The 136,789-nt window shown below is 45.1% G+C and overlaps 4 protein-coding genes and 1 long non-coding RNA gene across 10 annotated transcripts; 4 read left to right on the forward strand and 1 right to left on the reverse strand.

The window, feature by feature from the left end:
- Positions 1 to 2,855: 2,855 nt before the first annotated feature.
- Positions 2,856 to 28,747, reverse strand: GMPS (guanine monophosphate synthase). The gene is made up of 16 exons (XM_051625856.1): positions 28,581 to 28,747; positions 22,894 to 23,075; positions 19,608 to 19,722; positions 17,968 to 18,065; positions 16,469 to 16,572; positions 15,091 to 15,284; positions 14,639 to 14,804; positions 13,755 to 13,906; positions 13,202 to 13,375; positions 11,543 to 11,648; positions 10,399 to 10,514; positions 9,367 to 9,492; positions 8,374 to 8,489; positions 6,705 to 6,835; positions 4,984 to 5,156; positions 2,856 to 3,407 (listed from the first exon to the last, which is right to left on the reverse strand). The coding sequence occupies exons 1-16, from the start codon at positions 28,605 to 28,607 to the stop codon at positions 3,306 to 3,308; spliced, it is 2,082 nt and encodes a 693-aa protein (XP_051481816.1). The 5' UTR covers positions 28,608 to 28,747; the 3' UTR covers positions 2,856 to 3,305.
- A 687-nt stretch (positions 28,748 to 29,434) lies between these two features.
- LOC127387718 (uncharacterized) lies at positions 29,435 to 30,186 on the forward strand. Its single transcript, XR_007890192.1, has 2 exons — positions 29,435 to 29,768; positions 29,879 to 30,186. It is a non-coding gene; the product is annotated as an uncharacterized LOC127387718 (long non-coding RNA).
- Positions 30,187 to 30,691: 505 nt separating this feature from the next.
- On the forward strand, positions 30,692 to 43,488 carry SLC33A1 (solute carrier family 33 member 1). Its single transcript, XM_051626557.1, has 6 exons — positions 30,692 to 31,516; positions 35,007 to 35,197; positions 35,855 to 36,039; positions 36,968 to 37,085; positions 37,972 to 38,187; positions 39,831 to 43,488. Exons 1-6 carry the CDS (start codon positions 30,763 to 30,765, stop codon positions 39,996 to 39,998), a joined length of 1,632 nt encoding a protein of 543 aa, XP_051482517.1. The 5' UTR covers positions 30,692 to 30,762; the 3' UTR covers positions 39,999 to 43,488.
- Positions 43,489 to 43,751: 263 nt separating this feature from the next.
- Positions 43,752 to 48,205, forward strand: C8H3orf33 (chromosome 8 C3orf33 homolog). Of its 2 annotated transcripts, XM_051626906.1 has the most exons (5): positions 43,752 to 43,841; positions 43,925 to 43,984; positions 45,645 to 45,798; positions 46,468 to 46,628; positions 47,072 to 48,205. In XM_051626906.1, exons 1-5 carry the CDS (start codon positions 43,761 to 43,763, stop codon positions 47,336 to 47,338), a joined length of 723 nt encoding a protein of 240 aa, XP_051482866.1. In that variant the 5' UTR covers positions 43,752 to 43,760; the 3' UTR covers positions 47,339 to 48,205. The 2 variants fall into 2 exon arrangements, with proteins under 2 accessions (XP_051482866.1, XP_051482867.1); XM_051626907.1 differs by lacking the exon at positions 43,925 to 43,984.
- Positions 48,206 to 50,086: 1,881 nt separating this feature from the next.
- PLCH1 (phospholipase C eta 1) lies at positions 50,087 to 121,178 on the forward strand. Of its 5 annotated transcripts, none has more exons than XM_051626886.1 (24): positions 50,087 to 50,152; positions 63,172 to 63,289; positions 83,600 to 83,746; positions 84,396 to 84,639; positions 86,973 to 87,102; positions 89,870 to 90,040; positions 96,680 to 96,773; positions 98,609 to 98,812; positions 99,181 to 99,301; positions 100,772 to 100,943; positions 103,271 to 103,378; positions 103,922 to 104,083; positions 105,434 to 105,505; positions 108,227 to 108,321; positions 108,966 to 109,066; positions 110,090 to 110,269; positions 110,355 to 110,462; positions 111,052 to 111,176; positions 111,613 to 111,697; positions 112,437 to 112,583; positions 112,988 to 113,067; positions 114,708 to 114,767; positions 115,249 to 115,609; positions 117,918 to 121,178. In XM_051626886.1, the coding sequence occupies exons 2-24, from the start codon at positions 63,211 to 63,213 to the stop codon at positions 120,005 to 120,007; spliced, it is 5,136 nt and encodes a 1,711-aa protein (XP_051482846.1). In that variant the 5' UTR covers positions 50,087 to 50,152; positions 63,172 to 63,210; the 3' UTR covers positions 120,008 to 121,178. The 5 variants fall into 5 exon arrangements, with proteins under 5 accessions (XP_051482846.1, XP_051482847.1, XP_051482849.1 ...); XM_051626887.1 differs by having other exon boundaries at positions 108,969 to 109,066; XM_051626889.1 differs by lacking the exon at positions 114,708 to 114,767.
- Positions 121,179 to 136,789: the final 15,611 nt, after the last annotated feature.

Consider the following 136,789-nt stretch of genomic DNA (forward strand, 5'->3'; position numbering starts at 1 on the left):
TACCAGAAGCCAGCTTTTTCAACCCCAAACAGACAGTCCTTTCATAATGTTGCTTTCTACATGGGAACCCCCAAAAAAAAGTCATACCAATGTTCAAACATAATATTTTTATTTGTGGATAAAAATTAAGGCTCACAGTACTTTATAATTTCACAAGCAGAAAAATGTTAAAAATTGAGAATGACAGGGAATGCCCCCAATACAAATTCCTCTAACTGCTGACATGATTCACTGAAGACTCGAGGTGAACAATTGTACAGGGCAGCTACAGTTATTCGTTTGTAAACTAGGTGCAAAATATATATATATATTTTAAGAGATGTGAACAGAGCATTATGTTTCTCTTCACTTCTGGCTGTCCAATACACGTGGATTCCATAAAAACACTCAAAAACCGCTGGGATAACACCAACCTTCCTAAGAACAACCCACCACATCTACAAGGCATGGCACAGGTGACAAACAGGGGGAAAGGAACTAAAGGTCACCAATTTAATTTCAGTAAGACACTCTGACTATAGTGCAATAGTTTATGCTTCAACTTTTCAATAACCAACTTTCTGGCTTAAAAACAAAACAAAGCACAAACCTAAAGTATGTTCCTAAAGAGCACAGGAATAGCTGTCAAGCTCCACTCATTACAGACATCAAAGCAGCCCAGGTGATTAAAAGGTGGTAAAAGTGTAACATCACACTTTAGTATAGACATAAATTCAGGGATAGATCATGCCTATAGGACCACAGAACACCAGGCTGGACCTTAAGGATCATCTGGTTAAGCACCAGCTACAGTTAAGCTGCAACTCCAGGTGTGCAACACGCAGCAAGTAACAGATTTCTCCCTAGGGATGCTGCAGGGTTGTGGTCCAGAGGAGCAACAGTTACTGTACCCCCCAACCCCAGGGGCATCACCACCACCTCCCAAATTTTCTTGAGTTACATCCTAAGGACAGGACTGTGTTCTGCAAATCTATTTGCACAGAGACCAACCACGTGTCTCAGGTTTGGGTTTCAGAGGTGCTCCACATTCTTTGCAGTACTTTTTAGTAACTCCTATATTCTTTGCCTTGCACTCTAATAATTCCTGCTGGTTTGCCTATCTGCTGTCAAGGTAACCAACTGCAGCAGCACAAGCCTCCTGACAATGAGCAACAACTGCTGTAGCGTGACAAGGCTGGAGGAGTTTGGCACCACACCAAGAAGATTCATTTCTTGTCATCACTCCCTTTATATCTGAGATACCAGCACAATAACAAAACCAACTATCCTCAGCTTTTCCTGACACAAAATTAAAGCGTACTCTAAGGCCATGACTTTGTTTGGGAGCCTTATTTTGAGATAAGCTACAAGGAAAACTTGTTTCCAACAGAACCCACAGTGTGACAGATTCTGCCACAGCCACCCCTGATGCACAGCACTTCTGACAGATCACAGCCCAGCAACAGAACACCCATATCAATAATACTTCACTTACATCACAAAAGTCTCATTGAAAGGGCTCCAAGAGGTTATGGTGGATGTGGGTGAGAATGACTACCCCCACTTTATCAAAGAGGCAAATGAGCTAAGGATGGAGATGCATTTGTCCTGGCTGCAGGGAGCTGGGCTGCCAGGGGAGGCAGTTGCTGGCCATGGGGCTGCTGTCCCCCTGCACGGCTGTGTCCCCAGAGGCTGCAACACACCATCTCCTGCCCCACAGGAAAAGCAATGACACAGGCAAAAGAATCAATTTATACAAACTAACAATTTCCTATAAGCAGAAATTAAACTGGATTTCTGTAGCGCACAGGCAGTAAATGTAAGAACAACAGGAAAAGGTGTGTGATCAAAAGGATGGACAACAAACACTTCCAACCATTATTCCAGTTCACAAATGTTCAGAAGTGGAAGCATTCAGCAGCTACAGCCAGGAAATACTCCATGTTATTGAACAGTTTAAAACAAGTATTTTGCCCCCACGATACTATAGTAATTTTACAGCTGAATGAAATGCAACTGCTGCAATTAGTCACCCCACCCATGGGTTAGGGATAAGAGGGATGAGCCTGGATGCAGGGCTATGGTTCCAGCAGTGGAGGTAGGCAGCAGGCACCCAGCAAACTGCTCCACTCAGATTAACTGTTACTTCCACAGACAGCAATGGCAGGACATGCTCAAAATGCACGGGTGGGTGGAAACAGCTTTGCCCCGGGACTTCAGGAAAGCACAGGTGTCCAGAGGAACCATCTCTCAAATTATTGCTTACTCAGCTACATGAACAGCAGAACACAAACGACAGAGGGATCTCTATGGACTGGGTAAGTCACCTCCAACACCGTGACTCCACACTAACATCTATGATGATCTAAAAGATCAAGCTAAGTACAATACATATAAAAAGCCCCCCAAATCCTGTAAAAGCAAAGGCTTAGAAAAGAACCTGTCACCAAGTGTAAGGAAAGCAGAGGAGCAGCAGGCTGCAGGGGCACTGCCGCCAGCGCCGGAGGGCAGACACGGGATTTGCAGATCCAGCAGCTCTGGTGCAACAGCTCCCCAGCCTTCCCTCCCATTCCTACACTTCTGTCAGAGACCACAGGACACACAAGGGTATGTCACTGCCTGGAGTCTGACAGGTGTACATGCAGTAAGTGTATATCAAAGATCAGCTGGTGTACACAGGTCTGGTACCAGCACACACGCCTACCGAGCGATGCGAGAGGAGCCGGTACAGACAGACAGAGGTCATGGAATATTTTAGCATTGCTCTTTTGGAGCTCAACATTATTGCCATGGGCTGACACATCAAACAACATAGAACAAACTTAACAGTACACAACAGATACACAGTAATTCCAAAATTCAACAGTACCCACTACTCCATTTGGCAAAATATTTATTTATAATAAATCCGTTCAAAAGCAGTTGGTCACAAAGGAATCATTTTACATGTTTAGGCTGTAACAATGCTTTTGGTAGAAGTAAATAAACTGTCTCTTTTTACACAGTGTACAAAAACAGAGACACTGAAATGACAGTTAACAATAAACCACATGAAAACAGGAAGAACTGGTAAGACAAAGGCAAAAGCAATGGGAATCTGTCTGCACACCGGCAACGCTGCCATGGTCATTTACCCGTACAAATCCTCAGCCCCACTCAGGTATCATCCCCAGCACAGCTCTTAACTGCAGGCTTATGCTCCAGGAGAGGAATCTGATGCGATGTAGCAGCTCCAGTCACTCTTTCACAGTACTGCATGTCAACACTGGGAATGGTTTGTGATATGATTTAGACTGCACACAGTACTTCAATTGAAAAACAGTTAGTTACTCCCACTCCGTAGTTCCTGGTGGCTTTGATGTCAAGTCATACATCACCCGAGAGATGCCAGGAATCTTCTTGATCTCTGCCACCATTTTTAACACAACCTATTGTGGAGAGAGGAAAAAAAAAAATATAAATCAGAAGCAAGCATGGAAAACAGGCCTGATGGCAACTATCCAAGAAAAGCTTAAAAAAGGAAAACTGTTCACGCTGATTCAGTTACGCACAAGACAGAAAGAGCCCACAGCTATTAGCATGTTGCCACCAACGGAGAAGTAAAATCAACTTAAAGAAAACTTCCGGTTTCATGGTATCTGCAGTTACATTGCTGATTTTTGGCACTGATAACAAACCAGGGTGTTGATGGCAAGACACTTCCCTTGAGACGCCACCTCCTCAGCTTCAAAAACTGTTCCTTGCAAGCGAAGCAGGACTCTCTGCCCTTACCTGTCACCAGCAGCCAGTCTGAGACTTCTCTCAGACCCTCATCTCCAGCTGAACCCCCATCACACACAGAGCAACAGCCTGAGTGAAACCCCTTTCAAAAAGGGAACTCTAAAGGTTAAAAAAAAACAACCCAACAAACAGAAGGAGGCACCCAAAGGAGTTTCCTTAGAGTTATTCTCTAGAGTCCACAACCAATTCATGTTAGCAGAAGTATTCTAGGTCAGACTTTGCTGACCCTTAGGGGTTCAGCTTCCTTAAAAACCCCACTGCTCACAACAATGCACTGACAGGACATGCTGTTTTACAGTGCAAGCAGAAATTTAAGCAATTCGTTGCTCTCCATGGAAAACCACAACAAATTTTTCATCAAACATTACTTTCCCCATAAATACAGGTATTTTCCACAACTTCTGCCATTTTGTTACCACGTTATTGGCTAGGCTTAACGTGACTATGTCACATTTTGAAGTTTGTGGGGGTTTATTTGGGGTTGAGGCTTTTGTGGTGTTTTATTGTTTTTTTTAAACACAAACTTCAGTGTCAAATGAATCCTCATTGTATAAAATGGAATAATTTCCATGGTAACTTAACCTTGAATTAGTTCTTTTTAAATGGATAGGCTGCCTTAAAGTAGAAGACAACAGTGACATACAATTACTGAACAATGCCTACAGGCTTTTAAACTATGCTTAAAAAAGAAAACAGCAATTTTGTTGTTCATCTACACTGCAATCCCGGAGAGACAAAGTGCTTGAAACTGGACATGGATAAAGTTTCCCAGGAAAACATGCCTGAACTCAACTGCTAAATCCTTTCAGTGACCTAAACAGAAACCAGCACATGAGATGTTGAACAGCAAGTTCCAGTTACAATCAGCACTGAGGATCAAGAGCAAATCTCTAAGGCAGAACATTTCCAACTACTAATGCAAAAAATTAATTTCAACACCCCAGGAATGGTTAGGGTGCTCTTTCTTTTTTAATTGATGGTGTTTTGGCTCATCTCTGCTGGAAAGCCTTTACATTTGTCACATCCATCTGCCAGCTTCTCATTTTGTTAGTGCTTTTTTCCCAAAACACACCATATTCTTCCTAATGAATAATGAGAAAGAGAAGAAAAAATGGCAGTAAAATCCAAGTCGGGGTAAGCAACCAAGGGAGCGGAAAGCAAGTCAGGATGAGTCATCTACAGCACTCAGCTCACATCCAAAAGAAACTTGAAAACCCGAGTTACCTCTTCTGGAACCTCATTCCCAGGAGTTGCTGCAATGCCAGTCATGAAATCACTTGTGATGAACGTCCGGATAACCACGGATCTTTGACAGGAAGGCTGTTTCTGAAGGGGGTCCCGATCAAAATGCAGCGGTGTCAGGATTATCGGCATCTGGCTGATTTTTCCGGCATAACCTTCGGAAAACAAAGTGCACTCATTGGGTTCAGAGACAAGTGTGACAGAAGTCTCACAGAATTTCCCAGGTGAACTTCAAGCTATGTATTAGGAGCTACACGGACATCTTCTGGGATCTTCTCACTGCTGCTGCCACACTCCAGATCCCACTCAGCCACAAACTGTGCAAATTGCCACAGGAAATGATCTTTGGTGTTTGCAGGCGTGCAGAACAAACCCAGGTAACCCCCATTATCCCTGCAATTCGCTGTGAATACAATTGAAGATCTTCTTTCCTTCCCACGTAACAGAGCCACAGGGATTTACCTGTCCCTGTGCCAAGCCCAATAAAGAGCCACTCACAACATCCAGGTGCCTCTCGTATATTTCAGAGAAAGCTCCTCAGCATCCCTGGTGTTGGCTGATAGGCAGCTCCAGACAATCATCTCTCACTTTTGATGTTTAAAATAATATCTCCTTCTGAAATCCCCCACACAGACCCCCTAATTTCACTGTTTCAATGCCTACTGAAAGCTTGAGGTTGGGGTGTGTGAGATTCAGCCTAACACTGATGCAGGCTCTCACCTCTGCCTGGCCTGGCCCAAGCTGCTGGCACACGGGCTCATTTTCACTAAGTGACAATTCAGGTCTTATTCTGGTGAGTGATTCATTCACACAGAGCCAAGTGTCACCAGAAGCTAGTGAGACACATCCATGGTTTGGTGAGCACAGCTGAGTGTTACCTCAGCCTTGTGAGGCTATTTTTTACCAGCTCTGGTGAGACAGCCTTGCAAACAGGGTCTGCATTTTCAAAAAGACACATCCTTTGCAACTGAATTCATACAAAACAGGGGCAAGTCTGATCAGCTGCTTCACACACACAGCACATTTTCAAATGCAACAAAGCAAAAACAAACAAAAAAACCCTGAACTTTGCAACTACTGTCTTCCCAGATGCTGCCTGTCCACCATTTCCCAGGTACTGAATCCTCCCTGGCTGTTCAGGGTTTGCAGTATTCCTGCCTGCTTGCCTCAATTGCCTGGGCTTGCAAACACAGCTTTTGCTTTCAGTAAAGAAATACAAAACCACCACAGGTGGTGAGCGTCATTACCACTAGAAACTTAGTATTTTAGCTCCATTCTTTCCACAAAAACACCATCATTTAGAAACCATGGCAGGTTTTTTTTTTTTTACACGGTTTATTTATTTCAGGTAAACACTGGTAACTGAGATCAGGGAAGACATTTGGTTGACTTTCAGCTAGCATGTTTTATGGCAGTCTGCCCTGAAGCCACACACCTCTGAGCTTCATGATGCTCACGGCAAGCCTGGCCCCAAAAATCCCCTAAAATTAATCCTGCTAGCAGCAAGGCTGGCAATCCCTGTCCTTTAGCTATCAGCTTCTACAGCTTCCAGAGAAGGCTCTTGCCTGTCATCCCATTAATCTATCACTTCTTTGGAGATATTTGAGAGGTGTGCAGATTGACAGTCCCACTATCCCTACACCCGGTGCATTTTGCAGGGACCTCAAACCGGTCCAACCCATGGACCAAGGTGCAGCACCTACCAGACTCCCTGAGGATATTGTGAGCCTCAAAATCAGCCTGACGTAAAGTGCTGAGGACTCCTGTTGTCAGGAAAGTGGGGGTGACATCTGTGGGGGGTTCTTTGACCGGCGGACCAAACACATACACAACTCTGGAAGACAAACAGGGTGGCAGTTAAACACATTTTGGGTACCTGGACTAAACCAGGTTGCCTAAAGACTGCATCTTTAGTAGTGCATTGAGGAAAAAACCCACAAAAAACCCCAAAATGTTTGGTCTTCTCCTTAGCCACCAACTGGAGCCTAATGTAACTTCATGCAGGTACTCTAGGACATTCACACCAGCTTTGGAAGCCAAACTTACACTTTTCTTTTGGTTTGCTAGAGACCAGCAATAGCCCCAATGTTACCTACTCAAGAGAATAATCCTTTGAAAACAACAGAAATACTAACTCAGCAGTATCACAAAGGGTGTTTTTTCAATTTTACTTTTATGTCAGTAAATTTCTACCTTCTCTCCTAATAGGAAACCACCAAAAATACCATTAAATCACAAGCCTTATTGTTAACAAATAGCTATGTTTTCATCACAGGGCACTAACACTGCTATTTATAAATCTACATAACTAGATTTGCAATAAAATATCTTCTCAAGTCAGAGCAGTTACATCAGCTTTATCTTTTTAATTTCACTCTGTGTTATATATGTTGCAGAACAAAAGCCAAAGTAAAACACTGTCAGACAGGCCTCATACAAGAATTTACTATGACACATTCACACAAGTTATTTGAGTTTGCACACACAAACTAAGAATACTTGTCTAAAATCCAAAGCAGGAGAACATCCAAGCTTTACATTCCATATTTTTGTTTGTAATATAAAATCTGAAGCATAGATGAGAAGAAGTTCAACTATTTCAGTTCAGTCCTCAAACTGTCAGCTTCACTGTCCCTATAAACAGCACTGAAAGACTATGAAAACATACCCTGGTACAGCAGAGATGTGGTATATTCAGTAATAATAAATCCAAAAGAGCTTAAAGAAGACAGCAGTGCTGTAAATCCAGCACATACTTTGAACTTTTATGCCATCTTTTGTTCCCTCTGCATTTAAAGGAGTATCTTGCAATTCAAGGTCTCACCTTTAGGAATAACAGCTCTTTTGGTAGGAGTCACTTTCGTGACCAAATCAAGTTCTGCTGTAAAGCAGTTACAAGTAGATTCATCAGGAAGTCTCCAGCCAGGCAAGGAGGATATGCCTTCTCCAGAACTGATTCCATATCTAAGGAACTTCAGCTGCTAGAAAAGGTCTGGAATCAAGTAGCATGAAAACACACATCCACAAGAAAGCTCAATTAAGATTGAGCTGCCCAGCTCTGGAGCTTCCCCATGAGTCATCAGGACTGACAGTCCCACATAAATGTCCTTTTGACATACAGCATGACAGCACAACTCATCAACAGGCTTGGGATCTTTCAAAAAAGAAACACATCAGGTCCTTAAAAAATAAGACAGGCTATCAATTTCTTTTTCAAGCTAGTAATTCCAGAACTAAACCTATGCTTTGATTTATTGTGTGGCATACAACTGCTCAACACAAAAAAAGATATAATGGATTAAACAGAAGAATGCTTGTGCACACTAAACTTCCATATATTAAATAGAAATAAAGCTAATTCAAAATACTGACCTGTTTATGTTGTGGCACATGCGTGGTATGAGCCTGGCCAGAAACATAAGAGACTCCCAGTGTGGGGCATCTTTACTGGAGATCCCACAAACATAGCTATACGAGCGACAGTCACCCTATGCATGAAATAAAACATGAACAACAAATCACTGAATGTGAACTCTGCTGCCAAAACGGGCTGAGTGAGTATTTTCATTACACCATCTGAAGGAGGCCTGTGACAAGGCACAGAAATCTGCTGCTTCAACAGTAACAAAAGCAAAGAGTTGCTGAAGGGAAGCACAAGATAAAGCAGCTGAAGATAAAAGGAGATGTAATTCAATACCAACTGTGCAGAGGAAGGTTCTTGACAGCTGTGACTGCTCAGTAAAGGAATCTTCAGGTTATTGCACACAATTCCCTGAGAAGGCCAGCCCAGCATCTGCATCTGGTTTGTACTCCTGCCACCAAAGGGCAGCCCACAGGAATGCACGTGACATGAGGCAGGCAAGGAGGGGAAGGCCAGGGCACAATTCCAGCTGTTCCCTGCACAGAACTGGCCCCTCTCCTCTCCAGGACAAGGATGGAGCAGAACGCAGAGAAGTACAGGAAAGGGCAAGAAGCACTTTCAAAGTTAAGAAGCAGGTTTTATTTTTTACCAACTTAGTCTAGGACTCCTGAGCCTTAGAGGGGACAACAGGATTTCAGCAGAGGTCTGCAAGGTTAACCATGAGGAGAAGCTGCCTGTAAGTGACCAGCATCATTCAACCCTAATGACATCCTCACACACAATCCCTGGCACCAATCAAGGGTCTACTCAGACACCTTCTCACCTTTGCACTGCACCAGCACCGACAAGTGACAGTAACACAGGTATCACAGTCACTTGAAATTTGTGTTCTCGAGTTGAGCCCTTTATTTTCACTCTTAGAGCAGCAATTATTGTGCTTCACTGCAGCCTGCCACACTGCCAGGAAGCAGCTTCCCAAACATCCCTGGAACAGATGCACTTACCTGCACTCCCACAGTTTTGATGGGTAACAAGAAGGCATTCAGTGAATGTAGGCTTGTAATCTGCATCAGCTTCTCCTGGTCCTCCTCAGTTGTACATGCTTTGACCCTTTGCAGCAAAGTATGTGGCTGTGCAACGAGGCAGAAAAAGAAAGTCTAATCAAAGCAAGCCCTCAAGGATTCAAACAGAACTTACACAACACAAATAAAATTATTAAGTAGCTGTTTGCTTAAATTTAGTTCACGTTTACCCCTTGGAATGGTTTAAAAAATTCCTTTCATTTAACAACTATATTTTAACAAAAGCAGTTTTATTTGATGGGACTGCATGTAGTTTAAGCTGACGGTCTCCAAGGCCACAGATGAAGTTTTTCATCTGTGTTCATTCTCTCTTTCACAAAGCTATATTTTATTTTTTGGTTATTTCAGACATAGAACAAAGCACTATCAACAATTTTTCAAGGAAATACTTCCCTCAGTGTTTCGGAATTAAATTTGAACTTCAGCCTTAGATGTAGAGTGGGCCTCTGGTAATGACCCCCCAGCCCCCTGCAGTTCAGTTCAAGGGAGCTTACAGTAATCATGAAGGACACAACTTAAAACTTAAAGACCATCAATTAAAAACTTGGGAGTTTCAGGACATCTGGCAAGATCTAGTTCCTTGCTCCTGCACTTTCACTTAAACATTCAGTGATTGTTAGGGCGTGAAATCTAGAAAGTTACAATTATTTCAGGGAGGGAAAAACCTTCAGGAATCTTCATCTACACTAAGTTTAACTAAAACAAAATCTATTTACTATTTGAAAGGCACATAAACTTCTTTCCTTCCAGAAGTTCTTTAACACTTGCATCAGCCATGGCACAAGTTCTACTGTACTCTAGTGCATGGCTTCAAGTGAGTTGTACTGGAATGTATTGCTCCTTAAAGACAGCAAACAACTCTTTTTAAACTTTTAGCAGCTTCAACCTCATTTCTGGCTGTTCCAGAATGATCACACTACTTTTATGCATATTAGAATGTAGCAATTTTGTTACCTTCTTAACACTTGCAGAGAAATCTGCAACTATTTTCAAAATGTTGTTTGTTTCAGCAAAGTCTTTGCACACAAAAGGCTCTTCAGCACATATCACTCTGATTGCTAGACCAGGACCTGCAGTGCAAGGTTGAAAAAACATTAAATACCAGGAAAGCTGATTTTCACCTAAAAATGTGACAGCACCTGGAACAGCAGGTGAATCACTGAGTACAGTATGCTTTGCCACTGTACCTGTATTTCAATTGTCCTAGCACCCTACAAGACAGAAGTTCCAGAAGCAGTACTGCTGTTTGGTACACTAAAGCACTATTTACCTAACCCTACATGGGCTGGTTGTGTACAGCAGCAGCCAGTGGAGATGAGGTGTGGTGGATGGCAAGCCAAAGCCAACAGGAACCTTCTCCCCTTTGCTAGGCAACTGGGATGAAAGGGTTGGCTGTAACACCCAGTTGATTCTGCCTTGTTTTTCAAGACCCCTGAGGGCTATTTGACCTTTTAGCGACTTGCTAACAAAGCAGAGGTAATTTGCTGGCAATGCCTGAAGCCAGCTTCTGGCATTCCATGGGATGCTGGAGCATTGGCAGGAGAGCCCCTGTGATCTGCCAGGACTACTACACACCCTGCAGGACAACTGTGAAACACAGGGACAGGAAAACACAGCCCCCTTCAGGGCACGTGGGCTTTGCTATGTTATAGACATTAATACTTTATACTCTTCGATGTTTTTTAGTGGAGAACTCTAATTATTTCCCATTTTCAAAACAGCAAAAGCCCTTGGAAAGGCAGGCAGATCCAGGCCATTATTTCAATTATGAGACATTTGTCAGCTCAGGCAGCACTCAGCTGCACTGCTCTGCCAACTCCTGCTTTGGCTTATACAACTGGAAGCTAATACAGCTAAAAGCAAACTCCATTCTAAAACTTTTCCTTGAATCACTACATGTAATAAAGCTGCTCCCAAATGTTCTTTTCCTGAAAAAAGATTCTGATTAAGTAAAAGCTAACAAAGCCATCCATTTTTCCCTGTTTAGAGTTAAGTCCCATGCTCCAAAATACATTTATTCTACAGGGTAAAGATATTCTAAACAAACCCTGATGTGATCCAAAGCTCCTCACTAAGCAGGACAGACCAACCCTCATACCTGGGAAGGGATGCCTTGAAACCAGCTCTTCAGGAAGACCAAGTTCTCTCCCTAGCACTCGCACTTCATCTTTGTGAAAGTCTTTCAGTGGTTCTATTACTTTACCCTTAAAAAAAAAAAAAGGCAATTTACACTCCAGCTTATACACTCAAACAAAAAGCCTCGGGTTACAGCAGGCAAGCTGGCCTGCTCTTCATAACTGCTGCATAAACGCTGGAAAGGAAAGCACATGTGAATATGGGCTTTGTTAAAACAGTTGCAGAATAGAGACTAAGAGAAGTTTAAGTTGGTGCCAGAAATATCCATGGCTCAATCAGTGTAGATGCAGTTGTAGGACAAGCCTGCTCTGACTGTCTTCAGAAATTCAGACCTTTCTTCTCTTCCCTCGATGTTTAAATTGATAAAAAACTTTGAATTTACTTTGTACCACATTAGAAGTGTGGGCCAGTAACTGTTACTTTCTCTCCTTTGGCTGGACACTTACTAATAACTGAGCACCTTCCAACAGGCTTATTCTGTGATGTCTCATGTGCTGATTCTGATTTTATAATACAGTTAAAGAACTTACCACTTTAACATCAGAAAAGGGAAAACAGGGCAGCCTCCTACATTGGCTCCATGTGCTAACAGTTAGGAGCTCTGCACAAGGAAAGTATTTATGCAGCTTGTGACAGAAGCTTTTCTGCACTTCAGACTAAACAGACAGCTCAGGAGTGCAATCAACAGGACTGCTTATCTGCAGATACCTCAGCCTCCTGTGTTCAGATCATCTTCAGCCCCTTGGTCATCAACTGTAGATGTCTGTGTTGGGCCATTTCAGACCCGTGTGGGTTATTACGTGGACAACTGGCACACAGACTGGGTGCCATCACCATGCTGCTGGCAGACAGCCCATCAGATTACTAGTAATGTGATGCAGAAGCTGCTTAAGAACAGAATAAACTCCTCCCTGTAGGTACCTGAAGGAACCATCCCTAGACTTCAACCTGTTTAAATGTTTTATTCTCATGCTCTCTCCAGAGAGGACAATACTCTGCTTGCAGTGCTGAATGTTCAAGAGTGGGAGAATTTTGGCCCTCTCTCTCAAGAGAAGGTGATCATCACTTCATGAAAGTCCTGTCCCTGCTCCTGTCTGAATCCATAATGTGCCAGATCTGGACTATCCACACCTCAAGGTTACCCAGTGACAAGCGCTCCGAGCAAGAAACAGAATAAGTGACCCATTACATCATGAACTCCAGCTGAACCAGAATAAAGTTGTCTGAAGAGTCTTAAACTACTCTCCTGCTAAAGGCATTTGGTATTTCCTTGTTTCCTTACTAGGGTGCAGTTTTGTTTTGAGGGTTAAAGAGTGAGCAACCAGCTTTCAGCTTGCAGGTGAGAACACCACTGTCCACACCAAATGAATCCACGCCCAATGTGCCAACATCTTCCTCGGTATCCAGCACTGGACAACACTCAAACAATTTTGACTACTTTGGGAATGTAGCAACTAGAAAGAAGTGTAATAAATTGCAACATATTACAATAGAATCTAATTCAAAGAGGGTCCCATCAACATGGGACAGTTATACCAGAAAAACATTTGGGTTGTTAATTTTTGATACTCAGGTCCACATCTGAGAGAACCAGAAGGACAGTGTCCTCATTTCCGTTTACCTCTTCTCTCAACTTCCGAATCAGCTCTGTGTCATTATGATGAGTTTTGATTACTTCAGCTTTGCCACTTGCAACAAGGGAAGCACTCTCAATGAGATCAGGTCTGAGGGTACCCTGAGCAAGAAAAACCTCTTCTGGTTTCAGATTCATTTCTCCAATAACTTCATTGGCAATCTGCAAGATGGAGAGAACAAAGAAAAGTGTTCCCACCTACTTCTTGGTTGTTGAAGGTCTACAAGAAGATAATGGATTGCCCAACAGATGCTAAGGAGCTGCAAAAGCACAATCAATCAGAAAGACTAATTATGACCTTGCTGAAATACCTAAACATGATGGTGGATCTAGTACAATGCTTGTGAACCATGTTGTGACCATCAAATGATGGCCAAGTTGTAGGCTTAGGGAAACATGCCAACGGCTTCTTCGATCATTCCCAACTTACAGGACAAATTATGGCACTGAGTGCTGTGCCAGTCTGACACAGATGTCTCTAGAAATCGTATAATTGAAAAAGAAAACAATTAAACAACCAAGAAATAATTAAAAACATTACCTTAACAAAGGTGTCTCCAATGATTTTTCTTTTTTCTTCAGGACTTGTTGTCATATTTAAGGTCTTGCTAATTCTTTTACGTGGAGTCCTGTCCTCATCTGAGATGGGCAGAGTTGTTGTACCATTATAGAACGAATGAGCTGCATTCACCACTGCATGAAACAACAGGCATTTTTGGCAAAGTCAATAAAGATTTTTATGCAAGGTGACAAAAAAGTATCACTCTTTAGAAATAGAAATTAAAATCATTACAGCACTTTAACTGCATTAAAAGGGTTGTTCCATACCTCAAGAATTAATCACAACAAAATGCTTTGGTTTCTCTTTCTAACCTACTCCAGGGGGCAGTTTTTTACATATTATGAAGCTAGGCAGCTGTGTGAAAGTTCAGCTCTTGCTTCTCCTCTTAAGATTATAATGTACTTGCTTTATTTAAATAGTTTACAGGACAGTATTTCCCCAGGGCCCTTCTGTAACCAAAATTAAACGATCCACTATTTACTCAGGGTACATTACACCTCTTAATTTAGAGAGGCTCTCACTGCAGAGATTGGTGGAGGCTCTTTGGCATCTTTTACCAGCATTGAACTCTAGGAGCTATGGGAGAATTTGCAGCAAAGGGATTCCCTCAACTTGTTGCTCTGGCAGCCTGCCAGAGCCTGAGTTTACTCATCTAAAGACTGCAAGAATAAGACAGATTTTCCACTAAAAAAAAGTAAAAATAATAATTAAACAGGGTCAGTTTAATTATTGTTAAACCAAGACCTAAAGTCTGAGAACTGCAAAGGTCAGTTGAAACCTGTAAAATAAAACCGTATGCGTGCATTTTGGGAGACTGGCCACACCATTAGTGCCACCAGGCATAGTTAACAACTTGTTGGTACCTTTCACTTGAATGCCCAGCTTTTTGAGTGCCTCTTCCACAGACTGGCTCTCCCTCTTGCGCATGAAGCCGTTATCTATGTGCACAGCTATGACCTGCTCGCGGTTCAACGCCCGGTTCAGGAGAGCAGTACACACTGTGGAGTCCACACCCCCGCTCAGTAAAACCTAAGGATGAGGGGAAAAGGGAAAAGAAACCAACCTTTGGTCAGCTGCCTACAGGGAAAGTGTTAACAAATAGTTCAGATGCAACTGGCTCAGAACCGGTTACTGACCTAGGGTCAGTGATCTGGAAGACAACAAGAAGTCAAAGAATGTATCGACCCAATTGTGCAAACTTTCTAAAACCCCAGGCACGACAACTCTGCATTTTTAAAATGAACCCAAGTACCAGTGTCAGTGTTTCTGCCAGGCTTTTGCAAATGCTCTTCCAGCTTCAATTCAGTCTACTTACCAGGACTTTTGATGAGCCCACTTTCTCTTTTATATCTTGAATGCACTGACGTTCTCTGTTCTCCACCGTGAAGGTACCACTGCACCCCGCAATGTCATAGAGAAAATTCTTCAGGATCATTTTTCCATTCACTGTGAGGCTGACTTCAGGGTGGAACTGTGCTCCATACAGTTTCTTAGATTCATTTGCTATGCCTTTGTTGGTGCAAAGAAATGAGAATGACAAAATAGAACATAAAAAGGAAGTGAAAAGCTACCCCAGCAAGTCAAACATTTGCTTTTTGAGTGATTTATTCTGCCACATTTTTGGCACAGATCACCAATCACCACTAAGGGTACTGTTACTTATCTAGAACACACAATCCCTCAGGAACAAGGAAAACACTCAGGCATCCTAGGAAAACCATTGTGGTAACAGGAGATCAATGACATGATTTTTCCCTCACCACAGGATACCTCACGTGACCCTGCAGCCAAGGCAGGTGACACCGCTGTGTCCCTGGCCAAAAGGCTCTGCTGGTCAAGTGTCCCCACATGGGCACCTCTGGGAGCACCACTCCTGTTTTTAAGTCTCTGGAGGGTTGCTTTCAGTAGATCACAACACTGCACTGCGCACCAAGGAAGTGCTGATGAGGCTGGGAATAAAAGAGCAGCAGGGAAACTGCCTCATGGAACTGACCTGCCTTAGACACCCAGCTTGGCTGTGCCCTTGTATTTCCTGCTGCCACTGGACACCCGGCTGCCACCTCAGCAGCATTCCTGGGCTTGCTTAGGCACAGGGAGCCCACAGGAGATGGCACAGGAAAATGAAGGCACAACACTGCTCCTAATGCCCCATAAAGTGGGGTGAAAGTTGCCAGAGCTCTGGGGGAGCTTGCAATCTGGACGCAGCAAACTTTACACAGCAAATCAATTCAGAGAATCTGAGTAGGTACGAGTTCTGGGTCACTCAAAGGCAAGGCAGGATGTCATGAATGCCCTATTTAATCTTAACAGTAGTTTGGAAAGAATCTTTCCTTAACCAGGCATCTTTACGTCTTTTAAAAGGTCGGTTTTTCTCAACTTAGTTACCTGTCTGATTTAAGAGCAGTACTGCAAGGTTGTTTGGTTGTTTTTTGTTTGTTTTTTTTTTTAAATTAAAGGTTTAAAATAACCAGGTAAATACTTTAAGAACTTCTGCTAAGTGGCTTAACAAACTTAAGACCTCTCCAGGTCTCTCATCTCCTATGAAAGGGACTCAAAGAGACTATTTAGCATTCAACAATTTGAGTAGCTTTCAAAAACCAGATTCTAAGGTCCTAAATTTTCCCATGCCAACCTGTGTGATGTTTGAAGCACTGCTTTTTGATAAAAAGACAATTTCAGTATAAGATAAATACCTGCTATAATGTTCCCTGACTGCGCAACCACTTTGAATCCATCAGCTACTTTATCCACACTATCTCCATGAGTGAGGAGCACAAGCTCTTCCTTCTGGAGGCCCCTAGAGAAAGATTAAAAACTAGAATCAATCAAAGGAAGAACAAAGACCTGAAACAGCCATGCTTCCAAGGGAAGCTCCTAGGAATCCCAAAAAAATAACATCTCCATTGACCAGGCCCTTTGAAGTGCATGCAGGATTTCCTTCCCAGAAAGTCACCTCCAATTCTGAGATGCCTCCATTGGACACTGCAAAAGTTCTTGTACAAGACATCCTTCATGCAAGAGGTAATTCATTTAATTCAGAAGGGTTTGTGGTCGGTTTTTTTAATCAACACACCAATATTGAAGTACCCCTCTTTGACATGAAGAGCCACCTAGAGTCACAGAGGACACTTGGGAGTCCTGCTTTTTAATTCAATGAAGTTTTCTTGCTCAAAACTAAGTGTTTTCAGGACAATTTGGGCACCTCAGACTTCAGACAGGGTATAAAGTCCTGCAGTAGCCCTACAGAGAAATTCTAAAAATTGGAATGCCAGCCATGAGCAAACTGTTAGAATTATTATAAGAAAATTGAGAGACTTTGAGAAACTACCAAGAAACCTAATTCTGGTTTTATAAAACAACACAAAACAATTTTAAAGGAAGGTAGAAAACAAATGTTTCTAGATTTTCTATTGCCTTTCCAAAACTGGATGGGTAAAAACCAATTCAAGAGTAACACACTGCAGAGCAGAAAGATATAGGAGCTCAACACAAAGATTCTCATGCTGTGGTGAATTTCGTGATGTCTCCATGAATTTGTTCTACTTTGAAATAAGGGCTTTACACAATATTCCAAGCAAATATATCTGAATTTCTAGAGTCAATTGAGAATTTATGCCTAAGTATTTGTTCAAGTGAGTAAATTGCTTACTCATGAACACAGCTGTAAAAGTTTTATTAGAAATTATCTAACAAGCATGAGTGCAATTTCACTAATTTCTTTAAAATAAGCTTCCTCTCATCCAGCCATCAATTTCCAGACTGGTATTTCCAATATTCTTCTGGTAGAATCACAGAATGGTGAAGGCTGGAAGGGACCTTCAAGATCACCAGGTTCCAACCTCCCTGCCATGAGCAGGGACACCTCCCACCAGACCAGGCTGCACAAGCCTCATCCAACCTGTCCTTCAACACCTCCAGGGAGGGGGCAGCCACAACCTCGCTGGGCAACCTGTTCCAGTGCCTTCCTGCCCTCATGGGGAAGAATTTCTTCCTGATGTACAACCTAAATCTCTCCTCTTTCAGTCCTGTCACTGCCCTCTCTGGTAAAAAGACCCTCCTGAGCTTTCCTGGAGTCCCTTCAGGCACTGGAAGCTGCTCTAAGGTCTCCCTGGAGCCTTCTCTTCCCCAGGCTGAACACCCCAACTCTCCCAGCCTGTCTTCATAGCAGAGGTAACTTAAAACTTCTGTGCACCTGAACAGTGAACATGTGTTATCCAGAGTAATGCTGAACACTCCATCTTCTCTGACACTCTTCTTGTGCACTGTGCCTCCAAATACCTTGTTCATCATCTGTCAAAACAGAAACATCACATGAAAATGCTCCTCGCGACCTAGTGTCACTTTATATCTCAGTCTTCTTATGACTGACAACAGCTTTGGCCCTCCAATCGACACCAACCTAGTATTTAATTATTATACTCATTCAAGATATCTTTCTTCAAATCAAGAATTCTCTTCAAAATTAATGTCTGTCCTGCACTAGGCCCGTTGCCCAGCCAGGCACCACTGCCCCACGCGATGAGCAGCACAAACCCACCACAACAGAAAATAGGCAAAGATTTGTAAAATAACACAAATTCCAGAGTGTGCATCTACTTGCACTTACAGCTGACCTGCAGGGCAGCCACCCGAGTATCAGAAGGCAGTTATCACAAAACCAGTTGAGTTGCTGAACAAAAACCTAATTTATCTATCCTTTAGTTGAGGGCTCTCGGGCCTAAACTTCTCAAAATCCCCTGGTGTTATTTTTGTGACTCTTAATCTTTGCTGTACCAGAGCTGTACAATTCTCAACAAGGTTTTTTTCTTTCTAAAACCTTTTCTATTGTTTGGAGTTGGATATCTGCATTTTAGATTTCAGAAGTCTCAAAACAGCCATTTTTTTTTTCCTTGCAAATGTAACTAACTTAAAAATTTATTTTAGAATTCCACCTTCCAACTCCTTTAACTTCCAGAGATTTAAAGCTTCAGTTGAGACCTAGTTTGATATTACACTTACTGTGCTTGACTGATTTCAATCTTTTATAATGAAGTAACAGTGTGTTAATACATTGATTCATTTCCATACAGTCAGCCTCATGAAACTCGCCTGCCCGAGGCTAATGTGGTTTTCAATTTGCTTGGCATTTTAAGACACATTTTAATACAACACACATCTTCCTTTAGAACAGGGAGTGCCAACACTGTCTCTGTAATTACCAGCCTTCCTGAAGGAGTTTCTCCAGCCATTATTCAGCACCTCTGAAGGCCTAGTAAATCACTAACCCTGGGAAAAACCAAGATGCAGAAGCAGAAGTTACGTATATAATTCTTCCCTTGTCTCCTTAGAAGTTTGTTTCTTCACTCAGCTCAGATCTATCAAGCAGACCCACTTGGTCCACTGCAGGATCACCAAGTCAGTCCAAATATGTGCATGAGAGAGGGGAGAGGAAGAGTTTAAGCACTCATAAGAACTAGGCTAGAAACATTCCATGCTTGCAAACCAAAAGGAAAAACTATTTCACTTGTTTACATGAGGGGCACATTTTCCAACACCAACAAGACAGTCTCAGCTAATGCCTGCCAGGTTGTATTTATTGTGGCAAAACAGACAGTGTGGATGGAACTCTATTCACAGCACTTAAGCAAAGAAAAACCATCTCTGCTGTGGGTGAGACAGAGCCAAGGGAAGCACTGCCAGTGCCCTCAGTTTACCAGTCAGCACTTTCAAAGTATCCTTTGCACACCATATTGCTCATGTTTGAAAAGCAGGGCCTTCAGCAGTTCATCTCCAGTTAGTGTCAGAAACCAGGCCTAGAAGACAGCAATGGACTAACTTATCTGTGACCAGCACCTGCATTCCATAGCAGATTCCAAGGACTGGTTTTCCTATTGTAAATATTGCTGGGTCGAACCATGGTGCATCTTCTGCATACACAGAGTTTGGTCCTCCAGATATGATTATAGCTCTGCAGGCAAAAGATAAAGAAGCATTAACTCAAATATATAATTTCCTTTTACATCTATTTGTTTTAAACATTTACATTGTCTCAGAATATTTACAACTCTCTATATCCTAACATAAATTTTAATACAGATATCCTAACATATAGCTTAGCTTTGCTGTGCTACAGCTGTCAAAACCAGCAGCTTGCCAAAGAAGTATTTCATTGGTTTAAACAAAGTCAAACATTAACCATCTGAAAAAGTGACTGTATCTTAAATATCTTGTAGCCAAGTGCCAACTATGAGAGAAGCAGGATGGCCAGGATCAAATGCAGAGTATTAGCACCAAGATATATACAACTCGTGATGTCTGAGCCAGGGGAATTGCATTAAGAAAACAGACTCACAAATTTCTAGAGCTGCTGAGAAAGTGCTCCTTAATCCATCCTGATCCCAACGTGAGATGGCATTAGCCACAGGTTGAGAATTTTAAGTCCAATACATGCAAGCAGTTATGGTCTGATATTAATACTTCACATTATAACAGAAAATAAAATATTTTCAGAGGGGAAGAGAGACCTTTGCAAACCATGATCTGCAAGACCATGAACTGCAGCAGAACCAGGCAGTTGAGCAATGCTTTCTGGCCTGGGCCCAGGACCAAACACGGGTGTACCAGACCTTGGACTTGTGCACTGTTTGTTTCCCCAAGAACACCAAATCAATTGCTCAGAGCAAGAAACACAAAGTGGGGCAAGAGAGAAGCTGCACACACAGGATTAAATGCTCCTAACAAAGCTTTCTTCTAGCATGATTTAGAGTTTCTCATGCACATACTGACCAAATACAATCATTTCAACGCAGGGGACAGGGCAGGGGGCTGGACAGGGGCACCCCTCAGAGCCAAGTCCAGTGGCTGGCAGGTTGGAAGAGGCACCATCTGGGTCCTTGTATGTGGGGATCTACAGTGAGCTTTGGAACAAGAGTGCAGCTGAGGGAGGTGCAGTTTTACACTGAACAATCCTGACAACAAGTACCTGCTCTACACATACAGGCTCTTCTGTTCAAGTCAGAGACATCCTGAATTTCCTCAACTTGGACAGTGCTAGAAAGAGCCTAATTACTCTCAGTGGCATTACTGCTTCTAATAACTCCATGTACAGAAGCATTTGCTTCAGTGCCTTATGTACAGAACACTATTCAGTAGCATACAAAGGAAATACAGCCACATCTACAAACTGAGTATTTTTATGAGAAGTCAAAATAGTTATGCACTGTCCTATTTCAAAAGCAGAGTCTTAAAATCTGCTTTTGTTCCAAACTGGCCTGGTTTGAGCCAGGATGAAGCAAATTTCCCTTTTACTGTTTTAGTTTTTTTTCAAGTGAAAATCCCACAGGATACAGAAAGGTCACCCAATCTGCCCAAGCAGTAAAGAAAAAAAATAGAGGGGAGAGGGGAACCTGCATCTTCTCAGCTATCCAGGAGAAATTCAAACTAGCATGGGGTATAAATTCTAAAAGTTTTGCTGCAGCACCTGGTAATTTCTTACATACCTTCTTGTATGTACCTTCATACACATTTCTCTGGTTTACCTTAAACCACTTCCTAAACAACCTAACCTAGCTTTGGAAAGCCTGTTTGTAGCAGATTAAAGGTACCTCAGGAATCAAGAGCAAAATGCATGCATTGATACCCTGAGCTCAGGACTCAGAGCAGAGCCCAGACACTGCCAGAGTTCAGCCTAACACCAGCAGATCCCCCAGCTGTGGCACCTCCTGGCCCCAGGACCAGGATCTGCTGGAAACTGCTAATGTTTATGTCACGTTTAGGTGAAAATTGTCACTAGGGATTGCTCTGAAACTATCACAATTGAGAAGCTGGCTTTTTAAACACAATATGTAAAAACAGTTCAGCAAAATGTTCAGCCTTGCTGCTGGTGTCAGGATTTGTTGAGCTTTCCTGGGTGCCAATGACTGACTGAGGCTGTGGACACAAACCTGACTGACCAACCTGGGTAACTGAGAGCCTGAAACCAACACCCTCCCCTTGAGCAGCAACCTTTTGAATGAAGAGGTTTTGCCACATTTTAGAGAGCAATTATTTGGAATGACAAGTCCAACAGGTCTAATCACAAGACTCTGAAGAACCTTCAACCGTGAAAACAAAGGGAGGAAAGGTCTTCCCACTGCAAACCTGCATCAATTCAGATAAAACTTGGTTAGTGCCATGACTCACACCTCAAATCCAGCACACAGGAGATGCACAAATGCTTTTTAAACTAGTAATTAACCAGTATGTCCACCTTTTAAATATCTGATTGTTGGAGAATTATAAACAAGATCTGAACATTTCTGAAAGATAAATCCTTCACACAAGAGCTATCTGGGTTGAACCAGCAGTTCCTGAATGTTCTGTTCTCTGTGTTTTCAGAAGAGACCAATAAGTTATTTACTAAAATAAACTCTTTACTGGTTCACTAATTATCATTGATTGGAAAAATGCAATTTTGCAACAAAGCCCTGTCTTATCTGTCATGGGGCACAGCCAAGAAGCACACATGCACTGCTGGACTTGTGCCAAAGGGACAAATGAGGTCTTTGATGACTTATAGACTTCAGAGTATTGATCTTCCCCACACAAAGGAGAGGGATACCCTGGTAAGCCTAATAAAACAAGAAAAAGAAATGTACAAAGTGCTAAATAACTCCGAGGCCTTTTCTTGCTGCAAAAAATTGGTGGTATTCCAGTTAGTTGTTTTTTTTTTAGTTGCTTCCCAGAAACAGTCTGGAATAATTTACTGCAACATCCTCAGTATTCAAGTCAGTTACTTGTTTTAAAATTAAGAAAATAATTTTTAGAAACTCGCAAAACCTGTTTTCTGGATTAATAGGTGCCCTAGCTTAACAGGTAAAACAGCAAGATCATCTAAATTTTTGCAGATACAAATTTAAAATGCAGCCTCTTAAACTGTACTTACAAATGGAACTGATCGAAATGACGTGAAGGAAATTAAGCAGCAAATACAAGAAGGTCTGCATTGCTGTGAGAGATTCCCCAGCACCACTCGGGGGGCTCTGCAGCCAAGCTGAAGGTGGGTGCAATGAAAGCTCCTGCACACAAACCCAGGCAGATCCCACCACTGCCAGGGCCCACAGGCTGTGTTGGAAGGGAGGGCAGGTGGGGAGGGACCTACCGAAACCCCTGTTCCCGGATGGCGAAGGCCGGCGTCTCCAGAGGGAAGATCTCGGACTGGACGAAGAGCTCGCGCACCCGCCGGTCGATCACCTTCCCGTACTGCGCTCCGGCGTCCAGGATGACCACGGCTCCCTCATAGTGGTGCTGCCCATCCTTCAGCTCTGCTCCAGGCTGCTCCGGCTGCCAACGGCACTCACAGCGCGTCACACACCGCAGCTTTAGCCACAGCTCCTACCCGCGAACGTCTGCCGGGCTGGCCAAGGCTGCCCGCGCCGCGATTCGGGATGCGAGCGGTAAAGGCAAGCCAAGAAACTGCTAAATAAAAAACTCCTCCAGTTTCTAAGGGCCTGTAGATGCACTGGCAAGATAAAGGGGCTCTGCATGAACACAGCACATGCCTCCCAAGCAGCCACACAAAGACCACATCCCCAAAACCAAACACAGTACAAATTAGGGAAAAAAAATAATGCTATTAAGCTAACAAAGTCGGAGCTTTCCATAAATAAGAAGCCATACGCCCTCTTCACCATTCCAGCTTTTCCCATTTTGCAGTTCCATTCAAAACCCAGCACTTTCTATGATAATTAAGAGCATGTGCCTTCCTCTCAAGCAAAACAGGACTGCAAAGTCAGAGGAACAATGTTTTTCCCCCATTATATCGCCTCATACACTGAACTTTCACTTGACATTACCTCCTGGAGAGGATAAAAAGGAGAAATTAAGAACAAATGTCTCTGCTAAAATGATTCCTCAAGAAAAACAATTTCTGACTGCAGCATTCAGGCAGACTGCACATCAGAACAAAGCAAGGGTTCTCACTGACCGCATCACATTTCAATTGCTTGGCCAACTTCAGCTACATCTGAAAGAGGCTCGAAAATGCAGCGACAAGTTTCTTCTATTTTAAAAGAAACTGAAAAGAGGCAACTCTTCCATGGAAGTGTCTTTATCGGAGGATCTTCACAAAAGAATGTGAACTCAAATGCATGGTAAGACACCTTGAAATTAATGCAGAAAAAACTCTGCTGCTTAAAGAAATCACCTACTTAAAGCTCACACTGATTTCCTCACCAGTGTAATTTGGTGAAGGAAAAACTGGGCAAGGTTTTACTTTGGCAAACGCTGTCTCAAAACACATATTGAAGCTTACAGCCATCAAATGATGGCAAATTGGAGTTGTGATGCCTGTTTGTACCAGACAACACATCCTTCAACCCAGAGCCCACAGGAGTTCCCACCACAGCTGCTCAGGTTCCTGAGGAAGCTGGGGCAGCCTGCAGCACATCACAGTATATACATGAGGGGTAATCACCCCCGCAGCAGCCACAGGTCATTCTGGAGGAGAGGATCAATCTGCTGGGACACATTCTCCCCAACAAATACACAAAGGCTGTTGCCTTTGAGCTTTCTTTCTCAGGAAGGCAAGCACGCTGGGAACTTGCAGTTTACACTAGCTGGAAAAGGCTTTATCTAAACTAAAGGACATAAGCAGAAAAAAAATAGTTCTATGTCCTTCAAAACCCTAAATCCAGGTTACAGTCAGTTACTTAATCTCTTTCCTTCAGCTGGTAGCTCTTAATGACTTTTTAAACTTGGGTTACACAACAAAAAGGGCACATGTTGGAGGAAAGCAGACTTGAGCAGCAAACAACCCTCCAAACCCCCTGGTCAGATGGAGAGAGGCCACCAGAACTGTCTTCCCTTCCACTAGAAGGGAGGGAATCACTTTCAGAGCACTTCTGGGCATTTTCACCTATCAGTCTCTAAATTAGCAGTTCTTGCAAGAAAGACCCAACATTCTCATCCTTTCCTGATCCCACCCTGTGCCAAACACTAATCCTTCCAGTGCAGTTTTCTTTTTACTAAAACCCCTAAATTGTTTCAGAGCACGCACGCTGTGTCTTGCACCATGAAGAGACAGAGCCCTGCAGCCCTCTCAGCTTAGCATCTGCAGCTGTCCACTCCCACCTGGAAGAGTGGGATGGAGGAGTCCCCTCCAGAGCCCCAGGAGCACAGCCAGCCCTCACACCAATGGGTCCCACCTGCCAGCAGTGCTACCCACACATCGTGCTCTCACATTTCCCAACCTGCAGAACACCCCTAAGAACCTGCAGAAGGAGTAAGAAAGGAGAAGTCCAGCTCTGCAAAGGTAGCTTTTACATTACTGAGTCAAAAAAGACTAAACCCAAGTTATTGTTGGCACCAGCTCATCTGGACCGATGGCCAAGCATTTACATCCACAGCTAGTAAATAAATCCTGTTTCCAGTGCCCTACTGGGAATAGTATGAGAAATGTTGCATAAGGTGGCACAAGTAGGTCTGTTATCTCAAACGAAGCTGCACCTTCCTTAGTTCTCCTTAGCAAAAGGAGGACAGGGCCACAAACCCCTCTGTCACAACAGCCTGGACAAGGCTCTCTGCTGCAGTCACCCAGACCCGAGAACTGCAGACTCCTCCACTGAGCTGCCCCTGCTTCTTCACTCCTGCAAAGTATAACTTCATTTTGCACAATGATGGGAGGAACACTTGCACAGGCAACTGAAGCAACATTAGGTTTACTTCTAAATCATCTGTGTTGCCCTAAAAGATGGCTGTTTGAGGCTCCAACTAACAGTTTATTGCCCGAGTTTCACTGCAACTCCATTAACACCCTCCAAAAATCTCAAATGCCAGCGTCTAACCAGAGCTCAGGTTTTTACTCAGATGATAAGGGCATTTGGGCTAAAATCCAGTAAAAGAACTGCATCTGTCAAGTAACATGGGCAACATGTAAGATGAGCAAGGCAACACGCACCTCATAGAATCATAAAGGTTGGAAAAGACCCTCAAAGACCATCAAGTCCAACCATCTGCCTTATAACCCCTAGCCACTAAATCATCTCCCAAAGCACTACATTCATGCATTTTCTGAACACCTCCAGGGACGGTGCCTCCACTGCCTCCCTGAGCAGCCTGTCCCAAGGCCTCACCGCTCTTCAGTGAAGAAATTTTTCCAAATATCCAGCCTGAACCTCCCCTGGCACAACTTGACCCCATTTCCTCTTGTCCTATGGCTAGTCACTAGAGAGAAGAGGCCAACACCCACCTCACTAAAACCTCCTTCTCAGGTAATTGTAGAGAGCAATGAGGTCTCCCCTCAGCCTCCTCTTCTCCAGGCTGAACAGCCCTAGCTCCCTCAGCCTCTCCTCATAAGACCTGTTCTCACCAGAAAAAGAAAACGCAAAGAAAAATCACGTAATTGGTGGCCTAATAAGTTGCCAATCCCTTAGATGTGGGCTTAGAGTAAACTACATGCTGAAATAACTGTCTCCCAGCAGCACACAGGGCAGTGCCCGCTGTCCTTTCCTCCTGCAGGCAGCCCTGCAGCACACGTCCAAGCGAGCCCCATCCCAGGAATTAACACAGGCAACTATAAGCACAAGGACTGTGCCAGAGGAGGTTCTGTGCTTCACTTGTGAGCTTGAGTAGAGCTCTGAAGGAGCCCAACAGAAACACTACAGAAATCATAGGGAGAAAGAGGAAGGAGAAAGGTGGTAACTCAGTACAGGGTCTGGCTTTATTTATTTATAGGCACCGTTCCAAGGCCAGAGATTTTTAATCCAAATGTAATAAGGGAAACTTCACTTAATAAAATCAAAAAAGGAACAGATGCTGTTAACTTGCAGTCAACATGGCAGTTTAGCTCATGTGTTTGTATACTGTGTACATGCCAGGAGGAAGATGAAGAGGATATCAGACAGCCCAACTCCCACAGGGAGATGGCTTTCGGAGCCAGCACCTCTTCCTGGTGGGGATCCTCAAGTTTCTAATAAAAGCTCTTTTTCCTCTCAGGAGGTGTGTAACTACAGTTCCCTGTCTTCTCCTGGTCTATTTTCCCAAAAATCTGGAGACCTTCCTATTTTTGAGAGCTTCTGTGGAAGGTGGTTTGACAGCTGCCCAAGGCGGTCCAGGAGCTGGGGCAGGCCCAAGAGCGACAGTAAGAAACAGAGTGGGGCTGGAAAAAACCTCGAGAGCCACCACAAACACGACATCATGGATTCTGACCGTTCTCTTGCAGCTGGTGACCCAAACAAACCCACTGCACCACCAAACCACAGTATCTCCAGCCTGCCCCTTGCCCGCCGCGTCAGACCCGAGACCTGGAACCGAGGTCCCCAGTGCCACCTGAACCATCCAGACACCTCTGGCTGTGCTGCCGCAGCAAGGGGCAGCCTCCAACCACCATCTCAGCTCTGCCACTTGGAAGAAAAAGCTTCCACCGCTGCTGGGTTGTTGTGTGTCAAAAGAAGAGCTCTGTAACGAGCTGTGGCAGGACACCTGCTTGTGTTTCCAGCTAAGGACACTGCACATCCTGCTCCTCAGTGTACCTGCCTAGTGCTCGAAACTCAGTCTGCAGGTTTCTAACAGCCCACTTCTGCAGAATCAGGGAATTTTTTAGCATTTCACACACCCACACGCTCACAGGATTTTCATTAATGCAATGTATAAAACTCATTAACATACAGAACAGTCACATTCTGGAGTACCAAGAAGCAGCCTGGCAGAGCCTGGTCACCTCTGAGCTCTCACAAACACGAGTAGCTCGGGACAAGCCTAAACCAGGAGCCTTGATGCAGCACTTTCAAGCCAGCACAGGTTTTACAAGAGTTTAATTGTTTCCCCGTGGTATTAAAATTAAGCGGGTATAAGAACACTTTTTTTTTTTTTCCAAAGTATAACAGGAAAGCAGCTCCTTCACACTCAGGCAATCCCCAGCCCAATACAGGAGCCCCCGCGCCGTTATGTGAGGCAGAGCTTTATTTACAGACGCCTCCTGCAGATTCCCGGTGGCTGCGGGGACCTGGCCCTACAGAAACCCCTCTCTGCACCCCCGGGCCGGCGGGCGAGGAGCTGGGCATGGCAAGGGCCTCTCCAAAAACCGCAGCAGGGACCAACACAAGCACCGAAAGAAGCCCCTCAGAGTCACGCATTCGTGCAAACTACAGGAAAAAGTCTACAACAAGGCTTCTAGCCTACTGCTGCAGGAGCGGCCCGAGGCAACTTGCAGGGTTTGGGTTCAGAAGTTGCATTATCCAGGAGAGATTTGAACCTCGCGGCGACGCGCGGGTGCTGGTGTCACCCTGACACCCGCTTGGGCCCTTGTCGCTGCAAACCGGAGACGGGGCGAGGCGGAGGGAGCGGGGGGCCCGGCCCGAGGGCTCCTGCCACAACCACCCGCACCGGCTTCCCCCTCAGGCCGCTCTGGCGGGGGCGGGACAGCCCGGAAAGCGCGGGGAGCGGGCAGGGAAGCGTCACCGAGCCCCCCGCCCGGGCCTCGCCCCACAGCGCCCAACGGCCCCGGCCCGGGCGGGCTCGGCCACGCCACGAGACCGCAGTTTAAAAATAAAAAAAAAACCCTCTCGAAATGAATTGATTTCCTCAGAGGAAGCGCTGCTGGGACCGAGCGGGCGGCGGGGGCAGAGGCGGCGGGCAGGGGGGGCTGGCAGGCCCCGGCCCCGCCGCCCCCTCGGCCGCCCGGCTCCTCGCCCCGGGCCGCCGCCGGGCCCGCTCCGCGCCGCCCGCAGCCCCGGGGAGGCCCCGCCATGTGCCCGCCGGCCCAGGCGGCCGGGCCGGGCCGGGCCCGCGGCACCGAGCGGCCGTCAGGGCAGCCTCCCGGAGCGCCCGGGGGAGCGCGGCGGCACTGACCTTGGTGTCTCCGTTGCAGAGAGCCATGGGGGCTGCCGGGGCGCGGGGCTGCCGGGGAGCGGCGGGCGGGCGGCCCCCGAAGCAGGGAGGGGGAAGAAAGGGCCGTGAGGAGCTGCCGCCGCGCCGAGATGAGCTAATGCCGCCCGGCTGCGCCTCCGCCGCGGGGAGGAGGAGCCGCCCGGCCCGGCCCGGCCCCGCTCCGGCGGAAGGGGCGGAGCGCCCGGCCCGGCCGCGGCGCTGCGGGCAGGAGCCGGGTTGGGGCGGGGGTCAGGCTGGGGGCAGGGGTCGGTGTGGGGCAGGAATCGGTTTGGGGGCAGGGGTCGGTTTAGGGCAGGAGTCGGTTTGGGGCAGGGGTCAGGCTGGGGGCAGGGGTCGGTTTGAAGCAGGAATCGGTTTGGGGCAGGGGTCGGTTTGGGGGCAGGAGTCGGTTTGGGGCAGGGGTCGGTTTGGGGCAGGAATCGGTTTGGGGGCAGGAGTCGGTTTAGGACAGGAATCGGGTTTGGGGCAGGGGTCGGTTTGGGGCAGGGGTCGGTTTGAGGCAGGAATCGGTTTGGGGCAGGAATCGGTTTGGGGACAGGGGTCGGTTTGGGGGCAGGGGTCGGTTTGGGGACAGGGGTCGGTTTAGGACAGGAATCGGGTTTGGGGCAGGGGTCGGTTTGGGGCAGGGGTCGGTTTAGGGCAGGAATCGGTTTGGGGGCAGGGGTCTGTTTGAGGCAGGAATCGGTTTGGGGCAGGAATCGGTTTAGGGCAGGAGTCGGTTTGGGGGCAGGGTCGGGTTAGGGCAGGGGTCGGTTTGGGGCAGGGGTCGGGTTGGGGCAGGGGTCGGTTTGAAGCAGGAATCGGTTTGGGGCAGGGGTCGGTTTGGGGCAGGAGTCGGTTTGGGGCAGGGGTCGGGTTGGGGCAGGGGTCGGGCTGGGGCAGGGGTCGGGCTGGGGCTGTGTGCGCACTGGGGCGGAGCGGCCGCAGCCCGGCCTGTCGCCGCGCCCCGGTGAGGCCGGGGTTGCCTCCCGTCCAGCCCAGCGAGCGCAGCGCACGGTGCTCGGGCTCTCGGGGCTCGTTTCAGCCCGCCTTAAGGGCACGGGAGCCTGAGGCTGCACAGGGAGCCGTGTTCCGTGTCTGGTACAGCGTCCGGCTGCCGGTTCTGCTCAGGAGGAGTTTCCTCGTAGCTCCGTCACTGGAAGCCTGCCGGTAGCGTTCCCAGAGCGCTCTGGAAACCCTTCTGTGGACTCTTACTAGTCTTCCCACTTAAAGAAAGCCCTTCTCGGAACTTCTAACGTTATTAGTCTTCTCATTCAAAGAGAGGGGAAGGAGGAAAGGAGCGAGCACAAGAATGCGCGGTTCCTGGAGCACAGAGCGGTTCCTGGCTCCGGTTCCCGGCTCCGCTGTCGGATTCCAGGCAGCCTTCCCTTACACTATCTACCTTATTTGTCTTATGGCCGAAGCGAGACACACGGTGTCTTTCTGCTGCTCTGATGATCACGTAACTCTATAAATAACGCTTAAAATAACGGGGAGAAAAGTACCGTCCTTGGGCTTTACGGATTTGTACTTCACCGTTCGGGAGACCGAAAAACCCAGGACAATTAAACTTCACTTTTGTCATTCATCTGTCTCCCCCTGATGATTTCACAACGTGTGATGGCCCGTGGAGGCTGCGCACTGGCAGAAGAAGGTCTGGAAGCCGCGGGGGGCGGCCCGGAGCCCCGCCAGCCCGGCATCCCGCCCCGCCAGCCCGGCATCCCGCCCCGCCAGCCCGGCATCCCATCCCGCCAGCCCGCCTCGCCAGCCCGGCATCCCATCCCGCCAGCCCGGCATCCCGCCCCGCCAGCCCGGCATCCCAGCCCGCCATCCCGGCATCCCGCCCCGCCAGCCCGGCATCCCATCCCGCCAGCCCGGCATCCCGCCCCGGCTCCCGGCATCCCATCCCGCCAGCCCGGCATCCCGCCCCGGCTCCCGGCATCCCATCCCGCCCCGCCAGCCCGGCATCCCATCCCGCCATCCCGCCCCGCTGAGCTGCCCCGGGCCGGAGCGGCGGGGGGCGGGGCCAGCTCTGACGCGCTCCGCCCAGAGCCAATGAGGAGCAGCCACGCCTGCCGCCCGCGTGCCCGGAAGGGGCGGGGCGGGGCGCGCGCGTCCCCCCGCGGCGGTGCCCGCTCCCGCCGGGCCGCCCGCCCGCACCGACATGTCGCCCGCCATCGCGGCCAAGGAGGGCGGCCGGCAGCGCCGCTCCGGGAGCCACCACCACTGCCTGGACGTGAGGGGCGAGGCGCCCAGCGCCCTGCAGCTCTGCGGGGACGGGCTGCCGGGCGGCGAGGCCGAGGCGCTGCTGCTGCCGGAGCCGGCGGCGCGGGGGGCGCGGGGGTTCCGGGCGGAGCTGGGCAGCATCCTGCTGCTGCTGGTGCTGTACGTGCTGCAGGGCATCCCGCTGGGCCTGGCGGGCAGCGTCCCCCTCATCCTGCAGAGCAAGAGCGCCAGCTACACCGACCAGGCCTTCTTCAGCTTCGTGTTCTGGCCCTTCAGCCTCAAGCTGCTCTGGGCCCCCTTGGTGGACGCCGTCTACCTGCGGGGCTTCGGCCGCCGCAAGTCCTGGCTGGTGCCCACGCAGTACGTCCTGGGGCTCTTCATGATCTACATGTCCACCCAGGTGGACCTGCTGCTGGGCGACGGGGAGGGCCGGGGCCCCGACGTGGTGGCCCTCACTGTGACTTTCTTCCTCTTCGAGTTCCTGGCGGCGACGCAGGACATTGCGGTGGACGGCTGGGCCCTGACCATGTTATCCAGGGAGAACGTGGGCTACGCCTCCACCTGCAACTCCGTGGGCCAGACGGCCGGATACTTCCTGGGGAACGTCCTCTTCCTGGCCCTCGAGTCGGCTTCCTTCTGCAACAAGTACCTGCGGTTCCAGCCCCAGCCCCGGGGGATTGTCACCCTCTCAGGTACTGCCTGGCGACCACCGGCCTCTGCGTGCCGATGCAGGGGTGGGGATGTTCTTCCCTAACCCTGGACCAAAGCTCTGCTTGGAGTCAGCAGTGGTCTGGTGCTGTGCACTGGGCAGGTGGGGTTTGTCCCGTGCCCGTGAGGGAGCACAGCCTGTCAGGAGGCTGGCAGAGTCCACTGCTACCTGCACTGAGTTTCCGGGCTTAAGAGTGTGGGAAACCTGCCTTGTCATCAGCTTGGTTGACCTGAGCACTTTGGAGAGTTTTGGTTCTTTGGTTTTTTTCCCTGCTTGGGAAATATGGGACTATGGAATAGATTCTTATTTTAAAAAACCTCAAACAAAAGCTTTGCCTCTTTCTAAGGAGGCCTCTTAAGCATATCTCCTGTTGGGAAGAAGGAAAGGGAAGATTAAGAAAACTGACATTCCCAAGATGGTATCGTTCACAGAAGCAGAAATGACAACTGTTCAGGGTTGACCAAGTAGCCAAGGCATTGACCAAGGAAAGCCTTACTTTAGTAAATGAAAGGGCATTTTGTTTTTCTTTAATTAATTACGTGGAGTCTGGTAATCCAACTACAACTAGGTGTAGGTGCAGGGATGTCTTCTGTTTGGTGCTTTTGAGGTTGTTTGGGTGTTTCTTTTTCAGAAAGGGTATGTGTGGTGGTTGCTGTTAGGTGCATGACCTGGAAGATGCTTAAAATGCTCGTGTTTTGTTTGCAAGGTTGAGCTTACCCAGCTCAGCTGATGGGAGGACAGGGCAAACTGGCACCAGTTCTGGTTGCAGTCTCAGAGTGACCATGGCTAGCAACAAGGAGTGACTTCTCGTGGGTTTAGTTTCACTTCCCTCTCTTGCATTGATTGCTCTGCCTGTAAGAGAAAAGGTATGCCAACACTTAGCTAAAATGTTGTTTAAAGTCTGGTTTGTGCTCTCTTTCCTGCACCTGTCTCATGATAAATCAGGATATCTGTTTTCCAAGACTGCTCTATTATTTTGTCTATGCAGCTGTCACAGTTGTCTTCCTCCTTCCTGTTCATAACTCTGTGTCTGATGTATGTGTCAATGACACAGAGTAGTCCTCCCAAGTTGCCCTGCTGGTTTGTTGTTTCCCTTTGCTTCCCCTTGCTGTGTAGTTCACCAGTGCTGGTGTGTCTCTTCCTTCTTGCTCCAGCAGGACACTGACATTTGCTGATGCAACTTGCAGATCACTCGTGTGTAGTTAAGAGAGCTTGGTTAGTCTGTGCTTACCTCCGGTGTCCAGGTGTTTTGTTGTCTTGCTTTTTTCTCAGGACTGTTTATATAAATGGACTTGTTACTATTACAAGGGTGCTCTCTTCGGGGCTGGGCAGGGGGAGATAATCCCCAAACCAAAAAACACCATCACAACCTGTTTAAGCTGCCCTGGAGTACTAACCTGGGTGGAGTATGAAAACCAAATAGCTCAAAAACAAATTGGTTTTTTGGGTGGTAAAACTGTCCATAGGAAATGTCTGTTCCCAGGCTCATGTGCCACAATCTGCTGTGTCTGCATTTCCCCCAAAGCAGCTGTAGAGCAACACTAAATCTGCTCACCAGAATGAGGAGGGAGGCTCCCTGGCCCTGGGGCTGGTTGTGGTGGGACTCGTGGGGAGCGGCTGCGGGATGTTACAGCAGCAGGAAACTTTACAGTTGGAAAAGGTGAACAGTTTTCTGCCAGCTCAGGTCTCTGAGCACTGTGGTTGTAGGCTGAGTGCCAGTACTGCAGAAGGAACGAGTCAGCTTCATGATCCCAAGTCAACTTCAGTTAGTGGAGAAGTGGCAGCAGTAGTTGGTTGCCAGGCAGCCTCATGCATGCCTGTCCCTCCCTAAAGGAAGAGATAAAGCAGGAGTGTGGGAAGGAGGTGCCCTCCAAGGCAGCTGGGCCAGTGACTGTGGAGCCTCCTTGTTCCTGGGAAGAGATGTGGAGCTTTGGAAGTACTTGAAGCTGTTGTGGTGGAACACCTGTCGCACCTCACCTTGCACACCCCAAAAGTTCTTTTGCTTGTAACCTGTTAGTGGACTACATGGCTGCATTTTTTTTAAATTCTTTTTTCTCTTGCCAAGCCACCACGGCTGTGCTGCAGCTGGCAGGGCTGGCCCCATCAGGAGCATTCCTGTAGTGATGCTTGGAGCTATTTCTATTCCCATCCTCACACTGTACGTCTCTGCTGTGATCATGCTTGGTGCTATTATTAGAGTACCCCTCCTGTATGTCTTTTGTAGACAGTGGCTAGGATTAGCATGACTCTCTGAAAACTCATCTTTTACTTAAAAATATATGTTCAGGGTACCTTTTTTTTAACAGCTGAGCATTGGTTATGAGATCATGTCTCCTTTTCTTTAGAGAAGGGAAAGGTAACTGATGTGGAAGCAGCAGAAAATACCTTGAAATGCTTTTTTTCTTTGACACTGAGAATGCTAGGGTCTGGCTGAAGTAGTCTCTCCATGTTTTCTTCCATGCTTGTTGTGCTTGGTCTCTTCCAGTGCACAAGAAGCAGTTAATTATTGCTTGAACCTTTGCACTGTCTTTGCCCTTCCTCCAGCCCTTGCCACTCACTTTCAAGTCACCACGAGGCTTCAGGAGTTGCTCGTGACCAGGAAGACAACAGGCTCCTTCTGTCTTACCCTCTGCGTGTTACTGAGCTCTTCCTTGCCTCTTTCATAAAGGTAGAGGATAGGATTATCTTAGATTAATCCATGGACTAAGTCTTCAGAAAGAACTTACCATAAAATATGGGTGTGTTTTGCTGTCTTCAAATCCCCAATTTAGCAAGTATTAGATATACTTAAATTAGAGCACTTAAGAGTTAGCAAGTAGAATTGCCACTTAAACCAGACATTTGAGTGACTCTTCCTTGACAACTGTGTAAGAGCAGGAGATTTTTACACTCACAAGTATAAAACTTTTGTTTTCTTCCCATGTTAGATGTATTATGTTGTTTATTATATAGGGAGTAGAGAGTTGAGGCACAGAACAGCTATATGACTACACAGTAAATTAACTGGAGCCTTGTGAAGGACTTCTTCCTCTTAAGTTATTTTCCCTATCTAATAAATATTAAATGTGTTTGGGTTTTTTTTTTTTCTCCTTTATCAGCTTTTAGTGACTGTGTGTGTCACATTTGCATTTTTATTTCTGTTTCTCCTCTGATGTGCTTGTTGTGGTGACAATTCCCAGGACCCCAGATGAGTGACACGTTTTGCTGCTGCTCTTCTCTCAGTTCTCAAGTAAATGTGGTTATAGACCAAGGGGCAGGTGTGACCTATGTCAGTTATTGTGTGTTTGTGGTTTGCTTTTATTGCTTGTTTTTAGGAGGGTCAATGAGTAAAGTTACTATTCCATTTTTTATTATTGGGTTTATATTCTTGCAAAATAACTGCATTTTAAATACTCAGTGAGTTGTTAATTAAGTGTTGATGATGGCTGCTAGAAAGATTTTTATTTTTTTTAATATTTCTTTTTCCCCTCCAGATTTCCTGTTTTTCTGGGGAGCTGTCTTTTTAATTACCACTACACTGGTTGCCCTTTTGAAAAAGGAAAACAAGGAACTAACGCCAACAAAAGAAGAAACAAAAGGCATCACTGATACCTACAGGCTGCTATTCTCAATAATCAAGATGCCAGCAGTTCTTACTTTCTGTCTCTTGATTCTCACAGCAAAAGTAAGTCAATACATACATGAACTGTTGGATCTTGCTGGTAATAGAGTCTGAAAGGTTGTTGTGTTCTTGTGATGTAACTTATTTCTTAGTTTTGCCAGTGGTTGTCATTGGAGTTCCAACTATTCACATGAGATTTGAAACAAAATTGCTTATCTCATAGTGCCAAGTAATAAGGCTGTAGAGCATGAAACACTGTTAGAGCTTTTCTGTTTACACAGGCATTAAAGGGAAGCTCGACTGCAATCTAGTATTAAAGTAATTTGGTTTAAAGCATTTTTAAACAGAATGTTTGTGTAGCCTGCAACTAAAAGCACAGAAGGTGTTTCTATTAACCTAAATGCTACTCCCAGAATCTGCAGCTCTGTACAAACTAGGTTTCCACAGCTTCTTGTTGGCCATCGTGGACACCCAACAGCAATTCAGGCCTGGGGTTGAGTATCATTGCTTTGTGTAATGCTCTTGGTATAGAGTTGGCACTGAGGACCAGAAGGATGTGCAAGTGTAGAGCATGTTTCAGAACAGGTTAGGACATCAAATGAGACACAGAAGTGAATTGTGCTCTGTCACATTTCTCAGTTTTCTGAACACTGAGCACCCGGATTTCTAGTCAAACCATGCCAGCTTTCCCCAGTTTATTTTCTCTAATTTGTATTGCAGGTTGGATTCTCAGCAGCAGATGCTGTAACAGGACTCAAGCTGGTGGAAGAGGGTGTCCCAAAAGAGCACTTGGCTCTGCTGGCTGTCCCCATGGTTCCTTTACAGATCATACTGCCTCTGATTATCAGCAAGTACACGGCAGGCCCCCAGCCTCTCAACACGTTTTACAAAGCTATGCCTTTTAGGTAAAAACAAACAAATCTTGTTTGACAGAAACAATCATCTGCGTATTCAGATTTCTAATGTAAATCTTAATTTACAGATTCAAGGAATCATGTCAGAATTCTCATAGTAAGCAGCACCCTGTGTCTTGTGCCTTGGAGATGATTCATGCAGCAACACATGTAGGAAAGCAGAACGTGAAGTGGTTTTAAGATGCATGTGCAACAGCATCAGAGCAGTGTCCTTCTGCTCCAGTGTCCATAGTTGCTATTCATGGGTCACTCTGGCTGCTCCAGGGCTGGATCTGTGACACCACTGGTGCTTCCTGGTGTCAGAGTGGCAGAGCACACTGACAGGTTCTGGGGAGCCTCTACTGGATGGTGCTTTGCTGAGCCAACAGAGTAAAAGTAGCTGAGTGAGGCTGATACAGAACAAGGAGTTGTTTACTTTGTGTTTTACCTAGGAGTTTGCATGTGTATTTCTGAATCCAGTGAATCCAGCAGTTACTTAGTGCTGTCACTCAGTAAATCATGTAGCTGAAACAGGTTGCTGGTACTTTACCTTGTTCTTCTGCAACAATGTACATTTTGGCCAAAAACAAATGGAAGAAGTGTAGGTATTGCTGGGTCTGAATTTGGTGAGGTACCTCGTGCTTTGCTTTCTCCAGGGATAAATTGGTGTGTAAAGGGGCAGGAAGAACAGTGGTGTAGGAGATCTGGCACTGAGGTATGTTTACATGGGAAACAGAATTGTTTAGGTATGAAAAGTTTACATTTTCAGTGCTTGTCAAATATTTAATACCTGCATCTGTCTAAAATAGAAACAGTTGTAACTATTTAGTTATAAACTATTTTAATGTATTATGTGTGTATGAATGTTCAATAGTTTTGCATCAAGGAAACACAAGGGGAGGTTTACTTGAATTGCAAATCATCTTTGTGATTCCTCCAGGTTGCTGCTTGGTCTGGAATTTGCTTTTTTGGTATGGTGGACCCCTAAAGTCAAACACGAAGGAGGATTTCCTTTCTACTACTATGCTGTAGTATTGCTGAGTTATGCTCTACATCAGGTAACATCCCTGTGGCTGGAAGGGGAGGGGCCACCAGAAGGCTGTAGATGCCATTATCTGCTTTTGTCCTTAGTCACACTACGGTGGCCCTTAGTCTGGCCTCTGTGCTCTGTGGCTGTATTTACTTTTGATACTCTTGCCCATACTATTTCTCCCTCTTCCACATGCTCCATGGTGTTACTTTTAGTTGACCAGATCTGCTTTTGTTTCCTGGCTTCTTTTCTCCCAAAACCAGGAGCATAAAAGCATGGTGGAGTTAGAGAAATCCCAGAATTCTGAGTTTCATAGGGGTGGTGATGATGATGGTACTTACTGTGCAGACCCAGAAAGTTATGTGATCCCAGTCCTAGCAAAAATACTTTCATGATTTTGGAGGAACATCATAATGGGTCTGATCCAAAGGCTTAGAAAACAAATGCCTGATGCAGACTGAGCTTTGGACCAGAACTGAAACTAATGCAGTGCCTTTGGAATCATGGAATGGTTGGGTTGGAAGGGACCTTAAAGATCATCTAGTTCCAACCCCCCTGCATGGGCAGGGACACCTCCCACCAGACCAGGCTGATTTTAGAGTTGATTTTAAATGCAAGAGTGTTGTTTTAGTATGCTGTTTCAGCTAGCCTTCTCATACTTCATTTTGATAACCTGAGTCATTCCAGTTCCTGTGAGGCTGGGTCCAGTTCAGACTGGAGACAAGTGGCGAGGCTGCTCCTTGGTGTGAGTAGAGAGAAGTGATTTCTCTTGTGCAATTTTAACCTGTTGGGATTATTTCTCAGTCAAACACTGGTGACTCCAAGGAGTCTGGCAGAGCAGTCTGTGGATTTATTTTAGGATGGGTGGTCTCAGTGTCTGGGGGGGTCCTCACCCTGCTGTGGTTCCCCCACAGATCACGCTGTACAGCATGTACGTGGCCATCATGGCCTTCAACGCCAAGGTCAGCGACCCGCTGATCGGAGGGACCTACATGACACTCCTCAACACCGTGTCCAACCTGGGGGGGAACTGGCCTTCCACTGTTGCCCTCTGGCTTGTGGACCCACTCACAGTGAAAGAGTGTGCAGGGGCCCGGGACCAGACCTGTGGAACCACTGTGGCTGCAGAAGTAAGTTTTGGAGACTGTGAAGGTTTCCATTCAATTATTTATTGATTAAATGGCTTCTCTTAGTAAAATTTTTTCACCTTTGAAAACCTTTGTAGTACGTAGCTAATGCTTGAAATTTCCCACTAATTGAGTTAATTGTCCTGTCTGATAAAATTAAGTCTGTTTAATCTTGCTAGCATTGTTACCAAAGGTTTGCAGTTGCAGAGTAGGTGTCTGTTTCTTTCTGGGCTGGGATGAAAACCTGGTGGCCGAAGCGCAAGGTTGCTGCCACGTTCCCTGCAGTGTAAAGAGGCTGTAGTTACATTTTTGAGACTAAACCTTGCTAAGTTCAGAGCCGTGGTGTTGGGTACTTTGTTCTTGGCAAACTGTCTGTCCCCCAAACCACCTAAGTTTTGTGGTAGGTTTTTGTTCCCTGTCTTTCTGGAGGCTTCCTCTCTGGGTACCTCGATACCTGCTCCATGATGTTACTTTGCTCTCTGCCTTTGGTCCTCACTTTTTATGTGAAACTGAATGGTGGGACTGGCTGTCCTCCCGTTTCTGTGGAGCTCTGCAGAAGAGAACAAAGAACACACTGTGCTGCTGGGCACAGCTCACACAACAGGACACAAAACTGCCCCAAAAGCAAGGTTTCACACTTACCTTCTCATGAGCAAATGTGAAATTTTAACATTTTGGAAGGGTGGAAATGTTTGAGGGTTTTTTTGTCGAGTGTTTCTTTTTCACTTATTTATGACTGAGATTTATTTCACCCTTGAATGCCAGGACCCTTTGTGATGGAGAGGTTCTCTAAATAAACAGTGTTCCAGGAATTACACATGACATGTTTGAATTGGAGTTGCAGTTTTCAGTAGCTGCAGAGGGAAAACTGCTTTTTCTGCCGGTCTTACTGGCTTCCCACTAATTAGTTTCTCTGTGTCTGTGCCTCTGCTGAACTTAAGTCCTTCCTCCTTCACTCTGATCTTTTTTCACAGCCTCCCAGCTGGTAATGTTCCGCCACCACCACTCCCTTCTTATTCCTAATCTGGTCTTGACATGTCTCTGAATAATGACAATGCTGGCAGAACCTCAGCTTGGAGGTTTGATTTAGCTTGGGATTATAGCAGTATTGAAAGCTGAACAATAGCAGTAACTCCCATGAGCTGTACACTTACCCTTTAAATGCTGGAGGTTTTCTCTTCCACTTATGCAATTAAAAAACATCCTGGGCTTGTTTTTCCCAGAAATACCCAGCATTTTGGACTGTTCATTTGCAGATTTACTGGGCTGAGATGCAAGGGTGTAATTTGTGAAGAAGCAGTTTGGATGGCTAGGAAAAAAAACACAAACCTTTTTTGGTGAGGTTCAAAGCAATGATTGCACCTCCTGGCCAGCAGGAGACAGCTGGGCAGTTCCTGTTGTCTAGAGTTAGCCCCTTGGGCCAATGTGCTCCATTTCCCAACTGTTTTATAAGATTTTGATACTTTTCACACTGCTAGGAAGCTCAAAGGCATCTCTTACCAACTCCGTAAGAAACAAGAGTAAACAAATCTATTTAGTCATAGCCAAGAGCAAGCAAATAGCAGTGACTCTAATGCCTACTTTCTAAAAGTCTGTGCATCTGTATCTCCTGGAGGTTACTTAATGCACCAGCTTCTGTGTTTCAGCTCTGCACCAAAGCTGGTGGTTCCTGTGTCACCACCTTGGACGGTTACTACGTGGAATCCATCATCTGTGTCATCCTGGGATTTGGCTGGTGGTTTCTACTTGGGCCAAAACTTAAAAAGCTGCAGGACGAAGGACAGTCTTCCTGGAAGTGCAAGAGGACCAATTGATGCAGTTGAAATGTTGGATGGACTGGCAAGGTCATTTTAGTTTTATTACAAAGATATATCCCATAATCAATAAACAGGAATACTGGTATTTTTAAATGCCGCGTCACCAAAAAAACGAGGTGGCCAAGACAGTGGTGTGTCTGTATGTGAGACCACTTGCCCACCAATATGAAAATGTAAGTTCAGAATGGAATTGTTAGAAACTGGCACCTGTGTACTGCATACATGTCCCCTGCTCTAGCTTCACTCCTGGCTGCTGGTACCACCAACGGCCCGATTTCCATGCCGTGCCTATGGAAAAGCTAATTGTGCCATGTCTGTCTAAACAGCAGCCTTGTCAGCTCAGTCCCAGCTCTTTATTTTCAAACAGAAATGATCTGACAGGGGGAGTTGACCCAGGGAAGGATGTCAAAGGCATTTTGACTTGTAGGTTGAGCGTGGTGTGCTACAAAATTCCCAGTGGGAAGACAAACGTAACGTGTCTGGGCTTTGTTTCTTCTCACCTTCTGAACTGTAACCACACCTCAACAGATGAAATGTTTCAGATATTCTTTTAAATGTATTTTCTGGCTTTTATAAGCTTTAAAGATTTATAAGAAAATATTTTTATAAACTAATTACATTTGTTTAATTTATGTCTGCTGTTTCAAAGCATTTTGATTTGCATTCAAGGTGCTTTCTTGATGAGAACTCGCTGTAAGGTAGGAGTTAAGAGTAACGCACAATACTCTAAGCCTTGATCCCCAGGATGCAAACTGGACAGTGCAGCAGCTGGCACACCTGGACAGGCTTCCAAAGGAGGCCCTTGTCCTTTTGAGGGAAGGAATTTATAGCATTACTTCCTCTATGTCACTAAAATCCAAGCATTCTGCTTTAAAATCAGTGGAAAAAATGTGACTGTTCCCATCTAGGGGTGAGGGAAGATGATCGGTGCCTTTGAGAGTGATTTGGTGATGACAAACTTGCCAAATTCCCAGTGAGTTGGTGTACAACTTGCTGTCCCAGAAATCGAGCAAGGTAAATCTTGTGGTAGAGCTGCTACAGGAGGTTCCTGCTGCTCCATGCCCTGCAACGTGGCCCCTGGTTTGTCAGAAGGGAGGTCCCCCTGTGCCTCAGGGATGGGCAGCTTGGGGGCTCTGCACACAGCTGGGTGGATGTGGAGCATCATTAGCAAAAAAGAAAACTGTTAAAAATACCTTTGAAAGGTATGTGATTTTTCCTTTTGCATTCTGTTTCTTGCCTTGTCAATACTGGAAGTGTTGCATCCTCAGCTTGGTGTTCCAAACTCCTGAGAGAGTTGTGGACCTTTTGTTAGTGTGTGTTGCAGGATAAAAGTAAATGAAGACCGACTTTTGAGTAATTGGAGGGGACCTGGGTGTGTAGAAAGTGCCTGTGTAACAAAAGGAGTAAGGAGGGGTCCAGGAGAGGACAGTGTGACCAAGTGCTTCCCTGGTCACAGAAGCCTGTTCCCAGTCTCTCCCCCTCTCCCTTCCCATAGTGACGGCCCTGTTGGTTGGGGGTGCAGATCCAAACCCTGGGCTGTTGGTCTCCCTGACTGTCCTCTGCAGTCCAAGCTAAATAAAATCACATTGCTTTTATTCCCCAGACTAGGAGTCCTCCAGTTTCACCTCTGCATAAGCACAAAAAGAGTGTAAGAACATGTCAGAGACCATAGTGGAAGGCAGATGGATCTTTCAGCCCTCCCCAGATCGTCTCCAGTTCTGCCGTTACTGGAGCAGGGTATGACTTCAATCCCATTCCATCCATACCCTGAGATTCTCTTTCTTTCCTGACTTGGAGGAAAAACTTCTCAAGTGCAGAATATGGGAAATTGAATCATAAGTGCTTTCAAGTTGGCTTTTACTTTGCAGTTTTGTTTCACTGTTTCTGAAGGTGCCAGCAAATCTCCTTATTCATAAAGATGGGCTGACAATTGCTTGACAACATTGCAGTTAAACACATCTATATTAAAAGTTACCTCAATTAAAAAACTGTGTCCTTTTCAAACTGGAGAAACAACTGGTCGATTAGTTTGTTTAATCTTGTGCTATTTTGTAACACAAGTCAGAAACCTTCCTGCAATACTAAAAAAAAAGAAAAAAAAAAAAAAGGTAAACTTGGGTCTTGCTGCTTCTTTTCTCCCAACCCTGTTTTAAAGTGAAATCATTAATTTTTTATTATTTTTTTTTAAGATTAGAATTATTGCAGACATCTTTAACATAAAACCAAAAGAAAACCACTTTTAAAACTTCAAGAAGAAAGGAGCAACCCAACCTGTTCCTTGAGTGTCAGTTACGAGAATGGGAACCTTAGTTACTGCAGGGCTTTGTGGTCCTGCATGGCCTGACTGGGCCCATGGGCTCAGATGGGTGTTACCTCTAGCAAAAGGGAAGTGGCAGACACTGGATTTTTTTAAGTAAAGGGTTTGTGCTGGTTTAAATTCCTGAGCAGGATAACTGTGAAGTGAGACAGGTTCCAGGGGAGAGGGTGAAGGGTCAGTGCAGGTGTTCCTGGGGAGCAGAGGCAGAGAGCAGCTCCATTAGCCACAGCTGTGGGGGGTTGCCATGCAGGAGAGTCATTGTCACCTGCACTCACCTGTGTAACAACCTGGTTATTTTAAAGCACCAACTCCAGGTGTTGTCTGTGTTACAGACACTGAAGAATCTGCCAGTACCAATTGTCAACAGTTCTTTATTTTCCCTAAAGCTGTTTCATGTCCCTGTCTTCTGGGTGTTGGCCGTGTAGTGTTGTGTGATGGTGTTTGGATGATTTCTGATAAAATAGGGAGGAGAGTTCTGTCCCTGAGTGGGCACTGGGGGAAAGCAGAGCCCCTCGGCAGCAGGGAATGGAGGCCTGGAGCTCCTGCAGGCCTCAGTGTTGTCTGGCTCTCCTGGCCCCCCGTGAGACAGTGCTGTTCAGCATGGCACCCAACACACACCTGGTGACACAGCAGCCCCTGGGCTCCAAGCTGAAAACCAGAGTTTGCACTATATCTATACTATATCTATGTACTTAATACAGCTAACACTATATGCCTTTATTTGAAAAAAGTTACAAGGGTAATTTTTACTTGTCCAACTTACCTCAGAGCCAGTAATTGAAGAACTGTCATAGTCTGAACCTTAGATACAGTGTTTTGATTCAAGTGTAGGGTTTGCTGCTTTGGATCATAAATTCCCAATTAAATCTGTGCTTTTCCTGAAATCCTGAGTTGTCACCATTACTGGGATCGTCTCATGTCCCAATGGTTCATGTAGAAACCTAGAACTGCTTGAGATGGAAGACTTCTGCAATCATACACGCACTTTTCTGTCCTTGTCTGATTATGCTCTAACACTGTATGCGTTTCTTTAAAGACCACGTGGGCGCGTTGCAGAGATGGGTGGTTCAGAGCAGCGGGTGCCTCGAGCCGTTCCGTAATGAGTTATAAATACAACTATAAATTGTTCGCTTTGAGCTGAGGGAAAAGAATAAACAACAGTGACGATGACGGGAGTGCTCCGGGGTGCTTTTTGTTTTGTGAAGAGAGCGCTGCCCGGGATCCGAGGGCAGGACTGCAGCTCTGAGGAGCGAGCTCACCCAGCTCGGCTCTCGCGCGCCGGGCCGGGGCGGCACGAGCGGCGGCACCGGCCGCGCGGGCGGAGCAGCCTCTGCCCGCCCCGCTCCCGGCTCTCCGCCCCGGCTCCAGCCCCGCCCCGGCTCCATCCCCGCCCCGGCTCCAGCCCCGCCCCGGCTCCATCCCCGCCCCGCCCCCGTCCCGCCATGTCGGAGCGGCGCGGCGCGGCGGCCGAGGCCCTGTCCCGCCTCTCCGAGTGGGCGGACGCGCACCTGGGGCTGCTGCGGGTAACGGGCGCGGGGGGCCGGGGTGCGGGGGGCCGGGCGGGGGCTGCGCGGCGCGGCTGAGCCCCTGTTCCCTGTGCCCGCAGAGCCTCAGCGCCGGGATGGCGGTGGCCGGGCTGCTGGTGCTGGCCCGCAGCGCGCGCCTGGTGAGTGCGGCGGGGCCGGGCTGCCCGGGGGGGTTGGGCGGGCGGGGGGTGCAGCAGGGCCCAGCCCCGCGGGTCCGCTCGTGTCCCCGCTCCAGCAGCGTTTCCACGGCCAGAAGCGAGACATCGTTGCCCCCGTTTTCTGTTTGCTGCCTCGGGCGCAGGCGGCGGGTCCGGGCAGCGCTGCCGGCAGGTACCGCGCACCTCTCCGCGCGGGCACAGCCCGAGCTGCCTCGCACCCTGCTCTGCCTGCAGCCCAGGTACAGGGGGGTCCTCGCATCTTGTCACTGTACTTCCGTGAACGGAAACCACTCCTTGAGTAGTTTTAAATACACGACCCTGAATCTTCCTTCAGGCATTCAGTTCGTGGCTCATACCAACACTTCTGCACGAGCTCCGGCCAAGCCGTGTCAGGCCGGGATCACCCCCCTCCCAGCTCTGCCAGCTGTTTAAAAACTGACGCTGATCTTCCCTCTGCACAGTTCCAAATGCAGTTTGCTGGGAGAGAACGTTGGTAGAAAGTTTTTACTTTAAAATCTTACCAGAAAGCCTGAGCTACAGAATATTTTTCCCCTTGTTTTCTGTTTTGTTTGGTTTTGTGGGGTGGTGGTGGTGGTGGTGGTTTTTTAAACCAAGGGTTTGTGAGTATGTTAACCAGGCTGTTGGAGCTTCCAGAGCAAATGGGATCCGACCTAAACAACTTCTCTTCATAAAAACCTTCAGGCTTTCTGCCCACAGGTCCTGAAATTCTGTATTCCTGCAGACCACAAATGGGAAGATTCACTGAATAATTAACATACAATAGGAAGGTCTCCTGTTTAGTTGTGGTGTTGGGGGGTTTTGTTTCCCCCGAGGGCTGGTGTGTCACAGGGGTTGTGCATAAGCACGTGGGTACTTTTCACAGCTGTGTAGAAGTAGGTCAGTGTTCCTCAAAAGGCTCCTCCAGACACCAGTGCCTTAACTGGGGGTGCTGGGCCAGCCTTGGTGCCTGTCCTTCTCCCTCCACCCCTGCACCACTGGCTGCTCCATTCTTCCCTGCTGTTGCTGAGCTCAGTTTTCCTGTGTGATCATGTAACTGTCCCTTTGAATCCCCCCGTTCAGCAAGGGCTGTGGTGTCAGATTTAACCATCTTGTGATCTTTTCAAAGGTGTGCACCTGCTTTGGTCCCTCTCCTTTTTTGCTCCCTGATCAAAGGCTGTCTTGTTTCTCTTCTCCCACTCAGCCTTTGTTTTCAGTCCATCAGTTCTTTGCCAGCTTCTTTGAACACCTCTTGTCTTCTTGACTCCTTTCACCCCTGTTTTGGCACCGCTCGGGCCACTTCTAAAACACTGTCTTCAAGGTGAACCAAGTGACCTTTGATATGCACTGCTCAAAAACATCACTTACTGTTCTTTCTCCAAACCTCGCTCTCATGCCCAGCCCTAAGATTTCAAGTCCTGTGAAACAGGAGGGAAAATCCCTCACTGCGTGGAAGGGCTGATACATAAAGGCTTCTGCAGCTGATTACTGTTAAAAATATCTGGATATGTGTTACTTGCCCGTGGTGTCTAGTAACAGATCAGTAATTTTCCAAACTGCTTTAAGAAGCAGTTGGACTTACTGTGATTATAATTGCTCTACTCTTTTATTTTAAGCTTTGCCTTGCTCTTCTTTCCATCAACAGGCAACAAAGTTCACAAGTGCTTTGGATATACCAGTGGAGTTTGTAGAAAAGAATGTGAAATTGCGGGGAAGAGTACATCATGTAACTGAGAAAGGCCTGGAGGTTGAACACATTCCCATCAGCATTCCTTTCCTTACATCCATACAGAGAAGATGTAAGTAGAAGGGGAGGCTTGGGAGGACGGGCTCAGGAACGGCTCTGCCTCTTGGTCCTTCTGTACAGGGGGGACGCTGGGGAGTAAAACACTGCAGGAGACCTGTAAGAAGAGCTTGCCAATGCAGGATTGGTGTTAATCAGGGTCATTGTTGTGATAGGTTTCTGGCAGCAAGAGCTAGCACCCAGGCAGCTGGTTTGCTTGTGTTGCTCATCTCAGTCCTGGCAAAAAGGCTGTGTTGGGATGATGCTTTTATTTACAGAGGAGGATCTGGCAGCTACCTACACAAACCATCCTCGTGGACAGCTTTTCCATGACTGTCCGTCCTGTCTGGGAGTCACACCCTGCTGTGCCAACACCTGCAGGAGCTGATGCTCCTTGCCTGCTGTTTCTGCCCCTCCAGATAAAATGTCAGTGACTGGTAATGAAGGCAGTTCTATTTGTATGCAAAATAAAACAATCTAGCTTAAGCCACTTATGCACTTATGCAATATTGAATTAATTTTTTGCTGAAGGAGAGATGAGACCTAATTCTTATTTGTGAATACTTAGTGCTTTGGGGAACTAAAATGGATTTATTATTTTTTTTAAGTCCATGGGAATTAATTCAGCACCAACAGATGAAGATTTTCTTTCTGCACTCAGTACCAAAGTTCTCTCTATCATCAGGGCAATCGAAAGGTCTTCTGCTGGTGAGACTGGCTGGAGTGGAGCTGGCTCCGAGGGGCATGGCCTGGTTACAGCAAGAGTTAAAACCCAACCAAGTCATATGGTTCCAGCTTCTGGGAAGGGAGGATTTGGCACTTGAGTGCCTAGTATTAGTAAATAAGGTAAATACAGTGACAAAAACTGACTTTCTTTCATCTGCAGTTTTGAACTTGACTGTCATTAAACCATTCAGTTCCTTCAGTATATTTGAGGAATTATATTATGTGTAGTTTATCTATCTTGATACAAATTTAAAGTGCTTTAAGTCTGATTTCTAGACAGTACTTTTGCAGACTGATTAATGACAGGAGTGTATTCCTGTCAGGTAGTGCTACACTGTATCTTGTAGGTCTGATTACCCTGAGGTTTAGCCCACCTCTCACAAACATCTTGCAGTAGTATTGGGTTTTAACAGTCAACTGGATTCCTCTTAGCTTTACACTCTTTCAGCCAGAGAGTGGATTTAGCCAGAAGTAGGACTTGTATCTCAGAGGGATTTCACACAGCAAAAAAGATAGTGTTTTAAAAGTGAAGTGAATATCATGTTTATTGTGCCTTTTCATAGGGGCGATTTCTCAGCGTGTGCGTGAACGAAGAGCTGCTGAGACAAGGGCTCGGCAGAGCAGCACGGATCGAAGGGCTCCACCACCATTCCCACCTCTACTGGAAACTTCACAAAAAACTGCTTCAAGCAGAGCTAAAGGCCTTGAGGAAAAATAAAGGAATATGGGAGGAAGCTAGTTACTCTGAAAGAATTAGAGATCGGATAAGCAACAATAAGTTTGTACAGACATTGAAACAATTTGTGGTCTGGCTGAGAAGCTCTTTCTAAAGTGAAAAGGGAGACTTGCTTGGAGGAATGCCAGGCACCTGGCTTTCTGTAAAGTAGAAGTTCGTGTTAAAAAGCAGTGCCATCATTTGCAGAGTCCCTGTCCTGAGCAGAAAACCCATCGTTATTTGGTGTCATACTGCAACCCACAAGAGACTAAAAGTGGCAGGATGCAGCCCACTGAGTGAAATGCCCTCAAGCTGAACCTTTCCACCATCATGTCCTGAAGGAGTTGTCAGGTTTCCACCTGCCAAATACCTGCACGGCTGCGTTAGCCAACAGCGAGAGCAATCAACAGTCCTGTGTGTAAGAGGTGCAGTGTTGGTTCACAGTGTACAGCCTTAAATGCTGCCCTCTTAGATGTCAGCCCTCCGTAGCCCACATTGGTCAGAAAACCCCATTTCACACCTTTTCAAAGCCTGTGGGATGTGTTTGCAAGTGAGCATCTTGTTTGACTTCTGTTCTTACACTATTTTTTTTGTACAGTATGTGGGTTTAAAATCTTGAATAATGGGTTGCATTGTTATGGATGTAGCAGGTCATTTGTGATGGCTGATCTTAAAAAGCTGATAAGGTCACAACAACTACATTTTATAGTGGAAAAAAATCCCTGGGTATATCAAAGAATATAAATGATGTCAGTATCCACATTTTTAGAAGACAGCATTCACTTCAATAGGAAAAACTTGTTTTTTCTGATGGTTCCAAAAGGGTCTAATATTACATTAAAATAAAATGTTAACACAAAATTTGAAAAGGTGGATCATCCTGTGTTAAAAACTTAAAATATTGTTTTATCTTGTGAACTTTTAAAGTGGATGAGGGTGTATTTATTTTGTAAATTTTCTTCCAATAAAATTTAATTTCTTATGTTCACTGTTACATGTTTTATATACCAAGCACTTGACCTTTGTCTAACCTCCCACAGTCCCAAAATCTATTTGAAGTTAAGTGTTGCACAGATTTTCTTTCTTTCGATGTGATTCCTTCCCAAAGAAATGCTGGGGAGCAGAGTGTGGTACAAAAAATGTTAACAAGCATTGCTTTTCTGACAAGTAGTTGCTACATTGTCATTTTCTCTGCTGACTTCAGGGCAAAGTTATGAATCCTTAGATCCTAAAAAAACTTGACTCTGTATTTCTGTTTTGTAAAGGAAGTCATGGGAGGATTTATCACCAAAATCCACTGTAAAGTTGAGAGGAAGAGCTGGAGAAACATCACATTACATGTCCAGTGCGCAGAGGTGAGGTCTTGCTCCCTCAGTCTTGCCTCAGCCCTTTTTACCCTTGATGAAGTTCAGAAAAGCCCTAGATATTTTTCTGAATTACAGCAAATTGTTGTAATCCTTTCCTTTAGGTTTTGGCTTGTGATGGATTTTTAAAAAGGTGGCAGTATAGCTGCTCCATCGCTCACTTAGCCTCCTCTCAGTCTGAACTACATCTTTGAAGTTTCCTTCCCTGTTTTTGAGGTAGCCTAACAAATGATTTCAGAAGGAAGTATAGAGAGAGGTATCTGACAGCTTTGAGTTCAGGGCTCTGATCTCTTTTCACGTTTGCTGCACATGACAAGGAGTTTGGGCGGTGTGCTCTCCCCGCAGCTCTTGGTCAGAACACAAAGCCCGGGAAGCAGCTCCGTGTTTGGGATCAGTGCTGTAAGGGACAATGGCACAGGGGGTGGTGTGGGAGTTGAGGTTGCAGTGGCAACTGATTTCGGGAGAGTCAACTCCTGTTAATTGTTTGTTAATGCTGTTTCCCTTATCGTCCAGGGCTTATCAGTTTTTAAAACAACAACAACAAAGCACCCTCCCCCCTCAAAAGAGCAGGACTCAGTTCAAAGCTGTGCTTCCCATCTGTGCAAGGCTTGAGGAGCTGCAGACCTTGTCTCCGTGGGAGGCCGGCCTATTGAAAAGCCGGTAACAGGAGTAGGAACAAATAGCGCTGTGGAAGCGAGCTGGGGGACGGGCTGGGGGGAGAGCAGGCACTTTTCTGCCTGAGATAAACACAGCCCGCCTGCCTCAGAGGAGCTCTGTCCCGCTCCTTCAGCCACAGCAGCAGTACCCGCCGGAGGGCTTTAAAGCAGGGGATGCAGTTCTGGGATGATGAGGAATAAGGACAAGAATTAAAACGAGACAAAACAGCCACTGTTTAGCTCTTACGCCTTCGCCCTTTCAACTCTGTGAGCAACACAACGTCTTGAAAACACCACAGGCAGCGGAGGGAAGGCCCCTAAGGAAAATGCCTTCAGTGTCGCGCGGGGTGTTTATGGCGGCTGCGGCACGTCAGGCAAATAAATGGTTGTCACCAACACGACCAGCTTCCCGCGGAGCCGCCCGCAGGTGCCGCGACCAGCCTTCCCGGGGGGGCAGCAGGGCAGCCCCTCCTGCCCCGGCCCCGGCACCCGCCCCCCGGGGCGGCCGGGGGCAGCAAGTCACGCTTCGCAAACTGGAGCTTTAGCTTCACCTCCGCCGGGAGAGACGCTCCCTCAGGCCAGGGCTTTGGCGGGCCCGTCACCCGGGGGAAACCAGAGCCGCCTCAGCTCCCGCCTCCCCGCCGGGAGCTTCGGCAGCTCAGCGCGGGTGAAAACCCGGGAACTTCCTGGTAGAGTTTTAAAGGCAATAACCCCCCCTCAGCCAGACGGGACGCTTTCCCTGCCCCGGGGGCCCTGCCCGGCGCTGCGGGGGGCGGTGCCGCCCCGCCCCGCGGCAGGTGCGGCCGCGAGGGGCCCTGAGGCGCCCTGAGGCGCGGGGCGGCCCGCGCGTCTCCGGCACCCGCCGCCCGAGGGGCCGCCCCGCCAGCCCCGCCCGGGGGGCCCGAGCCGGTGAGGGAAGGGGCCGCCCGCCCCGCGGCAGCCGTGAGGCGGGAGCGGCGCGGGGGGCAGCGCCGAGGAGGGGCAGCGCGGCGCCCCGCAGGCTGGCGGCGGCTGCACAATGGAGCAGGTTGAATGGGAGCGGGCGCGGGGCTGCCGCAACACCGGGGCTGGATCGCCGGCCGCAGCCGGCGCCGCTCGGCCTGCGGGCGGGAGGCCGCTCCGCTCCGCTCCGGGCCGGGCAGCGCTCCGGGTTTCCCCCGCGCTCCGCGGCGGAGGGCGGGCAGGGCCGGGGCGGGGCGGGCGGCAGCGCCGTGCGTTTGAACGGGAGAGCAGGTTGAGGCGGCGGTGCGGGACGGGCCCGCCGAGCCCGGCGCCCGCGGTGAGTGAGGGAGTGAGTGAGGGCGGGACGGGGCCCGGCCGGGGCGCCGCGGCCCTTCGAGGGAACCTCCGCCGGGCTGTGGTTCGGGGGGTGAAGGGTGGGCTTGCCAGGTGCTCGCAGCTGAAAGGAGGGTTTGCTTTATCCAAGTTTGCAGCTGATGGAGGAACCGCGAGCTGCTCCTCCCCTGCCCGCAGCCCGGGGAGCACCGGGGGGTCCCTGGGGCAGAGCGGGGCCGAGGTGCCCCGAGGTGGAGCTGGGGCCACAAGGGGCTGCTCCGGCGGCTGCGCTGGCCCTGTTTGTTCTGTTGCTTAAACAGTGAATCACGCCGGCTGAACTTCCAGTCTGTTTCTGGGCTCTTGGCCTTCTCTCTTGGGTGTAAAAAGCCAGCCGTGTGGGGCGGGAGGTTCGGCTTCCAGGTTGTGTCCGAAGAGTTGCAGCAGCCGGTTCGGCGACGAGCTAAAACTAGAGAAAACTGCAGCCGCCTGAGTGCCTGAGGCCAGAGCGTGTTAAACGAGGCTTGGCGGTGGATCCTGACCCGCGGAGAGGCGTGCAGGCATCACTCCGAGAGTGTGGCGGGGTGCAGAGCCTGGTCCTGGCCCTGTGCTGAAGGAGGGGGCAGCTGAGAAGAGCCAAGGCTCTTGCTGCATTGAGTCCTCCCGAGAACACCTTCTTTGAGGGCTGATAATCTACTCCATAAGCCGTTTTTTCAAGGAAACAAAACAAAAAAAAGTTAGCACAACGAGGTGCGACTTGTGCTTCATGCATGTTTTATTGTAATTAAGCAACTGTATAATTCTGGGCACTTCAGCTCTAGCTGACTGAAAAGTGGTTTTAGAAGTGTTATTAAATTCCAAGGGAAAGATATAAACCTTATCTGATGAACTGCTCATAGGCTCTTTGTTTAAAGTGTGCTTTAACTCTTGGGTTATAAAGAACAATGTTTGCCTGTTTTCAGAGGACTCTTCTGTTTTACTTGTCCTTGGGACTTCTGGCCCGTGTGTTACACAACTCGGAGGGAGCAAAAGAAAACTTTGGTTGTCTGTTGTTCTGAGATGTGAAAGAATACCTGCAGGTAACGTTACTGACAAGACAGGCAGGATTCGACCCTGCAACAAGACACCTCAGTTAAAGATAACATGGTATACACAGAAATAAAATGTGGACTTTTGGGGAGGTGAGAGACAGCAGAGTGCATGAGCACTGCTAAACGTCTCCCTGTTTCTTTAAGTGCTAGCTTCCTTGAATAACTTTGAGAAAACTGCTTTTTTTTTTTCCCCTTTTATCCTTTTTAACTCTGAAATATGCTTTTTCTAGGTTTAAAAAAGCCAGTAGGCTGCTACAGAATAAAATGTTCTGGTTTATTTAGTTGAAAAGGCATGATTTGTGAAAAATGATCTGGCCGGTTACAGACGCCTTCTGGTTTTATGCTACCTATTGTCTATAAAAATGGGGATCAGCTGGTGGTTTTGGATCAAGTGGTGCACAACTCATTATTTTAACAATACTGGCTCAGCTTGGGAGGTTGCCTAGGGAATTGATTTAATGCTCCTGCCCTTTCACCCTTTGAGGCAGGTGTCCCGTGATGACTTTGATCAAAATTGCCGGTATTTGTGAAGGAGAATAAAATTTTCACTCCATAAAAGCAAAGGAGAGGCCACTTGCTATGAACAGTTCCCAGTTTTGCTTGAGTTCATCTGTAATTTAAAAAAACTTGTCAAGAAATACCAGTGGCAGTAAAACAGTTTTATGAGCATCAAAACTCAGAACAAAAATTAGTTCTCTATTCAATATTAACTTCCCCAATTTCTAGGAAAGGCTTCAGTGCTGAAGCTGTTCATTTCTGTTGGCTCTACAAAGTAATTTTTCTATAAATAGAATGTTTTTTCTTCAATAAAATCTGAGCAAGGCTTTTCTTGTTTTAAGGTGTCCCCCAAGATCCAGCCCAATTATATTGATAACCTGGATGGCAAAGCCAGGGCCACAGCTACACACGTTTACCTGAATGTGTTGAAGTGAAGGTGCTTTAGAGGCAGAGTTATTATGGCATTTTCCTTGTGGCACAGTAGGCTGCAGTTGTGTTCTGAGCAGCCGTGGGGGCTGCTGCAGTGGAAGGGTGCTGAATCCCCTGGCCAGCAGAGCATGGCTGCCCAGCAGTGCTGAGCAACGTGACAGGGATTAATTGGTTTGAACCGCCAAGTCTGGACTGTGCTGGGGATGAATCTGTCTCTGCATCCACCTCCTTAGGCAAAAGGGACTCCCACTGGAGCACTGCTGGTGTTGGCCAGCCTTAGTGCAGACTGATCTGATTGCCAGGAGGGGTGTGTGTGTACTGTTTTCTTTCTTTTTCTTTGGTTCTTGTTTAATTTAGAAAGCTGGAATTGTTGGTGACAAAGGTGATTCCCTGTTCCAGTCTCCGTGGCCACTGAGGCATTACCATTGCTTCCTGACTCCTGGAGCCTTTTGCTGGTCATCTGGCATTACTATCTAGTTGCACCTGGCTAGCTGAGTGTGATGTGGAGCATGAATTTGAGAGATGGGAAGGCAGGCTGGGAGATCCAGAAGGTGAGGCAATATCCACTACAGCAGATACACCCTTATTAGGGCTCTCACATGGGCCGTAGGAGTACAGAGGAGCAGAAGTGAGAGGCAGGCAGAGCTGCTGAGGCAATTTGAAGCAGGCACCTGTTGCAGTGTTAGAAAAAGCCATGGACATGACATGGGGGATGCAATGTGAGCCCCCACGGGGGCTCAGGCCACAGGGGAGCAATGCCCAAGTGCTGCGAGGGCATTCAGCCAGGGGTGTTGAAGCGGGGTATCGTTCTCGTCAAGAGATGGACATGTGAGTCTCTTCAGCTTGAAATAACTCAAGGTTGCTTGCAAGGCATTTCAAGTGGAGACAAGCTGTTGAGTAAAGCAGTGCGTGCTCCGTTACAGGCTCGACAGATTGGAGCTGACACAAGCTGACATACCCACGCAGGCTGAGCGTGACCCAGCGTGTCCCTGAGGTGGAGTACGGGGTGTGTCGAATCTAACTGCATGGGCCAGAGATGGGCATTGCTGAGCTTCCTGTCGATGTGCTCCCCATCTTCTTTGCTTGCTCCTAGTTGATTGGCAGCAAACTTGGTACTGTCCCCACAAGAAAAGAGTGGAAGGATATTAGCAATTACTGACTGTGGCAGCAACTGCCAGGGTTTCATAGATTGTAGCAATAGCCATAGGTTTAGTAATAGCTGTTTCAGTTGTGTTGCCCATTACAAGGAGTAGGGTCTCTTATATTAACACTATGTCTGAAAACATCCTGTCCAAATTATTAAATATTTACTCCAGGTGAGAGGGAATGCTCTCAGGCATGATCTGGTGTGCTGCATAACACCTTCTTACAGGGTGCTTCTTACAGGGTGTGCTTCTGCTAATCTGTTTTGGAGGAAAAGGTCCCTGAAGCTGCAAAGTTACCTATGGGAGAGAAGCATTTATTTCCATTTCTAGAAACAGAATAATTATTTTCTGAAATAATAACAACAGAGGAAGCTAACACTTCATGTTCATTCTTTAAAGCTTCACGTCATTTTACTGTTGGGAAAAGGTCTTAAAGTCTGTGCCTGGTATTTTCAGAAGCTCTCAAAGATGTTGTTCACAGCTGCTCAGTAAATTTCTTGCTGTGTCGAATCTCTGTGAGAACATCTACTTCCTTCACTTGCCTTTTTTGTTTCACACTCCAGGCAGAGATGCACGTGGTGAGGTGGTTCTGACCGGAGATGCAGCTGAAAGTGCTGGGTGTGTTCTGAGGGGACCATCAGGCTGTGTTTGCTGACACTGTGGATAGTTCACCCTGGTCAGCATCACCACTGCTGGGCTGAGGGCTGGGAGTGGGAGTTGCATTTTTAACCGTGTGCAGTACTGTAATTCATTGGAGTCTGTGGAAATTTATCATCTCCAGCAAAAGATCCAGCTAAAGTTGGATTTTGGCATTGTTGGTGATGCATAAGATAATAGTGTTGCCAATGTGGTGAAGTGAGTCTCTCTGTAGATTGATACCTCCAACATAGAAAGATTCTTGTGTTCCACATCTAGAGTTTGAGAACCTTTGTGCAGCAAAACAAAAAAGAAAATTTTGGATTAGTGAATTGGTGTAGGAACGTGTGCACAGTAAAACAGTCACATACATTCATTCCTATTATTTCCATGCCTAGTGGGATGACTGTTTCGCTGAACACAGGGTGTGCAAGGCAGGTGTCTTCTGAAGTGGTGCCCACTGAGTGATAGAGGCAGCAGCATCCTGCCCTCCTGGAAATAATTCCGTAAATAGGAGGAAAACAAATTCCATTTAGGCTTCCTGAGGAATGGGGAGTGGTGACGGTCAATGGCAGCCTTGGCTGCAGTGATCATGAGGCGGTGGAGTTCAGGATCCTGTTTGGGAGGAACAAAATACCTAGCAGGACCGGAACCCTGGACTTCCACAGGGCCAACTTTGGCTTCTTCAATCAATTATTAAGGGAAGTCCCATGGGACAGAGCACTAGATGGTAAAGGGGCTCAAGATAGTTGGTCAGCATTCAAGGACCACTTCTTGCAAGCTCAGGATCAGAGCATCCCAATGGGTAGGAAATCAAGTAAGGGAGCCAGGAGACCTGCATGGTTAAACAAGGATCTGCTTGGCAAACTCAAGTGGAAAAAGATAATCTATGGATCATGGAAGGAGGGGCTGGCCACCTGGGAGGAATATAGGACTGAGTCTTGCATCTGGGGAAGAACAACCCCATGTACCAGTACAGGCTGGGGGCTGACCTGCTGGAGAGCAGTGTAGGTGAAAGGGATCTGGGGGTCCTGGTGAACAGGAGGATGACCATGAGCCAGCAATGTGCCCTTGTGGCCAAGAAGGCCAATGGCATCCTGGGGTGCATCAGAAAGGGTGTGGTTAGTAGGTCAAGAGAGGTTCTCCTCCCCCTCTATTCTGCCTTGGTGAGGCTGCATCTGGAATATTGTGTCCAGTTCTGGGCCCCTCAGTTCAGGAAGGATAAGGAACTGCTTGAAAGAGTCCAGCGCAGAGCCAGAGAGATGATGGAGGGAGTGAAACATCTCCCTGATGAGGAAAGGCTGAGGGAGCTGGGTCTCTTGAGCTTGGAGGAGACTGAGAGGCAACCTCATCAATGTTTACAAATATGTTAAGGGCAAGTGTCTGGAGGATGGAGCCAGGCTTTGTTCAGTGATGTCCAGTGATAGGATAAGGGGCAATGGGTGCAAACTGGAGCACAGGAGGTTCCACATAAACATCAGAAAAAACTTCTTTACTGTGAGAGTGACAGAGCCCTGGGACAGGCTGCCCAGAGAGGCTGTGGAGTCTCCTTCTCTGGAGACATTCAAAACCTGCCTGGACATGTTCCTGTGTGGTGTGCTCTGGGTGATCCTGCTCTGGCAGGGGGGTTGGACTGGATGATCTTTTGAGGTCCCTTCCAACCCCTAGGATTCTGTGAAATGCTAATTCCCTTTCAGGGTCTGTTGCCATGGGGAGTCAGTTCAAATCCTTTCTAATGCCTTCCTCAGCAGCAAGTTGTGCTGACACATGCTTTTCATGACTTTCCAGAAAAAGCAGAGAAATTACTTGAAACAAAAGCTCCATCAGAACCAAGAGCCACAGGAAGATGGAGGTTTGCTGTGTGGAGCTGTGGGTAGGACAGTTGTACAACTCTCCATTGTGCAGGCTGACATGGCTGGCCTGCTCTCCAGCCTGCATTGGGTGGGCTCCTTTGGCCAGGAATGGGTTCTGGGGAACTGATCTGCGAGACACCGTGTGTGGTGCTGTGCAGTGAAGTGCCTGCTCCCATCCTGGAAAGTGAAAGGGTAGTTTATGGAGCACATTTTGGGCATTGTACCTCAAGTGTCCCTCCTCAGGTTGGATGCTGTTGGGGTGAGGGGACCTCACAGATGACTGGTGCCGGTGGGAGGGTGATGTGCAGCCACTGCTGCCTCTGGACCTTCAGCTCTGGCCCAGGGAAGCTGGGAGCTGTTTCCTGAGTGTCCCCAGCAGAGTTGGTACTGGGACAAGGGACCAAACTTGGGGACAATGAGATTGTGCTGATGTAGATTACTAGTTGCTATAAAATGAACAAATGTTTAGAAGCAGCTTTCTCAAACACTTGAGCGAACTGACATCAGAGTCCATCTTCACCTGGGGAGTGACATAGCACTAAGATCAGAGTTTAATGCTCTAATGGGGCAATAGCCAAAATACCAGGTTAAAAAAAAAAAATAAACCTGCATTTTCAGGAAAACTTATCTGTCTAAAGAGCATGGAAATGCAACACCTGTATCCCAAATCCAAGCTTGCTTGTGACCTTTACTTTTTGAATATTCAACTCTAATAGTTTCTAGTTACTCCCAGGAAAATTCACAGGGAATTTTTCTTTGCTGCAGCATGGTCCTGCACACTGACACCTTCACTGCCAGCATTGTGCTATTGTTCTCACAGCCTCATGGCTCATTAGGTCAGCCTGATGACAGATCTGGCAGAAAAATAACCAAGCAAAAATATCTTTATTTTATTCCACCAGATCAATTCCTAGAGAAGTAAGAAAAGGATCAGATACTGGATGTTTTTTTCTTCCAAGTGTTATCAGTCTTGTTTTATGCTGGTGGTATGTATGGATAAATACTTGCTGTTGAAAAGGGAGTGTATCTTTGAGGGTACTTTTAAAGTCTTTTGTTTATACAAGAAGGTACTTTAACCTCTGGAAAGTAACCCTACATTTATGAAACAGTTTACAGCATAGGTAGGTAAATATTTGTTTTTTTCAGTTATGAGTGAGACCAATGCGTGGACAAAAAAAATATTTTTATATCAGTAGTATGGATCTTTCACCCCATGCAGCTAACATGCTTATTCTGCATGGCTCCTATACGTGTAACTTTGACAATATTTATGCAGGTTGTTTCACGGGAATGTAGATATTTGATGCTGATTAAAGTGGAGATTTACACAGACGATGTTTGGAACCCTTAGAGTCTGGGTTCATATGACAGTTAAATCTAAATCTGCATGAATTCAGACCAGCTTAAATGCTTAGCAATATTTGGGTGACAGTGGCTTAGTGAAATAAGAAGCCCAAGACTGCAGATGGGTGGATGCTCCATGAAATATTGTCATATTAGGATTTTATAATCATCTCAGATTTGGTTTTCAGGTCTAACTATGGCTAAGCTTTTCATCAGATAGCTACTTTGTTTTGTGGATACTGTTTAGAAAAAATATCACCCATGTTGTGCAGCAGCTGGTGTCTGAAAGCTTGAAGGTTCCACCGGAGGATTTGTTGGTACTTTCTTTAGAAAGTGAAAATATGAACTGTAAACAGCAGCTCTTTTTCTAATGTATAAAGCCTTTTGATGGCTACTGATAAACTAACCTAGGAGAAATCCTGGGGTGTATTTCAACAGGTTCCAGTAAAAAGAAAGTTGGTGAGAGCGAGAATTTTCCTGGTTGCTTGTTGTGGTGTAAACAATTACAAGTGACTTCAGTCCCTCTCTTCAGAATCTGTTATTTCATAATATAATGAAAGGCTGAGCCCTTGGACTATTGAGACCATGTTGTACAAGTGTCTTCTCTGATTTCCACTGCAATGTGTTTACCAAGCTGCTGAGTGCTGATGACACCTTCACAATTTATGTAGAGCTTGGTCTGGAATGTGTTTATAGGAATAAGAGATTGCACAGAGGAAGCAATGATCCCATCTGGGCAGCCCTCGTTCTGCTCCTGAGGTATGCAGGGAAATATTTTCTTGCTCTCAAACTTTAGGTACATCAGTTAACTTGTCTCTGTTCTAATAATATATGTAGATCAGTTGTGAAGCCAAATGGCTCTGGTCTGGAATACCACCTCAGTATTCTCCAAGGAAAGCCCAAAATAGTGTTTGTACTGTGATTTAGTGTCTATCTTCTCTGTTTGCAATAACTGGAAGCTAACTGGGTGCCTGCTGTGGCGGTCAGCAGACATTAGGGTGTCCCCACCACCATCACAGCTGCCAGACTGAGGACCAGCCTTTCTCTGGACACTGCATTCCTGCTACTTAGTGCCAGCCAGACGGGCTCTCAACCTTCCTGTACAGATGTCTCTAATGCTCATAAGAGTGCTCTCTGCCCGTATCTAGTGCTAATACAGCATTCTTTCCAATCACACACTTAGTGTGCCCTTTCCTTGACTCTGCATTGCTCTTCTCATTTTAACGTAAATATTTTTTATTCTTCATTATGCTTTTTCTTCATCACTTGTAGCATCCAGTATCTCTGAACTATTTTTCACTGTACAATTGATGGTATCTGCAATAGGTGCAAACTTTCAAAATCTAGAGCCCTCTGAATATTCAGTGTTTCCTGGACTTCATTTTCTGTTGCAAGCAGAATTGGCAGGCACATGCACTTTTTAAAAAACTTTGGTAGAACTTTTTACAAAACATTTGTTTTTACCATGCACTATTCTGTGCCAAGGAAAGGAATGAATTTTTTAGAAATCATAGATTCAAAATGTGTTCACTGGATAGATGCTGGAACAGCAGGTTCTGAAACTGGAGCTGAGGTTTTGTCAGAGCTCAGTACTGGTGAGCTGCAATATCTGTCCTGTTAGTAGGAACTATTCATATTATCTGATGGACTTAATAATGTTATCTGTTAGAGTGCTTCAGAAACAAGAAGGGGAGAGGGCAGCTGAGAAAAGGTGACATTAGTGATCTCTCCACCCTGTTACTGCTCACTTAACTGCCAATTAATCTGTTCTCCAGAGAGCTGTGCACAGGACTCAGACAAGTTTCTATCTGATCCTAAATGGACATGTGCTTAAAATCCTCTTCACATCCAGGACCTGCACAGTGTCTAGGTTAAATATTGCAGGTAAATATTTAGATTATGCTGCTACTTTCTCAATAGTTTCCTGCTAACCGTAACAGTCAGAGCCTGAGCTGGGAGCTTGTTCTGCCCAAGTGCTGCTCACTCTGCAGCAGCTGGCATAACGCAGTGGGATTTCCTGGAATGAGCATCCTACTTCTCTGCACCACTTCCATGAGCTTTTTCTGTGCAAGGGGGTGAAACTACAGAATACTGTGAGACCAGGGGTGCCAGGTGTTAGGTTGTCCATGTTAAGGCTCTTGTAACAAGAAGCATCTATCACAACCTAGGCAAAGCGTATGTATACTCTGCTACATTCAGAAGTATCTTGTACATTAATCTCTACAACTTTTATTAAAAAATAATTTCATAAAGCATGCACATAACAAAGCTTCCCTTGTAAGGAGTTAATCCACTGTCTTGAGGACAAAAAGTCATATTTGTTCATCTCAATCATCTACATCTACACAGATGTGTATATGCATACAGACATGCATACTTTAGTTTAACTTATTTTTTAATACTGAATTTATTGGAGCAAAATCAGTTTACTTCCATTAATAACTCTTTTTGTAAAGTACCGTTCAGTACAACTAATCATAGTCCTTGCTCTTCTCCTTGGAAGGATGTCTCTTACAGAACACTACTCGAGTTACTGAAATAACGCAGCTGACACGTGTTTAATGGCAATTGATCAGCTAAAACAGAAGATACAGTTGCTTCAAGTTCCCGTGTTCCTGCACATTCCACTCCTTTGCTCCATTTACACCTTAATACAGTTTATCCAGATACAAAGTAGGCAATCCAGATACAGGGGAGTAACCTCTCTCCACTCAGGCAGTGAAGCACCGATTGCTCTGCCTCCTGGAAACAATGTGCCAGGCTCGGGGCTGAACCTGCAGGAATTTTGCTTGTCATGAAGAGCTGAGAAACGTGCAGAGCAGAAAAGCTTGGAGCATTTTCAACTCCTTCTGAATTGGTTGTGTTGGCAAGTAAGCACACAAACTAGTTCTGAGCTCAGATTTATCTCTTCAGGGTTTCAGACACTTTTTGCCAAAACTGTTTTGGTGGTGCAGCCCTTTCCCATGGAGCACACTGATACACTTACTTTTTTTCTCCTTAGTTTATTTGACACGTCTACAAGAAGTTACACAGGGATAGCCTGTATAACACTGTGTAACAAGCAGGATGTTCATTTTCTACGATGTCTTTATTATTGAAAATGTGCAAATTTGTGCACATTTGAGTTCCTGAGTGCAGATTAATTTGAAATGATATTTGGCCCAAAGTGTGTAGCTGGTTGGTTTTTTCTTTTGCTTTTTTTGGTACTATACAATGAGGCATGATCCTGGTGGGACTCTCCCAGAGCTCTGTAATGGAGAAACAAATAACCTTGAGGGCCATCCAGATAACTGCTGGTGCCTCTGAGGAAGGTTTCCTTAGGGGATGATTGTGTCAGCTGATGCAGCCACTCTGGGATTCTGCCTTCATTCCTGAGGTGCCAGGGGGAGAACCTTTGTTCCAAGGGACCACCGTGGTGGAGAACCCTTTGTGCCAAAACAAAGGAGTATTGTATCGGCATGAGCCCTGAACTGGAGGGGACTGAAGGGTTTCTTTCAGAGGCAGTGCACAAATATATCAATAGCAACGTTTTCCCCATAAATCTCCCTCCCATTCCCTGTGACATGAATTCTGTGTGGGAGCTGAGCAGGAGATTAAATCTCTTTTTATTTTTGTGTGAATTCTTAGTGATTAATACTAGATATTATTTTCTTGATTAAAACATGGTGTTACTTGTGGTTTTTATAGCCTAAAGCAAAGAGCTTGGCAGTAGGCTGGACCATGATGGTCAAATAATTCCTACACATTTAAAGTAACTAACAGCTTATGCCTTGCTAATTAGCACTAGAAAAGTGGCCCCAGTTCTGGCAAGCTATTATGAAAGCTCATGGCTGGCAAGGGCAAAAGTCCAAGAAATGTAGATGATGAAGTCTGGCAGAGGTAATGGGTATTACTGCTCAGTGTTCCAAATCTTAGTAAAATATACCTTTAGTGTAAACAATACACAGGCCATGCCCCAAACACATACTGTCATGGAGACTGTGATAGTTCTGAGATAGAGCAAAACAGAAACAGGCATTTTTGGCTGGGACCTGCAGGGGATCATTCAGACCATCTCTCCTCCCCACAGAGGCAATAGTAGAGGAGACTGGAGCAGGAGTAATATTACATCCCGGTAGTGGTTTGGTTATATGAAGATAGTTGGTGTTGTTTGTGCCAAGTGTGGGCAAGAAAGCAGCTGGGTTGATCAGAGTGAAGGTGGGAGTGAGATAAAATGGGAAACCAAAGCAGGTGTGTAACAGGAAGGGGTGTCTGGGTTGCTGAAATGTGAGTCTTGAACTTGATACAATAGTAAAGGGAGAAGGAGCATCCAGTTAAAGGATTTGGTGTCAGAACAGGAGATCAAGGAGTCCTTGGGGTTTTGTTTTGTTTTTCAGAAGAAAATAAGTATGAAATGCTGGTTTATTTGGCCATAACCACAACTGTGCGTGCTCAGTCTGCTGGGTGGGATGGACCTTTGTAAGGTCCAACTTGCAAAACAAAGGCTGAAATTCTTTGAATTAAAGTTCCATGAAACTTACGTTGTTCAAGTTCAAACAACTACAGCCTTGTCCTGAGTTATAGCCACCAGCTTATTAATGAGTTAACTTCTTCTGTTTAGGTTGCTGAAAATAATTGTTCCGCTTGTTCCCATTGTCCCAGATTGTGGCAGTGGAACAGTGGAGTGACTGTGGTGGGAATGCTCTGGGGGGTGGAGGGGGGTTGTCTCTTACCTCATTGTCAGCGATTGGCTTTGGCCACTCGCGTTGCCCTCACTTGGCTGGTCTTTGTTTTGTGCTGGCTTGCAGCCTCCTTTTTAACTGGTTTATAAATATTATTGGCTGGACCCAAGAAAGGCTGGCAGTCGGGGGCTTGACCTAGCAGAGCTCTGGGGCCTGCGTCCAAGAAGACTGCTCTTCACTCCTAGCACTTATTGGTGATAGCATCTGCGGCAAATTACCCGTGAATGCTTTGATGGCCTGGTCTCTGCTGCTGCTGGCCTGGAGCACAGCTCCTCCCGTGGCCGTACTGGGAGCCTCTGCCCTGGCAGGCAGGGAGGGAAGGCAGGGCCAGCACCCACCCGAGCAGGGAAGGTCTCTGCCCAGCTGCTGTCTCCTGCTGGGAAGTTCTCTGCAGCCTGCCTCTGAGAAGAGTGCAGTGATTCAGAGATGAATGCCTGCCTTCTTCTAAGCAGCTGGATGAGCTTCAGCCTGCTGAGAAAGGTGCTTGGTTTAGGCTCCCAGGTGTTCTGGCCTGTTCTCTTTTTATCGTTTTGTTTTTTTTTTTTTCCTTCTTCCTCTTTTTCTCTCTCTTCCCCCCCCCCAGCCTTTCCTGGGGTGAATTTTGTGGTATTCTCTGATGTCTGTAGCTTGTTAAATATGGGACAGCATGGTGGCCCCACAGTGGCCTGCAGGGGCTGTGTGGCTTGGCTGTAACAACATGTGCCCCCCAGGGGGGCAGCCACTGCTGTGCAGGGTGGGAGCATCCCTGACAGCCCAAGTGATCCACCCATCCCTGGAGATGGGAATGTCTGGAGAGTACAGGACTGCAGTTGTTGTAGCGCTTGGCGTGACGCTAACGCACTGTTTTGCACGAAGGGCACAAATGAGTGCAGTGCTTGCAGCAGCTGTGCTGGCTTGTAAACTGAACTCCTAATCTCCACCCTGCCTTTCACCCTGTAGGGTCTCTGCCGTTGATGGTGAGCAGGAAGTGGTCGTACAATGAGTTACTGGAGTCTGGATAAGAAGAGCTGCCTGCAGTACTGCCGGCACTTCCTGGCGGACAACGGCGTGTTCCACGGTAAGGTACAAGTCCCCTGTTCGGCTTCTCGCGCTGCCTGTTGGCGGGTGCGGCTGCCCGGCGCGGCTCCCCGGGGGCGGCCCGGGCTGTGCGGGTGCCGGGGCCGCGCACACGGGCTGGGCGCCGCCGGCACCGGCAGGGGGCACTCCGGGCCCGCCGCCCCCGGTGCTGCCGTGCGAACGGGACGGGCTGGAGGCGGCTCCGGGCCGGGGAGGAGCGGGGCTGCTGCGCTGTGGGGGCTGCTGCGTCTCGGGGCGAAGCGGGTGGCTGCGGTTGCAGCCCCCGCGCTCAGACGTGCCCCCCCGGGCCGTTTCTAGAAGGGCTGCAGTGAAACCTGCGTCTTAAGCTGTTAGCGAGGAGGAGTCGAACGTGTCAGGAGAAGATGGACTTCCGAGTATTGGTCAGGTGTTTGTGCAAACACGGATGTGTAACAGGGACCCCTGGTTAGTCCTATCAGCCCCTCACATCTTAGTCTCTTGCCAGTACAGACCACATGCAATGATTGTGCTTCGGTGTTGTTGAAATACCCTTCCAATAGCAAAGTTGGGAAATACTCTGAAGGCGTTTTGACATAAAATACTGCCCTTTCAGGACCTCTTTTTGTATGCTTGAAACCTGATCTATCAACTCGATTAGTGCATGTGCTCCCAGGCAGGTTTCTCCCTTTGCTGGGCAGCTTTGCCCTCAGGTGAGGAGCAGTGCTGAGCCCAGCTCCTGCTCCTGTACAGGGGGAGAGACCAGCAGGATTCAGGAGCTGGCCTGGCCTGGAATCTTTGTCACTGTGGTTATGTCACCCTCGATGAAGTTAATGGTTTAGTGGGAGAATTAATTATTTGACAATTTATGAATCTTCTTAACAAAAGCCTGTTCAGAGCTAACACTGTTTTCCCCTGTGCTTTTTTTTTTTTTTTTTTGATTGCCCATAGGCACTGTTAGTCATCTCCAGGCACAACTGTTCTGCTTCTCACATGAATCAGAGATTCTTTCCTAGGATTTGCCAGGCCACTTGTGTAATGCCACTGATTTTGCTGGGTTCATGTTCCTTCTGAGTTCTCTGTGATATTGTGGAAGCAGAGAGTTGTCCCCCAGGGCTGCCTTTGCTGAGTGGGAGCAGTCTTGCAGTGTCCTGGTCAATGCCTGCCAGCTCTCTAGCATGAGTGTATAACTGGAGCAGCAACATTTTGGATGCTTATTTGCAGTTTCACTATTCCACTTCAAGTGAGAGGAAAGTCTGGTCCATGCTCTGTGACTTGAGGTGCATTTTGCTGTAGAGCAGCATGGTGTCTTTATCCTGCTAATGGTGTGAAGGCTGGATACTGATCCATTAGCACTGAGTCCAGTAATCCATGAACAGCTATTGAGTGATGAGTCTGCAAAGTGATAATCATCTAAAGTAGAAGACATAATTAGCAGGAATCCTAGACCAGAAGGATTCTATGGCTTAATTTATTTGTCTTTCATTCATGACCAGACAGGATTAATTATTTTCCCTGACAATCCTTCAGGGCTTACCATTTGTCTCTTCAACCTAAGCAAGACACTGACAGTGACAGTTACTTTCATTCAGAGGATATGGAGGGGGCTGAAGTCCCTGCTGGACAATGTCAGAGGTGGCAGCTCCCAGCAGTGTGTGACAAGAGGAGGTGTGTGCATGTCCCCAGGAATTAGCACATTGCTCCTGATGCTTGAGAGAAGCTGGTTTCGTATAGGACTGTGCTGATACATAGGATTAAAGGGCTGATGGAGCTTTTTAAGGATTGGCTTTTTGTCGGTGAGCCTTTTGATCCTGCAGGTCCTGACCAAGGGCAGTGGGATGGGTGGGGGTGAGCAGGCTGGGTGCTCACCCTCCTTCCTGGCACAGCCTTGCAGTTAAGGTTGACCCATCTTCCTCGCCTTTCTCAGACCAAGTGGGACTGAGCAGTGAACTGTGGGCTTTGCACAACTAAGGAAATGCCAGACAACTAAACTGGGACTTACCTGTGTCTGAGATGATACTGTCTCCAGCAGACTTAAGGAAATTTTCCTTGTTTGGAACTTTTTTATGCCGCTGGGAAATTAGGAAAGAAAATCTAATGTGAACTCTGTTAGCAGGGAAGGAACTGTGATCCAGCCCCTTGTGATTTGCTGATATTTCAGTGTTTGGGTGGGACGTGTCCAGCTCTGGTGTCTATTACTTCTAATTTATGCAGTGTTTTCATTATTTTTTTGTATTTATTACTATTATAGTTTCATATTCTGATGTTGGGAGCATGGCTCTTCAGGGAGCAAGCACACAGAGCTGTTGATTAGCTTATTTTTCTACATTTACAAATGCTAATACCCTGCAATTGTTAAACAGAAAGAAGCTGTGACATGTTTAGCAAATTGCTGATTTTGTCTCTGCAGTTCTGAAAGTAGCTGTTCATACTTATCATATTAGTCAGTCACTTATGCCAATTATCTAAAATTCTCTCAGAAATACAAACCTTTTGTTTAAATTTCCTTTCCATAATTGTAATTAATTATCTTTCTTAGTTCTTAAATTTTTCTTCTGGCCTCTCCACCTCTTTCCAGGCCTGTGTCAATAAGGACTTGACCACTGTTGGTAGATGTCATGTTAATTCAGTCTTGCTCATGTGATCTAAACTGTGCTCTTCTGTTCAGAGCAACAGGCTAATTCAGTTGTATCAGGCTTGTCTAGATGGTCACACTACAGTGGTACAGTTATTATCTGTGGTTGAACCTGTAATCTGGAAGAACTGTTGCAGCTCAGGTACAAGCCAGCCAGATAGAAGTATTCTGCTGCATCAGGTGGTGTTGTTAGAGACCACAGGAATGTCTCTGTGGAGACCGCTGGGCTGGAAACCTCTGCAGAGGCACTTGGTAGGAACTTTGCTGCTCAGCTGTGTTCATTTTGGTGTTTCCTTCACACCCTTCCGTGGCCTGTATTAAGAACCTGCATAGATGTTATTCCATTTGTTCCCCTCCAGCTGAGGTGTTTAAATGCAAGGAACTCTTGTAGACTGCATAAATAAGAATGCTGAAGCTTGGGTGTTTATTTGAAGTACTTTAAACATTTTGTGTAAAAAAGATAGGATCCACAAAAACCCCAAACCAACCCACAAAAACCTACCCCCACAATAACAACCTCCCCCCCAAAAAATGACCAACCAAACAAAAACAACTGAAGGAAGGAAAAACAAACCCAAACAACGTAAAGCAGAAGCACCCACTGAGACTGCAGCACTGCAGGTAAACCCTGCTGGCCTGCTTGGTGCCTCTGTGTGCCAAAGAACAGCACCTGAGGGGTGAGCTGTGAATGCTTCTGCTCCCATGTGGGACGCCACCAGCTGCAAGCCAGGAGGTGGGAGAGGACAAAGCATGCGAGATTTGGTGGGGGCAGGACAGCACCTTGCTAGTGAAGTGCATTAGTTGAAGGCAATTTTGAGTGTCATGGGATAAAGATGAAGGTATTAGTGCTGCAAGGTCCAGCTCATGCTGTCCTGAGCAACAGTGTTCAAGCGAGGGGAGCCTGGGAACAGGCAGAGAAAAGGACTATGGAAGTGGAAAGGGAATGAGTCTGGTTTGTTAGCTTGGAAAATCAAAGATTGAGAGGGGATGTGACTGCTGACCATAAATGCCTTGTGAAAGGAAAGCTGAGGGAAGAAAAGGCTTACTTGAACTGATGGGGAAAGTGGCACAACAGCAAATTGAAAAGAGTCCACATGTTTATTAATAGACACAGGAAAAAGTAAACAACTTTGAGGTGGAGATTGGCAAGTTTTGGAAACATTGTTAATGCATCTTATCTGTAATTATAATTAGTAGCAAGCAAGATATTGACTAATGTGAATATAAGGCTGGGGAGCTATTTAAGTGGTCCCAATTCAATTAGTGTGAACAGCAAATACAAACTGCAGTGTTCCTATTCCGTTCTGGAATCCACTGCTCTCCACAGAGCAGGCTGCTCTCTGCCACATTATAATGATGCTAGGAGACACTTGCATGTTTTTAGGCAAGAAAAAAAGTATTGATGCACAACTGTGTGCCTTTCCACAGGGCTTTAATGGGCTATCTTTGAGTGACGACTGAACATTCACACATGTAAAGCTGAAGTATGTGTCAAAATCACCCAAGGATTTATCATGATTTTATATATATATATATATATTTTTTTTTTTTAGGAAAAGCTGCTAATAGCTGCATTTGCAGGATATTAAAATTCTTATCTGTTTATGCCTGAAAATTTTGGATCCAAAAGTAGGGGTTGCTGCAGTCTCTTGTACTCTAGGGAGTCTTATCTGCCTAGAAGCAAAAATGTCCGTTTTTTTCAGTAACAGCAAGATACAGCACTGTGTGTGCACAGAGAATAACAAACTGAGGACAGATCTGGGTTTAAGCTGTTTTAACAGTTTCTCTAGAATAGAGCAGATGAGCAATTATAATGTTTGGAGTAGCCTTGAGGATTTGATGAACCCACTTTCTTTTCCTTCCTGTTGCAAACAGTCCCAAAATACAAAGTATGTCATGGCTCTAGGCTTGGAAGAGGATTTTTACACATTTTCTCAGGGTTTTCAAGCTGTAATGTGGATAACTTTTTGTTTGTTTGCTGGCAATAACAATGTAGGAATGACTGTGTTGTCAGGCCAAACATCCATCTACTTTGCTGCCGGATGTTTGAGGATATAACTATAAAGGGGTAAAGCCCCAGTGTGTATGTAGTGACCCCTCCCGTGGCACAGGCACCCAGAGCCTGCTGGTCAGCAACTCATGGGCTTTCCCAGCCAGAAGCTGCATCTAGATAATCGAATTTATTCAGTGTCCATCTGATAGGTGTTTTTTTCCTAAGGTTTTTTGGAATCCACTCGCACTCATGACCATCTGTGGGAATTAACTCCAACATTTATGTTGGTGTAAACCTTCTGCTTGAAGGGAAGCAGTAAACTCATGCAACCTTGCCACATTCAGGCCACAATGGAGGGAGCAGGTTGGATTGTTCTGTTACTTCACCCTTGAAAGACTATTGACTGGGTGTGCTGAACCGAGGGCCAAGCCTTTAGGGTAGATCTGTACTTCAGTTGTGTTAGGCATTTTGGGAGCTCTGAAGGTCTGCCTTCTAACATCCTACTGAGGAAATGGTGAAGAATGTGATGGTGATAACACATTCTTCTGCCCTTGGGAAAACATCAAGAATGGGAACTTCATTCTAGACCTCAATATTGAGGTCCTGAGCCATCGGTACGATGCTGCCACGGAGATCAGTGCTTCCACTTCCTTCAGCTGGCACTTTGAGCTAGGCCACTCAAACGTTTGGTGGTGGCACGAAGCACACAGTATTGGTCATTATTTTGCCATGACATCACGAAGTGAGCTGTCTGTCCCATCCACCAGAGAACCTGCAGCAGAACTTGCTGGCTGCCAGTTGGATTCCCACCTGGCTTCTCAGCCTCTTGCTGCAGCAACAGCCAGCTCATCCTTTGAAGGGTTCTTCCAACTTGCCTACTTGGCTACATCCCAAGTCTAGGAGGGGGGAGTGAGACTCAGTCCAAGGCAATGGCTTATTCTGGGAGATCACCTCAAAGGTTTCCCAAGGGTAAGAGGTGCCATTGTGTACCACCTTTAATAGATTAACCCCCTCCTGCTGTCATCCCCAGGTCTGGACAGCTTCACAAGAGGCTGCTCATGGTGGGTGTTTCTGTAGTTCTTCTCCACGAATTTCAGCCTGAGGAGCCCAGCTTTTGTGCAAGTTCTTGTAGGATGTTTTTGCTTCAGTGATTTTGAACTTTTGTGCCAAATGAATGGTAAGATAAAATGCATTATGTTTTTTTTACATAGAAATACGGTCTACTTTGGTTATTAGAGCACAAGAGTTTTGGGGGAACAGTATTAAATCTTGGCTGGGTTGCACAGATACGTCAGGCTTGATGTTTGCTGATGGGCAATGCTTTATAATTAGCTCTGCTGAAGCCTCATGCAAGCCCTACGCTTGAGGCTACAGTGCTAAAGATGCCAGATGTAGGCTGCAGAATTCAGGCTTATATCTTAATAGTCAGCTTCAATTTAAGTTTTATAATGATGCTTGGGAGCGCAGGACAAGTTAATAGTGCAGTATTTTATATTTCAGTTTATATTCTGATTTACAGATCCACAATTCATTCCTTGAGACAACCAGATGTAGCTGAAAATGTGTATGTGAGAAGGGCATTAAAGAATTTATTGAAGTTCACATAGATTTAAGAAGTGCCAAAAATGCCTGAAAAAAACCTGACACTTGGGTGCTTCTTTGAATGTGTAATTAACTTTAAAGACCCTGTGTCTATCCTGCTGCATCCTTTGGTGAAAGGAAGAGTTTCACGTGGAGGGATCTGTCTTAAGTTGGTGTGCAAGGTGGTTGAGTTATAATGTCAAGTGTTTTCCCCCTTCCTTCTTTGTGCATTTGTCAGCTTTCCAGAGAACTGTCTCTGTTAATGACAAATTACCAGAGATGATAAAAGCTTTAATCTGATAAAAATAACAAGTTTTTCATGCAGCTAATATAAAGTTTCTTTCATTGCTAGCTGACTTTTCACAAGGAGGTTGTATTACAGTTTAGGGCTAAGATTAAATTTGGATGATTAATATGAAGTTGTTGTCATCTGCTTATTTCACTGTCTATTTACTGCAAGAGGTAGAAGTTCTCTAATCAGCTTTTCTTGCTCTTTAACATAATTAGTCTTTGTACTAGTTTCCAGCTGTTTTGACAGTGAAAAAGGAAAAACAATTATTTAACTTAGTTAAATAATATTCTTGTTTATTGGAAAACGAATGTTTTTGCAGTCAAGCTTGCACTGTTTTGTCTCTGACCAGTAACCTGAGCCTTGTGAGGTGTGGTTTTTAGTGTTCAAAAATTGGCTTCCATTTTTGGCAATTTGGCAAAGCTTGACTTGTTTGGTTATCCATTTTGCTGTGGGAATGTCTGCTGGTTATCCTGTGGGCTAGGGATTGAATGCAAAACCTGGCTTGTCAGTGAAGAGTTGCCATGGTGATTTTTTTTTTTTTTTTTTACTTTTTGGAAGTTGAATAAACCTACAAATATTTTAACAGAATCACAGAATCTTAGGGGTTGGAAGGGACCTCCAAAGATCATCTAGTCCAACTCTCCTGCCAGAGCAGGATCACCTAGACCACATTTTCATACCCTTTGGCATATGTCTCCTGCACAGAAATGTTTGTTTGCTGGAATGTTTTTCCTAACCCATATAACATGCTCTGATTTCTAAAGCCATATAGCATTTAAGCATTTCTGGTTTTAAAGTAAACCTTATTTAGAAGACAAACTAATAAGGAATGTATTAATTATCAGGCAGGGTTTCTTACAGAGCAGCTTTGGTGTTAAAGATGCTTGTGTATAGTTCCTCTCATAATTAATAGAGTGATAGGAGTGTGAAATAATTTGTACTTAACACATTAACAAGTGCAATCTGATATATCAATAATTATAGAGTAGGGACAGTTTACTTCTTATTGTTCAGTGGCAACTAGAATGCATCAATTAATTTGAATGTATTGATAACAACCTAGAGGCTTCAGAACCACGCCCTGATCCATTAATGATGTGAACCGAGATGTGAGCCAGGGGTGGGCAGTGAAGTGGCTCTTCCATTTCCCTTGTTACAACTGCAAGTGACACTTGTCTCTGCAGAGCATGACTTCTGCCACGTCCTGCTGTTCTCAGCAGAGCAGAGGCACTCAAAGTGTTGCAAAGATCCCACAGTGGGTTTGAGGGTTGTTTCATTTTATTTGTTGCTAGATATAGTCAACACATGGCTTGCAGTGTGCTGAGATCTATCGTGACATGTGGTGACTGTGGGAAGTCTTGCTCTTTGTGTTAGCAACAGCTGAGAAATAATTATTTCTCAGTGGGTAAAACATGTCAACTCCACTCCCATCTCACTCAGGTTCTACAGGCATGTAGCACTGTGGGCTTTTTGGTTTTTTTTCTCCTCTTGGTCACAATATCTATCATGTAACATTTTCCTAGCACATGCTAGACAAATTCTGTCCTATGGCTGTCACAATCCTTGAGAATAGAGCTGGGGGTTCTTTTGGGGTGCTGATGTAAATGTCACTATGGAAAAGCCAGCTGAATAGTGCAACAATTAGGAAATGCAATAAATCAGAGATGAATAGCATTTTACATGGAGCCTACTCTATTCTTGCTGTGCTTTTCCACGCTGTGTCCTCCTTGACTCTGTGATAAGTAAGTGCAATTTCTGCAGGTCTGAACGTTTCAGACCGTTGTTCCACACCAACAAAAACCTGATTCCAGTAGCGTGGAGTTGGCTTGAACAAGCACAGTATTTAGTCAGTAGGATGGTGATTTTTGCAGCTACTGGGAGAGCTAGTGCTCAGCATCTCGCAGAGAGTACTTGTTCTGAGGAAATGAAATGTTCGGTGATGCACAGACTCAACCATTTGCATGCTTTGTGCTCTGACTGGCCTGGCTCTGCAGAATGGCTGTTCCCCTTCAAGTCAGTGACAGAGACCAGAGGAGGGGGCACGAAACCTGAGGAAGAGAAGTGCAGTCCACAGGGATTCTCTGCTCATGCCTCTCAGAATCCCCTCACTGCAGATGCTGGGAGTTCCTTTGGAGTGAAGGTGGTTTTTCTTTTCTCATTCAGCCTGTGTCACTCTCCCATTCTTTACCTGAGGAATAGTAATCCGTTCCTGACCGGCCTCCCTAGGTGCCAGCAGGATTTCCCCTCCCTTGCCTGTAGAGCACTTCTTCCAGGCTTAATGCCTGGAGCATCTGACTCATGTGCAGTGCATGCCTGGCTCACACCAAGAGTAGTCGCTGCTCCTGCAGTCCCGCAGCAGCAGCAGCACAGAGCAGATGCTTCCAGCTTCACTCTCTGGCTGTGCTTTTCTGTTTTGAAGAAAGTTGCCTGGTATTGCCTCTGGATTTGAGCTTTCCTGGCTTTGTGTTATGGATCCCGGAGATTTTTGTTGTTCCTCGTGAAGAGCAGCTCTGGCAACGTTCTCTAAGGATTGCTTTCCAAATGTTGTAGCTCTGGAGACCTGAAGATTAAATTGAGGCTTTCCTGCAGGGAGGATTTCCATGCTACTTGTCAATAATGCATGAGTTTCAAATTTAATGGCAGACCTTGAGGTATATAAAAATTTAAGTCCAGAAAAAGGTAAGGATGTTTGAGTTTGGAATTGCTGTAGGAAGAGCTCATACATTTCTGGAAGTGCTTGTAGAAATATCAGGTAGCTTTATCCATGATTGACAAGTTACATACCATATTTATGTGGACATTATTAATATGAAAAAAATTAATATCTGTGTTCCTGAATATTTGAGAGGAAACCTTGTTATTTTTGTATTGACTTGAAAGTACATTGCTCCATGAAAACATGTGGGGTTTATGTGGGATACTGCTCCTATGATCCGGACAAACTACTTGCGTGTTAACTTAAATTATTACAAATATCTTTGGTTTTTTAAAAAATAATTATTCTCTTTCTTAATCTAGTGGTCATTTTGCTGTGGCAAAGCTTTCTATGGAAAAGAGTTTCTGCTTATTAGTTGTTTTTTTTTTCTAGTAGCACTTACAAATAGTATAACACGCAAATGATGTGTGAAATTCTGATCAAACAGCATTGGGTGAGAAAGGTATGTCTTTTCAAGAGTTGTAGGAAGATGAAACAAAAAAGGAAGACATCTTGAATAACTTTCTTCAGTAACTTGTAGCTCATAATGTCTGATTTTGTTCAATTTAAGTCAGTGCTGGATGGAAAGTGGTATTTAATTTAAGCCTCTAAGTGGATATAGAGTGAATGCTGTAGAGAGAAGGAGAAATCATGGTAGATACTTTATTTTTGTATTTTGCTCATCCTTAATATTATGTGTTTTTAAAGAAAAAACTTATAAATGCATTTAGCAAAGATCTGGGTTGTCAATATTGGGCAGTATAGAATAAATTTTCTAAAAAGATTATAATTTAAAAACACAAGCTAAAATAAAGTCACCAAAGTAATGGATCATACTTTGAAACATATTTTTGCCCATTATGAAGCATTTTTAAACATGTAGGGGCAGTGTTAGGGGTTGATATGTACTGATTTTTTTTCTTTGTATTTAGCGTGAATGATTTTATTTGATAAGTGTTTTTTAACTAGGGGAAGTTCCTGGAAATAGACGCAGCTATTGTAGAAGAAATTGAGACTATTTTAAGAAGAAGTCAGTTGTTTGTACGTCCTCTCAGGGAAGGGCCTCTTGTGTTGGAGTTGGTATGCTGCAGTTCCAAACACTGGTTTTATTTTGGAGGCTTTGGTGACACAAGCCTCTCCATTAAGCTTTGATGCATATGGTTAGGTCAAGGAGACCAGGTGTTACTCCATCTGCTTTCTGAGATGCAGGAGGTAATGGATATGTCCCCCTTGAATAATTTACAAGAGTTAGCTTGTCTGAAGGGGGGCTTGGAACAGTCCTAGAAGAAAAGCACCAGGCTTAATTTTTGAAGCTCTTGTAAACATGTGTGTATGTGATAAACGCATTCTGTACAAAGAACCCAGATGGTGGTGAAATTCTTTTTGAGGTCATCTTGCAGTCCCTTTTCCTTAGCCAGACATGACAGCAACTGCCAGATTTCTGCTGGTCCTTGCCAGCTGGTGTGCTACCACTTCTCTGCCTGGCAGAGGTGGTTAAAGGACGCAGAAGCAGCGGGTCCATCTTCCTGCCACCTGTCCACTGCCTGCGCTGCCGGGGCTGGCCCGGCGCGAGGGAGCCGCCCGCCTTGGCCCTGGCCCGGGGTCTCTGCTGGGGGGTCCCTCCTTCACGGGGTGCTGGGGATGCAGCCCCTGTGGCTGAGAAGAGCAGGGAGCTGTGTGGCCTTTAGGGTCCTGCTAGTGCTTCTGTGGGGCTCTCCTATCTTTACATCTATCCAAGCACCTGTAAAACAATTGTTAAGTATAGGCTCTTGGATAGCAAGTGATGTATAAAGCAAGTAGCTCAGAACTATGTGCTGCTCTGGGTAGATATGGAAAGCATCAACCTCCTCCTGTGAAGAACTTGGGCTTCCCAGGATTAATCTCAATAATACCTGAAGTCTATCACAGCATTATATAGACTTGCAATAAGTTAATATATGCACTTAGGAGCCTTGGAAGGTTTAAGGTCTCTGGCTTGTTTGGTATGTTCTGAGGATGTCACCCTACCAGCCCCAAAGGAGCTGTGACGTGGCACTGGGCAGCACTGGGCCCTCTCCAGCCAGGGCACCAGGGAGGGTTCGGAGGATGCTGGAGCTGGATGCTGATTGCTCCGTGAGAGAGAGGTTGTGTCCTTCTGCAAAGCCAAGGGTGCAGTAGGCTAACTAGGAACCTAGATTATATGCTCCTTAACTACTTTGTATTCTTTTTTTTTGGTGCGTACTATGAATTCGATTTACTCTTGTTTCAAGAACATGGTCATTGTGTGAAACTGAAAAGGCTCTTGAAGTCTGCTGGAGAGCCTTTATGAAACTGCGTGGCATAAACTAAAACTGTTAGAGTAGCTATTTTATAGCTTTGATGAAGACTAAAGTGGTCAATGGTGTCAGGTGTTGTGGCATGCAAGTACCTTGGTGAAACCAGGGACTGGTGAAGGGAGTTTGCTGGAAGAAAAGTTCACAGCTTTCTCCAGCTCTGAGCTTACCTGCAAGAGCAAGTGTGTGTGCTTATTTCTCCTCTTTGCCATACATTTTGAAGTAGTCCCTTAGTAAGCTTATGTCTTTGAGGACAGCGTGTTATCATGTAGGCAGCATTTTGTGCTGGTGGGTGTGCCTCTTGGATGACTGAAATTAAAGTTAGAGGAAACCATAAGCTGGGTTTTTGTTTGTTTTGGTTTTTTTGTCGGTTTTCTTATATGAGTGGCAGGAAACCAACCCAGCTGTAGGTGAGGAGGTTTGTGGCTGTTCTCGGTCAGGTTATTTTCATTCTTGACAGCATATGAGATAACTGGTTTGGAGGCATTTTCACATGTTACCAGTAGAAACATTGATCAGCATGAATCTCAGAAGCACAAAACATCATGATTTTTTGTAATAAAATTATTTTGGTGTTTGAGACTGTCAATTGATTACATGTCCACAGATGACTCACTGTTGGTGATTTGCAGCAACATAATTTGAGAATAGAATAGATAAACGTGTTTCTTTAGCAAAAGTGCTGTTTCTGAGGAGTGTGAATAAATTCGTTTACATCTTCAGTTGCACTGTAGTCTTCATTCATTACTTTTACAGGTTAATTAACACTGCCTTCAGTTCTACTCTGCTTTTTCCCCTCCTACTCTCTTAACTGAGCCCCAGACGTGGATTTATTTGGCAGCCTGAAGGGGAAGCAATGCTGTCACAGCCCAGTGTGAGGAGCACACTCCAGGTCCTGAGGATTGGATCTCACTTCCACCCACTTCATCCTGCAGCTATAGCTGTTCTTCTGCCCTGTGGTTTATTTCCCCCGCCAGACCGTGATGCAGTACAGGTGCCAAGGTTGCTGTGACATACTGCTATTTGCTGATGAATTTGCAGACATCAGAATTCACTGTTTGTGCTGGAGCTGGGTTGGTTTCTCCTCTGCATGTCTCCTGTGTGGAAGCAGGAGCAGGCTTTATGAAGGGTATTCTGGTGGGGTTTTTCTGTTTTTGTCTGGTTGCGGAAGTTAAGTGAGGAAGGGGTTAAGATATAAAGGAATGGCTTTTTGGGAGGGGGGAGGCTCAGGGGGAAGGATTGGGGGTGAGAGGTTCTGACCTAGCTCAATATGTTGCATTGGGAATTGTTTCATTGAAGTCCTGGATAGTACATAGAGGATCACAGAACAGGAGTGACATTTAATGCTGCACAGCAGGCAGCCTTAGAACAAGACATGAAGGGTCTCAGGCTTGTGATCCTTCTTCATGTACTGACTGATTTTTAGAGGGCAGATGTGGAATTCTGGGAGAGAAGGAGCTTGTGTCTTACTATGTTCCACTGCAACCCCTGCGTCTATAGGCATAGCTCCTGGGGTGCCTTTCAGGCTGGTTTTTATTGGTTGCTGTGCAGCCTCAAAGGAGCTCCTGTCTTAGTGCTGAGGAGCACAGGGAGGTGACTCAGCTGAGCCCCTTTGGGCGAGTTCTTGCTGTCCTTTCTGGTACCTGAGCAAAAGCTTGCCTAGCCAGAGGGAGACTCTTGGGCCACAGAATGGTATTTCCTATTGCTTGTGGATGGTTGTGGCAGCCTGAGGTTGCTGCCCAAGGTGCCACATGCCTCTCTGCTCTTAGCTTCTCCTGAATCCTGCTGCTGAGGCTGTCACAGCAGCACAGACAGACCTGTCCACTCATGCTGGTTGGCAGGGGTGGTGGAAACCGGCCTTGTTCATTGCTTCCTGGCTGCTGTTGCTTCCACTTGCTCTGTAGTGTCATAACTGCTGTGCCCGTGCAAACTTGTTGACTGTGTTTGCTTCATAAATTGAAGTCCCTTGTTCACTAATGATGTGTCAGTGTGCTTTGGCAGTTGGCCATGTCTGTGGTTAAATGATTGTGTTTTTAGGTGTTGGTAAAGGACTAATTCTGTAGTTTTAATAGAAGATTTATAGTCTCCAGTGCTCCTGGGTTACAATGGTACCAGAGCTCTCAAAATGAGCAGCTTTGATGCGACCTAGTTCTGAAGGAAGAGGAGGAGGTCTCAGGGACATGGATTATATTTCAGGAACCAGTAGCAATAACCTTCCCATGTGAGGTGTCACAGCCTCTTGGCTCTGTGTTGGCAGGCAGTGGTCTGTCAAAGGTGCTTCCTTATGGACACAACTTGGAGCTGAGGCCCTGAAGCCTTGTGACTGCTCAGGACCTCAGTATGCTCCAGCAGCATCACTGTCCAGCAGGACTGCAGAGAAGCTGCACCTGCTGAATGATCTTCATCAATTCATCAGTTGCTTTCCAAAGGGCTGCTTGAATGAAACTTGGGCTAATTTCTTGAAGATAACCACGTGAAGTCCACTGAGCTAGCAGTAGCAAAGTATCCTTGAGCAGAAATGGAAAACCTGCATTATTCATTGTATCTGGGGGCTGCTCTCTCAGATTTCAGTTGCTAGACTGAAGTGGAGATCTCAAAAAGGGCATCACAGGCCCTGTAAATAAGGCACTGTCCTAAGAAGGCATTTTCTGCATTGCACAGTTACTCTGCAGAAGATGGTCTCACTGTAGGAACCAGGTTTATGAATAAGGATAGTTAAAAGTCTTTTGGGATCTCTAAGTGCAAAGGGAGAGCAGAGGGCTCAGTCTGGGAAGTGACTCTGGGTGCTCCCATGGCAAGAATAGCTCAGACTCAGGAGCCAGCTGTGGAGATGGCACCTAGAGAAAACTTGTCACTGTAATATGAAAATGAGTTGAGTTACACTGATCATCCTGGAGGCATTAAGGTTGCATTCTCAATATGGTAGGCTGAAACAGCAGCTACTAATGAAATATGTATTACTCATAAGTATAACTTCTGGGAGTTTCTGTTCTGAAGGTTTGGTGGAGGGTTTTCTTTTGGTGTTTGGTTTGGTTTTGGTTTTTTGGGGTTTTTTTGTTTTGTGTTCTTTTTTAAGAAGAGACAACACCAGACAGATCCCAGACATAAGTTAAAACTATGCTGATAGCTTTTGGGGTTTTGTGTTACTGGGTTTGTTTTGTTTCTCCTTGTATGTTTTTGTATTTAAGCTTCACTCCTTTTTTTTTTGTTGTTGTTGTTTGCCTGTTATTCAGTGAATTTACAAGGATGATGAATAATTTTTCAGATTTAATGGTTTTAATTGATTGTTGGCCATTCACAGTGGTTTTGAGTAGTCACACTTTGTGTTTTGCTGCTTACTCTACTTTTGGTCCTCTACTTTCTTGAGGGCTTCAGGGGAATATCTGCACTGTTTGCAGCTGGGCCTTGCAAGGATCAGCACCAGCCTTTGGGGTCTCTGCTGGTGTGTGCCACTTGTCTGAGGAGTTGAGATTTGCAGAAGTGTGAGGAATTGTCCATCTCGTGTCCATGGACTTCAGAGGTTACGATTAAATCCACTGTAAGAAGCTTAATGTAAAGTTCCAAGAGGGGCTGGAAGAGCTGCTGCAAAGGGAGTTAAAATTTAGTGTAAAATAGGAGATGTGGCAATTCAAACTGGTCCTGGCTGGGGCCCTGGGTGCCCCCAGACCTGCCTCTGTGGGCTCTGCTCTCCTGGGCTTTTGGCTGTTCTGCTCCAGAACAGCAACCAACACGTTGATGACATGAGAGGTAAGCTGCGTGGTGTGCTGGATATTAGTGCTGTTCTCTGGGATTTGGATAAAATGTGCTCTCTGGGGGGTGGGGCAGGGAGCAAATGGCTTTTAATGTGTTAGCATAAAGACAAAGTTACAGCATGCTCATGATGAATAAACAGCTGCAAAGTGGGTTGCTGAGAAGAGTTCAGACAACTGAGAGATTTTTGTGGTTGCATCCAGAGTATTCTCACTACTCGAATCATGATAGCTTGTGTACTGTTCTCTGGTTTGGAGGGTTGTGTGCTTTTTTCTTTGCATGTTTTTTAATGCCTGCTTCTGAAAATGTGCATCTCTGCCAGTAAAACATGGACTCCAAGCTGGATCCAGAGATGTGATTCTGGTGATGGAAGCATGCTGTGGCTCCTCTGTCACCCACCAACCATCTGCTTGGACAATGCCCTTAACATGCTTTAACTTTTGGTCAACCCTGAAGTGGTCAGGCAATTGGACTAGATGATTGTTTTACATCCCTCCTAAATTAAAATATCTTGGTCTATTGTACTTTTTATATAAGACCACATTCAGAGTTCAGTTTCTGGAATCGTAGTTTTTTAAAATCCAAGAACTTAGGGGAATTCCTACAGTGACATTTGGGAGTTTGAATAAAGTAAGATAAACCATGTTTTCCATAGCATGGGAGCAGGTGCCCTAGGTTGAGGTGTAGGATCCTGTCTGGTTCTTGTTTTTAAAGTGAAATCTTGTTGAAACTGGCTAAAGAAGTGAAATACACCTGTTCTTCCAAAACCTGTTTTCCATCAGGGTCTTGGTAATAGAGAGTTTTGTGGCTAGGTAGTAGTATTTTCTTGATTAACTGAAACCCAGAATGGAGCAGCAAACAATCTCAAACCTGTTCCTGCTGCTGCTTGCTCCTAGGGCTACATGATGGAACTGCAGGGCTGGGGAAGCAAACTGGGGCTGAGGGCACAATGAGGCTGGGTGTTGGGAGCTGAGATCACCCAGAAACCCCCCTGAAGTGCTGGGTGTTTTGTGTGGTGATGGGGGCAGCTGGTGTATCCCCAGCACCCCAGGCCATGGCCTTCAGGTGCCTGCCTGCTGGCTGGGGTTGTGAGGTGACCAGCACATTCATTTCCTGACGTGCTCTCTGGGGAGGGGATGTTTGTTTCACTGCTCTGATGTGCCCTGTGCATCAAAGTACGTTTCTGTTTTACTGAAAGTGCTGCCAGGAATAAGGTTTTGATTCCCCCAATATTCTCCTCCCAGCATCACCCAAGGGGTCCCACGTGCCTTACAGGCTTTGTGCTAAAGCACAACAGCAAGCAGATGTGCACGTCATGACTATCACTGCTGAGAATTAAACCAAATTAATTGCAAATCATTGTAAAACAGGGCTCGTACGGGGAAGGGCTGTTAAACCTGTGAGCAGAGCTGTAACTTTTTGTGAGAGATCCTCGCAGGGCACAGTGGTAAGCTTATTCCCTGCCCATTAGAGACCTGATTGCACATGGGATAGATTAGAGCAGAGTTGGATGGAGGGTAGTGCTGGCTGATTTGGGACGGATTAGAGTGCTTTTTAAATGTAAGGTCACGGATGGCTAGTGGTCAGAGTTCCAGCTTAGTGTTTGCACGCAGCAGCTTGGTGTCCTCGGCAGAGAGGAGCTATGTTGTCAGGTAGAATAAATAGCATCTGCCTAAGGTGCAGGATTTCCAGCAACATCTGGATTTACCGGGGGCTCAGATGGCTTTCCTCCTGGCTGCAGAGGCCCACCATGTGCTGGGGAGCCTGGCCACTTCAGCAAAAGTCCAGCTGGCACAGATGGGTTTGTATCTGGTTTACCATTCCATAGAGAAGCAGCTCCTGAAAAGATGTGTGTGCTACTAGGAATTCTTATCGTTGCTTGAGCTAGGAATTTTAAAATGCTCTTTGGATTCAGGTAAATATCTGTCAGGATGACTTTAGACTGTCGAGAATAAGTTGGCAGATCTCTGGAAACAGGAATGATTCTTGTCCTTTTCAGATATTTTTTTTTTCTTTGAAAGCAAATCTTTAAATATACGATACGGAAGCATAATATTTTAATTTAAAGATCAATTAACTTTGTTCTTGTAATACAAACTACAGGGTATTTTAATTTAATTTATTTTCAGACTGCAAAAATGCACAGCTAGTCCTTGTATTATAAAAATACCATTTAATGGAAACCATGTCTTGCTTTCTCAAATAATACAGATTTGCATTGAGGACCTGCTTCATTTACTCAATATTTGTGGTTTATCTAGAGGTTTAAATGTTTGGGTTTTTTTTTCTGGAACCAGTTTTTCTATTCCTTTTCTAGAGCATTATTCTGCACTGCCTCTGTTCAACCACTTCTCTTTATTCAGATGGTAATGTGCTATGTTTGTATCTTGTGAACCTCTGGCTAGAGAGTGAAATTAGCATATTAGGAATAGAATTGAAGATGACTGTTTCTTTGTGTGGTTTTATTTTATAAATAGCTTACAGGAGAGGATGGTGTGTTTTGTAAATGGTTTCCAGAGCTGAAATCCAATGGGCCTTTGTATGGTGTGGCATTTCTATTACCTTAGTCTGTGCTTTAAAATGGATTCTTTCTGTTATTAACACCTACACAGCAGGGATGATGCAATTAACTTTCTTACACATTTACTATTCTAATTTAAATGTCTACATTATGATGATATTTTCTTAGAACTGGAAAAGTGCAAGCAGGAAAGCTGGTGCTTACTTGGGCACTACCCTTATTGCAGATGGCATTTGAGAACTGGAGACTCTTGAGATATTTGGCAGGAACTGGTTTCCTTCCACTCTTCTCTATTTTTGGGAAAAGTGTTTTCCATATAACTTGGATTCTGAAGCCTACCTGAAAACGTGTGTGAAATGCATCTATAACAGTGACAAACACGATGTAGAAATGTTTAGGCAATTAAAACAGTGAAGAAGAAACCATATTGCCTTTTATGATTTTTTTTTTTTTCCCATAGATTTGTGGGCTGCGATTTACTGAGTGTGGCCCATTTCCTGCTTTTCTTACATGAAGGAAATGTAGTCCTCTTTCTTCTGCCTTATACTAGCAGTCCTCAACAACAGCTTAGTGAAAGCAGGTTTCTTTTTTTCCTCTATGACAAATGAGCTGATGATAATAGAGACTTATGTGAGAATTATTTAGTTTTGGAAGACTTCTTATTATCTGATAGGCTTAGGTGCAAAGAAGCAGATTTTCTGTGTTGAGTAGCTTGTTGCTAAACCTCTTCCTGAGCTAAAACTCTGTTGCAACCAATTACTTTATAGTGAAACGAAAAAGTACACGCAGTTTGTATGCCAGACTAATGTACCAGTTCAGATTTGTGTATTCACACACTGGCCCAGCCTTTTCTTATGGAGAGCCTTACTTCTGTGCTGGAGGACAATTCCTCTTTGGTTGTTAGATATGACTCCCAGGCAAACTTCACCTACACCCAGTTCCAGATTGAGAGGGCCAGTCTGCCAAGAGGGCGTGTACGTGTGTGTGTGTGTATAGATGTATGTCGTAAGTTTTAGAGACCTATTTTTGCTTCAGGTAATCTTCAAGGTTCTGAGTTTTCCATCCCTTGTGGTGTAAAGGCTTGTTTTCCGGCTTTGTGCAACTTCAGATAGATACAAAATAAAACTGCCCCAGGAAACGTGTGGATGCTGTGTGACATCTATTTCTGGCTTGGTTTACCTCACTTCTCTGGTTCACCTTAAAACACTTCCAAACCCACCTATTAATTTGGTACGTGTGATGATTCAGGGAAGGTCATGTATTTATATGGACATAATAAAGGACAAATTTATTGCACTCATGCACATCTGTGATGCTTTCAGAAGAGCTTTGGTTCAGTTCAGCTCAATCTGAGTCCTCTTATTCCCCCAAGAAAGACTATTTGCCCCATGTTCGACTAATGATAAGGATGCTGCTGTGACCCACAGGCACTTTGGAAGGAGCAGCCTCCTTCCTTGATGGCTTTGGGGTCATGTGTCTCTGCTGGAAGATGTGTTGTGGCCATATTTCTGCTGAGGAGATGGAGTGAGCAGGGCCACCAGGATGTACTCTGGCAATCAGGAGCACTGTGCAGCTTCACTGAGCCCAGTGCTGCTTGTGTCACTTGCTGTGGGAGTGAAGGAGGGGGCAGGAGCTAAGAAAATAAACCCTAGCTCTGGCCAGGAGGACTGGGAGGGTGCAGTTGATCTCTGTTGTGAGAGCAGTACTGGAGAGAGAAGTGGTGAAGAGAAAGATGATAAGAGGAAATAAAGACAAACCCAGATAGTCTTTGGGAACCAGCCAGAGTGTAAACAAATCATCTGGGAGGTGAATTTGGAGTGATATCAAGTGAGGACAGACTGTGAATGGATAAAACCAGGAGAAGGTAATTTGAGAGCATGGATGTATACTGAGATCAAGAGGAAATGTTATCTTAATCCTGGTGTTTGGAAAACTGTAGGAGGGAAGATGTGAGATGAAATGGAAGAGATAGGTGTATTTTATGGCCCCAGATAGGCTGGGTGCATAAAAGCAAGTCATCACAGTATGTGCTTGAAATTTGGTAGCAGGATGGAGAGGGTGTCAATGTGTGTAGCAGAGAGGAGGGATTGTGTATTTATAATTCCATTAACAGCTCTAACAGTGTCACAAGCACAAGATATAAGCTAAAGGATTATCTGGCCCAAAGGAATGTGGGCTTTGAAAGATAGTCTCACCATTCAAAATTTGCAGAGTATGGGTTTAAAATTGCAGCACTGTGTATAATAATATAAAAATATTTAAAAGAAGCAACCATGGAACAACTATAAAATATTTTCCTTCAATATATGGTAAAGGGATTTTTTGCCTCCTTTGTCATGAAGGTGTTTTGACAGATGATTTTTAATTTTCCTATGTGGAGAAGCTAGTTGTGAAGAAGCAGAGATAATGCCTCTTACACAGCAGTGACAAGTTCCTGTCATTAAAGGTGCAAGTCAAAAAATATGTATACTTGGCAGATGCTGGGAAGCAAAGAGCTCGTTTTATGAGTGAAATCAGGTAGCCTTTCAGTTGAATTTATTCTGTTCTGCTTTGCAGTTGAAAGATGCATGAGTGTTATGCAGTCTGGGACTCAGATGGTTAAGCTGAAGAGTGGAACCAAAGGGCTAGTTCGTCTCTTCTACCTGGATGAGCACAGGACCTGCATCCGATGGAGACCCTCCCGGAAAAGCGAGAAGGCGAAAAGTAAATGTCCATGTTTCTTCTCTTTTCTTGGGCAGTTCAGGTTAGATTGTGCATTACAGAGGGGAACTGAAACAATAGTTTTGCATCAATCAAATGCTTTTGGGTGCTTATTTTAAATGTGATGTGTTACTTAAGTAAGGCTTTCAAGAGCTTAACCACCTACTTAAAGTTCAGGGTTATGAAAGGAAAGGGGAGTGTGGTTCAGTCAGAAGTTGACATTTTCCATAGGTTTATGTAAATTATGAACAAACTGAAGAGTGACTGGGTAGCAAACTATGCTGAACTCTTTTCAATCTATACATCAATATTTAAATACAGAGCCTAGAAAAATTCAGATTGAGATAATTTTCTTTAGGCATTATTGAATCTGGAAGTTACTGCGCAGCATTATTTCTCACTGAAGCTGGTCCTGCTGCCCTGTTTGTAATTGGAAATTCAAATTAGTGATTTATTGAATAGAATAAGGAGTAGAATTTTACAGAGCTGTCACAGAGGCTTGAGATTAAAAACCAGCAGTTGGGAAGGCCACAGGTAGTGACAGTTGATGTTTTCGAGCCACTACATAGTGGCCAAGAGCTGCTGCTCAAAAGCAGAAGGAAATGAGGTGGGTATCCAAGCACAGCAGTGTTTGCTGCCCTGCTCCCCGCAGTTGTCATCGATTCCATCTACAAAGTGACGGAAGGCCGGCAGTCTGAGATCTTCCACCGCCACGCAGAGGGGAGCTTTGACCCCAGCTGCTGCTTCACCATTTACCATGGCAACCACATGGAGTCCCTGGATCTCATTACCTCGAACCCAGAGGAAGCTCGCACCTGGATCACAGGTCTGAAGTACTTGATGGCTGGAATAAGTGATGAGGACTCGCTGGCTAAGCGGCAGAGAACACACGATCAGTATCCTTTTGTGGGCCTGGGCTCCAGCTCCAGAGGCAGAATTCCTGCCTTGTATTTTAGTGGCTTCAGTCCTGTGACTTCCTGTTCATGACCAAATGCCTTGCCATTGATTGTGATGGAAACTTGAGTTATGGGTTTGACATGAACACTTACCTGGGCAATAAAACATCCGCTCTGCCTTAGGGACTAGACCAAAATCCAGTGTGAAGCTGGGACAGACTTGCATTTTCTTAGTGAAATTCTTACTGAAGAGTCAAAACAGTCACTTCTAGTTATCTCAATAAATACTAACCCCAACATGATTTCAGGATTTCTGGAATCTTCTGTTTGCCCAATTGTGCTTTTATTCTTCTGCTGCAAATTGCGAGCTCTGTTAGAAGGCACTGTTTTCAAGGTATTACTAATTGAAAACTTGAATTTGTTTGCATGGCTGAAACCTTAATGTTTTTGGGAGCCTTTCAATAATCTGACTAGTAACTCCTGGCTACCTCTACTTCTCTTGGTGTTTGTATCTGTATGTACTTCTCAGCCTCCATTGATTGTCAGGAGCACAAATCTTTCAAGTTCCTCAAATGCTGTAGCCTGATAACCAAAATGAACTTCTTGTAAAGATCATGTACATTGGGTATTTTCTTGATGTGCTGTTTTTCACAACAGTGCTGACTAGTATGCTAATTACAAAAAATATTTTTCCTTAAACTGAAAAAAAAACAACCCAAAGCAAACCAACTAACAAACCCATTTTGGTTAAAATGGTAACCTTTCAGCTACACAGAAATCTACAGTGGTCACTTGTATGTGCTCCATCTGGAGAACATACACCCTTCAGGCATTTCTAATTTAGATTTTCAGTGCTTAATTATGATACAAAGATAGGCACAGAGCCATTTGGGGGAATATATTACATGCTCTGTTGCACACATACTCAGCTTGCTGTATTTATCCATTACTTTTCCAAGCTGCTGTATGTTCTCTACTGGTAAAACATCACTTCAAGTCTTGTTTGTGTTATCAAATGTGGCAACGTGGAGACTGCAGACAAAATGACCCTTTGCCAGTTCCAACTAGTGTGAGAACTTGGCAAAAGCTGCAAAGGGATGTATGTACAAAGAGGGGGTACAAGGTATGGGTTAGAAAGTGGGGAATTTCAAGCAGAATGAAGGGAGAAGCAGAGAAGACATTGGAGCAAGCCCAGCAATAATTGAGAACTTGAGTACATTCTCAGAGGAGCAGCTGGCAGCAGGAATGAGCACAGCAGGGCTGGAGTTGTGAACATAGCTGTACATAATGATCATAAACCTGCATCGGTTTTGAGGAAACCGTAGCAAGGGCAGGGGGGAAAAATTGTTCAGTGTCACCTCAACCCCTTGTACACCTGCAGAATATCCCAAAAAAGACTGTTAGAGATGAGCCATATGCTGCATGAAGAATCACCCCTTGTTTTCTGAATTTGACAGCTGCTAGCTTAATTTGATGCCATTTTGTCCTTGTGAGCGGAGAAACAGCAGCTCTATGAGCCCTATCCATTTTTGTCAGTGGAATTTAGGGTTCAGTGAGGTTGTTGGTGCCCTGTGCAAGGTGTGACACAAGGTGAGGGCAGAGATAGTGGAGAAAGTGGTGGACAACGAAGTTGTCCAGAGCTGGAAGAGTTAAATATGTTGATGAGGGAACTGTGTGAGTCTTGGAAGAGAGAGCATGGAAAAACAAGAGTGGTTAATTTTTAATGAGGTTCTTAAGGAAAACACGAGCGGATAATAATGTACTTGGGCTGATTTACAGTCTTCCATCCTCTTGCAGTAGGTTAATGTCATCCCTGATACAGATGGCTGTTGAGCTTGATTCCTTGGAGTCGAGTCACAGAGCCAGTAACCCTCAGATGTAACTCCATGCGGGTCAACAGTCTTCAGTTGTACTGGGTAGGAGGTACATAGCAAATTGTACCAGATGGCATACTGTAGTAAAAATGCTTTGGTTTGGCATCAGTGTGGGCAGAAACATGTTGATAGCATCAGATCTTTGCCAGCAAGGACTTTATTTCATGATGTTCCCCAAGAGCAATAATGCAGGCTGTGGGAAGTCTTAATTCAAGTGTTTTTCCCAGAGACACTGACTTGAAAGATACGTGTTTGTGAAGGTTGGATTGAGTAATGCTCAGTTCTTCTCCCTGGAAGATGTAAAGGTCCTCTGCTAAGGAGTTGTTCCTCTGCCGAGAAGAGCTGAGGCAGGGCTTTGTTCTCCTGAGTTTGAGCCTTGTCATTTACATGCCCAATGGCTCTGCCTCTCTCCCCTGTGAGGAAGTCACCTGCTTGTACCTTTCCTTGACACGTCTGCAGTTGGGTGAAACAGACCTTTGAGGAAGCTGACAAGAATGGGGATGGCCTGCTGAATATTGAAGAGATCCACCAGCTGATGCACAAACTGAACGTTAACCTGCCCCGCAGGAAGGTCCGGCAGATGTTCCAGGTTGGTGTCCTCTGATGCACAGCACTGCTTTGGTGAGGTGGTGCCAGTTACCTCTGGTTCTGGACAGACCCAGAATAGGATTTGCTAGTCAGGACTTGCCCTCTGTCCTTCTCAGCACCTCGCAGACCTTTTACAAGTCTGAGCTTGTTGTAGACAAAGATGCATCAGAGCATTGTTTTATTGACATGAACCACCTAGGAGACAGTTTATTCATATCACTTCTCAGATGCATTATTGTTTTCATCCCTGAACTGAATTGTTCTATCCTGGCATTGATGGACAATGAAGTTGCTCAGTTTCTATTGAATACTTTTTTCATTTCCTTTCTGGAAGATTGTTTGCTAGAAACTAGGTTTATGAAAGTAATTATATTTTTTTTAACAACTTCCTCTGACTTAGCCTGAATCACTTATTTACATCTGTTGTCTGCAAACAGTTCCATTTTCCACCAGCCCTGGTGTTTACTGTAGGAAAGGAAAGATAAGCCAAGGAAATAATGGAGAGCAAAATAACATTTTCTTAACTCTTCAAAAACAGCACCAGGCAAAAGCTGGTTTGCTGTAAAACGTGGGGAAGTTGAAGAATCTTCTGTGGTCAAAAGTGCTTTGTTGGTGTGGCATGAAGTGTGCATTCTGTAGATGTTACTCCCCAAAGACTAGAGAAGTGTGGAAGCTGGTGGGGCTGTGTTGCACAGGTCATTTTGGGTTGTATTTGTTCCCACAAGTTAGAAATGTCATTTAAATTACCTAGTAGATATAAAGTGTTTTAAAATCTCATTTGACACCAGATAGCTGGGAATTATTCTCAGCTTACTCGCTGTGATCTGAGTTTGCGGCTCAGGTAGCAGTAGCACTAACAAGGTGCAATGAGATGCAGCTCCCCAAGGTCAGTGGGTTGTGCTGCTGTTGGCTGCTGCAGGAGAGGCAGCTGAAGCTGCTACTGAGAGGAAGAAAATGTAGCTCTCTGAGCACCTGAAAGTGTAGGGCCACCAGCACCGTCAACCTTCGTATCATCAGGCCAACTTTTGGTTAAAAATAAGCTGGTTTTCATCTGTTTATGTTGCTGCAGTTGCTGCTGGCCTATTCCTGAGTTACTAACCTGGACCTCCCAGGCATGGTTGAAGTTAAGGGCAAGTATAAAAGGAGTGTTGAAGGTTTGTTTAGGTGATTCAGGGCTCAATCCTAAAGGCCTCTCTCCACGAGCAATGTTTTTTGCCAGCAGTCCTGTGGACTGCCAGGACTTAAGGCAGGATAAAGGGAATGGCAAAGTACCTGTGGGACAAACCAGCACCCCTATATCTGGCTACTCTGCCCTGCTCTGGCACTTGATCTGCAGGGGTGGGTTTTTGTGCCTGACTTGGTGTCAGATTTTCAGACATGGCACACACAGCCCCTAGGCAGGGAGGGCACTGGTGGCTCTGTGTGGTGTCTGGGCTTAGGAAGCAGCCAGGCCCTGCATCTGGGAACAGAGTGAGGGGCTGCTGCTGTAGTTGAGCATATGTACGAGGAGTCACTGCTGCAGAGATGGGCTCCTGTTCTAAGAGGTGCTTTACAGTGGAGTGATTTATGTGAAAGGAAAGTAAACCTGGGTCCTTGGAAAGCAAAGCTGGCCAATGTGTTAGTTGTATCTGTTACTAGACAAGCCTCTCTTCTGTAGAAGTGAGGTTGAGCACCAACTGGAAGAGCTTTCTTGAGAAGCAAGAAGTGATAGCAGGATGAGGTTACCCTCCACCTGGAGAAGTACTTGTGTTTGGTGTACCAGTGTGGAGACATGCCAACAGGTTCAGAGCCAAGTCAGTATTAAAAAGGCTCTGCCCAGAAGGTGTTCTGACCTGGACAGAAGGGAGCACCATTTTTACCAGAACGTGGCTTGGGATCAGAAGGGGTTTGTAACCGTGGAGAAAAAGCATTATATGCAGCTATGAATGAAGGATGTTATTCATGGGAGCAATATGACATGTCAACCTTTCTCTTGCTTAGTCTCCATTATCTGCTTGCAGCCTCAAACTGGGCAAGAGTTGTAGCTTCCCTGAAGTTTGTTTCTCATGGACATCTACGTAATGTTTGACAGCAGCTCTCCAGAACAGACTCCTTGTTTTGAAAATCCAAAGCAATCCTCGTAGGCAGATGTTCACAGTAAAAGGCTTGTATTAACATGCATTGAGTACTGTTTTCTTCTCTTTCTACCTCTGAGGATAAACAAAAGCTGCCACTAAGACTGACACTACTTGGCATATTTTTTTGGTGTGGAGTCTTACTGCTGCTGCAGACTTGTCCTCCCCTGCAGAGTGCTGACAGGGGCTGAGAGTACTGCCAGTTGAGTTAACATAGCTTTAAGGCTGTGATACTGTCCTGAATGTTTTATAATGGCAGACTGTTGTTAGAGAAAGTCACAGGGGGAAACTGTCATCTTCCTTGCTATGTTTTTATCCAGGATAACTGCAGGGCATACAGGAGAGTAACAGAGATCAGAATAAAGTCCAGGGTGAGCCTCTTTACATGGGAAGCAAATTCAAAACCAAAGATGGAAGGAATTGAGACTTGGATAGGGAACGTGTGGGTTTAGTGTAGTAAATGTTTTCACCAAAAAAATACAATAGATGGTATAATTTTGCAGTTGTTTTAGCCTCCTAGGATCTGAGTCTGAACAGAGCCTTGCAAACTGGAATTTATTAAGTTTCTGTTTGTGTACATAAATACTGTTCTGCTGGTCTGTCCCAGAATTCACCCGTGTTTAGCATGCTTACCTGAGTGCCTTTATCTCTTAGGAAGCAGACACAGATGAGAACCAAGGAACCTTAAATTTTGAAGAATTTTCAGTGTTTTACAAGATGATGTCCTTACGTCGAGATCTCTACTTGCTGCTTTTAAGCTACAGTGACAAGAAGGATCACCTCACTGTTGAAGAACTTGCTCAGTTTCTAAAGGTGGAACAGAAGGTATGGGAATACTGTACATGTAAAAACATTCAAGTATAGAGAGAATTTCATGGAAAAGTTTAGCTTGGGGCAGGGAGGGGAAAGAACAGATGTTGTAGCAGGTGTAAAAAAAAAATATCTAAATGCCTTACTGTTTTTTAGATTATTCTAGAAAGACTGAACTTGTTTGGGCTCTGGGGCAGAAAGGCAAGTGTAGGGCAATATGGTTCATGTGGCATTCAGGGAACATCCACCCTTAGTCACAGCTGAGGATCACCTGTCACAGCAGGGCTGCTTTCTCCTGCCTACCTGGTCTGGCTTGATTATTGGTGTTGTGGGGGGATGTTTCTGTTTGCAGGAGATGTCACTTATGAGTCAAAGTCTTGGCAGATACATTCTAAATGAGGATGATACATTTTATGTTTTAAAGCTATAAACACTTGGCAAAATAAGAAAAGCAAACTATTTCTGATTATCTGCAAGTAGTTTCTGTGCATGGCTTGATGCAGTGACATATTGAGGTGAATCCTGGTGTTTTCATGTCCTTCCTGACAGCAAAGTTGACTCCTACAACACTGTTATGTTACTATAAAGACTGTTACTGTTACTAAGACTGCAGTAGAAATATTGGCAAAGAACCACCCCTTAAATGTTGCCTAAATATGTATTAAATTTTAAAGGGAAGACTGCACTTTGTGATATAATACAAAGTGGGATATTGCAGCAAGTGGCTGGGGGAAAGTTTTTTTTCCCCTTCTGTATCTTTCCCAATTTTTTGTTAGGAAAGTCTGTTTTCCAGGCATTCCTCACAGATGTGTGGGACTTACACAAAGAAAATTTCATGTCTGAAGTTTGCATTTCTATCTGAAGCTACTCAGAGAGAAGCCATTGAGAGAGTTGGGGTTCAGGGAACAGATGCACTGACAAGGAATTTTTAAAAGAAAAATAAAATTGAAAAGGAGCACAAGTGACTTAGGAAGCAAAGTTGGGTCAAGATTGGTGATTTTTCCCTGATGTGCTTGTCAACAAATTTGCTGAATGAAAACATCTCTAGCCATTTCTAAAATTGTTGCTCCAGTGGAGAATTTCATGCCCATCTTGAAAGAAACTGAATTACTACCAAAATTACCAGAGGAATCCATGGAGAGAACTTGTGCTCTGGACAGTGAGGAGCACAGAAGGAACTTTGTGATCTCATGTTTGCTTCTTGCAATTGTGTGTATTTCCAGGGTGTTGTTTCAAAACAGCCTCACAGAAATAAATACTAGCACCCCAACCTACTTGAGCTTCCTGGGTATGGATGCTGTGTTTGTCTGTGACCACTGAATAATCTCCTATACCACTCTGGGATCCTGCCTGCCATGACTGCTTTTTTCTGAGCTATCCCTAGCATAAAATCTGAACACTCTGTGCTGTTTGGTTGCTAAATTTCCCCCTGTTGGCCATTATGGCAATTCCCTGGCATGGTCAACTTCCCACTTCTTTCTTCCTCCCCCATGACACATGGAGCACTGTCACACCACCCATCTTGCTGTGGTAGCCTCAACACAGATTCCTGCAAGCAATCTGGTCCTGGCAATTCTGCTGATTACAGCTTTAAAGCACAACATGTTTATATAGTTTTCCCTTTGTGCTGTTGCCCTCAGTCTTCTGAGCTTGCTGCTTTTGCCTTTGTTTCATTTTTAATCCCTGCCTTCTACTTGGGTGCCCTTCAGGGGAGCACCCTTGACAGCAGCAGCAGCAGCAAGGTTGACACTGATGAGAAAGCAAAGAAATGCTCCAGGGAGGACATATTCATGGAGATGCTGAAGTGCTCAGGAACAGCTGAAGAGCAATGGTATGAGAGAGCACTCAGGGACCTGGAGCAGGAAGAAAATATGTGAAAGAGACAGAAAAGCTGTCTGTGGGTGCACAAGGGTGTTGTGAAACTACTGACACAGTAGAAAAAACAAGTTGACTGTCAAGTCTGGCACAGGCACACTGCAGTCTCTCCTCTGTCTATTCAGAGTGCTGACTGTGAACAGAGTTATTTGCTATAAATGCTCTGCTCAACATTACTCCTCCCCTCACTCCCCCCCCAAAAAAAAGTAAAAAAAAAAAAGTAAAAGCAGAATCTCCATAGGTGAACCTCTTGGTGACATACTTCAGAAGCACCTTGCACCTTCTTTACCTCTTGCCTCTGGTCTTCCCACTTTCCAGGATTAAAAGTGTTGGAGCAGATTTACCCTTTGATGGTTTCAGAACACAGATGTGGTAACAATGTCCTGGGGTAAGACAAGATTGCCTTCAAAAGCTGATAATGGTTCCCATCATAATGCAGCTCTCAAGTGCCTTCAACCCAACAGCAGTTTGTTTTTGCTCTAGTCTGGCTGCTTGGAAATCTGTGGACAGTCTGTCCAACTCCATCTGCTGCTCTTTTGGCAAGACTCTTAAATATTCTGCAGCCTGAGGATAGAACAAAGGGGGGCTGGATTTTTTGTTAACTTGCTAAGCTGGGCTCTTTTTTTAGGAGAGCTCCCTGTTGCCTTCACAGAGCTTGTGAAACAGGTTATTTCCACCCAGGAGCAGTTAAACTCAGCTTATTGCTGTTGAAATTGCAAGTATATGGCTTCAAATGCTAGAAGAGCAGAACGTAGCCTGGTTTTCTGGAATGACTTCTCGTCCTGCTGTCCTCTTAACACAAGTGGCTGTGAGGGAGCAGCATCCCTGGATGTCCAGTCATGCCTGTGTTGTCCCTTTGGGAATGTCCTTTCTTAAACCCAATCACTGTGTGACTTGGTCCTCCCCAGGGACTGATCTCCTGCTATAGGACAATTATTTCTACAGCAGGATCTCTGGGCTTTTTTGACTGACTGAGCTGGTCTCATACTTATTCTTGAGTAGTGGGCTTGGGTGAAATAAGCTCTACAAGCACCATCTTCCCTGTTGAGGAGCAGCTTTGCAGCTGCTGGCTGCTCTGCACCCGCGTTGCAGAGCGAGTGGCCTCATTCTGCTGCAGCCCCAGAGCCCACGGGGCTGCTGCCTGCGCTGGGGCTCAGCCAGCCCCTGGCTCTGGTCTGCTGTCTGTCTGTCCTTCCCTCCTCCCTTCTGCTCTACCCGTATCACAGCAAGTGCTTCTGTTTCAGTCCTGGCAGAGACCTTTGGCTCTTGTGCCGATGGCTTTATGCAGAGATGAGGCAGGTTCGGTGCTACAAACCTGGGGCGTTCAGTCTGGCTCCCTGGGGTGGCTTTCCTGTGTGCCTGCTTGCCACCTGCTGCCTTGCCATGGATCACTCGCTTTGCTGAACAGTTTTCATCTGTCCTGAGCAAAAGGACAGCTGAGAGGTTGCCTCCAGCAGGGTTCTCTGCATGCTCCAGAGAAGTGCTGCCTGTCCTGTGATGTGCCCAGTCCTATTCCTGAGTGATAGGGACAAGATGGAAATGCTACTGCCGTGCCACTGGGTTGGTGCCACACCAATATCTTCTGTGTTTAAAAGAGCTGCTGCTATGTGCAGCCCACATGAAACTGGTGGCAAAAATTAATGCCCCTGCTCATTTTAATTGAGCTGAAAAGGAAGTAATTTTATAACAATTACATCCTCGGAATACTCCCATCTAGTTATGTAAAGCTTTTACTTAATTATTCAATATGGGTTAGCACATTTGGGATTAAGCCTGCTCAAGAGAGTAAGTTTGCTCTTAGTACTTGTCTGCACTAATTATACAGTGTCAGAGGAATAACCAGTGATGCAGTGAACAGTGAAAATGGGACAAACAGTGGTAAGAAGCAGGGACAAAATACACTTCTAGAAAAGGAATGATTGGAAGCTACTATCCCTGCTCTCTTGGAAGAAGTTTTAAAGCAATATAGTGAGACACTATATGCCAGAGAAGGTCAGTGTATGTTAGGCTTTGATCAGAAACATGAAGGATTTCAGGAACCACTGTCCCAAAAGGCATAGGAAATCATAAGAATGTCAGTTTATGTACATGGACTTTGAAAAGAGGAGAGACTGTGGAGCTTGTTAATATCAGACAAGGAAGACAGTACCAGGTCATCATGCCTGGTCAGTCCTTTCTGCTTTCTGAAAAAAAAACAACCAAACAACAAAAACATTTTTGGGCAACACAAACTCTCAGCAGGAAAGCAAGCTGATGCCTTCCTGCCCCTCTCATGCTTGCACAGAAGTATAATCAGTGTAATGATTCATATGGTGACTCAATATGTCATGACATTTTGCATTGACATCTTGGCACAGAAAAGAAATCAGAAGAATGTCTTTGCTTTGATTATTTGTGGTTTTATTTTCCTTATAGCATGGTTAACTGGGGCCAACTGAAGCCTAACCCATCAGAGTGCTGCTGGCAGCCTGCTGGGTTGGCATCACATCTAGGAACACCTTTCACTGGCATTGCACGTCTCTAACTACTTGCCTTTTGTTTTTTCCCCTAACTGCTCTTCTGCTTTGCATTCCTTTCTCTTACTTCCTTGGAGTTTGACAATAGATTTGTCTGACCTGCTTCCAAGGAGACTGGCAAAATCCGAAGCGATTTCTTCCTTCCTTCTCCTACCTGTGCACTGAGCATTAGGGCTAATGTTGCTTTTTTTGTAGTTTTGTAGGATTTTATTTTAGGAAAACTCATTGCTAGTTCATTTGCTTAAAAACCAAGGTCTTCTCAGTAATTCAAAGGCTGATATGCTGAAAGAACATTTCTGCCTTTAAAGCTTTTAATCAGGAATATAGAAAGTAAACCTGTGTCTAAGATATTCTGGAAGCTCTGCTATTGCCCATCTTCAGTAATCCAGGTATCTAAATCAATGATCACTACTATTTAGTATAATTTCTAGTGGCATACTTCAAAGCTTAATGAAATTTAAATTAGTAGCTGAAATTGTCATCGCTCTTAAGCTACAGTTTAAAAGCCCAAATCAGCAGAATTTCTCCAGCAGATGCAGCTTTGGACTAGATTTGATGTTTTCATTCCTAGAGCACACAAGTACTGCCACTCAGCCATCAAGGAGCCTTGTGGGATAATGAAAAAGGTGCTTCTAGCCCCTCTGCTGAAGAGGGGCTGCTCTGAGCAGTGTTTGCAATCATACAGCCACATCCACTTCAGCTCGGAGAATCAGTTATTTTATCCACTGAATTGTTCTCATTCCTATTGTCCTGTGTAATTCCTGCAGGCATCTTATGATTGTTGGCTTAGCTGGGAGATATACATAAAATGTTTGGAGAGGGAAATGGGCTCACACCAGAACAGCCATGCCTTCCCTGTGCAAGAGGGAAAACAGAGGGAAGGGTGAAGGGGAGGAAAGCTGGAAATTATCTCCAAGATTTTCAGTGTGAGTCATCGTATGAGTTGAGCTGCTCACTTGCCCTCTGTTACTGTCCATCTTATATTGACATGTCTGGTTTTCCTTCCACTCCTCTGGCAGCTTTTCGTACTTGGTTGGGCCTTGTAGGTGAGGTGTGAAGAGGTATGGTCAGTCATGACACCCACATTCCCTAGGAGGAACTTGGCAGCATCAGGCCCTTCGAGAAGACCAGAGAGTCAGCCTACTTTCGGATTCCCATCGAGCTGAATGCTGATGCTGGGAATACTGAGCTATGGGAAATGGTGGAAAGCACCATTTGTTAAAGGCTGCAGGCACAGGGGAGTAAAGGAATTGGATTTGCTGTCTGGAAGAGAAGTCCATTAGGAAAAGTAGCTCACAGAAGGACCATTTTTGGATGTAAACATGAAATATTCTGCAATCTGCAGGAGGGCTGACCTGCCTCCTGCACTGCCTGGAGCAGTCCTGGTGGCAGAGGGGCCAGGCTGAGAGCCCCAGGCTGCTGCTGCTGCCCTCAGGGCACCTGAGCTGGGGCTGGTGCCAAAAGTGAGTGGAAGGATGGGTGAAATGAGCTGCCAAAGGATTTAGTGTCATCATTGCATCCTGTGGTGTTATCTCCATGGAGGAGACCAGGCATAGCCCATCTTAGCTCTCACTTTGGTTCTCTGCAACTGAAGGGAGCAGGAGGGTGAGAAGAGATGAGTGACAGGAGCCACTTCTTTAATTTTCAGGTAATTTAAGTGTTTGGTGATACTCTGGCCTCACTTGTCGGTTAGGGCTTCAAATGTGGGCTAGTTGAAGCTGATAGCAAAACTCTTAGTTGTTTCAGCAGAACTGCTGGTTTTCATTTCAGAATCTAATTATTTCTCTCCTAGCCTTTATATTGCAGTGAACTCTCTTGGAAGTAATGAAATCACAGAACTGGAAAATGCATGAAAATGAAATCAAACCCTGCAAATCTTTTTTGCATGTTTAAGTAGATTATATTAAAGAATATAACTTCATAGTTCTCATTTCAGCTCTGTTGCCCAGTACAACCATTATGAAGTGTACTTAACAGCTGATTTTCATCTTTACATTAAAATGACACAGCTTTTAAGTGATCACTACCTCTCCTATTTTTCTCCTCAAAAGTAAGAGCCATGAAGCTTGTGCAGCACTGGCAAAAATAAACCAAAAGCCTGAAGGTCCTTTTACAGCAGTGTTATTGACTGTCCTATTCACATCTGACTGAACTCAGTGTTTGATCATAAGGTATTTCAACTGGAGCCAGAAAACCTGAAGTAGATATTGACGTGCTGGTGATATCATGGGGAAAAATAAGTGTATCAACACTATTTTTGCAGATGAACAATGTGACACCAGAATATTGTCTTGACATCATACAGAAGTTTGAGGTATCAGAAGAAAACAAGAGGCAAAATGTTCTTGGGATCGAAGGTAAAGTTTTTGATTTTGAAATTAGTTTTGTCCTGATATGCTGTATCAGAACAGAGAAGCTTTAACAGTGTTTTGGTGCAGCTCACTATATTTGACTACACTAGCAGTCACACAGCAGCTCAGCAGCATGGCTGCGTGTTTGTGAGATGTGGGAGAGACAAATGAAGGTGGGATAAACCAGTGTCCTACAGCTACACATCACAGCCCTATCCCAATGGGAGTGCCTTGGGCTTGCAGGAATTTACTGCTAACCTTGTATTTGTGAAACACATGTAAACCACTCTATACCATGTATCTTACACTATAGCCTGTTCTGGCTGAAGTAATAAAAGCCAAATTTTCATTCTGCTCTGTCTCTGGAATTGTTCCTGTACACTCCTTTGATTTGTGCTTGAGTGAATAAAATACAGATAGTTGCATTTTCTTTGGGTTTTATACCATATTCACCTTGTTTGCTAAATCAATTGTAGATAAAATATTTATCCAGAGTCCAACTTAGCATCAAACCAAAATCTGAATTGGAAGGAAGCAGATCAAATGCTGGGCATGTTAATTTGCCCAGAAGAGCTTTCATGAAGCAGCACAATTTACACGGTGGGTTTGGGGTGGAAGGGAGGAGAAATCTTCCTCTGCGTGGTGCCTAAATCCTGAGTATGGCCTCCCAAATCTTAAACAAGGCTCTGGTGTGACCCTGAGCACTGCACTTAACCTGAAATAAGGAAAGCAAAATGAACAGGCTGTGACATTCAAGAAAATATTTCTGAACGCATTTCTGTTCCTTTTAATCTTCTGTTGCTGCTTTTATGTTTGCATTGCTTTCAGGGTTGGTATTGTTTGCACTGTCCTTTGGAAATAGTTTACATTTCTCATTCTCAAAGCAGGTAGTTTTAAAACTTTCTCTGTTCAACACTCATGTGGTTTGTAGGGACGTAAACCATCTTGCACAGAAACTTGCAGCATAGAGAAAACTAAACTAAAGTGGAAGTGGCTGAGTTAGTGACTCGTGGCTCAGCTGCATTCTGTCTGCAGTACCAACCAGATGAAGAGATCATTTTTATCTCACTGAATAATTCTGAGGGAGGATATTTTCTTCCACTGAGTCTAACAAAACCAATCACACCTTCTTCGGTTCTGCCCATTAGCAGAGTGGTTGTATCTGAACTGCAGAAGGCAGTTTGAGCACACTTGTCCTAGTCCGTGCACTGGATTTGATGCAGGGGCTTCTCCAGGCTTTCAGAGGAGGTTTTGTCATCTGCGTTTTTGTCTTCTGCACTTGGGCAACAGCTGTATTGATCTGTGGGGTTTTCAGTCTTTTCATAGAGCTGTTATTAATCACTCTTCTGCTTCTCTTAGAATCTGCTATTTTTGACTGTTGGTTGTTAGTTACTTTCTGAGGAGGCTCAGTGCCACGTTTGACAAATGCTTGTTGATTTTTTTATTTTTTTTGCAATCATAAAGGTGTCTCTCCAGATTGTATTTTCTAATCCAAAGCTGTTTGAAAATTGTCTGGGGACAAGGGTTGGATCTTGGGAATGTATTCTTCTCAGAGGTGTCAGGACTTCCGTAGGCTTCAAGAAGGAACACCTGTGTGTGTGCCAGCAGTGGACTTGAGTCTGTGCAGCCCCTTCAGTTTGCAGAGAACCAGGCAAGCCACAGACAGACATGTGCTGAAAACTTGGGGTACAGGAAGGTTAACCCCTGCTGTGTGATTCAGTGGTTTTGGAGACACAAGTTAGCACTGCCAAGCACGAACAGAACAAAGTGTTGGGAGTGCACAGCATTCCCCTGGGAAGATCCGCTGCATCCATGGCAAAACTGTTTCTCTGTCTTCAAAGGTTTCACCAACTTCATGCGCAGTCCTGCCTGTGATGTGTTCAACCCCCTGCACTGTGAGGTGCACCAGGACATGGATCAGCCCCTGTGCAACTACTTCATTGCCTCCTCTCACAACACATACCTGACAGGAGACCAGCTGCTGTCCCAGTCCAGGGTGGAGATGTATGCCCGGGTGCTGCAGGATGGCTGCCGGTGCATTGAAGGTAGATGTCCGTGCAACTTGCTGCCTCTGACAAGTGTGGTGGTTGTTTCCTTTAAGTGCAAAGTCAGTGACAAACTCCAAGCATTAATGCTTCACTGTCTGATTAGCTTTAGTAGTAAACTCCTGTTTTCTAGCAGTCTAAGTGGGAGGTTCTATAAGGGGAAAAACCAGTTTTAGGTTGCAGATTTCTCAACTGATAGAATGCAAGACTGTCTCGTTAGTCTTGACTCAATTGGAAGGTCTTAATAGATTGAATGAAACTTGTTGCCTGCATAGTTGAGTAGTGTACCTGTGTTCTACTGGCAAACAGAAATGTGTAAGATCGTGAGCCTGTTTTAATGCATTGGGTTTTTTTTTTTGTCTTAATAGTGGATTGCTGGGATGGTCCAGATGGAGAGCCAGTAGTGCACCATGGCTATACTCTTACTTCTAAAATACTCTTCCGTGATGTGGCAGAAACTATCAATAAATATGCCTTCATCAAAAATGAGTGAGTACAGTTGGTGTTGAAGCTACACCTGTCTGCTTTGTCTAGCTAATCCCATGTCAAAATCAACAGTCAGCATCAGGAAGTACATCTGTTCCTTTAAACGCACTGAGAAGTGGTGAAGTTGATTCTGTTCCCCTCTATTGCTTGTGTCAAATTTATTGTTCACCTGCATGAGCTCTTTCCATTAATCAAGTTAGAAAGTTGAGCCTGAGTTAGGCAGACTTTTCATGCATTGTAAGCTCAGTAATATTTTGAACAGTCTGAGATGGTTCAATATCTACAGATATCGGTACAAAATGGAGTCAACAGAGCTTCCCACCCCTATTCCTATGGATTCTTAAAAATCAATCCTGGAATATTCTCCACCTAAGGAGGACACTTCAGTAGGGAAGTTGAAAAGCTGTCTGACATGGTGTGAGGAAATACTGAGATGTGGGGTGATGCTCAGGTTCTGTGTTGTTTGCCATGGTGCTATGTAACAGTTTATTATGAGTTTAACTATATATTTATTATGGTGCCGAGTAATGAATGGGTGTATGAGTAGTTTAGAGAGAATAGAGGGAAAATGCTTACTTTTATTAAAAAACAAAAAGAAAAAAGGGGGACCAAAAATGGGTGAGCTGATTAAAAAAAGCCCAACAAAACACAAGAAGCCAAGCCCAGAAGTTTGGTGTTATTGATTCAGAAGTAGGAGCTGGTGAATTCAAATCTGAAAGATGTGGTTTCTTCACTCGGTGTATAGCTGGGCTCTGGGGCTCCTTGCCATGGGATTCTGGAGCTGCCAAGAGTTTAGAAAACAACTGGACAAATTTGTGAGAGAAATAGGCTCTTATATACAGAAGCAATGTCTTTAGTCAAGAAACTTGAGCTGCAAGTTTGTGAAGCCTGGGAGAGTATTCTGGAAAGTGCTGCCAAGTAATTCTCCTCCTCCAGAGTCTGGGCACCTTTGGAGATTGGGTCTGACTCACTGTAGCTGCACTTGTTGAGCCAAAGGCAAAATGGTTCATGCAGCTAACACTCTTGGGAAGATGAACAGAGTTAGCAATCCCTTTGAGTCTGTTGATTTCAAAAGACTTTCCTCCAGGAGCAGCCTGCTTATCACTTGCAACCTGTGAAGAATTTGTATGTGACTTGCAGAGGAATAGTCTTAAGTTCTGCTCAGCTGCATAGAACAAAAAGGCTTTGCATTGCTGATGAGCTTTATTGCATGTTTTTCTGTGCCTCATGCTTGGTGATCACCAGCTTTAAACTCTGTCACCCTGTGTGCTAGTGACTTGGGCTGGGGGAGAGGGCAGAATCTGAGGGATTCTGAGAGCACAGGGATTCGGGAGTCCTTCCTCCCAAAGTGAGTTTGTTTCCAGACTCCTGACAATGCAAAAGCAAACTGCTTAAATCAGCTTATGTGCTAAGCTGTGTGGGTCTTCTGTCTTAAAACACAGTTGTCACCAGGTCTGGTGGTCTTGTTTTCAGGTTTCCAGTGATACTGTCCATTGAAAACCACTGCAGTATCCAGCAGCAAAAGAAGATTGCTCAGTACTTGAAGGAGATACTTGGTGACAAACTTGACTTGTCATCTGTCATCACTGGAGATTCCACGCAGCTCCCCAGCCCTCAAAACTTGAAAGGGAAAATCCTAGTGAAGGTAACTTGCTACTGGCAGCATGTTCAAAATGCAACAGAAGTCAGCATGTGGTATTTATTGTAGATTTCCTTTGGCTCTGGAGAACCAGCTCCGCAGTACTGTATGGAGTAGAACAGATGCACTAAGTGAGGTAAATTCTGAGCTTTTCAGGGACATTGAAACAGAGTTTGCCTCGGACTTGGTGCATGTCCTGGATTACTTCTGTAAGTGTTTCAACAGGGAGGTGGTGTCAACAGCAGTGGAAATAAAATCATTTCTATTTCTGAAGCATCTTACCTGAGAGTCTTAGAGGTGTTTATTTTTAAATCTTTGCACTAAGTCAGGACAGCAGAGAAATTACAAAAAATGCATTGCTATGAACAGAAAGAACTGGGACACAGTTCCCTGAACCTGGTGTGTTCAGTTTTGTGGGTTTTTTGGAAGTTTGTGGGTTTTTTGTTTGTTTTGGGGGTTTTTTGTGTGTTTTTATTTATTTTATTTTTAATTTATCTTGTCACTAGTGGATATTATTCCAGATGGTTCATATCCTTGTAGTATCAAAGCATTATCCTGTAGTGCCTTCTTGGACAAAGCTTTTTGGATTAATATAAAAGCAAAATCTTTTTTGTTTTCTTGCCTTTCCCCCTCACCCTGGTCTGATCAGTAGTTCATGAAATGAAACTGCTTTCATGGCTCATCAGCTGTGCCTGTGAAAGAGCACTTGAGAAGGTGGCTGTAAGGAGCAGTGAGACAGGAGGCCCTTGAGCACTGTAGTTAGTGTTGTGTGCAAGATTAATTGCTTGAGCCTCCCAGTATAAATGGATTTGCTCTGAAAGGGATTTCAAAGACCAGGATGGATATAATACAGAAATGCAAGACAGACCTTTGAGAGGGTGATTAATAGAGTTGTGGCTTATTGGGTTGTCTAATTTACTTTGACACATGGGCCCAGTTACTTCACTGTGAGCTCTTGAGATACTGTTTTTTCCCCCACTCCTCTGTCCTTTGTATCAAGCTGGCTACAAGGAGTCTATTTTGGTTTGATGTTGATTTGAACATATTTCAGTGTATAGAGCAGAGCTGACTGAATGAGAAAACCTTTGCGTACTCAACTGTGATTGTGGATGTCACCGAACCAGTTCTCTTGTGTAACTGCTGGTTAATGAACTATGTAAGCACGTAGTGTTGGAGGTTTAGGAGGTCAAACAAAGCAGTGTCATGTCAGCCATGAGACCAAACCTGGTTTGAATACTGTATAAATGCACAGCAGGCCAGAGAGGTTTGGTGCTGTGCTGCTCTGACATGAACTGCTGTGTCTTCCTGCCACATTTGAGTTTGTAACTGCAGTTTGACTCTTCAGCTAAGAATGCTGACACCCTGGGGGTGCTTACAGAGCGGGCTGGAGCTGAGCTAATCTTTTCAGAATGAAGAGTACTTGTAAGCCAGTTTCTTTTTGCTATTTTTTTGTTCTGCTTTATACATTTTCCTTTTAAACACTATTGATCATGAAATATTTGGGAATAAACTAAAAAGAAAAATATCTTTTGGATTCTTGCTAGCTTGCTGTGGAGGGGGGAGATGGTGTGGTATTTTAAAGAGTTTGCAGAGAGCTTCCTCCTCTAGTCTGCCCTAGTGAGACCACATCTGGAGTATTGTGTCCAGTTCTGGGCTCCCCAGTTCCAGAGGGACAGGGATTAACTTGAGAGAGTCCAACAGAGGCTACAAGGATGATGAAGGGGCTGGAACATCTGTCTGATTGAGGAAAGGCTGAGAGACCTGGGGCTGTTTAGTCTGGAGAAGAGAAGGCTGAGAGGGGATCTTATTCATGTCTATAAATATCTGAAGGGTAGGTCTCAAGAGGAAGGGGCCAGTCTCTTTTCAGTGGTGCCCTGTGTGATAGCATGAGGGGCAATGGATGCAAACTGGAACACGGGAAGTCCCATCTCAACATGAGGAAAAACTTCTTTCCTGTGAGGGTGACAGAGCCCTGGGACAGGCTGCCCAGAGAGGTTGTGGAGTCTCCTTCTCTGGAGACTTTCAGACCTGTCTGGAGGCCTTTCTGAGTGATCTGCCCTGGGTGTTCCTGCTGCAGCAAGAGGATTGGACTCCATGATCTCCAGAGGTCCCTTCCAGCCCCTACCATTCTGTGATGTCTCAATAACAAACTCTTCCAGAAATACTTAAATTATCACCCATGGTAATCTGGTGTCAGTTTCTTTGGAAACAAATTCTAAACTCTGGTCAGAGTTTAGGTAAGGAATAGTTGAGGAATGGGCTGTTTCGGTTTTTGCACTAAATAACACTGACCATCTGTGTGTGTTTTGTGAATATTTTTTTCCTCATTTTAGGGTAAAAAGTTACCATACAGTCTTGGAGCAGATGCTGAGGAAGGAGAAGTTTCAGATGAGGACAGTGCTGATGAAATTGAAGACGACTGCAAATTAAAGCCCTGCTATGTATGTGCAGATACAGTTTCCAGGACTGTTACATCTCTACATCACTTATGTTTACTGCAGAATCCTACTTACAGTTTTTAACTTTGATTTCTAAGTCAGTTCATTAAGATATAGAAGTTATGTACTTCCACATGTTGTTTGGAAATGGCCACTTTGTCATTTTAAATCACATAAGTAACAGATTTAAGTACTGTAGGTGCACTAGACTAAAAGCACTGGTGCCAGCATTATGAGCATTCTGGGCTCTGTTCAGGTAGAAGGTGTAGAACTGAGGACCATGACATGATGGGATTCCTGCACAGTTTCTAGATGAAAATGTTGAAAGGAGACACAATGAAAAAAATTTGAGGTGTGAAACACTTTCATTTTCTATCCTTCTGTTTCTTTTTTTGACACTGAAGAGTGTGTTCTGTTCCTTTTGTTTCTTAAGTCTTAGTTTATTTTTCTGCTGTTCATGGCACGTGTAATGTTCCCTCAGACTTTGGTCTCAGAAGGGAGAAACATAATAACCTACTTTAAGTGGATTTTTTTAATGTCTTTCAGAGTAATGGTGCAACTGAGCACCAGGTGGAATCTTTTATAAGAACAAAACTGGAATCTCTGCTAAAAGAATCCCAAATCAGAGACAAAGAGGATCCTGACAGCTTCACTGTGAGAGCACTGCTAAAGGCAACCCATGAGGGTTTAAATCTTAACCTGAAACAGGTATGTGAGGTTTTCCCTTTTGTGTGCTCTGTTGAATAATAGAAAATGCAATGTGTATTGCACGTTTTCCAGGTGAGAAAACTGATAACTTGTGAACAACTTCAGAGTGTTTTATCCAAAGTGAAAACTTAGAACTATTTCAGGAAACTATCTAGTGAGAGATTTTGAATGGTGAAATGTGAAGAGTATGTTGTTTCAATATGTTTTAATTTGGTTTATTCTTCGTAAGACTTGGAAGCAACTAATTCTGTAAGTACCAATATTGCAAACAGGTATCAAACCAGTTTGGTTTTTGTTGAGGCTTTTGGGGGAAGATCCTTTTCTGTTGTCTCAGTCCTATCCAGACTGGTTGTGATAACTGGAAGCATTGTCTTGCTTGTCATGCTCATGGCAGTTTTGTACAGCAATAAAACACAGGATTGTGCTCCTACTGCCACAAGCAAGGCTGTGTTTTTTCATGCCCAGACTTTATTTTATCAGGAATGGTATGATTTTTTCTTTTTTGCCATCAAACTATTTTTGTAAAACAGTAAAATGTATTGGAACTTTGAGTGCATCCACAGACAGCACCTCGAACCTGTGGTCACCATACTTTGACCTCAACAGGATGCAAAGCCCTGTTATCTTCAATTACAGGGGGAACTGTTTTGTGGGGGATGTGCCCACCCTGTCACCCGTGTAGTCTTAAAGGTCAGATTCCTGTGTCTCTGGTTTCTGCTCATCTTCCCATTCTGCAGGGTTTATGTAGTTCTTGCCTCTTTCTTCAAGGCTGTGGCTGTGAGTTTTGCCTGAAGCCAGGTTTAACTACAGAAACATACTCAGCTTGTGCTCACCTTGAGACATCTGGCCAAAGCTGCATTGTAGTGGGAAGAGGCTGTGAAAAGTCCACATTGATCTGTTAGGGGAGGTTCCCCCCAGTTCTCTTTTCCTTTGTGGCTATTTTCAAGAACAGTTTCAAATACTGTTGTGTTTGATGTTGCTTGCCTCTTTTTGCTAGACTGTTTTCACTACCTCATTGCTTGTTGCCTTGAGCAGTGTTAGCACTTGTATTTTCCCTTATTGTTGGTCTTGCCAAGCTATCAAGTTTATAAAGAAGTTAGAAAAGTCTAGTAATGAGTTTTTGGATTTCAATTTGTGTTCACAGAGCAGTGTATGGTGTTGAGCTTTTAGCTCACTTTTATTCTCATGTGCAATCCCTGTACTCTTGGAATAGTGAATCAGGGTGATGTACTTAGGTAAGTTTCAACTTGTATTAGGTAGAAACTTTGTCCTTCAGAGACTGTAGCAGATTCCTTAAAATCACTTCCAAAGTTACCTAGTCACACTTCTTGTTGCACTCTCTCTGCACAGAACCTGGACACAAAAGAAAGCGGGAAAAAGTCACACGGTCGGTCGTTAATGAGCAACTTTGGTAAACACAAAGTAAGTAAAAAGAGACTCTGTTTGCTGTTCTAGGTCTGACAATGCTCTAGAGGTGCTGGGTGTGTTCTACTGCTAGAGACAAGCATGGGGGGCATGGGGGCAGTGAGGAGGGATTGTGGTTACACTTGGTATATTTATTGCTGTTAGCAGTTTAGAAAGCCTTCTAAAGGTGATCAGGCAAGCTCAAAAAAAATCTGGCCTGACCAAAAAGATCATTTTTACTAGTGATGTGGAATTGCTGGTGTTCTGATCCAACTTGCAGCAGCAGAAGAGCAAAGCAGACATATACCTTGGTGTGTTCCTGTGTTCCAGACCCCTGTGCTCAGAGCTGGTTCTGCTCACGGCCCAGTTTCACTCCGTTCCATACCCTGGGCAGTGCTGTGCAGAGCGTGCTCTTACTGCCTGGCCTCTTGCTCTAGGGCACTGCTGTGACTGAGTACTGCCTCTGGGCTCCTCCTTTGTAAAACTGTTCTCTTCTGATCTCTTGACAGTTTTGCATATATTCTTTTTATGTGTTTGTGTAGCTGCTGGGTCAAATTTTCTGCTTGGCTGGGTCTTCGCTGCGGCAGCTCTATTGAACCAAGCAGGAGCTGATATAATTCAGATGTGTGAGGTTTCATTTTACAGCTGGACAGGCAGCAGCCACCAAAAGGGACAGTGTGCCCAGGTGTCCTCCCCTCCCCATACCCTGACAAATGTGTTCCTGTCACCTGCCTCCCCTGTTCCCACACTCCCACGATGCCTCGAGGCTTGGATTTATTTGACATAGCCTCAGTAGGAGCTGGTTCAACCAACAGCTTCTTCTTCCCCAAGTGGATTAGCTAATACCAAGTAGAGCAGCAGATGGGTCTGTGCATGGGGCAGGTCTGCAGCAGTCACTGTGCCACTAGCACTTTCTCTGCCCCAGCCTTCTGGTCACCCCAGCTCCTCCTCAGCATCATCCCTGGGGGAAGCTGCAGCCGAGCAGGGGACACACTAATTGATGATCTGAGCAGCAGTTCAGGAAAAACAGCAGTTATTAAATACTTCATAGAGCTTAATCTATGGCTTGTCTGCCCGGAAGCCAGCTAGGAGCCATCAGAAATTCTCTATGCAGACTCATATTTACACTTTGATTATAAGCTCAGAGCTGCTGAAAGTGCTCATATTTCTTTCAGCAGCTTTAGCTAAGTGCACATTATTCACACATGTGCTGAGATCTGCAAGTACCTGTGGTGCATGATAGTGGACACTTCACAGAGGAACCTGTGCTCCCTGCTGGGAAAACAAGTGCTGTGGAATGAGGTGTCAGACAAAAGTCAGCCACTAAAACTGCTGCTTACACTGAGGACTGGGAAGCATGTCAGTAGTTTAGTTACTTTATTTAGCTAGTTATCCTAATGGAGATAGCAGGTTGGGTAGCCCATTTGTTTCATCTCTGCTGAAACAAATGAGAGTATATATAGATATTAATTTATTTTTCAATAATTGTATTGTAGACTGAGGCAACAGGGGCATCCAGTAACTTCCCCCTTATGCCCTTCCAGCTAGAGGGATGCCTGGGAAGCATGGCTACTATTGATATTTTTGCAGGTACAGACTTATCCACCCAGGCATATTGATTTGTGGTGTTTTCAACCAGCTTTTCAAACTCTTTAAAAGCTACCAGTGAAGGAACAGACATTAAGACTGGCTGTTCCTGCAAGTTAACTGCAGGAAACCTCCACAGTGCAGATCTTCAGATTCCAAAACTGAAACATACCAATGATTTCCAACATAGTCAACTTTATTTCAGCACTAAAGACAGCAAACTAAGTTATGTACATTATAGGTTTGTCACAGCAGGAGAAAAGAAATCTGTGCTCACTGAGCATCTAGCCATTTGAGCACAGGGACAAGGAGCTCTCAGTGATAATGTTAATTACCTCTTGATGAGAAGGAAATTAAGCTCTCACTTGAAGCTATAGTTAGTGTTGCAAAAAATGTAATGTTGTTGAAATTGGAAACTGTATTCTTAGGTGCTTATGAAAAAAGCTGCTTTTGAGATTTTAATCTTTTTATTGTAACTATTTTCTTTATACTGTAACAAATGAGAATAATTTGAATGCTTGTACACGTGGCTCAAAAGGCAGCAGAAGGATGATGTTTGAAAATTTTGCCCAGACTCTGCTGTGCTCAACTTCATGAATCAATTTGTTAAATTTTCTAAACTGGTTTTGGGGGGAAGGCTGGGAGGAAGGCATCCTGAGGTGGAAGGGAATGCACTGTACATTTAGATCCTTCTGTTGTTAATTATGACATGATCCATTAGAATATCAGTAGGACCAGTGCCAGTGTACTGGGGACAGTGGAGAAACATTGCCTTCTCACACCAGGGGGCAAGCTGCAGAATACACAGGGGTCTGCATTGGAACAGCCAGTTTGCAGAAATAAATTATCTTCAGGCTTGTATTTGTCTGCTAGCCAGCAGATAGACCTGCTCCATGGCTGCAGGCTTGGGCCCTTGGGGTTGGGTGGAGTGAGATCAGGGCACAGATGCTTTGTGCTGGCTTTCCTTCTCCATGGGTGTGGAAACACTTGACGTCCCACCCAGAGATTTCTGCTGTCAAACCCCCAGGGGTCATTCTGGGCCTCTGCTCTAAACCTGCTGCTGCTCAGCCACCTACCTCCTGATGACAGAGACGTGCATTTATGGAACCAGCCCATCAACTGACAGAGCTGTGCTTGGTTCTCTCCCAACAGAAAGCTGTGAAGGCAACATCCAAATGCCATAGTGCATCAGATGATGAAGAAAGCCAGCAAAACTCCTCTGGGAAGGAAACGGGGCAGCTCCACAGGTGAGCTATGTTTTACAGCTCAGTTAAAGCTAGAGACATGTTACTACTACTACTATTTGCATGTTACTGCCCCAGGGAAGCCTGTTCTTAAGAGCAGGTCATATTTTGCTGTGACTGCTGTAGACCAGTATTTTGATTGTGTAGTTTCTCAGAGGTTGCAAATAGCAATTACCCTTAAGCTGATGTGTGATAGTAATACTTTTCTAATGGAAAATGCCAATCTACATTTTACATGCTGTAAATAGTGCTCAGAGAAAACTGTTTAGGCCAAACAAGGGTACATCACAGCCCAGCCAGCTTTATTACATCTCAGAATAGAAAGAAAAAGCAATCAAAAAGTGCTATTGAGAATGCCTTTGTTGTCACTGAAATGCTCCATTTTCAGACACAGCTCAGAGCAGTCTGCCTTGGTTTTGTTGGGCAGAGCCATGGTGCAACTATTTAGTATGTTTTAAAGGAAAGATTTTGTTTGTCTAGTGTGATTGCAGAGGTACAAGGGGAGCAGTCATTTCAGATCCCTCTCTGAGATTTGCCGCGTGGTTCGCAGCTGTTTATTTCCTTACTGATGAAGAGAAAGGGGGATTGAAATGTGCTTTAAATATTGAAAAAATCCCATTTTTTAAATTGTATGAAATACAACCCAGCAGACTGGCTCGTCGGAGGAAAACAGTGAAGCTGTGCAGGGCTCTGTCTGACCTCGTGGTGTACACCAACTCCGTGGCAGCCCAGGACATAGTAGATGATGGTAAGGCTGCTGGCACGAGGCTTACACACACCTCTTTCTCTTTCCTGTTTGAATGGGGAACATTTCTGTGTTCTCAAGGTTTCCCTGTTTTTCAAAGGTGTTTTAAAAGCAGAGTGGTTAGTTATCTGTCCCATTTACTGAAATATGGAGAAAACAATAAAGCACCCTGAGAAATGTCCTTTCCCTAGGTTTCTTATGACATTTGTGTTTTAGTAGGAGTTTTTAAAATGAAGCTTTTTCAAATCCCTTCCTGGTTTCACAGTTTTATGGAATTTATCATCATAGCATCACAGAATGGTAGGGGAATGGAAGGGATCTCTGGAGATCATCTAATCCAACCCCCTGCCAGAGCAGGACCAAATCTAGGGCAGGTCACACAGGAACACATCCAGACAGGTCTGAAAGTCTCCAGAGAAGGAGACTCCACAACCTCTCTGGGCAGCCTGTCCCAGGGCTCTGTCACCCTCACAGAAATGAAGTCTTTCCTCATGTTGAGGTGGGACTTCCTGTGTTCCAGTTTGCATCCATTGCCCCTCATGCTATCACTGGGCACCATTGAGAAGAGGTTGGCTCCTCTTTCTTGACACCCACCCCTCAGATATTTGTAGACATGAATAAGACTCCCTCTCAGTCTTCTCCAGACTAAACAGCCCCAGGTCTCTCAGCCTCTCTGGAATAGTTTGAGTTGGGAGTGACCTTAAAGCTCCAGGCCCCCTTCCACTAGACCAGGTTGCTTCAAGCCCCATCCATCCTGGCCTGGAACACTCCAATGTTAAGTGCCATTTAGCAACGTAACAGATGTGAGTTGTGACAAATAGATGTGACCTGCTCAGAGAGCGTGTGGTCACAGTAGGCACGTGATTTGCATGTGACACGATCTATCATTGTAGCTTTGTACTAAATCTAATGTTCCCCTTGAATAACATCAGTTCAACTGAGGTCTGAGCTCAGGCCCCTGTCTCCCTTGGGCATTCCAGTCCCTTGGGTTGCTTTGTAACTTGTTTAATTTAACTATGCGCACAGGATCAACGGGGAACGTGCTGTCCTTCAGTGAGAGCAGAGCCCACCAAGCAGTGCAGCAGAAGGCTGAGCAGTTCATGCTCTACAACCAGAAGCAGCTGACACGGATCTACCCGTCAGCCTATCGGATTGACTCCAGCAACTTCAATCCCTTACCTTACTGGAATGTTGGCTGCCAGTTGGGTAGGTGTTGCAGGAGTAGCTTACTTCCCACTTCTTGTGTATGTGCTTAGGAAATACCTGACACCTGTGTCTTCTCTTTCAACAGTGGCACTGAACTACCAATCTGAAGGACGTGTGATGCAATTAAATGATGCAAAATTTAGGGTAAATGGCAACTGTGGTTATGTCCTCAAACCTCAGCAAATGTGCAAAGGTAATGTCCCGCTATACATTGATTACTGTGTCAAGCCTTTCAGAAAATGGCTTCATGGTGAAGTTGCCAAGGCACAAAGAAGAAAAATGAAAACATTCTAGAATCTTTCATGTTCCATAAATCCATAATTTTACTGTATTTCGAAGTTCATACTATTTTTGTCCTTGAAAAATGGTGTCTGACTCTCAGACTGTGTAAGGAAGCAGCTTACTCATCCCTAGTTGCCTCTTCTCATTAATATCTGGGCAGCTGTGCAAGAAACATGATCAGAGTGCTGATCCAGGTTAGAACTATTGTTTTTTTTAGAAGCTACTGCTTTACAGAAAGTTTTGTTTCAAAGGAGCATTGATCTTGCAAACCCCTGCTATTAGAGGGTTCTTTTCTGTTTTATAATCATGTAAACAAGGGCTGCTCAGCTCAGTAAAGGTTGTAAGAAAGTGAAATGGAATCTTGAAATTCATTAACAGCTGCTCCTGCTCTGTAAGATGCTTGCTTATGCCTGAGTTTTGACTAGACATGTGCATCCTGGGGGTGAGGTTTATTCCAGGTATCTTTCTCTTTACCCTTCTCATCCCTTGCCATCTTTTAGGCACATTCAACCCCTACTCTGCTGATCCACTTCCTGCCAGTCCTAAAAAGCAGCTTATTCTGAAGATCATCAGTGGGCAGCAGCTACCTAAGCCTCCTGACTCAATGTTAGGGGACAGAGGAGAGGTAAGCTACTGTGGTACCAAGGCTTCCATGCGAGCTCCTGGAGTGACATGGCAGCATGTGACTCAAAGAAACACCCTCCTTATTTAAATACACCCAATGCATTTCACAGTGTCAAGCTTTTGGTCACTAAATACTACATTTTCCCACTGAGCCTGTATCCTACACACGGTGTTTAAGAACTGATTTGTTTCATATTTTGAGGGTGACTTTGAAAATTAGTCATAGCTGACCACAGCTCTCGGGAATACAAACCAGGCATCAACCTGCACCTCATGAAGTCACCTCCCATCATTGTGCTGCTTGAAAATTCATGTGAATCAAAGGCTTTTGAATTCTTATATGAATTTAAATTAACTCTCTGCGTGAATTTCCTTGAAAATTGACCTTTGCTTGTACCACGGGCTTGCTTTTAAACTACTTTGTTTTTAAAAAATAGATAATAGATCCCTTTGTTGAGGTGGAAATTATTGGGTTACCTGTTGACTGCTGTAAAGATCAAACCAGAGTGGTTGACGACAATGGTAAGATAATTTAGCTCATTTCCTCTTCTTAGAGTAAAATATTAAGTAATTACAAATGATTATTAAAAAATCTTTTATTACTTTCTAAATTGCAAAGCTTCTTACCTGATGAAATCAAATGATTGTATTTTAACAAATTCTGCTTTCTAGACAGAGTTTCTGGTGCAGGGAAACAAACAAGGTGTGAAGGACAAGAAGTGCTCCACACTATTTCTCTATTGGGTTGTTCTTAAATCTCCATTACACAGAAATTCCAAATATTTTTTATATAAAAGACATGTATAACTTCAAATGAAATGAAAACAAATCATGTCTTAGGCAGTTTCACTGCTTCCTCATAGGAAGGAGATGAAGAACTGAGAGGTATAATCTGTTGCAGCAGGAGGGGTGGCCTTCAGTTCTCATTGGCAGTTGTAAAACCATGAGAGGAAAAAAGGCAGTAGTTCCCCTTTGTTTTGGTCTGTCTTTAGCCTGCCATAGTTTTGCAAAACAACAGCTTGCCTTGGTATCCCTGCCTGCTACCCAAGCACAACCATTTTGTTTGTAAAAGCAGCCCAAGAGACAGATCTCTCACTTTTAATTACTTTCATGATGGAGAGCGAGAGCATCTAGATGAGCAATAAGTAATGAGTGTTCATTTGTACATTTGATTTGCCTGTTCCTGTGCCTCTCGCATCATGAAAATTGAAGATAGTGCTTGCTGTGGACTTGTTTCCCAAAATTTCTGTTTGTTTTACAGGGTTTAATCCTGTTTGGGAGGAGACACTCACTTTTACCATCCACATGCCTGAAATAGCTTTGGTGCGTTTTCTTGTTTGGGACCATGACCCTATTGGGCGCGATTTTGTTGGACAAAGGACTCTGGCCTTCAGCAGCATTGTTCCTGGTTAGTCCCTCTTGTCTTCCTTGACCTACAGATCTATCTAACTGAAGAGCAAACACCTTTGGCCCTAAAGTTCAAGATGGGGTTATCAATGCAGGATACATGCCTGTATCTCTGAGACTTCATATCGGAGCTTGGAGGATTCTACTGGTGTCTTAGGGTGGAATATCCACCATTACCTGAAGGAGTTTGGGTATCTGTGCTTTTGGAAGTTGTTACTGGTGTCTTATTTATAACTTGGAGGCAATTTGTGCTGGGGGGGGCTTGGAAAGCCTGTAAGAATGTACGTTTTACTAAAGGCATACGGTAGCTTACCATATGTATTTCACTTTTATAGACAGGTCCTGCAGTTGTGCATAAAATGCAAACTGTTAATTATTTGTGGTTCCATATCCATGTTTTACTAGGTTATCGTCATGTGTATCTGGAAGGGCTGACAGAAGCATCCATATTTGTTCACATAACCATTAATGAGATCTATGGAAAGGTGGGTATATCTGGAAATGTACATCTCTTACGAGGTGTGTTTGCTTTAATTCTTCTGACAAAAACAGATTTAAACATACCACAGAACTTCATGGGATCTGTGTGCTTCCTAAATGATTCTCACAGCTTAGGTTTGTGGCAGGCTGTACCTGGGATCAGCAGTACCTAGCTCTCTGGCACCCATCAGCAATGCAGTTTGAACACGTGGTTCAGACCATACAGCAATGAAAAAGCACAGTGTCTGATTCTCTGTTGCCCTCAGCTCAATGTCTGCATTTCCACTCCTACCTGTGTGGGTACCTTCATGCACCGCCGAGTGTCAGCATGCCCGAGGAACCAAACTGCAGGTCCTCCTCTGCAGTGTTTTCTCTGCGGAGCACTGAGCCAGGGCAAAGCCCTGCCCAGGAAACCTTGGGCTCTCTCCAGTTGAGGCACTGCAGTGACAGCACAGGCACGCTTCTGTCGGGGTGCTTGGGAAGCACAAGGGTGTAGCTCATGGTCTGGGAGTTCCTTGCAGGTCACCACCCAGGAAAGCATAGCAGCCTGTTACTCTGTCCTAGCATGCACGTACCTCAGGATGTTCTTTGCACCTAACTATTATCATGTCTAGATTCAGGAAGTACATTTCCTTCAGTGTGCTGAACTAATTTCACTGTTGATGTTGAGAACTGTAATCGCACCAGAACATGGTATTTGACCAGCTAGCTATTTTTAGCAGCTAACTTAAGCTTTAAATCTTTTAGGCTTAAGTGTGTGCATTTTGCTTTTCTGCAAGGTTACCAAGGAAAGCTCAGTGGAACAGAGGGAGAAAATAAGCTAGGTAAGGCCTAGGGGCTGGGATTTGGTGTAGTTCAGATCCTCACTTAACTCCACTACCTTTATCCCACTGATCCCATTAGCTCTGTGCTGTAAGCACTGAGGTGTCTGCCTTGCCCTTGGCACCCTTGTCTCAGCACAGGGACCAGCATTTCTGTGTACTTACCTGCTCTGGCTCTCCTAGTGTCCCTCCTACCAGGGAGGAGAACCATGGGGTGGTGGGGGCAATGGCACATGTTCTGTGCACACCAACTGGGTTTTAGTATCCAAGGTGGGCTTTATGTCTCCTAGATCTGTGCAACAAGAGAAGCAGCAGCAACAGCTTACAGTGTCCCTGCAGTGTGTAGCTGGAGCTGAACACATCTGGGTGCCCCTGTCACAGCACCTGCAGTTCTGGTGACAGTCTGTACAGGAGCCTGTTTGGCTGCTGCTCTTGGCTCATGTGCTCTTCAAAGAATAGGCAAGAAAATAGTAAAAAAGTAGCTGCATAGGGAAAACAAATGATGATAAAAGAAGAGGAGGAAAATAAAAGATCAATTGAGATTTGATCTCCGTGCCACTTAGTCTATCCCTCTGATGCACGCCTTGATGATGAGCTCTGTTACTGCTTCTAATGTACAAACAAAGGCTGATTGCACATTTGTGTCCATGTAAGTGAAGATATCTAGCCAAGTTCTGAGAGTGACTGACATTAGACTGATAAATAGCTTTAAATTTTTTGCGGTAGAAGGATTATATTTACAGCTGATGTACTGTTACCTTATTTGCATGTATCACAGTCTTGAAAACAGAAGCCAAATGTATTTGCATTTTTTTGCCTTTCAGTGGAGCCCTTTAATCCTCAACCCCAGTTACACAATATTGCACTTTCTAGGAGCCACAAAGGTAGACTTCATTAGCATGCACTTTGCACTTGCTGGGCACAGATTCCTCAAATGGTTCCTAATCGCATGATCTGCAGCTAGCAAACTTTTATCATTCCTCATTCAGAGACTGAAACATCTGAGTGTTGCTTTGATGAAGCCCATGCATAAAACTCCCAAGTTGCTGTGTCGCCTGTCGCTGCAGACGCTTCTTGCGGTCTTGTCATCTCTGATTAGGAGACTTGGAGCACACTCTCTTGTGATTGTGGCAGGCTGCCATCCTAATGAGGAGGAATTTGGACATGCATGAATTCATGGAGACCTGTGCTGATGGCTCCTCGGTCACAGGAGATGTGAATTGCTCGGTGTGAATTTTTTGCTTTGCTGCTTTTTTAACTTTTGCCTTCATCGCTCATAAATACTCTGAAAGCAGCCCTTTCCATCATCCTGGTTGTGTAACAGTCTGAACTGACTCCAGACCGTGGTTATTCTTGTCCTTTCAGAACAAGCAGCTGATGGGCCTCAGAGGGTTGTTTAACAAGAACCCCAAGCACAGCCCTGCTGAGAGCAGCGGGCACTACGTACGGAAGCGATCCATCGGCGACCGCCTCCTGCGCCGCACGGCCAGCGCGCCGGCCAAGGGTCGGAAGAAAAGTAAGATGGGCTTTCTGGAGGCTGCTGAGATGAGGGACAGCGCTTCGGAGCCAGCAGACCTGAGAGACAAAGACGGAGTCGTTAGGCGCTCGAGCCGGAGCTTGCAGGCACGTCCTGTTTCCATGCCCGTGGACAAATACCTTCTTGTAGGGCTGCCGTGCCCAGAAGGCGAAAGTGCCCGAGATGCCAAAGGACAAGAAAACATATCTGGTAAGATGCTTCCAAAATTACTTTTGGTGTAGGAATTTGAATTAGTCTCTGGAAACCCTTAGTTCTGCAGTCTCTGCGCAAGTAGTTTTATTCAACTCAAGGAAGAGTTGATGGCCAAAGCTACATATACTTAAGATTGTAGTATTTTAACAGCTCCTTGAAGTCTGATAAGTGACACTCTGGAAAGCTGTCTACTCTCCTAACTAGGCAAATGAATTAGTTATTTCTGCGAGTGCTTTTAAGAGGACACTTGCCAAATTCCCTTTTGTAGTTTAAGAACCAACCTTTGATTCTACTTCATCAATCTCTGGTTTGCTCCTGTCTGTTTACTGTTGCAAATGGAGGTGCTGGCATGGTGGGTTTGCTCTCTGCTTTTGCATGGAGGAAGGACAGCATGCAGCCTATGTTTTTGGGAATCGTATGTAAAGACTACTGCAGACTTTCACACAGATTTAGAAGGGGTGGAAGTTGGTCAGACTTTGTATCCATCAGTCTTGATATTATCCTCCTAAATTAATCAAATTAAGTAATCTAGGTTATATGGAAAGCATGTGTTAGGATAAAATCTTGGTCTTGTATTATTGATACACGATACCATTTCGTTCTTAAAATAGCTTTTATGTGTTTTCAGCAATAATAGACTTGGCTTTGAAATCCAATTACTCCCATGACTCAGGAAAAACAGTGTTTAACCTGCCCTTATATTTGATTTACTGGAATATTTAAATAAGTCTGGGAAACTTTGAACACAATGGCTGTAACACATTAGACCTGTTGTCTCCATCCGGAGCTTCTCCCTAGTCCAGGAGATGAATGCTCCTTTTGGGGGCTGCCTTTGTTTGGGAAGAGCATGTGCACTCCTACAAGCTGTCCCTGTGAGCCTGCAGACCCAGCCAGATCCCCAGTGTCTGGTCAGCTCTGACCACCCAGCCTTTCTGCAGCCAGTCCCACCAGGCTGTTCCTCTGCTGGTGCAGCCAGAAGCTACATCTCGGCCACAGAAGGATGCAGAGAGCACCCCCAGAACCTCTGTTGGCTCAGGGGTGATGGAAATGCTGCTCAGCTCTGAATGTTTCCAGCTGCAGAGCAGCAGCTTCCAGCAACCATAGGAGCCAGTCTAAAATGGAAGCACCACTAGGCACAGATTAGAACAACATGTTGTTGAGCACCCTTTGTTCTACCTACCCCTAGCTGTGGCTTTGAAGGAGCAGATAATCTGGATGTTGCCTTGTAAAAGAAGTTACTAAGGAGAAACAGCAAGTGAAATCAAGTATTTTTTTCTTCCACTGTGAGAAGAAACTTTAGACAGGAAAAAAGATATTCCTGGTAAAGGAAGTAAATTCTGAAATGCTGCATCATGAATTGAAGCATCCTCTAGATAAACTCGTGAAGATGACACAGTTCAGCTGTTTTTCACAACAGATGTAATAATTTCTTAGATATTTTGTCCTAAAAATGCTATAAAGGCACAAAATTCTTTTAGAAGAACCTTCCACGCTTTCTGGAGGTCATGGGTATTCACTTACAGCAAAAATACCCTTTGCAGAAAACACAGGCTCTGGTGAGCTGACCTAAAAAGCTGTCACAGGGAATAAATCCTGCTCCTTCTACCTTTGAGAGGACTAGCTCCTGTCTGTTGGAGTCTCTGTAAGATGTAAATTTCTGTCACCTTAGACATAAAGAAGTGAGAGATGGAGACGACATTCCAGATAGAGTCCTCTCCTGTCCCTGAAGGACCTTCATCCTGCTCTGTGCTGCAGGGCCATCCCAGGCTCTCATGACTGCAATAGATGCTGGTAGAAGATAAAAAATGAAATCCTTAAATTGTAACATTTTACAATAACTAGATATAAAAAACAGTCTGGAGTCCATCTACGTGATGCTTTCTGCTCAGCTCTTTTAAGCATGCATCTTGTATCAAAGTATTGTTTTTTTAACAGAGCTGTTTTGTTCTGTCTTTATTGCCATGCTTCTTTATAATACAAATCTGACTAGGAACACAGCTGAAGGTAATACCACGTGCAAGCTCTGATATGGTCCCTCATTAACATGATTTGCAACAAATATTACATCACCTGTTTGATGTAACAGGCATTCAAAGGCAGTGTCAGTGAAGTGCCTGCAGTTGTATTTTTCCATTTATTCATATCACTCAGATAATTTGTACTGAACATGCACAACCCCATAATTAAGTTCTGTCACAACTGTACCTAATTTTGCGTTCTCCATTTGTCTGTCTAAGGAGGAAATAGTTGTTAATAAACAGAACACAATATTGTATGCAACTAATATGTTTCTTATTTAATTTAGCCAACAGTGATGACAATATAAATGGGAAGGAAACTAACTTGAAAGAATCTGGTTTTCTGTGTTCTGAGAAAACGGCAAATACTTCATATCTGACATCTCGGTTTGAGAAGGAGAGTGACCAGAAGGAGACTACAGCTCACTCTTTGGTACCACCTCTACAGGAGCAACCTGAACATTTATTTTTTGCAAGTGGTGTAGCTGAAACCAATCAGGAGAACAGTCTTTCTGATGAAACTGTCCCTGTAGTGCAGGACTCTGATTTTGAACTTTCCACAGAAAAAACACATGACAAAAACTGCACCGACAACAAAAAGGAAGATGGCACAAAAGGGTCTAAGGAGGACAAAATAGCCCTTCTGGGGACTTCCCTTTCTCAAAAAGTAGAGGTGGGAAATCACAGCTATGCCACCCTCAAGAAAAGCCCTGCAGGACCTCTTCCTTTGACAGACACATCGTCTGTGCTTAGCCCTGACCTCCCTCACGTGCCCTGCGCTTCAGCCGCGCACGACAGTGACATTTCCCGCCTGATTGATGAAGTTTCCTTAGCAAACGAGAGTGAGCTGGACAGTGCTGTCTCAGCTCTGATCGGGCAGTTGGATGTCACAGACGACCAACCTGATCTCACTGTGGTCTCCAGCCTCCATGGTGCTGGCAGCCAGACCCTCGGGGTGACGGCTGCACACCCACACCTGCTTACTACAGATCTCAGCAGTCCCTGTAAGCACATCTTTACAGCCACCCAAGCCACCAAATCCCCTTTATTCTCCACTCCAGACACCACCATGTTCTCCAGCCCTGAGACTACAGAGTATTCTGTGTACACAATTATCCACGAGGCAACTCTTACACCAGCTTCTGAATGTAAGACCCACAGTGAATTAGTTTGCAAGAAAAAGTTAAACAGTATAGAAAATAATTTGCCTATCTGTCCTTGCCCTTCACCCCTCTCTTTGCTAAATGCAGATCCCAAAAAAAAAAGTGGAACACGCTGGGAAGCCCCCAAGTCTGCCAGTCCTTTTGCTTCCAATAGCCTCATCTTTGAGGAGACTCTTGTTGACCTTCCCACTGGTGAGAATTCAGAAAGCAGTGGCCTTGTAGAAGTAGATGGAGATTCTCCAGATCTCTTGGTGACTGCGTGCGAGTATAAAAGGGAAGACATGAGCCAGTTGGCTTCCCCTTTGAAACTGCGGCCAAAGCAGGACATTGGGCGTGGTGGTGAGAGGACCTCTGGGAACAGCACAGCTGTTGAGCTCTGTGCTGCTGCCCTGGACTGCTCGGGGAACTTCAGGACTGCAGGGACTCGGCTCCCTTTTCCCATGTGTGAAAATGTTGGCTTTTTGTATCATCATCGTTCAGATGAGCAGACAAATGTAATGTGTCCCCCCAAGAGGTCCCAGCTCAACTTACACTCACCGGTGCTCAAAAATGCTTTGGCCTTCCCACCTCCTCCAGGCATCAAGCAAACTAGCCCTAGCAAATCCAAGAGCCTTGGTGACTTGACATCAGAGGACATTTCCTGCAACTTTGAAAGTAAGTATCAATACATAAGCAGAGGCTTCATCTCGTCAGGCATGAGAGACAAGAAACTGGCCGCGATGAAGAATCTGCGGCCACATTCGACGGATGCTCTGACGGAGCAGCTGAGGAAGCTGGTGTCCCTGGAGCAGGAGGACAGCTGTGTCACACTCTGCTCCAGGCAGGACCACGAGGACTGCCCCAGGACGCTGGTCAGAAAGCTCTCGTCCCGCAGCCAGAGCCGCGTGCGGAACATCGCCAGCCGCGCGCGGGAGCGGCAGGAGGCCGCCAGCAAGCACCGGCCGCCCGGCACAGGCAGCCTGGCGGGGGTCGTCCTCCGGAACAAGCCTTCAGCATCTCCTCACATCATCAACAGGCATTCCACGGGCTCTTACATCAGCAGGTACCTGAACGGCTTCCCCGGGGGGGACGTGGAGGGCCGAGGAATCCCGGAGGGCGCCTGTGCCGCTTTGCACTATGGCTGCGGCGACCGGCTGCACACACACGAGTCGGTCCTGCAGCTGGAGCCCAGCAGTGATGATCAGCCTGAAATTTATTTCCTGCTGAGACTGTAGATTGTATAAATGTACATCCTCAATGTTTACAAACCCTTTCATTGAAATGAAGGATTTTTAACAAGAAATACTGTTTTGAGGGCTTAAATTATTTAGGAATGTGATTTCGTGCTGGTGATTCAGCCATGATTTAGTGTGCCTGTTCCTGTCAAAGCTTATGTAAACACCAACCACTTTCCATCCTTACGTATGGATTACTTTGATTTAGGAGTGATACAGTGAAGTAGCCTGGGGGCTGTTTGCATGCAGTGAGCATTGTAGCATGTTGCATCTGTAACGGAGGTCGCTGCGTCACGCATGTCAGTGCTCAGCAACTCTGCTGCAGTCGGTGCAGTAGCACTCTGTGCTCCTGATGTCTTTACCCTGCTGTCTGGAAAATAATTTCTAGTGATCACTTTTGGCCTTTTGTGCAAATTCTGCTCAGCGTAGTGCTTTCTGTCCCTGGGGTGAGGCTGCTGATCTGGGACTCCTGCCCAACCAGCAGCAGTCTCCAAATGAGACCCTTCATTAGCACCACTGTTTTCACTCTGGTTTGTACTTAATTATTAATGTTATTTTTACATGTTTTCATGTATGAATTATGATTTCACTGCAAACTGTAGAATTAAGGTTCTACAGTAAAATTTGTACAACTGGGGTTGGTCCAAAGCTGTGAATAATGTGTAGACTTGTCTTCTACCCATTCTATGAAGTATACTAGGAGCTGTCTTTTTGGTCACCATGTTGGGTGCTTGTTTCATGACAGAGTGGAATGTGGGAGTAATTATGCATTTATGAATGGAAAACAATTTCTGCATATTTTGTTATATGATTTTTTATTGGTTATGTGTGCAGCTTCGGTATAGTAGGAGGTCTGTTTTCTGTATATTGGTAATTTTATTGCTAAGTTGTTGTCAGTCAGTGGAATATTTAAAGCTGATGTGGTAGAGTAACTATTTTGACTGTCCACCCTCATCTTTTTCTATGAATGCTGGAAGTGAATTGAGTGAGTAACCTCAAACCCCTGAACCTTCCCCGTAGGGAACAACATAGCTTTATTTTGGTTTTAAGATATTCTTTGCCTTCACTGTAAGTTTTTTCTTATATGTAAAAGACACACCTTTTACCTCTTTCTTTTGTAATGCAGAGTATTATTATTCTTGAAAACATCATTAAAATAGATTTTTAAGCACTTGGTTACATGTTTACTGAAGCTCTTCCCAGCTGCCTTTGGACAGAGATGACATGATGAAGTATGTTGGAGATTGGAAGCACTTGCTTCCTGATAATACATTTGCATTAAAATTAGTGTTTTGTGTTAAAGCAATTTCAGCAGGTATCTTTACAGGATAACCACTTGACCATCTCTCTCTTAATTTACTAGAAATGGAGAGCATTCAGACTGAGAGGGAAGAGCCTGAGGTCCAGAGGAGCTGAGTCCCCACTGCCCTTGCAGAATAGGCAGGTGGAGAACTCTGCCCAGGACTGACGTACATCCTGTTCTCCTGCCTGGGGATGCAGGGCCCAGTCCAAGTGCAGTGCTGTCTCTTTTCCAGGTAGAGACTGTGTCTGATCCCCAGAACCATGGGGATCCTGTGCTGTTAACTGTATAGTTAAGGTCTTCACTGAATTAGGAACTGTTCTATAAGCAGATGTCCAAGATGCTTGAAACCTCAAGTTGGATTTCTCTTTCTTTTCCAGATGAGAGTCTGTATAAACAGCTTAAAGTTGCTCATGTTGCTTCTGAGTCTGGAACTTAAAAACGATAGAAGTGTAGGGAAAGGACAAAAGATGGAACAGAAACTGAGAGGCATCATTTTTCTGGTAAACTACAAGCTAGTACTTTTTTGTATGCTAAGTAGGAGGTTAAGATGAACTGGAGACGGGCAGATATCATCTCCAGGGAAGCCACTTGGTATTCACCACTATTTTAAAGGGCACTGTGTTCTGTACCAGGTTGTACCCTCAATGCCAATTTATTTTATCTCATTAAGATTCCTATTATTTCTCCAGTTTTTTTGTTTAACTGCTTGAAATTTGCTTTGTTTCATGGAATGGAAGGGATATAAACAGAAGTACCTCCCTTTGGTGATGAGATTAGACTGTAATTAGTGTATAATTCCAGCCTGTTGCAGGCAGTGTCTCATCTCAGGGTCTTGAGCCAAACACATCTCTGGTATAACCAAAAGGTGTGATCAGGGGAGCTATCCTGGGGATACGTTTTCCTGATTAGATAGAAAGTTTTTGATGTGTCAAAGTGCGTTTTGGTTAAAAACCACCCATTTTTTGGGTGACATTCTGATCCTTGGCATAACCTCAGAAAATATGGAACCTTTGGTCCCTCTGGGAATGGCTGCTCTTTGTGCGCACCAGCTGTGGGAGAGCAGGGGGCTGACCATGCTGGGGCTGGGCTTGCTGGCTGTTCCACCATGGGCTGGGGATCAGGCTCATCCTCTAACTGCCCATTTCAAGAAGGAAACAGCAGCCTCTCTGGGATGCTCTTAGGAGCCTGGAAGCATACTGCCAACCCAGCCACTCCAGGGGTGATGTTCCCATCAGGAAGGTGTCCTGGCACATCTGAAAGAAGCTGATCCTCCCATATCTGGAGGATGGTGTTATCTTACAGGTGGGTGTTGGTAACACGAGCCCAGAATTGGTGTGATGTGGCACAGTCCTGGTCTAGTGTGGTGATACTTTCCGAGTCCCAGAAAGCAGTTTGTGTCATTGTGGATTTGTGCTGCAGAAATCATTGCAGGGTGAGGGAAAACCTAACCTGGAGGGAAGATGCTTTATACAGCAGTGCTAAAACATGGTGCTGAGTAACACTCGGAATGGGTGGAGAACTATGAGTGCCTACCTCAGTAGCCTGGTGTGTTTGGATAGTCAAATGAAGGGACACTGTATCAAGAAATCTAAGCACTTTCTGAATTCCTCTCAGTCTCCAAAGCTCTGTGAACATCTGGTATGTAGATTACAGGAAACATTGTATAGAGCCAGGATTTTTAGATATATGGACAGAACAGACCAATCTGCAATTCAGGCATTCATAAGGCAAATAATGTTTAGTCCTTCCCCAAAATTAAACAAACTGTGAATGAACAAGGCTGCAGCTTTTTGAAAATCCATCTGCTGGAGGCTTTTTTGGTGCAGAATCTGTTGCAAACTTCAACTTATTCCAATGCTGCTTAGTGTCAGTGCTTAATAACAAATATTTCTGGTTCATGTTTGCCTGTCTTCACTTTCCAGCATGAAATTGTTGTATTGACTGCTCAGTTGAAGGGCCTCCTGCCACACAAGTTTCTCTTAAAGATGAAGTTGCAGCCTTCTCTTTGACATCCTACATGGATCAAACCCCTGAAATCTCTCTAAGGTACTTTACTCTTTCCTGGAGGTTTCTTGTGAAGGTTATAAAGTTTCCAGCACTATTCAAGAGCTGTAGGCACCAGAACCAGCTTCAGCATGTTTGGGGCACTTATATCTGTGGAACGCTCTGTCATTTTCCCTAATTCTGAACAGAATAATTGTTTGGTGGGAACTCTTAGAAATGATGACAAGCTTTTATGTAGATCTGTTCCTAAATGGCCAGGGCCAAGATTTCTTGTGCAGAGTGAAGGAGGGATCTATAAATAAACAGCATAGATGGCTAAATGCTGTTGGAAACTTTGACTGTGTTAGAATTATGCATTTGCTGAAAGGGGTGATATTTATCTCTTTTTCAAAGGAGTGAATGGCCTTTCTGAAAATGAGCAGCCAGTGCACCAGGAATGATGCAGAACTCTTGGTTATTTCATACTCTTATTTCAGAAGCTCAGTCATGAAGTAACAGAACCTACAACCAAACAAAGGTATTATTTAGTTCAAATTCTTTCTCTTGAAAGAAAAAGAAAGAAGCTTTTTAACAGATCCCATCTTCTGTAGTACTCTGTTTCCTGTACCTTCAGTTGCAATTCAAAATGGATTGTTTTCCTCTAAAACTTCCTTTTCAAGTTGTTTTCCATCCAAACTGCATTTAGGTATAAATTAGCTGGAAGAAACATTTTCTCTACACTAAGGATCTGTACTATTCTAGTCTGCATTTTTTAAAGCAAGAATATATTATGAATGCTGAGGGTGCTTTTACCCTTTCTCATCTAATGCATACATTACTTGCCTAGCAGGACAAATCAGAAGAGGGAATAAGCAATTATTTTCACCCAGTTAAGGCTGGTGGTTCGTGTCCTGGGTTAGCAGCCCAAATTACTTTTCTATTTAATGAAAGAATGCATAAGATAATCTCTTCAGGGATCTGCAGAGAACAGTCAGTAGCAGCAACAATAAGATTGGAGTATTGCTTCTATAAAATTGAATTTTATTGCTGTCCAAAGAAGCCTCAGCTCTTCCAAGATAGCTACAAAAAAAAACCCCCGAACCAAACAACAAACTGTGACCCAGGGGATGCTTTGTGGGTGCCAAGGAGCCCAAGGCTGGTTTTGTTGCCCTCCCATTGCGGAAGGTGACCAGTCATTAGCTGTGCCTCTTTCTGCACACATTTAAAACATTAATTTTTAGAAAGTGAAAGCCATAGAAAGAGGTCAGATCTCCCCCCAGAAGCATGATGGGTCAGTTTATTCTTCAACTGACGGTCACTTGGATTTGGTTTGGTAAGACTGGAATGCAGTTCCTATTTGCATCAGGGAAAACAAAGCCCCAGACCCTCAGTCCATATGCAGGAGGCTGTGGCAAAGTGATTACACTGATTACAGATCTGCTCAGACGTGCAGAGGGGAAATAAATAGAATTTCTCTCAGAGATTATCTTTTCAAGTCCCATGTTGATTGAGACAGATCTCAATGAAAGTTGGCTGTGTCTGCGTCGGCCTAGTTGAGCACTGGGGTTGTTTTTTTTTGTTTATTGTCAAGAGACATGGGAGTTGAAATGTGTGCCTCAGTATGTGGATTTAGTATCTGGTGTGGCTGTGGATCAAATGGGAGAATTTGCAGTCCAGGTAGAGGCTGCAACTGAATTATCTTGCCTTCTCTTGCTGGCTGGTCACAAAGACTTCCATGTGAGATGTACAAGTATGTACTGGCAAGTGTAAGGAGGCCTTTGCCCAAGGAAAAGTTGTTTTTTTACTATGTAAACCCTTTGCAGCAGGTACTTGTCTTTACATATGGCTGGACTCAATCACTGCTGCAGCCCTGAACCTCAGTTTCAGACTTTATAGTGACATGGGAATAGTTCCTTCCTACTCAGAAGAGATCCAGTCCTGGTGTGCAGGGAACATGGCCATGTACAAAATGATACCAAGAGTGAGACCTCTGGTGTCTAACAGCCCAAAACTTTGGGTCTGGGTCTGTGGGGGTCTGGGATGGCTCTGCACTCCATGGGTGGTGTGACATAGAGTGTCCTGGAGGCTGCACAGCTGGTGGTCAAAGGCACCTTGAGGGTTCCCACTTGCACTGTGCAGTGCTACAAGGGAGCAGATGTTTCAGGAGGGAAAGTGCCCCAGCTCAGACAAAATATCCATGCAGCATTGCATGGGCTTTGGTTGCTTCCCCACTGGGACCAGTGCTAGAGGTAAAGCTGACTTAGATCCTCCCCACCGCCCTGGGTGGCAGTCACTGCCCTGCAGCTCAGTTCCTCCTGAGTCACACAGTGTTCTACCATGGCACTAGTTGGATGGTTAATTGAGGTACATCTGGATAGAGACTTAAGTTTGTCAGTAAAGTCAGACAGTATTTATGTGATCCCGTTTTAAGGAATAATGGTCTCAAGGAATCACGTTTTTAAGAGAAACAGATGTCTTGAGGCAGATGATTAATTCATGATTAGTTTTCAAGCCCTCATTTGACTTAGAGGCTTTTAAAACTGGGTTCTTTCTTTTAATTTAGTGCTTCACATCTTAAACATTTATAGCCAAAACCTTATTTCAGTTCAAGATGTATTAGTCTGAAGAGACACTTTAAAATTCAGTGGAGCAGTTCTGCTGAAGATTAACACTGCTAAGAAGACAGTTGCAGAGTGTCTGCCACTGATCTTCATGTGACCCTTTTTTTTTCTTTTCAGCACTACTGTTTTTTCCAGTAAAATGAAAATTGAGTTGCATCAGCGCAGATCCTGTTCCAGGGCAGTGTTCAGCAGAATAAAGGAATACAATTAAGTGCTAAGCTTGGGTTAAGTCAGTGCAGATCCAGAGTGTAACTGCTGAAGTTGATGGAGTTCCCCAGGTGTATGCTAGGATGGGAGCCAGTTTCTTGACTACTTATCCAGGGTCAGTTCATGTAAAGATGCTTGAAAGACTAACACTGGAGATGGAAGTTTGATTTAAAATGTGTTTGAGGTTTCTTGTACTTTTCCAAATCTGATCTTCAAATAGAGGTGACTCAGAGTGAGGAAGATGGTAATGAATACTGTTGCATTTTTTTTGTCTTGGGACTTGGATGTTAAATATTTAAAATATGTGCCTAGTCATCTTAAGGGTGAGGGCACGTGTTGCTTTGCAGTAATTTAAATAAATAGTAACTGTATTGACCTGCACTCCCACTTTTTTCCAATAGCTTGAGTGAGAGCCTAGTTATGCACAGTGTTTGCGTAAAATGAGGCTTTCGCATTAATCAGCTGCATCCCTAATCCCAGAATTTAATCATTGGGATTTGCTGGTTTGATCTGTGTAGTTAGTGGGTGAAGATTCAGCCCACTGAGTGCGTGTTGCCCTCTGGAGGAGACTCTTCTGTTTCTGGCTGCAGGGTGCTCAAGGTGACTTCTTCCTTGGGTAGTCATTAGCTTCCCAAAGCCGGAGTGCAGTGGTCACAGTGCTGACACACACAGAGCACACTGTGTGTGAGGGCATCTGTGAGGCATGAGCAGAGATACCCTCCTGTTGTGTTATCTCCCTGTGGAAAGGAATCTCCTGGCTCCAGGAAGTCTCTGCTGTTCTCCAGAGATCTTGTCCTCCACTGGAAAGGTGGAAGCAAACATAGGGAATCTGCTAACGGAATAAAAATCAAATCTGAGAACAGTTTGTGATAAGGCTGCCAACATCCTTCAAGGGACAAAGACATTATCTCGGGGCTACCTAACTGCTGTTTTGGGTTACCCCAGGTTTGAGCTGCAGGGGGATCCTTCCCCACCCACAGCAGCGCCAGACAAGGTTGTGGAGGAATTAACCTTTCTGGATTTCCGTGAAGCCAATATGCTCTTTCATGGGATAAAAAAAGATTTACTCATTAATATAGTTTTTAATTTGAATGATAAATCCTCAGCAGTGTCCTTTGCCTCTGGTCTCTGTGCCAAGTGCAGTCCTGAGCCAGCAGGAATCCTGCTAGACAGGACAGCAGGGATGAAGGGAAAAGGCCTGATGCACACATGTCCAGTGAATTGTCTCTTTTATTTCCTTGTTGAAAAGCACTTCTGTTTTCACTCAAAAGTTGTGAAAGTGTGTGTTTCTTTTGCCACTAATTCCAGTTCACCCTTTATCAGGCCAGTAGGATGGAAGCCCTGCTCTGCTGTAAGTCTTTGCTGGGGATGGAGCAGAGGGATTCAGAGCAGTGCCACATGGAATGGTTTCTAGCTCTTCAGTGGTTTTGGCAGCACCTTCTGTTGCACTTAATAGAGATGCTAAATGCTTAGCAGCATGAATAAATACAAGCAATGCCTGACTTCTGCTTCTGAGTGGGAAGCTTTAAACAAGGAGTAACTTGATCTATTTGTTTAAGCTACAATAGTATAAATTAGACCAAAATCCTTAGCCATTGGTAGTACACATGAAATACACTTTAATTTGTTTTAAAGTGAAATAACTGTGTAGAAGGTGCTGGTATGACTTGTAGAAAACAATGCTGCAAGATTGGGCAATTCTGGTTTTCTGGTCTTTTAAAGCCTTGGCAGGCTCACCAGTCCACAGACTGCAGCTGCTGAATGGATGGATGTTCTAGGAAGACTTAGAGTTTCTGCCCCACAAAACTTTGTTGTCTGATTCCAAGTGGCTCATGTAAGAACAAGTCCTGCTGTGCAGCTCTGCTGTGCTCAGGTGAGTGTGCCCACACCTGCACTGTGGTGGTGATGGCTTGAGTGGTGGGTCTGAGGGAAGGAATAGGCTGGGGAGGTCTTACACAGGTAATGACAGAAAGAATAACAAGGCTCAGCCTAGACCCAGAACCACTAAAAAGTCAAAAAACATTTGTGTTCACATATGTTATTCGAGTAAACAACCAGGGTGAATATTCCATGATGTTTTAAAACTACATTTGGCCTACCTTGAACACAGTTCCTCTGCAAAACAGAGAATGCATGAGTCAGGAGGAAGACCTTAAACTGTGTTGTTATCAGATCCCAGACCCTCTAAATCCCTCTGGTTTTGAACTTGGCATTGCTACTCTTTTTTATATAGAAATCTGGTCTCCTATTGAGAACAAATACGTACTAAAACAGGTGATGCTTTTCTTCCTAAGGAAAAAAAGTTAAGCTGGTTTTTCACTTCTAAGAGCTTGTTTGGTCTTGTGGGTTTGCTCTGAATTGCTTCTCTGTATATATTTGATTCCAAATACTGATCAATGATAGTGGAAATATCTAAAAAAAGGAACCAAAAAAACCACCAAGCCAGACTGCCTCTAGAAAACTCTTGCTGTTTCATTTTTTCCCCTTATTTCTTTAAGCCTAAGAAAAGGCAGCTGCCAGTACATTCAGCAACTGGCAAGTTAAGCACTGTCAGTAAGTCTGACTTGCTGTGAAATATTGGTAAACAAGCAGTTACATTAACAGTAGCCAAGTTTGACAAGATCTCCACTCATTATCCTGTCATTTCTGTGAAAGAATATGCCAGTGCTGTCAGATCCATCTGTTCAGTTGCATGGCTTGTGCATACAAATCACTGAGTCTCACACATGGGGAAAGATTTTGGAGAAATCTGAAACTAAGAATGGAAGAAGAATAGAGGATCAGTTAATAAACAGTTAGAACTCAATTTAGATAATTGACTGTCTGGCTGAGATCAGCCAGGTTTTGGTGTGTAGTGGTGAAACTCTCTGGCCAATTGCAAACATACTTTGCTGTAGTCTGCACAGATCAAATGTTACCTGCAGTTTGGTTCATCACAAAAGGTCATGGAGAGGAGGCAGAAGAGAGAACATTGCTGGGAAAAGCCATGAAAGAAAAGCAGGTAAGAAGGTATCAATTTCATTTTGTTGTTGTTTGTTTTTTTTTTTTCAAAAAGACACAAATTAACTTGATCACTTGCCATAAAAAAACCACTGGAGGTGTAGTGGGAATACCTCTCTTGGAAGCACTGATGTAGAAGAATTAACAGATGCTAATATCCCTAATCCTATTCTGGGACTGTTTATCCTGTTCCATCAAAGAGGCTGAAGAGAAGTTGCTGGATAGTTAATTGGATGGTCTCTTCAGCAAAACCAAAAGGTCTCCAGCAGATTCTGCTGGGATATATGAAATGGAGAGCTGGTAAGAGGTGGTGTTTCTGTTCTCTGTCTCTGGAAAAGCAATAGGGAAATCCAAACTGGTTATCATGATGCTTCAGCCATCAGCAATAAATACAGAAATAAAGGCTTGACTAATTCTGAACCCAGTTCAGTAAAAACTGGATCCTGTTGCTGCTCTTTTCAGTAGTGGTGAAGCCATCTCCCCCATGAGCTGAACAGGCCATGCCAAAGGGACCAGCATGGAATGGGAGGAAGGGACAGCAGAAGCCTGCTAGATATTGACAGAAACTGTTTGGTGTTCTGACCTGCTCCCTGAGCAACCCTAATGCCTGTGTGGAACTGGGCAGAATAGCTAAATAGCATTAAAGTTGAGTAAGTTACTTGCTCATATATTAAGAATAGATCCAGCTTGGTGACCTTGCCACAGCAAATTTGAGCTATGTCAGCTGTCAGAAGTCTTTGCTGCAGACACTGGCAGGGACGATCACACTTCTCTCAGCACCTATATTGTCACTCTGGTGCCCTTTGCAGTTTGGGATTTTTACTTGCCTGTCAGTCTAAGGCTGAAAATATTCTTAGCTACTCTAAACTGAAATGGATCCTTTATTTTCCATGACACTGGTTCACACCTCAATCAATGTATTTAATAGATCAATTTGGAGGTACTTAGGGGTGTCAGATTTGGAAGATTTAGCCAAGTCACCTATTTTCTGGTGTCAAACTTTGTTTAGGATTTCTCCTCCATCATCTGTTTCATGGTTCCTCTCCTTCACACTACAGAAGAAAAGCTGCAGAAGGTGTTTTGTAATGCTTTTGTTCTGGAACAGGCTACTGAGCTAAAAAACAGAGCAAAATCAACAGTTATTGAACAACCTCTATTTGATTTTAGAAACATAATACAGCAAGTTGTTTTCCAGTCCGATAACCCTTCAGCCATCAAAGATCCTGCTGGAAAAGACCACATCTTAGGACTTTTTTTTCTTTGCCACAAGCCCATCCATATGGCCCCTCCATGTGGCAGCCCTGGCCTGTGTCACTTTGCACTGCTGGATTGATGATGTTGACAAGACTCAATACATGTGCTCATCAGCCACTGGTGTTGGAAGGAGGAAAGCACAACTGACCTGCCAGGGCATCCAGCCAGTGTCTTGAACAGCCAGAGACCAAATGTGCTCTGCTTGGTGGTACATGTGAAGCTACTGGCTTGTGGCAATTCCCTCTCCTCCCTGAGTGAAGAACATCTCTCCTGATTTTCTTCACAGCCCAGGGTGCAGACAGAGAGATCGAAGGAGGGGCTGAACACAACATTGTAGAGATGAACCTGGTGTCAAACTGGGCTGCACACTCAGTCCTTCCTGCAGTGAGTGTCTGGGCTTTGTCACAGCTCCTGCTGCTCCAGGACAGCTGAGACACAAGCAGTTGTGGGGCACAGATGGTGTCTCTCTGCAATGTTTTGAGATTTGGGTTGTTTTTTTTTAGAGTCAGAAACTTTGTTCTTTGCCCTTCTATAAGTGAAAACAACTTTACATCTGTATTGGAGCCAGCTGCAGGGTGGCTTTAACTTTCCATGGCATGTGTTTTACCTCCTGTGTGATCAGCCTAATTAACAGATCACAACCCCCATGTCTGGTTTGGACAGAGGGCTTTGCTGGAGCTTTGAAATGGGTCCCTTGTCTTGTGTCACTTCTTGCTCCTCAGAGAGGTGCAACTCGTCTGGGCATTTCACTCCACCCCAGGGCAGAAGTGCAGGAGCTGCTGGGGTTTGGGGAGGCAGAGGGGGTGGCTGCCTGCAGGGAGGACCTGGCTGCTGAGTCCTTGATGTGAGTGGGACAGCAGGGCCTGCAGAGGTGGCAGCAGTGCCAGGGCAGGATTCCTGCCGGGTTTGAGGCAGCCAAAGGAAGCAAACTCTGTCTGTTAAAACCTACTAAGATCTGCACAGGAGTGCAGTCTGCATCCTTGCTGCATCCTGGCTACAGCAGAGCTGGGTCAAGTCCGAGCTCTGCCCAAGCAAGGAGGGGTGTCCAGCATCTCCTCCAGAGGGGGCTCAGCCAGCCCACAGGAGCGGAAAGCAGCGGAGTCACGCTCCAATGGGCTGTCAGACCAGGGCTTTCTGAGCAGTTTTATTTTTCCAGTCTGGATGGGAGCACTTAAGGTAACATTTGATCATTATTTTTCAACTTTTGTAACTATGGAGACCAGGAGCTCTGTGAAGCAAAGCAGAAGCTCTCTAGGTGCAGTTGGAGCAAGATATCAGACATTGCTGTCTCTTGGCCCCTTGTCAAATCTTTTAATTTTCTGGAAACAAGAAAAGAGAATCAGTGGCATATGCAGAATATTATACTTTAGATTAAAATTCAGTGGAATAAACATGAATGAATCTGCATTTGAGAACAGGCTAGCTCTCAAATGCCCAACTCCCACAGTCACTGCTCTGAATATGAAAGGTATGTGCCAATAAAACCAGCAGGAATGGCAGCTCTTCTGCCAGACAAGCACCCGCTCCTTTCTGAAACAAAAGCAGAAGGACCTGTACCTGGAAATGACAGCAGCTGAGGAGGTGGAAGGAGATGATGGGAAATGTCTTGTTTGTCAGATGCATTTGAATCTGAAAACTGTTGGATAGGGATGGAAAAGCCTGATGTCATCTAACTTCCCATGATTAAGCAGGGCCATTGTGTTGGGCTTGCAGTGTGGCCAGCCCCCTCTGAAGGCAAGAGCTTTGATGGGGACGTGTGACTTGGGGAAGGATTCATGCACCTCGTTAGGAATTTTGCTAAATGTTCTATGCACAGTCCTGCTGTGGTTTTGTTACACGATCAACAACTTTGTTATAGTCCTTGATTCACTGCAGACATGTTCAAGCATTACTGCATCAGAGAGGATCATTTATTTCCTCAGCATCTGCTCTAGGGGCCTGCAGGGTCTTTCGTCTCGGCATATGGCAGCAGAGAAAAACGGCTGCTGTTTTTTGATTCAAACTAGAAGCTCAGCTTCAATCCTGTCCTTCTGAAACAGGCAAAGCAGTTGCTGGTGAGTCCTCTCAACTGCTGGGTGTCTGTGCAGTCAGTCATTCTAGTCTCCAGTCTCTGGAGCTCCCAGCAGGATTGCTCCCCTCTGCATTCCCGGGCTTCACCCTCCCCGCACCAGGAGCCTGGCAGGCTGACCAGGGAACAGGTCCTGGATGTGGACCAAATAGTCTCTGAAATAGTGGTGGGATCTGTCCCGTAAGGGAGAGCCCACGGGAGGATTCCTGCTCCTGGTCTAGATGGTCCAGCAGCTGTCTCCTCTGGCTGTGCCTCGCTGGGAATGCAGCAGCACCTTTCCCCTGTGCAGCAAAGCCTCTTGTACTGAATGTGTGCAGGAAATGTGTTTTTCATGGAGAAGATGATTCGACAGTGCATAAAAACCAGAGAATGTGCAAATGAGAGCCTGCTGGCAACCCCCAGCAATCCTCCAGGGGCTGGGAGGGATGAGGGATCACTCGGGTGCTGCAGCAATCTGTGCAAAGGTGCTCCAGGGACGTGCAGGGGAAATGCACTTGTGGCAATGAACACCCCCTAATTCGTGATGTCGTCCGTTTTCCTGTGTCAGGAGACACAAATAATGAATGTGATGAACACGGATGAATTTGAATAGGATTTTATAAGTTGTTTGGAAACAACCATCAGTGCCACTGCAGTTGGGTGAGGCAATAATCACCGAATCACGGAAGGGTTTGGGTGGGAAGGGACTTGTCAGGGCCATCCAGTCCAACCCCTGCAGAGAGCAGGGACATCTGCAACCAGATCTGATTGCTCAGAGCCCCGTCCACCCTGACCTGGAATGTTTCCAGGGATGGGGCATCTAACACCTCCCTGGGCAACTGGGCCAGTGTTATCTGGTATAATCATCTGGTTTTGAAAATCATTACATATGAAGTTTTAGTAGCCATGGGAGAATTGTTTTATTTTCTCTGTTTTACACAGAATTTGGAATTTTATGCCAGCGTAATGAACATCAGGAATAAATAAATGACTAATTGTAGCAGTAGTGCCAGTGCCATAAAACATATGTTAAGAAATGAAAACTGTTTAGACAGACTTGAGCTACACATACTCTACAGGCATTTTAATTGCAAAGGGGGAGGGGCTTATGAATATATTTCTGTAAAGGTAAGGAACCACTGGCAGTACTTGAAAGTAAGGCAGGATATTGCACTGGAAGTGAACTGCCATCCAGTGTGACCTGGGCAGAGAAGAACCTAATGAGGCACAACAAGGGAAAGTGTAGGGTCCTGTACCTGGGGAGGAAGAACCCCATAGGTGTATTTTGCTTAAGATCTATGTCATTATGATGGTATTTCCTCAAAAGAGGAAAAAATTAGAGAAGCAGCAGCATGCTGAATGGTTTCAATGACTATCAGGTCTTGTTGGAGACTCCCTGATACAGGTTCAAATTGGCAGTGGGGAGCCAGAGACTCTTTGTAGTTCTGGTATCTCTTTCAATGAACTTGGAAATAACTGAACAGCAAATTAGTTACAGCATTAATTGTCTAGAAAAATAATAGAGGATTAATATATGCCAGGAAGTAGCTGAGCAGTGTAATAGTTTAAGGCAGACTAAATCTGCCCAGTCTGTCCACTAATACCGTTCACAGGCAGCGTTGACATCGTGTGTGAAGAGAAGGTTGGGACTGGAAATTAATGGATTGAATGGGTTTCTTAAGGACTGGCCCTGAGCTGGCAGGGGAAATGAGCAGCCTGACATTCTGCATGCTTTTTGGTTCACAGGAGATGCTGATAGGGAGTGAAAAGGCAGCTGTGTTCCTCAGGTTGCTGGCAGGAAGCCTGTGTTGCTCCAGAGATCTCCTCTATTTTTTGACTGAATGCTGAGGATGCAGATCTGCCTGGCAGCCAGACCTCAGAGCCCTGCCTGGAGAGGTCAGTCCCAGCAAGCCTGCAAGCCCACTGCATGTAAGATCTTGCTCTGCATCCTGCCTTTGCCTTCCTGCTCCTCCTTCACCTCAAACTGTCTTTTCATTGCATACTCTGAGCTGCAGCTCTCCCACAGGGTGGGGACAGCAGGAGCTACCAGGCTGCTGCTGCCCTCCTCTTGTGCCTGTGCCCTCCCAGCCCTGTTTTGTCCTTTGAATTTTCATAACTGCACATACAGATGTTGAAAAACAGCAAAATAACTGATAAAATATGCACCCACTATAAATTCATGAGCAAGGTAATGCAAGAGCATCATTCCAACATAAGGGTTGTTTTCTCCTTGCCTTTTTAATTTGAAACATTCAGAACAGTTTGAGAGTTTTGACATGTAATCAAATCCTGACCTGTTTTCCACCAAATTGCAATTGTACAGCCTTGGCTTAATAATAAATAGCCATCTGGAGGGGGGTCAGAGCAAATCCTCATCCATTATGTAACTTGAATTGGTTTATACAAGGAGAAGGGGATATTGTATCTTAAGCCTTTTAAATAAGGGATAAATGCAATACCGGGAATTTGTTGATATTATCTCATGCTGAATTTTAAATTGCATTTCAAAGTGCAGTATTTAAAAATGAGGCTGTTTATTTGATGGGATTATTTCATTTGGTGTTTCTGGGAGCTGTAGTTGGTAGGGATGCCCATGGGCTGTTCCTCTGGGCTTGGATGTCACTGCAGGCAGTGGCTGTTGTGATGGGCTTGGTGGCTGTACCCAGGTGAACAGGAGGAGAGCCTTTCCAGCCAGAAAAGGAAGGAAACAAATTATTTGCCAGAGTGAACAGAAATAGTTGTGGTTTAAAATCTAAGCTCTCCTATACTGTTCATGAAACTTAATCAAGAACTCCAAAACCAGCTCCTTCTATCACTGTTATTTGCTATTACTATTACAGCTGTTATTTACTAGCCTGGGAAGGATTGTCCCAGGTTGTGGTTTTTTTTTTTTTTAATAGGAGGAAGTTCCCTCTAGGCTCCCCAAAGCAGCTGATATCCTTTAAACTGCCAATAAATGTAGTACCTGGTTGTCAGGGCAGTGCCAGGCTCAGAGGTCATGTCACACTTCACTCTGCCACCTCGGTGCAATGTGAGCCCTGGTTGCCACCTCCCTGGGGTTTTGTCACCCTCTGGGAGTGAGGCTGGGCTGCCTTACAGATGCACAGACAGCAAATCTCACCTTGACATCTCAGCAGTGCTTTGAGAGGAGGAACTGGGTGTTACTGGAGCCTGTACAGCATAAAGAGAGTGAACTCTGATCTTGGTGACTTACAGATAAAGGTAAGTTCATGTTGTGGAGTAGTTCCAGTGAAGTGCTGGGGTGCAAGGTGCCAGCTCTGCAGTGGGAACAAAATTCAGGGATTTTGCAGCAATAGGGGCAATACAGAAGTCAGATAAAAATAGGTCAACTAAAAATATACTGCACATCAACAGGTCTTGTGCCCAAGCCTGAAACATGACACGTTGTCTGTCGTTAGCCCCCAAAACCTATCAAGAGGCCTCGTGCCACAGGGGCAGTGACAGAGCCTAAAGGATTAGTGCTGCTCACCTGCTGCTGCCATAAATGTGGCCCAGGAAATACTGACTGGAAATTGTTTCCACATGATGACACGTGCCCAGTTGGAGGAGAGCACCAAAGCCCTCTCTCTGTACTTGGCGTGTAGATGGTTGTCAGGCACAGGACCAAGGTTCAGAGACCCCCTGAAGTGCTGTCACTGCCATATGCATTGCCCTGTGTGGGGTCACAGCAGGATTCGGCTAAAATCTGAGTGCTGTGGTTTGTGCTGCCTTGTTCTTTCCCTGAGGAGGCAACTGCAGCTGCAAGATGGGCATTTGCACAGAGCTGCTCTGTGCCAGGTGCTGCTGCACAGGAGGGTGACATGGTGTGTGACAGTTCTCAGCTCCTGGAAGCAGTCACAGAAGTGATGAATCCAAGAGATTCATCCAAGAGATGAATTTAAGCTGTGTGTGAAGGACCTGGTTTTAGTGGGAAGTCTCTGGGATCACGTTTAATTCATCTAAGCTTATTTTAAAAGTATCCAGAGCCACGTTACCAAATCCTGCCCTGATGTGCAGACTCTTCCTGCCCTCCTGGTTGCTGGACAAGGCAATGTGAGGGGATGTGGCCACTGCTCCTCCTTAATGCAGGAGGACCTGGAGCTTCACCACCAGCAGCTCAGGGCCAAAGGAACTGCAGGGAGAGTGATCAAGGAAATTACCAGTAATAACTTTACACAACTAAGAAATATATGTTCCTATATCAATACAGAAAGAAAAAGTCTAACGCATGACACTGAATGTTAATTGTCTCTGAGTCTCACGTAATATATACAGAATTTAAGGTCAATGTAATTAGCTATGCTAATAATGTAATTAGCATTCATTTAGAAGAAAAGATCCTTGGACATTTGACAGCATTTAAACCT

The sequence above is a fragment of the Apus apus genome, chromosome 8, assembly GCF_020740795.1.
Source record: "Apus apus isolate bApuApu2 chromosome 8, bApuApu2.pri.cur, whole genome shotgun sequence".
Lineage (NCBI taxonomy): Eukaryota > Metazoa > Chordata > Aves > Apodiformes > Apodidae > Apus > Apus apus.

Coding starts and splice junctions, on each gene's coding strand:
- GMPS (XM_051625856.1), bottom strand. CDS start 28,607: ATGGCTCTCTGCAACGGAGACACCAAG. Junction 23,076..28,580: donor TCTGCAACGGAGACACCAAG/GTCAGTGCCGCC, acceptor TGCCGTTGGCAG/CCGGAGCAGCCTGGAGCAGA. Junction 6,836..8,373: donor ATGTGCCACAACATAAACAG/GTCAGTATTTTG, acceptor TTTGTCTTCCAG/AGTTGTGTATGTGTTTGGTC.
- SLC33A1 (XM_051626557.1), top strand. CDS start 30,763: ATGTCGCCCGCCATCGCGGCCAAGGAGGGCGGCCGGCAGCGCCGCTCC. Junction 35,198..35,854: donor TCTTGATTCTCACAGCAAAA/GTAAGTCAATAC, acceptor TTTGTATTGCAG/GTTGGATTCTCAGCAGCAGA. Junction 37,086..37,971: donor TGAGTTATGCTCTACATCAG/GTAACATCCCTG, acceptor GTTCCCCCACAG/ATCACGCTGTACAGCATGTA.
- C8H3orf33 (XM_051626906.1), top strand. CDS start 43,761: ATGTCGGAGCGGCGCGGCGCGGCGGCCGAGGCCCTGTCCCGCCTCTCC. Junction 45,799..46,467: donor TACATCCATACAGAGAAGAT/GTAAGTAGAAGG, acceptor CTCTATCATCAG/GGCAATCGAAAGGTCTTCTG. Junction 46,629..47,071: donor GCCTAGTATTAGTAAATAAG/GTAAATACAGTG, acceptor GCCTTTTCATAG/GGGCGATTTCTCAGCGTGTG.
- PLCH1 (XM_051626886.1), top strand. CDS start 63,211: ATGAGTTACTGGAGTCTGGATAAGAAGAGCTGCCTGCAGTACTGCCGG. Junction 96,774..98,608: donor AAATGTTCTTGGGATCGAAG/GTAAAGTTTTTG, acceptor CTGTCTTCAAAG/GTTTCACCAACTTCATGCGC. Junction 98,813..99,180: donor TGGCTGCCGGTGCATTGAAG/GTAGATGTCCGT, acceptor TTGTCTTAATAG/TGGATTGCTGGGATGGTCCA.